Genomic DNA, 105000 nt, shown 5'->3' with positions numbered 1-105000 from the left:
CTTGAGCAAGGGGATGCCTTACACATATACACATCGGCTTAGCATTTGTGGCTTACCATGTGTGTACTCACCAAATGAGGGCAAAGAATCGTTTGTCCATCCATGATAAAAGCTTGGATGCCACCATAGTTAGTTTTATTGGGGCACTTACTTGAGCTTTGTCTTTCTAGTTCCAACTTGCAAGTTGGTGTTGCGACATGGTGCACATAGGTGTCGTGGGGTCGTCTCATAGTCTTTTTGAGTCCAAGGGTTTTTCTCAACAATGCCATGGAATTCTTTGCATGGTTCTCTTTGGGGTTTGGCACCATGGGTGGCTCTTCTTTGATGGAAACAGGGATAGGTAGGGCCCTTGTACATGGGCAACGTGTATCAGAGTCCACAGACTTTCGACTTTACTGAAGGTGGTGAAAAAAAAATTGCTCTCTCTATTCATGCATGGCTTTTGGTCTCCACTCCATGTTTTTAAAATGTTTATTGTTATTTTTTGGACCTTTATGTATTGGAGCAGAAAGGTTATAGATATTATAACCCTACCACTCATGAGATGCGAGTAAGCAGCGTTGTCTTTGATGAGATGAGTAGCTAGCATGCACCAATGAAGCAATAGAAGATGTAGATGTAAGAAGTAATAATAATGTTATACTACATGTAGAGCACCAATTGCAAGTGCTTAGTGGACCTGGAGAGTCCTCTAGCTGTGGATCCAATGTTAGTTCATGGTCAGGTAAGTTGAGGCCAGATGTAGATACACATATTTCACACAAAGGGAAGAAAAAGGTAGATCAACATTTTATGCCTAATCTTTGTCAACAAGTCACTCATATGTCGATGGTGACTCTAGTGGCTTCAAGAAGAGCCTTGATGAGGAGCTTGGCATTCCGTCAATGGTGGTTACTTCTAATGCAAGGAGAACCATGGCTATTTTGAGGACACCTGGTAGTGATCCAGGTGTACAAAGGTCTATGAGGGTTAGGTACAATGTTGAGAGGTTGAGATATGATGGATATACAACCTCCTATCATTATGCTTACATGGTGAAAGCAATACAAGAGCTGGAGCCCACATGTTTTGAGTAAGCACTTGGAAATAAAAAATGGAAAGATGTCATGGTAGCACTTGGAAATAAAGATGGTAGCATTGGATGCAAGTGCTACATAGGATTTAGTATCTTTGCCTAACAAAAAGAAGGCAATTGGACGTAAGTGGGTGTATGAAGTCAAGCATAACTCAATGATAATGAGTAGGTATAAGGTAAGATTGCTTGCCAAGGGTTATGCATAGACCGATGGCATTGACTATGGGAAGATATTCAACCCAGTTATGAGAATGGCAACTGTGAGAGCTGTCATTACTATGGCTGAGAGTTGATCTTTACATTAGATGGATGTAAAGAATGCTTTCTTATATCATGATTTATAAGAAGAAGTATACACAATATAGCCACCAAGTTATGAGAGTGATGCACACCCAAATTTTGTGTGTAGGTTACACAAAGCCTTATATAGCTTGAAAGCAGGGACCCTAAGCATGGTCAAACAAGATTGGGGAGTATCTTGTTACCATTAGATTTCAGATATCTAACGCAGATTTTTCACTTTATGTGAAAAAAATAGCTAGAGAGATCTTGCTATCAGTCTCTTATGTGGATGACTTGATTTCATTGGTGATAATGATGCTGACATACATGATGCCAAAAGGCTTTTGAAGAAGAATTTGAGATGAAAGATTTGGGTGAGCTATAGTATTTCTTGGACATAGAGATGGTGAGATTATCTCATGGTATTTTATTGTTATTATAGAGGCAGTATGGCTTGGACATGTTATCGAAGTATAGTATGGCAAGCTGTAAGCCTATCTCAGTGCCATTGGAGCAGAACAAAAAGCTTCCACATAGATACATGCGAGATTTTGGAGGACCCCACTATGTACAAGCGCACAATGGGTAGCTTGATCTACATGACCATTACCAGGCCAAATTTGAGCTATGCTATTAAACTTGTGAGTCAGTTTATATAGCCCCCTAGAAGCCACACTTGGATATAGCTACACGGATTAAGTCCACAGTTGATTGACTTTTCTATGAGGCTAGCACATAAGTACAACTACATGGGTACACATATGCTAATTGGGCTAGTAGTGTCACACACATGAAATCTACTAGTGGTTTTATGTTTTCTTTTAGGAGTGCTACTATGATGTGAGTTGGAGAAGCAAGAAATAGCCGATAGTTATCTTATCGAGTACAGAGGTAGAGTACAGGGGCACTGCTAAGCTTGTGAGGTAGCTTGCCTTTAAAAGCTACTTGGTGATATAGGTAAGCCTGTGGATAGAGCCATTGTCATTTATTATGGTAACATGAGTAATATACAACTAGCTATTGTAACCCAGTATACCATGCTCGGACTAAGCACATTGAGGTGCATTATCACTTTATGAGGGAGAAGGTTCTAGCAAGTGATGTAGATTTGGTATATATAAGCATAGAGGAATAGGTGCTGACATCTTCATGAAGGCACTTGGTATAGAGAAACTCCACAGGTTTAGGAGCTTCCTTGGAGTGCAGTGTGTGGAGTTGAGCTCAAGGGGGAGTGTTGAGATATCAAGCTCAACTACTAGTGCTACAAACATTGATTACCAATCTGGGTGAAAGCTTCCATACTTATGCCACTAGCATGGTTGGTTAGATTATGGTTAATAATGCCAAAGCCATATTTAGATTTATGGCATAGTTTATTGGTAGCTCATATAGTCGGGTTCACACTATGGACCAACCATTGTAAGTTATATAGTAGAAAAATACTTTTCCTTATAGTATGGACTCTTATCTCTTTACGTTGATGGTTGTAAAGAAGAGAAGAAGATAGAGAAAAATTCAACCATCTCTCTCTCTCTCTCTCTCTCTCTCTCTCTCTCTCGTGTGTGTGTGTTTTCTTGCAAGGAATTGAAGCTCTCCCTCCCCCCCCCACACATTCTCTTTAATATATTGTGAAGAAATATATGCATTACCATTGGATTACCAAGCCTTGCACCATGGGGTACATCACCATGTGGTTGCTTATTCTTTTGGAGTTTGATTTCACCATGACTGTGCGAAACGGGTCAATGCAATTCCTTGTCAACTACCTGTCGAATTTCAAATGGAGAACCCACCCTCTAGTGGAAGATGATCGATCTTCTCGATGCTCCACTATTCAACATTGACCATGTACTAGAATGGAGTAAAGATATTAGCCCACTTCTTAGGCCAATGGATTTTCCATTGATCACCCCATAAAAAAGGATAGATCTAGATGTATCATGAGGAAAGGTGTCCCTCTGTCAATTGATTAGCGAGAATGCTTTATAAGAAGGGTCAAGATGGTATCATGAATAAATGTGTTCATGAAGATGACTTTGTCGTTGTTCTTGAGTAAGCCCATTCTAGCATACATGGAGTACACCTTATTGGGGGCAGAACTACCCAGAAGGTTCTATAAGCCAAGCTTTAAGCTTTAGTGGCCTACACCCTTTGGAGAAGCAATAGAGCTTGTTCAGCACTATGATGAATGTCAAAGGTTTACCATAGTCCACGAGAAGGACTGAACGCCCCTTATCCCTATAATTTTAGAACCACCATTTGAAAAAAGGGTTTAGAATTTGGGGGTCCCATTAGCCTAGCTACTAAGGGAACCCAAGCACGTTTAATCATCATCTCGCAAACAAATTATTTCATAGGGTGGGTTGAGGAGGCCAAAGCTATGCAAAAAGCGGATATGCAAGAGCTATTGCCAAATTCCCCTACGAGAATGTGATTACCTGTTTTGATTTCCCACTATAAATAGTGTGTGATGACGATACACATTGTGGTGGAGTTCTTGCTTAAAGAGTTGCTTATGGTGTTCACAAGAAGTTGACACCTTTCTCCCCACAAGCAAATGGCCAAGGAAAAAGAATAAATAAGACCTTGTGCACTATCCCCACCAACATAGTAGAAGGCATCGAGGAGCGATTGGGAGCACAAATTATACTCTGCTCTTTAGGCCTACCGCATAGTATACAAGGTGGCTATCAACATACGTCACCTTTTTAGGTTGCATTTAGGCTTCACATAGTCATGCCAATGGAACACTTGGTTCCAAGACTCGAAATTGTGGCTAAACATAACCTCAAGGGAAACCCTCTCACAAAGAGGTTAGTTGCCTCTTAGAGCAACTTAGTGATCAAAGAATATGATCCGCTTACGGATTGATGGTTGAAAAACTACAGTGCAAGTAGTGGTTTTGTGACGACCAACTCGAGGAAAAGTGTATAAAGATAGGAGACATGGTGCTGATGTATAGTATCAAGAACACTAAATAGAAACTTAAGTGGAGAGTCCAAGGTCCCTGTCAAGGAGCTGAGTAACCAAGTAATAGAAATTGCTTTTCCATGTGTAGTAAGGATAGAGATACTCTGGATGGGATTAAGATGGAAGGATAGTTCAATGGTAGCAAGTTAAAGCACTACTATGGACCTCTTACCCCAGGAATGCTCTTCCAAATCCATAAGAAATAAGAGGAGAAATAAGAGGCTAACAAACAAAAAATGGAGGGCACACCTTGAGGTGGTCTCTTGATAACAAGAAGACCCAAAGAGACCGCAAATCCCCAAGCGTATAGATGTCTATACATGCAACCAATCTCCATGATATGGCCAAAATACTCCTGGAACCTGCATGCCTTTAGCTAGAGTTTCCCTAAGAAGACCATCTAGCGATGTGGCAAGTCAGTGGTGGACAGCACCGAGGCTAGCGAATAATGTTTTATCTTAGGAGGCATGAACCCCATTAGGAGACCATCTAGCAACGTGGCCAGTCCGTTGGACAACATTGGGGCTAGCCGCAATGTTTTATATTAGGAGATATTGACATCATTAGGCCACCCATCCCTACAAGAATTGTTGTGGAAAATAGTTCCCAATCTACGATTATCAGCAATTATTTTGAAGAAGCAGAGTTTCTTATTTGATCTAAACTTGTGATGTGCAAGTTTTACATGTGACCCGTGCAGGTACACTAAGAGAGAGCCTCATCCTTGGAAGGAGATGGATCATAGCTATGGATTGTATCCTTAGCTGAAAAATAAGGACCACAACGCTCGAGCTCCCCTATAGAATGTTTATTATACCCTTGATGTGGATGAGGTCATCCCAAACATATTAACATCCCAAATCACCACCTCTAACACCATACAACACTCTTGCCTTTATGGAGATCCTAAACCTTGTCAGCAACAAATATGTCGAAAACACTCCCTCATCAACGATATCCCCAAGGATCGTTCAAGAAGATCAGAGTCCATGGCCTCAAGATAGAGAAACTAGTGAAGATCCATCTCCATGGGGAGAAGATACTTCATAGGCTTTCTACATTGTTTTCTCCTTCTTGGCCCCTCGAGTGACTTTGGGCACCATAGATGTTGACCCTTTTATGAAGGAGTCCCCACCACTAGATAAGTTACTAGCCTATGCCTGGCTTGAAATTGTTATTTAACTCCCAAAAGAGATGTTGCACTGAGCATGAACAGGGAGGTGATTTCCATCTCGTGCAGTTGTGTAAATCTTGTTTCAATCTTTTGTGAAAGAGTGTCCATGGTTGCCAAGACATGGACCCAATCCTAAGAGTCGTCTCAAGATCTACGAGAGGTTGGTAGTCTTGGTTCTCGTCTTCACTATTCAGTAACCTGTTGTAATATTTACACATGTTCAGAGAGTTGTGTGAGACTCATTGGCAAGAATGCCTCAACTCATGGCATGAGTCTTCCTTGTTTTTAGGTTTATCTTCAAGGACTGGCCTACCTTTGCGTGTATACATGTAGTTTATTTTTAAAGCATGAACCATCCTTTCTTCTCTCATTGTGTATAACCCTCTTCTCTAAAAATCCATCACCATAAATTTGTGGTAAAAGCTTAATATGAAGGTCTTGATCTTTGCATCTTGCAGGATGCCTAATGGTTTGGCTATGTTCCCCTGGAGACAAGCATCACTATGTTCCCCTCGATAAGCATTACTATGAGGCTTGTGCCTATGAGTGCTAGGCTACCCTAGGCCCCGCAAAAATCTTTGGTAATTATACTCACCAAGCCCACCATCTAAGATCACACGGAGATCGTAAGTCCCTTATACATGATAAATAACACAACATTCATTTTATTGCTCTCAAAATAGTGTCCTAGCTTGTTCATGGGAATTTTTAGCTATCCTTTGGTTTTAGTTCTAGAGGGAGGGTACTCAATGGGGCATGGTTCATCCTCCTCCTCCTTAAGTTCAAGTTCAGTTCTCTGGGCTTTTAAACTCCTATTCATCTAATTCAATAAGTCTCTCCAAAGTTGCAAATTTCCTTGTAAAAAAGAACTTATCGGAACTCGGACCTCCAAGGATAAGAAGGTTGTGAGAGGCCTACTATGTCTCATGAGCGGTACTTGCATTGGGTTCATGCTAGCTCTAAGGTAGGAAAAGACCTACCAATGTCTAAGGGATGTGCATTGATCCTTCCATAGAAGGCAGTGCCTTTGAAGGGGACAAGATAAAGTCATCACCAGGGTCACCTTGGAGATAATGTTATGCTAGCTATGGTGACCCATGGAAGGCCAGCTTTCAACCCCTCCCTTGCTGCATCTAGGAATGCGAGGATTGGTTGGCTCTAGAGAGGCAGAGGATCTGGAATTGGTTGTGTTTGCAACCTCTTAAGAATGGATGAGTTTATATGAGAGGCATTCGGCAAGTCACACCCCCTCGTGTCGTGCCGCCATACCTCACAGCCCCCCCCATGCGGAGCCATGCCGTTCCCCCCTTCCCTCCTAGAGGTTCTCTCACCACTTGGTCTATGATTGGCTATGGAATAGGGTATGGGATGAGGCAGATTTAGTGGTTTGTATTGAACCTTTTGCTTTAGCATTAGCTCTAGTTTAACCTATATCTTTTTCACAAGCTCTTGGTTTTGCTTCATTCTCTCTTTCTCAACCATGGGGTTAATTGTAATAAAGGAAGGGCACATAGCTAAAGAATGCAAGAAAAAGAAGGCTGCGATAGGCATGAATCGATATCTCACTCTTCGGTAATATTTTCATTGCATCTTTTATTGTTGGTGTTAGACCAACTCCTTTCACATTTTAGGAGATTAGCTAATTACTTCAAGATTGACGGATGTGGATGTAGAGTGACTAGCTTAGGCTTTCTCCACTAATTACTTCAAGATGAAGAGATACAAATGTAGAGTCAGCCTAGGCTTTCTCCACTAACCCAAAACAAGGGTAAAGATTCTAACTCTTCAAATAAAGAGATAAAGATTAATACTTTCATTGTAGCAAGAAAGGACACATAAATGCATGAAAGAGACCAAGCAGATGCTAAGAATAGCACTCTAAAGGCAAGGAAGAATCTAGTCATGTTGTGAATAGAGTTGTTAGTCACATTAAATGGACTTGGAAAAGAATATGATGCATTTGGACATCTATCAAAACTTGAGAAAATTTTATTGACTTTTAGGATCTTATATATCCCTTTTGATCAGTAATAAGGAGATCAAGGACGAGATGCATGTCAGGGGTAAGTCATCTTCTAGTAATATGTAGAAGCAAGCCTCCTACTTAGACATAGGTAGAGGTAAAGGTAGAGGCAGATCACCATTTTGAGGCCAAGGTGTAGGTTGATATGGAAACACAAAGTATGGACAATAATAACACAACTCTCAAACACACAAACATGTAGAAGAGGCCACTAGTGTTAAACTAGGGAATATAGAAGAGAACTAAGAATTTGCAACGAGGAAACTATTTGTGATGTAGCATATGCTTAGTCCCATGACTATAGATGTATCAAATTCGAAAGATTTATGATATACTGATTTTGTGGCCCTAACCTTATAACAAGAAATGGTGAGTGGTTCATATAATTGAGAGTTTTAGACAAACCAATTTATGTAAAAATACCTATTGTGCATGCTCACAAAGTTCCTTTGTCTATGGAGGATAGAAAAATGAAGTATTGTCTTGATATGTTTCATGTGCCAAACATAACAAACAACGGTTTCTATTAATGAGATGATTGAGTAAGGTCTACAAATGAGGTTGGAGAGCCAAAGTTCACTTGTTAATAGGTGTGAACATCCCCTAGCATTTTAGCATTTTAGCATTAGCTTGGTTGTGAACACCCCTAGCATTACTAGCATTAGCTTAGGCTCATGAGTTGTGGGATTTGGTCATTAAAAGATGTCATATCAAGAAGTGGTTACAAGAGGACTAGTGGGGAGTTAGGATCTTGTGGATTTGTTTTGCCAAAGTGTACAATGAGACAACAAATGGGATCATTGACAATGGGGATCCTGTACACATGACTAAAAACTATAAGGATTGGTCCTGCCTAGATCCTATGGGAGATGACATCATGGTGGTGGTCGGCAACCATGCAAAGTGCCCAATCAAAGGTTTAGGTATTCTTTCACTCATGTCTACATTTGCCACTAATTTTTTATACCGCAATGAATGTGAAAGCTTGCATGATGGATAAACAACACCGAAAATCCTCTATAGGAGGCTAGTTTTAGGGCCAAGGCTCCTCCTCTCACTTCGTACTCTATGAAGAGATATGTACACTTGCACTTTGTGGTTCTTATGTTGATTGGTAATTGGTGATTGGTGATTGCATTTTCTTAAGAAAAAGTCTCAGCCATTCGAAAAGTTTAAGGAATGACTAGCAGTAGTTGAGAGTGAGAAGTGCCAGATTGAAGCAGCAGCTCAAGGAAAACTCAGACCTGATGAGTTCTTCTATGTCTACAAGGAAGGAGGCATAAAGCGACAATTCGTTGCTACTCACTCCCTAACAAGAAGGTGTTTTTATTCACACTCAATAGCAAATCACACTATTGTCGAGATGGCAAGGAGTATCCTTAATGATAGATCTCTTTCTAAGTCCTAAGATAGTTAACACAGATGTGTACATTCTTAACAAAAGTACGATGAAGACTGTCAAAGGGATGGGCCTACTTGTGTAAGAAACCTTTAGTGCACACTTCAGAAACCTACTTGTGTAAGAAACCTTTAGCTACACACTTGAGAGTTTTTTGTTGTGAATGTTATGTATATGTTCCAAATGCCGAGGAAACAAAATTAGATACTAAAACCAAAATTTTTTTTTGCATCATTTCGGATTACAACATGGAGTCGAAGGGACATTGGCTCTATGATCCTTTCAAGGTTCAGAAGGCCACCACTCATATAGGAATCCAAATTAGAAGACACCATGAGCAAAATATGACTCCATTCTCAAAAACCATGCTTGGGATCTTATCGATCACTCTCACTCGAAGTAATTCACACTATGTCAATTTACAAGCCAAAATAAGTCTAATGGTACTTTAGAAAAGTACAAGGCACAACTCGTTACCAAAGGTTTTGTACAAGTTGAAGGCTTTGACTTTTACTCCAATAGCTAAGTTAACCACAATTTACACCATCCTTGCATTGGCAGCGGCATATTCTCTAAATGGACATAAAAATAGTTTTTCTTAACATGAACCTTAAAAAGGAGATATGTGAAATAGCCCACCAGGGTTCTTGGTTCTCAATTCCAAAAACAAAGTAATTTACAAAAGTCACTTTATGGGTTGAAGCACACCCCACGAGCATGGTACCAAACAACTGATGCTTACTTTGGGAGTATTGGTCTCTTATGCAGCCTATTAGATGCAAATATGTTTATTTTTTATGAACAGAGAATGTATATGTTCATTATTTCTCTATATAGATTATGACTTCATCCAAATAGGGAATCACCAAAAAAGGATCTCAGAGACACAGCGGGTGTAGAGTCTGAGATGGTTGATCTTATCGTGGCATTGGAAGGCCCAAATGGGCCCAAAATAAGCCCACATGGCCATAGGTGGTGAGGGAAATGCTACTGCTACACGGTTTTTAGCATATCTTTATGAGCCAAGTTTACACCACGGACAGTGGCACCGACTTTGATTGTAGACCTATATGTTCATATCATGGCCGCTTTGCATATGTAGGCCTATATAGATATACACCTAGCTCTTCCATAGTCATTACTGTGAGTTTACTCCTTAGCACACAGCCTCCGTCTCAATCTGCTATCAAAGCTCCCTTTCATATGGAAGCACACGGGTGATGAGGCTTTGCTGTCTACTGTATCATGTCAATAATACAATATTCTTCTTTATCTATGTTATTATAAGATATGAGTTTTAAAGTTTGTCCTACAAAAAACCATATTTGTTGTGATCGTTCTCTTACGTATGTGTCATCTTACAAGTTTAAGCTATATATAACATAGCTTTCAGAATGATCATTATCCAAGTTTCAAAGTACAATAACTCACATCTTAAGCTTATCAAGCAACAAATAATGAACACAATTAAGCCATTACAAATTGGCAATAAGATGAACAATGTTAACCATCACAACAAACAATATCATGAGCTTAGAGTCTCCATAGAATATAGCAATCATATTGTTGTCACTTAAATTGGACCCGTCACTCTAAACGTGAGAGTAAAACTTGTACCTACCACCATCCAACAAAACACATAGTTGGTAGATACAAGTTGGTTGGTTGGGAAGGCAAGTGTCACTATCATACTTCTCATGGATGTCGCACATTATGTTCCAATAACATTGACAATGATTATAATGCTTTGAGTCCATTAAATCAAGACAATGCATAAAATAACCTACTCAAGCTATGACAACTGTTCAAGCTTTGAGTGTTACATAAGCTAATCAAGCTTTAATAGACATACTCATTTTTATGAACACCAAACCGAAAGAATATTCAATTTGAAGTACCAAAAATCTTAAATTCTTATCAAGACAGCCTTGCTATGCTTAAGAGTATTGGAGCATTAGAACTATACATAAGCAGATCGTAAAAAGAGAGCTAATTAGTCAACCAAAAGCTCAGTGAAAGCATAGTATACAAATTGAAAATTGGCAACAACAAAAGCATCAACTTCAAAGCATATAATGCACCAAAGTGAAGCGTGCCAAGAGCCACCCTTTGCAATAGTTCGAGTGCTATCCAACCATGGTCAGCAAAAGAATCAAGCCATGAGTGCAAATTAGCGCGAGAATTTTTGAAGGAACGTTTTAAGCATGAATACTAGCATGATGACGAAGAGTAGTCAGGTACAAGCAAAAGCTGGTATTTTTTTGGGGGCAAGAGGCATCATCAAAGTTGGTGCGCTCCATACTACTTACTACCACACACAGCCGGCATATTTAGTAGACATACTTAATAAAGCAAAGTTTAAGCTTTTTAAAAAAAAATAGAAATGCAAGTTAAGTTGTCTAGATATATCTTGGTAGATCAAACTATCGTTTTGGACTAGCACTCGAGGTTTAAATTTAACCTCAATAGCCGTAAGGTTATAAGTGATCTTTTTATATACATTGGTAAAGCCAAAACAAGGGGATTCAGCTAACGACGACAAGGAAGGCGATAGTGTAAATAGTAGAGAGAGAGAAAGGGGGGGGGGGGGGGGGGGGGGGAGGGAGGGGGGGGGGTATTTTATAAAGATTTAAAAAAAAATGTAGAGAGAGAGAGAGAGAGAGAGAGAGAGAGAGAGAAGAAGAAGAAGAAGAAGAAGAAGAAGATAATAGGGGAGAGGGAGAAATCTAAGGAGAAGAGAGAGGGGACAGCATAAACCGAGAGAGAGAGAGAGAGAGATTCTATTAACACGTCTACGAAAGACCCAAAGAGGATCTATGAAACCGAAAAGATGTAACATACGATCCATGAGTAAACTGGATGTCAAGACAAAAAAAAACTTGCTGCAGAAGGGCCAACATACTACGTGGGCCTTGACGTACAACATAGCAGAAGAGCCTCATGTGTACAAACTCATAATGTGACTGTACAAAGGCTAGTAAGAGAGAGGTGTGTGTGCGTGCGTGAGTATCCAAAGGCTGGTAAGAGAGTTGTGTGTCTCTTTTCTTTCTTTTTTTGGGGAAGGTGTGTGTGTGTGTGTGGGGGGGGGGGGGGGGGGGGGGGGGGCGCTGCTGCTTGCTCTTTCGAGGCATGAAGGATCTCCCTGATCAAAACCAATAGCATTAATAAAACACTAATTCGAACTCCCTGATAGGGTAAGAGGTCTAGCCAGCGCTAAAATGTTGACTAAACAACATTGGCACCTCTACCCTCGAATTTGCTTCTACATTAAAAAAAATTTCAACAGAACAGAAAAAAACAAGAGGCCAAGCACAAAGAATTATCTTGGAATCTAGAAATCCAGTCTACGAATCCTCCACCTCCATTCTTATCTTATGGCCTGCCAAAATTCATCTCTAGGAACTTTGTTACGAAAAATACATGTTCTGAGACATCCCTAGAGTTGCTAATAATTCTCATGAATTTAATTAGCCATAATAGCCAACATTTTGAGTGTCGAGTCATGGCTAGAAAACAATAAGCTCATAAAAGAGCATCCATAATGTAACAAGTGCACTATCAATTTAAAAATACAGTTGGAGCAAGAAAGTTCTCACTGGGTATTCACAGGCTAGTCTACAATGTCACATGGCCAGCTCAATCACTTGACTTGTGTGCACACCAAAGGTGTATGGAGACAACAAGGAATGTACATAAACCCTCACCGCCACGAGGATTCAGTGACATAAATGAATCGGGTATGACAACCATGGCTTCTTATTCAACCAGCCTCTGTAGCCCACAATCTGTATAGCCCTTCCCCTCCATGTTAAGGTCAAGGGTCAACATATCCCGCAGCATTATTTCCATTGCAGTCAATGTGGTTTTTGGATGAGTCTGAACATGCAGTCCAAGCAAGCATTGCTGCCCCCAAAGCAGGTTCCACCTGTATAATCATTCATGCATGTAAAGAACACCTGACCTGAACTTAATGAATCATCAACTGGCACTAAACAAATAGGAAGCATGCAGTCCAAAACTATCCACCTCTCTCTCTCTCTCTCTCGGAGATTGTCTCGTCCTATGTCTACCTTGGTGTCACTATCAGTGGCCCACGCTTCACCATGCTTCCTGCAGCACATGCCAAAGTGACACGGGGATATGCAGCGTTAAGCTTACTTTAGCGGCTCTGCTTCTAGGCACATTTCCAGGAGCCCAAGATGAAGGGTTGGCTTTTTGACACACTCCTCACACCAGCCTTGATGTATGGAGCAGCCTTTTGGGGACCAGATTTATCCCATGAGGATTGGCAGCGAGTTGAGAGGCCCCGGGTCATGATGCTCTCCCATATGATCCGCAGCAAACCATCAGTCCCACACCAGGCAGAGTTTGCTGCAGATCCAATGGTAGTGGATGCACTCTTCCAGACAGTCACATACCTCCACTACAACAGTCACATGGATCCCCACATGTATCCGAGGCTTTCCCTGGAGTCCTCCAAAGCACTCGATGGTCACCTTGGAGTATGGTATGCCGGAGTTTCCACTTGGTTCTCAGGATATGGGCTCCGCATGGACCACCTCCCACCCTTTCAGTACAGTTTGGACTACCCGTTTCTCTGGCTCTCTCATGAGGACACCATCCAGATTATCCGGTTAGATCTTCTCAACATTACACCCACTGCACATGGATCATGCCTTCGGAACTCCCACCGAAGATGCACTTCTACAGAGCTCATTTTCTCACGCTCACTGAGGATGGATTCATTTCCTCACGCTCACTGCGGATAACGCTTGGCTAGATACGGGTTTCATCCTACCACCTGAGAGTGGAGACAGGAAGAGCTGAGCGCATCTTCAAAGCCAAGGAGCTCATATAGAAACCAGGGAGGAGAGGATCTGCCGATTATGCCACACAAAGGTTGAGACGGAGGAGCATTACATATGTCGCTGCCCAAATACCATGAGATCCGCGGGAGGTTTCGTTGTCTGTTTTTTGTGGGATTTGGCCCACCCTCCAGGATCATTGACTTCCCAGACCAGCGTTGCCTAGGGCTCATCCTGCTCGAGCTCCGCAAATACAGGGACACTTTCTTAAGAGAGCTTCGGCCCCAGCCACCCCGACCCCTCCCTTGCCAACCAACCATCACCAGCTTCTTCCCGACCCAGGAGGAGGACAGCCATATAGTGGATCCCGTGGACCCACCTCAGGCTGCTCTGGATCCACCTCACCCAAGCGGAGTTACCTCGGACCAGGCCTCCGCATTCCAAAGTGCCCGACACCCACGGCCCACTAGACATCGGCCACAATCCCCATGGAGCATGCCCTTGTGATATATGTTTTTGGGCCTGGTCGAGTACTCGGGCAAAGCCATGGGGAGGCTAAAACCCTCTTGAGAAGGGGGTGGGCCGGCATAAGAGGCTGGGCAGCAGCCAGCGGCAACTAGTGTTCAGGTACATAACAGGGTCGCCTGCCACCATTCCAATATAGCTTGGATGCAGCATTCATCTCAACCATTAGGAAGTGAACCACCTCATCCATTATGACCTCCACCTGCACACCCACCACCACATGGTTAAGACCTCTGAAGCTACCCCCGAAGATGCAATTCTCCTGGAACCATTTTTGCGGATCATAGAGGATGGCTTCATTCAGAAACCTGGACGCCTGAATAGACACAGGTCACATGCCATGCGGATTGCAATTGGGCAGACCCGAGTCTCATCTGACCACCTCAGAGTGGAGACGGAGAGGGCAAATGGGATTGTCAAAGAGGACAGGATATGTAGTCTTTGCACTGTGAAGGTCAAGCCCGGGGTGTATTACATCTGCAGGTGCCAGTGAATTTTGAGATTCAGGGGAGATTTCACTGCTTCTTGAGGTAGGTTTTGGCCCACCACCTAGAATTATTGACTTCCCTGACAAGCGATGCTTTGCGCTTTTTCTGACGGAGCTACACAGACAAAGTGATCTACTTCTCAGAGAGGGCAGATCCCAGACGTGGGATGACTCACAGCCCCCGTTCACGAGCTTTCCACTGAGTGGTACAGGAGAGTAGCACCCCAGGATGGCCTTGCTGCCCACTGGATTCTGAGGACCCCCCACGCAGACTAGACAGTACACGTAGGTGGCCACACCCACTGGGGATCACCCAAAATAGAGCACCTCAGCTGCAACACATCAGACATCCGCATCCCCCCACAGCCCCATGCAACCACATCCATGCGGTGGCTCCAGATCTGTGAGATCCTTCAAAAGACTTTCAGAGATACATGGAGGCCCCCATGTAGAAGGTGGACGTAGAGATCCTATATGAAGTCATATATGTTGCCCTTACATAGTCATCCTACTATAGGTGGTACATTATATTCATGATGTGAGCCAGGTGCCTACTTTCATTTTTGTACTCATATGGCTATCTTGTCTTCACATGATCATTATTGTGTATATGTAGCTTACTAGCTAGTACAAGAAGAAGCATCAATTTTTTGGAAAAATACCTTTGGTTGAATAGGCTGTACTCCCGGAAAAATTTGAGCAATATGACCTACAAGCTGAGCACGGAGATCCCATCCATTATCAATCTCCAATACGCCCCCAACCATCACGAATGGAAAAGGTTTTGTACCATCTACAAAAGGGCAGAGGCATTTTTCTCACTAGAGAGCTTTGCAAAAAATTAAAGAAAGTTGAGCAAACTTGCATGAGTATGCAGGCAAGAAAAAGCATGTAGAAAGAATCCGTAACGCTTGAAGACAGTGTAAGCAAAAAGGTGCATAGTCATAAAGAACGCCTTACCTTCCCCTGCGAGGTTCAATCTTCTGACAACAGCATTTACACTAGTAGCAAGCTCTTCTACCGCAAGCTTTAGCACCTTCTCGGCTTCTGCATCACCCATGGCAGCACATGCCTTCACAGTGGGGACAATCGCAGCAATACGAGCCCAGGATGAATCTTTGTAGGCCCACCTGCCAAAGTTACAGTGCTTAATATTGCACAGCTGCAAAGCAAACCCAGCCCTATACCCAAGAACCCACTATCCACTGCAGACAAGGAATGATGATTAATTTCTTAGAAGCATATTTTTTGTGTGGAGTTTCTTTCCACAATCAGCTGCCCAACCACGTAATCTAGGCAGTACTGTCAACAGAGCAGTCTCCCCTGTTTAAATTGGGGCTTCTGTACAGATCAGTGTACAACTGGGAGAAGAAGAAGCATCGATAAGCATCCAACACAAGCATTTGCTAAACGGTTGAAAGGTTCGCACAATTTCGACTACACAACACATGCCTGCACAGCAACTTGCTCGTCAGATAAGCTAGATCGCACACGTTAAGCTGATCCATACAGCTGCAGATCGAAATGTGTGTCCTATACAGCTGCTCGAGCCCACAGAAGGCAGATTGGTGTGAGGTGCTTCACAAATGATCAACTAGTATACAAGAAGTTTCTGTTGCTGCATGCCTATCGGACCTAGGGCCACCTGGCACCTTAATGGGGATGGACAGACAAGACAGCCTCCACCAAAGCTGGCTGACAGCCGAGTTGTGAAAAGAATGACCAGAACTCGAGCAAAGGGGTTGGCAGTAGGACAGCAGAAGTGGTGATGACCAGCCATTCCAGTTTGGTCACCACCAGTCTGGTCATCTGCTGGCCTGCTAGCAGACTGGCCAGTAGATATGTCAATTAGGGGTGGACCAAACTTAAATAAAGGGCCCATACCCCCACTACCTTGCATCAGGAACAAGCATCCCTCCAATGCAGGGCAGAGAGAAGAAACAGTGCCCAAGCATCATCCAGTAATTGCTGCCCTTGCTACTGAAGTTTGAAAAAACACGTGTGCTTTGTTTGTAAAGAGCTGTTACCTCTTTGTAGCTTTTAGAGAAGGTAGGATCAAGCAAACACTAATATACAGTCAAGCATAATTAGGGGTGGACCGAACTTACATAAAGGGCCCACCCCCCACTACCTTGCATCAGGAACAAGCAGACCTCTAATGCAGGGCAGAGAGAAGACACAGTACCCAAGTAATTGCTGCCCTTGGTACTAAAGTTTCAAACAACATGTGTACTTTGTAAGTGCCATTAACACACCTTCCTCTTTATAGCTTTTATTAGAGAAGGCAGGATCAAGCAAACACTAATATGCCATCACACCATACCCAATAATTTCTTCCGGTGAGGAAAGCTCAAGCCTCTCTAGAATTGCCTGTGTGAGACTTGTGGAGGGACCTCGACCATCGTGCGCACGCATCGCAGCAGCTAGAGCTTGTTGAGCTATGGAGTAACCGCTACAAAATAAAAAGCAGCAATTCAATCACCGCCAAGACCCCTTTCGAAGAAAGCAATTGAGTAAGTCCAATGAATGCAACACATATTAGTAAGAAACAATTTATTAAATCTTGGTGGTAGATGAATCCAATCACCTGCCTTGGTCACCAAGTAATGGCCCAACCCCTGCTGCTCGTGCCTCTCGTCCATCTTCCGACACACCAAAGGCAATTGTTCCTGTACCTGCTACAAGTACACAACCATGTAGCCTTCCAAGGGTTCCACTAGCCAATGCAGCCACAGAATCGTTGTACACGGCCAACTCCACATTACCTGGGAAAATTTCCCTGAAATTTTTTAAAGAATTGTCAGATTGTAACTGGAGAGCACAAATTTCGGAACACAGAAAATGTTGACTTAATTAAATCCACATAATTCAAATCGGCACAACAATATCAAGAACATCACCACAGTTTCCCCCCCTTAGGTACTTTTCTCACCAAACGAATATGAGAGAGAGAGAGAGAGAGAGAGAGAGAGAGAGAGAGAGAGATTTTGGAAGCTATGGATCCTCAATGACAACAACAAACACCTGTGTCAAGAATGAACCTGAGGCAGTGCTGGCCCCATGTTCAGACTGCCTTGAAACTCTGGAACAAGTTAAACATGTTGAAGATTCAATGGGTAAAGGGCTAGAAGAAAGCGAAATAGGCGTGCAGGCCTCCCTCACAGATGAGGTTGAACAACTGAAAGTGGCAATGGAGGAGACCAAATAGGATCTCCATGAAGATATTGCAACAACCTCTAAATGGATAGAAGTTGTAAAGAAGCAAAAATCAGCCCACATACCATCATAAAATGCAGTGATGAATTCCACACTAGAGGAAGAAAAACACTAGAAACAAAAAGCTCTCAATGTGAGGGTGACAACATTTCCAGGGCGAAACTTCCTCTTGCTTTCATCCTCAGTGATTTGCATAAAAGGAGTTACCTCAAGCAACACTTTCCAAAACTTATTGACATACTGTTGCACACTTTCATTATCTCTTTGCTCAAGTCTATCCCACTTTTGGGTGAGAGTTTGCTCCGCATTAGGTGGCAAGAACTGGGCATAAAATCTGTCCTTAAACTCTTTCCAGGTGCAAATGGGGTCTTTGGTGATCTTTTCAGTGATCCACCAATGAGGAGTGGTCCCCTTCAAGAACATGCTAGCATGGCGTACTTTAGACTTCTCAGTGAAGTCCTCATCACTAAAAGCAATGTCAAACTGTGCCACAAATGCTAACACTTTGGAAGCATCATGCTCTCCATGAAAAACATCAAACTTAACGGACTTGTCACCTGCTTTAAATTCCTTGAGCTTTCTGGCATGAGGCTCATGGTCCTCTCTTTTTCTTTTTCCCTTTTCCAATGGGGCAGCTGTCATGTGCACAGTGTGTATCTACCGTGTGCTACACACATGAAAGACTAGTTTCGAGGCTTGGGAAAGCTTGCAACTATGCAGGCTAATTGACGAGCTGAGTTAGGGATATACTAACGGGTGGGCACCCAAGTATGGACGGGCGGGCGGCTAAGTGTGGACGTCCGATGATCGGCCAAGAGTCTATAAAAGGGTGGCCAAGGTTAGTTATTGTATTATAGAAAGTCTCGCGAGTTTGTGAGAGCTCTATGGTCTTGGAGCCTGGATCTAGTGCAGACGTGCACTTGCTTTACGCAGCCGAGGCCGACAGCAGTCTCGAGGCCCGCGAGGGCAGCTTCGTGGCGGTATTGGACGTCACGAGGAGGAGACTGGTCGGTACGTCATCCTAACTAGCTCAGCTCGTGGCTCGGTGGGGACAGCCAAGTCTGTGGGCTTGCCCGCGGCTGTCATGGTTGGGAGGTGAGTCAGGCTTGCACCCCCTTTCTTGTTTGTTTGTTCGTTTGTTTGCAGGATTCGAGTTTCGAACCAAGATCGATCACGAGGGGATCCGTGGGGATTTGACAGTGGTATCAGTTTTATCCAAGGTTTCAAAGGTGTTTTATTTTTATTTTTTAAGAACCTAGAATATATATATATATATATATATATATATATATATATATATATATATATATATATATATTCAAGAAAAAAAAACACAAAAGCAAAGCAAAAGCTAAGCCTAGCTTCTGGAGATTTTAGGCTTTTGGGAAACCTTTATAAACCCCCTCAAGTGGGCTTCTTGCCACACATCTCTCAAGTTTTCAAGCTCTCGAGCTCTCAAGTTCGCTCGCACTTTTGTTGTGCAAAGATCGAATTTTCTCTCCACGTACCCTCTTCACGATGTCGACCCAAGAATCAGAGTTGGAACCCCTTGTGGAACGCGAAGGCTTGCCGGCTACGGAAGGTACCGATGCCGATCTTTTTGACGATTTTGTGTCAAAATCAGATTTCCAAGAGTTCAAAGTAGCTCTCAAAGCTTCTTCGACGGAACCTCAAGCACAAATCGCAGCCCAGATGCAAGCTTTGCAGAACTCCATCGCTCTATTGACCACTACCCTCTCTACTTTCTCGGGTATGGATACCTTGGCTTCAGCTTTAGGCCCCAATATTACTCCGGAACCGTTCGGGGGCGACCAAAAGCAGCGAACCAAGGAGATCGTGGACACGTGGCTACATAAGTGGCAAGTTCACTTTCAGTTTCATCCATATGATGATCGAAAGAAGATACTGTTAGCAGCAGGTTTCCTGTCCGGCAAAGCTTTGCTTTGGTGGAAGGAACTCAACCCTAAGCCAACGACTTGGGCACAATTTGAAGATATCTTCAAGAAAGAATTCCTCAAGAAAGAGGATGACTATGATGTTGTTGCCCGGTTTTCAGCTTTGACCATGACCTCGCAGCACCTCACTTATAAGGTCTACCTCCAGAAGTTTCGTGACTTGCAAATGAAAGCTACAAAGATCGATCCCACTACTCTTTTGGGTTTTTTCGTAGCTGGTTTACCCGACTCGTACCGATTACAGCTTAAAAATAACAAATGTAAAACATTGGACGAGGCCATCCATTCAGCTCGTATCTATGATGATACGATGGTCTCTTCCAAGTCAAAACCCGTTACCGAGCAGGAAAACAAGCATAAAAGAAAGTTCTCTGCACCTATGGCTAACACGACTGAAGGCAAGTCTTCGGACCAACCTTCGAAGAATTCCAGTTCGACACCAGCGAAGAAGAAATGTCTCCTTAGGGCTTTAAAGCTCAAGAAGGAAGAACGTCGTTTTATCTACGAAGAAAAAGGACACATGCGTAATGAGTGCCCGAAGCAAAAGGGTACCAAGACAAACGTAGGACCCAAGCCAAAGGCAGTTAACCAGTTGTCTTTGACATGTATGTCAATTACTGTACTTTCTCGCCCTAGTACTTGTTCTGATTGTCTGTTCAATTCTAAAGTATTTGGCTTGCATGATCTTCTCCGAGTTTATGGAGAAGTGAATGGCCATAAGATTCACATTCTTTAGACCCTGGCAGTTCGCATAACTTTATTAACTACAAACTTGTGCAGAAATTGAGTCTTGATACGACACTTAGCGACCATACCTATGAGGTACGCCTACCTGCGGGAAGGCAGGTTTGGGATCGCAAGGTGGAGATGCTTCCAATCCAGATTCAGGACTACAAAGATACTCTGGAATGCTATGTAATGCATCTGGAAAATGTAGACTTGTTATTAGGGATTGAGTGGTTTAAGACTCTTGAAGTCTAGATAGATTGGTCTAGTCATATTTTTACTTTTCGGCATAAGGACACCAAGTATAGTATTTTAGGTGATTGTATTCATCCCTCTCAGGAACCTCTTGTAAATACAATTGATTTTGGAAATATAATGGGTTCTTCTTTGTATACCGCTTTCCATTGTGTATTGATTCCACTATCTTCTTTTCTCATCTCTTCGATGGATGTAAATGAATTAAGTGTATTTGAAAGCAAAGACTTACAGAAGATACTTGATTTGTTTCAAGATGTATTTCCTAAGGAACTGCCATCGGATTTACCACCTGAACGAGCAGTAGATCATCGTATTGACTTGATCCCTGGTGCTCATCCTGTCAGTATTCTACCTTATAGCATGAGCCAAGCTGAGGAAGGACATAGTCAGTGATAGGGACTCTAAGTTTACGAGTGATTTTTGGAAACTTGTTTTTGAGAAGTTGGAAACAACTTTGAATTTGAGTTCCTCTGATCATCCTCAATCTGATGGCCAGACTGAAAGAGGGAATCAGATTTTGGAGGATATGCTTTGAGCATATGTATCCAAAAGACAGAGTTCATGGGAGGATTATCTTCCTATGTTAGAATTTGCATATAACAGTACTAAGCATACGAGTACAGGTTTTAGTCCTTTCATGCTTATGTATGGTTTTCAACCTAGATCACCTGTTACAGTAGGATTCTCAGGACTTCAGCATGATGCAGCACGTAATTTTTTGCAAAGTATGCAAGAAATGTTACAAGTTGCAAAGGAATCTATTAGAAGTGCTCAAGACCGAGACAGGTTTTATTCTAATAGACATCGTTCACCTAGAGAGTTCTCTGAAGAAACGAGAGTGTATTTGCGAGTTCCGAAAGATTCCGGACTTTACAAACAAGTAGATCTCCGAAATTATCCCCTAGATACTGTGGACTATTTCGTGTTACACGACGGATTGGTTCAGTTGCATATGAATTGGATTTGCCTTCTCATGTGAAAGTTCATCCTGTATTTCATGTCAGTAGACTTAAGGAAGTACTGGGTGGAGCAGATCAGTTAGTTACTCCTCAAGAAATTATAGATGTCGAGGACAAGACATTTGTTCCGCACGAACCTGAAAAGATTCTTGGATTTCGTGAACGAAGATTGCATAATACGCTTATCACGGAATACAAGATCAAGTGGAAGGATCGTGTTGAGGAGGACGCTACATGGGAGACATTGACTACTCTTCAGAGAGAGAACCGTGGCTTTTTAGTGAGCTCAGGAGTGAGCTCTTAGAGGAAGGGGAGTATGTCATGTGCACAGTGTGTATCTACCGTGTGCTACACACATGCAAGACTAGTTTCGAGGCTTGGGGAAGCTTGGAACTAGGCAGGCTGATTGACGAGCTGAGTTAGGGATATACTAACGGGCGGGCATCCAAGTATGGACGGGCGGGCGGCCAAGTGTGGACGCTCGATGACCGGCCAAGAGCCTATAAAAGGGTGGCCAAGGTTAGTTATTGTATTATAGAGAGTCTCACGAGTTTGTGAGAGCTGTATGGTCTTGGAGCCTGGATCTAGTGCAGACGTGCACCTACTTTACGCAGCCGAGGCCGACAGCAGTCTCGAGGTCCGCAAGGGCAGCTTCGTGGCGGTATGGGACGTCGCGAGGAGGAGATTGGTCGGTACGTCATCCTAGTTAGCTCAGCTCGTGGCTCGGTGGGGACAGCCAAGTCTGTGGGCTTGCCCACGGCTGTCATGGTTGGGAGGTGAGTCAGGCCTGCACCCCCTTTCTTGTTTGTTTGTTCGTTTGTTTGCAGGATTCGAGTTTCGAACCAAGATCAATCACGAGGGGATCCGTGGGGATTTGACAACAGCCCTATCTGCATGGGCTCCATGGGCCATCATGGAAGTTTCATGAAGCACGGTGGCATGTGCTCCACGAACCTAAGAATCAGATGCATGTGACCTTTCTGCAAAAGGCAATGTCTCTCCATGAGACAACTCAGTAGGCAAGGCTCTTCTAGTGGCAGCCCTGTCACCCCCTCCATGGGATACATGTCTTGAATGCATGTGACCATCATGCCCTCCATGAACACTAGCATACATATACCTGTCACCCTTTGTGCCTTGTGGAGAAGATGCATGACGAGAGGTGACTGTCACCTCTTCCCTTTGCATAAATGACCTCAACCTTTGAGATGCGGGATCTCCATGCTTCAAGCGAGGTGGATTTCTGAATTTCACCTCTCCATCTTCCCCCTCTTTGATGTCACCTTTGCGGAGGAGGTGGGAAAGTGCCAACTCCCTTGGCTTCTTGCCCACTTCCCGTGCCATGGACTCAAAAGTCACGTCTACCATTGCATCGGCTTTCCTTTGCTTCAATGGCACTTTGCACATGGGGATCTTCATGCAAAAATTTTAGCTCTTGCTCTTGTGCCTGCAAAAGCTTTCTCATGTGCTCCAATTCAGCCCTCATTGCATCAGGCTCTTCTTCTTGCATGACTGTCTTTCCTCGAGACAGTTGTGCCCTTGAATCACTATCATTTACCCTCTCAAGGGGCTTGTGCCTTCCCTGTAAGCATCAGAACCACGCGAGGCACTAGATGGGCCCCTCGAATTAGGCACTTCCAAAGGGTTGCCCTGGCTGTCCATTGTATTAAGTGTGCTAGAAGCGGGGTGTCCAATACACAGGTTCGTTTCCCCACTAAGAAGAGGAAAATAACCGTGCTCTGATACCAATGAAACCGATCCCGTCAAGTGAGAATAGACTCCGTTGGACACCCACAAGCGTAATAGCACAACTTAAATATCACAATTTGAATGGACAACTTAATAACAACTGAAAACTGAAATGAAATGAAATGTTGATCAATGGACACCAGCACTGGGGCCGGAACGGGCCAAACCCCCCCCCTCAATATATGATATATTATTGGGAGTATTTAAAAGATACAATGCTCCATGGGTTCAATGAACCAGATGATGTCCATGTACAACTGAGATGAATACAGTTACCAAACAAGAGACTCGAAGGAGAGCAATCCACTTGAGTAGTCTAGTCTCTACGGTCCTGTGCCTTCACTGGAATCCGCAGAGAGCGCCCCACTGTCCACTCATTAATGAGTGTGAACCTACAACCTTATAAAAACAAAGGTTAAAAAGAATGCTATAAAATAAACAAGTGCAATACACTTACCACCTGTTCACACGCAACAAAACTCGTCAGAAGACACAGCAAACTTCACGACTCACTGGCAGGCGTCCCTGCTCAGTAAGTGGCACGTCAAACAGGCAAACACAAGAATACAAGTCATGCGAAAACAGTTCCAAACATGCAAAACATGAATGCATGTGCAAACAATAACATGGACATATCTCCCGTTCATGGAACAAGTACTAAACATTTCTGTCGGGTACAATGATGGCACGACAGAAAACATAAATCCCGGTCTTCCTATGGAGTGACAGTCCCATAGGTAAGACACAGATCCAGGCACGAGCCTCCCTATGGAGTGACAATCCCATAGGCAAGACACGGCACAAATACTGGCTCTTCCATGGCGTGACAATCCCATGGATAGAACACAGTCCACATCATACACGGGTGGCACCAGTCTGGCTCCCGTCCATACGACACCATCCTGCTAACACATGGGTGGCACCAATCTGGCTCCCGTCCATGTTATGCAAAAATACTGGCCCCTTCACATGAGCCTCAAGTGAACGAGACACAAATCTGGAGATGGACTAAATAGTCGGCCAATTGGTGACAGGTGGTTAGAAAAAGGGAGCCACAGCCCAGCCATGAAATCGAGAGGGAACAGCCCCTCATCTTACATTTTGGAGACCGAGCAGCCAAGACTGAATAGGGGTTTAAAGGAACATACAAAGATAAAGATGTAGCCTTTTATACAGAAACTCACCAAAGCCCTGAAAGAGGGCTACCTGATGTCACAGGACATGTATGGGAATCAGCCTTCAAGAAACCCACACACCCCACTGGAGGGGTGCGCAGTTCAAGGGGGTGGCATGTCTCTTTAAGCACCATATGCAACAGATACTCAAAGTGGTAAGACGGGATGAGGAAGCAAAATTTATGCAGATGCGACTCGCCGGGCCTGGCATGAGAGCTATATATATTGCATTATGCTATTTCCCACCAGAAAACTCGAGGTTTGCACGCAGTGAGACAAAAAGTGGGGAGTCCCCATATGCACCTCTATTTGTTGACATTGCAGAGTTCTCCCAACACGGGGACATACTCCTACTAGGGGACTTTAATGCTCGGACAGCAAGCAAGTAAGTGCAAATGTATGATTTCCATGATGATGCCATCAGATTGTTAGAGATTGATTTGGCTGAAATGGGATTACAGGTAGGCACTTCCTAGACACGAAGGGATGCATAAACTGGTTATATCAACGGGATGACAAGATGACCACAATCAGACAGCCTTACATCCTTCCCACATGCAGGGGGGACTAGCACGATGGACTACCTCATGGGGTCTCCTGCTCTCATACCACAGATCCTGAATTTCACCATACTAGCCCCACCCATTTTGGCCAACCATGCATATCTCTCATTTGCAGTCTTTGCAGTCTCTTGCACCGTCTTGACTTACACCTACACCTCCCGCCAACACCTACACATGCAGCCTCTTTCGCCATCAGCTTGATCATGTATATGAGGACCCGTCAAATCTTCACCCTAGATCTATCACTGCCTCTCTGTAACATGTGGAAGCTCGGTGGATAGAATCAGTAACTCCAATGTTCAGAATTCAGCAATCATTCGCCACGAAGATAACGCACAACATAGAGAGAGATGTGCATATATATATATATATATATATATATAGAGAGAGAGAGAGAGAGAGAGAGTATTGGGTCCCGAAAACCCTCTGTAGGGCCCCCACCACGAATAGTGTATTTGACCTACACTCTTCACCTTGGCTGAGAGTTCCCCTTGGCTGTCTTGGCCCTTGGAATTCAGCAACCCCTTTGTGAATTAACAGAAGGCAGCGCACAGCTCTAGCGGCAACCGTACAATAGATCGATGAGGGAAAAGCCAACCATTCGGCAAAGAAGAAATCCACGCTTAATAATGAAAGCGCCTAACTCTGTTGATGAGGTTGATAGAGCGCTTTTATCTTCAATGATGAGGATGGAGATGATTATGAAGAACACATTCAGCTCCACACACTTCAATAATGATGGCCACACCCTTGATGATGAGCAAGAGAGCCTCATGGTTCTTTTATACCCAAGGGAGGTCCTGTTTTTGCCAAAAGCTTGTCCAAGCTTTTGCTTTTCTTTACCTTGCTTTTCCCCTTTTTGCTTTTAATAATAAGATATTACTCATCTTTTAATAAAGTTCTTGTGCTTTGCTTTTATGGCTTCAGGGCCTTGCTTTTTGGCCCTAGAGCTGCTTTTTGGAAAAGCGGCCTTCAGCTTTTTGGTTGAGCTCAGTCTCCTCTTGCCAGTGGTGCCCTTGGCTCACAGTCAACCCAGTTCGACTTTTTGCTTTTTCTTGCTTTTTGACCAAGACTAGTGCTTTTTCTTGAGCAAACCTTATGGTCCCTATGCCCATGCCTTTTTCTTGCTTTTTGACCAAGACTAGTGCTTTTTCTTGAGCAAACCTTATGGTCCCTATGCCCATGCCTTCTTCCACCTTCTTGAGCAAACCTTATGGTCCCTATGCCCATGCCTTCTTCCACCTTTCTAGTGTCCGGGCAAGGGTTCCATCATGTAAAATAGAGCTAGGAGGGCCAAATAGTTACACAAGGCTACATGGGAGTTTGTGTATAGTTGAAGCGTCCCTTCCTCGGATTTATTGTTGAGGACAGCAATGGTTCTTAAGAGGGGAAGTATGTTGCGTCTCAAGGCTAATCAAGGTTAAAACCTTCAAGTTAGGTTAACCATAGCCTAGGGGTTAGGCATCTTAAGTGGGGGTTAGTAGCTTTTAAAAGACGTGCTATATTTGGCTTTTGGTATATAGGAGGCCTATATAAGTGACTTTATGAGTCAATTTGAGGGAGAGCTCCTCAGACCTGGACTCGCGGCCTTGAGACTACTCCATGCTTACATCCAATGGGTGTGTACCGGTGGTATGGGATGTCACGGACTTTGCACGTAGACTATCCCCCTGTGCTCAGGGGTGAGCCTAAAGAGCTTTGTGGTTGGGTGGTGAGCTAGATGCCAGTGTCGGTCACTCTTTTCATGTGACAACTGGCACATAGGAGCTTAGCAGCAGTTGGCACTTGGTTGGCCATGTCTTTGAAATGATAACTTGACACATGATATAACTTGCAGAAAATCAATGATATAACTTGCAGAAAATCAATGGCAGTTGGCCCATCTTGCAAATTTTTGCAATGTGTACAGAAAAGGTTCAAAACATGAGTATATTTATAAGAGACCATGGTGAGTAATCTTTGTTATTTTTGCAATGCATACTATGTGATAAACAGAAAATGATGAGATTCTAAGCTGCAAATAAAAACTTATGAGGAAAGCACTAACTAACCGAAGCCAGTGGAGTATGTGTTGCTGATCAGATGGATGATCTACCCCAGATACTGCTAGACAGACAGCCTGCACTGCTGAACGATGTCGGTGTGCTTTCATCAAAGCCTCAGCAAGCACCCTCTCCAGGGCCAATTTGGCAGCAACATCTGAACCAGGAGAGAGAAAAGTATGTTTTACAAAAGAATAGCATGCGTGTAGTATATTTGTGCTATGTGCAAGAGTTTATCAGAAGGGAGGGAGTGCAGTGGAACACAAAATGCAAGCACACCTTGAACCTACTGTATAGTTTATGTGCAGAATGTTACAACTGAATGTCTCCAAGTACAAAATGAATCACAAAGTAGATCTCCACAACCTCAGCTTAACGCTGCTGTTAGGAACCAGTACTTAGACCAACACTGACTTGCTGCAGATCAGTCCTGCTGCTCCTGCATGGGGAAAATCGCTCTCCTGCGGAAAACCTCCATGAGATGGAGAATGCAGTTCCCTAATCACCCTTTACACAGGCAATGTGCCCATGCTGCTGCCCAGAGCCTGTTATGCCTCCCAAGCCCTGTCCTGATGACGAGGTATATCACTCTCCCCCCCACTTGCATCGCAACTGTCCTCAGCTGCATGGCCTCCTGGCAAGCTCTCAATACATTTGTGACTTGTCCATGAACGAGTTAATTGTGCCTATAAGCTGAGGGTTAGTACATGGAGAAAGAGAGAGAGAGAGAGAGAGAGAAATGAAATGAAAATGAAATGAAATGTTATATTAACGTCTTCAAAAGGCCATAATGACCTATGAGAGAGAGGAGAGTGCAACAGAACTCAACACAAGCACACATAAGTAGGCTCAGATCCTACTGTATATTCATGTACAAGAAAATGTATTGCAACTGTTTCTCAAGAACAAAAAGAAACACTGATGTGATCCCTGATCTCAGCCCATAGCTGCAGATCGTTTTCCAAACACAGGTAACCTTCAAAGAGTCAACTCTTTGCCGCCTTGCGCCTGCAGAATACTAAATGACAAATGTTTTCAGAAACGCCACCTATATGGGGGGCACTGCTGGTCGGGCTGCCTACATGTGGGAGCTTAGCTGCCCTGCCTGAGTGGTCCTTGACGCTTGCCGCAGCCCACACCCAACCACTCTTAGTCCTGCTCGACCTGCCCCGGCTCTTCTACTTGTGCATTGCCCTAGGGCTCTCTTCAGGGCTTCCTGACCTAAAGCCCTTGCCCATGGCCTGTAGGTGTATCACACTCCCTACCATAATCACAGATGTCTCATATTCAAGATCTAAGAAATCTTCTTCCGGCCACACTTGATGCTAACATTCCTGCCATGCCTCATCAGCACCATAACCTGCAAAGCAACTTCAAGTCAAACCTCGTGGTGAGAACACTCCAAGATGACTCCTTTCCATAAGTCAAGGGAACTTCACCCACCAATGCATCAGCTTAAATGGATCACGAAACCCTTTCGGAGCAAACCCAATGCACTCCTGCGGATGAAAGAATCACATCCATAGATTGTACTCCTCAGAAGTGTTGCTGCAAAATTGTAGGTACCTGTATATCCTTGGACGTGTACGAGTACTCAAACCAACATCCACTAACTCTGTGCTCAACTCCATTGTGTGGCCCTCCTAACCGACACCTTCCTGTAAAACATACTCCAAGACATATACCCTGCGATACACCGAAGCAAAAACTCCAGCCATAGTCTATTCACCATCCAAGCATCTAGGGCATGGACCAGCTGTTACACGTGCCGTGTACCTCTTGGTTGTTCTAGTGTGAACGGGCTCTTACACATGGGCATTTTTTATCTCGTCGCTGGGAAGGGTTTTTTCCATGTGTGACCACCCTCTTAGAACCCTAGCTTGCTTACAGTCGACACCAAACCAACCATCAATTTCTTACAATCACCCTGTTTCCAATTCATCTAGTCGGCAACTATAGTCGATTTGATTACAACAGCAATCGGCAACGTCACACGACGCAGTTCACGTAGTCCACAATCTACAGCAACCAGCACAATAGTCGGAAGCAACAATAAACAACGCAGTCTGTCATAGAGTGTCCATTAATTGACAAGTTCCATAAGTCAAACAGACAGTTCCGTCGGCATTCCTCCGCCTAACATGAGTTCAAAACATGTCAATCATATTTGGATAAGATAAGTGGGTGCAATCGCTACCCGATTCACCAATCGCCCGCACTTACAATCGTTTGGTCTTCCAATCGCCGAGTCTAGGAATCACCCTGATTCTACAATCGTTTGGATCAACAATCACCCGCAACTGCAAAAAGTCCAATCGGCGACCGCATTAGTCCGATCACCCGCCAACACTAGTCGGATCGCCCAATTGCACAAGTCCGATCATCGGTTGCAGTAGTCCAATCATTCTAATTGCTCAAGTTTGATCGTTCGATTCCCCATTTGCAATCATCCGATTCTTGTCCTCTGATCATTCAATCCATCATCTCCGCTCGCTCAACTACTCGTGTTCAATCGTCCGATCCATTATCTCTGATTGTTCGACTACTCATGTTCAATCGTCCAACTGCACTCTTCTGATCTTCCAATTGTTGCTCTTCGATCATCGGTTACGCGTTTCCGATCGCCTAGTTACACTTCTCCGATCACCCAATTCCTAATCATTGATCGTCCGAATTTCTGCACGCAGTCAATGATCTTCGTCGTCCATCGAGCATACTCTCCAGTTGGTACTCGTCTTTTCCCTCACTCTTGTTCATACTTTGCTACGTCTATTTGTAGTGGTGTGTGCATTTTTTGGGATAGCATAATGGATAGGAAGCAATGATTTGTTTGGCATGCTTGCGACCGAGGATAAGTTGTTTGGCATGCTTGCAGCCGAGGATATGTTGGATAGCACCAACTATCCTATGTGGTCATACATAATGCAAAATATATTTGTGACGAAGAAGCTTTGGGCGTATCGGATTTAGAAGTGCATCCTCTTTCTAGAGCACCATCTGAGACTACCGATGCTTTAAGTGCATTGTCCGCTTCAGTTCCTCTTGCACCTCCCTTACATGAGCAACCCAAGTGGGATGGAAAGCATGCACAAGCACATGCATTGATTGCCCTATCGTGCAAGAAGCACATCGAGTCATGTCCTTCTGCCAAACATGCATGGGATGTACTTGCTTCATTGTATCAGGTGCGCAATGAGGCGCGTGTGGCTTATCTTAGAAAACAGTTGGAGACGAAGCACATGACAGAGGATCAAAGAACTCAACGAGCAACAAGCTAACATAGATGAGATCATTCCCGACAATTCAATTGTATCCACAGCTCTTGGTGGATTGCTGGATTCCTTACAAAACTTTGCTACTACCCTCCATTTGTTGGTTGCCATGGGCAATGCCACCTTGTACTCTTTTGATGAGTTGGTGTCCTTATTGCTTCAGGAGAACAGTCCCGAGTAAACCAGTCAAGCATGATTTTTGGGATCAGGCTTTTGCTGCCTCACATAAAGGTAAGGGCAAGTCAAGTAAGGGCAAGTCAGGTAAGCCATCAGCCGCCAGGCCTAAGGGCAATGCCGCTGAGTCCATTGACTCAGCCTCAACCAAGGATGAGGACAAGAAGAAGAAGAAGAAGCATGTAACTATTGTCAAAAGCCCAGACACCTCACCGGAAATGCATTGAAAGCGAAAAGAAAAAGAAGCAAAACAACATGTCAGTCTCAAATAGCACGTCAGGTGCTGCAAAGGATGAGTCAACGAACATAGCTCAATCTGATTGGGCATTTGTGGTCACATGTGCTTATGCTCCATCAAAGCACACAGATTGCATGTCAATGGCAAAATCCAAACATGCTTAGTACTTTGACTGACAGTGGTGCTTCTAAGCACATCACCTCATGCAGAGGGTTGTCAGTCAACATTGTCATGTGTGCCAACAATGCTTCATATGCCATCAAAGGCATTGGTCAAATTCCGCTTGTTGCAGTGAATGGAGATGTCATTACTCTCAAGGATGTTTTGAATGTACCTCACATTAAGAAAAACTTCATTTCGGTTTCGACGATTGCACAAGCAAGCTTTGTTGTTCAATTTGTGATAGTGCATGATCATCGCAAAGGGGATATCATTGTCATTACTTGTACATTATGCTATGTCTTATATAAATTGGATGTCTATGAGAGGGGTGCATCAAAAGATGCTTTGGCACTTGACACTGCAGTTATGACCGGCACAAAGTTGTGGCATGCTCGGTTTGGTCATCTGAACTTCAACAGTTTACTTCGCCTCAAAAGGCATGACATGGCGCGTGACTTGCCACCACTTAAAGTGCCTCTCAAACATGTGTGTGAAGGATGAGTACTTGGCGAAATGCAACGCGCCCATTTTCCAAGGATGGATCAGTGGGAGCTACCCACAAATTGCACCTTGCCCACAATGATGTATGCGGTCCTATGCGGATCCCATCAATCGGGGGCTATCTATAATTTGTTACCATCATTGATGATGTTACACGCCACAATTGGGTGTATCCATTGAAGAAGAGGTTTTTGCATGCTTTAAAGTTTTCTTGGCCATGGCTAAAAATTTCAGCAGTCATAAGCTTATGATGCTTCACACAGATCGTAGGGGGGAGTACATGTCACATGAGTCAAATGCATTCTTGAAAGAGAGGAGTATTATACACCAATGTATTGTACCATACATACAACAATGTAGCCGAACACAAGAACAGGCCTCTTATGGAGATGGCACGTTGTATGGTTAAAGGCAAGAGCCTACCTCATAAATTTTGGATGGAGGCAATCACGTGTGCAGCTTATGTTTTAAACAAATGCCCCACCAAAGCTTTGAACACCGTGACGTATGAGGCTTGGAATGGAAGAAAGCCAATGGTGAATTATATGTCTGTGTTTGTTGTTTAGCATATGCTCTTGTGCCATCGCAACACCGGCACAAGCTTTCAGGATAAGGCCATGAAATGCATATTTGTGGAATATAGTTCCCAAAGGAAAGGGTACCGTTTGTATCAGCCTATGACGGGCAAGATAACAGTCAGTCAGGATGTGGTATTCGTTGAAACTCAGTGCAGCCCTTGTTGAAACACAAATCACAACCCATTCTTTGTTGCCTTTGTTCCAAAGTGGTGCATCGGATTCTGACCATGTGAATCAGCCTATTGAGGCTCGAACATTCCAAAATCCTCAGCCTGAGTTTCAGCCCATTGCAAAGGCAGATGTTGATGATGCAGTGGACGAAGAACAAGCCGCTATAAGGGAGGGCAAACCAGCCCCAAAATGACTGTTAGACACTGTGCGGGACAGCAAATTGTCCGCTCCTCTACCTAGTAGAACAAGATCAGGTACTCGCCATGCACATGGCTATCTTGTTGTTCAGGCACTCATAGCTGCAACATGCAATGAGGAGCCTATTTCTTTTGAGGATGCTTCAGAAATTGAGCATTGGATGGATGCCATGAAATTGAAAATCAATTCCATTCATAGAATGGCACGTGGGAGTCATGAGCACACTTTGATTAGCAAGTGCATCAATTGTGCGTCGTTGCATTAGCAACACACTTTGATTAGCAAGTGCATCAATTGGATGTCAAAACACCTTTTTTGAATGGGGATTTACAAGAAGAGTCTATGTCACCCAACCATGGTCACCGTGAAACGTTTCACTACTAAAACGAAACATTGCTGAAACGATTAATTTTGGAACGAAGCGTTTCAACAACGAGTAGGTGGACAATGAAACAATGGACCGAAACGATTATATACATAAAATCCGAAGGTTGGGGGCCAAAATCTGAAATTTCAAATTTGGGCTTTCAATTGAAGAGGCGAAGTGCAATTTACCCCTCCAATTTGGGGGCCCAAATCTAAAATATCAAATTCGGACCTTCAGTTTGGGGGTCCAATTTGGGATTGCTCGAATTGGGCAACCAATTTGGAGGTTTTGCCCCAAATTGGACAAAACCCCCAAATTTGGAAATCAAATTGAATGCCAATTTCTGAAATTTTCCTTTTTTTAAGGAATTGAGAAAAAAAAAATTGGCTACAGGTAGAAGCCTTTTTTTTAAAAAAAATTCAATTTCTGCCAAAGAGAGAGAGAGAGAGAGAGAGAGAGAGAGAGAGTTCACTACATTCATGAATCGAGAGAGAGAGAGAGAGAAAGAAAGCAAGTTATATTAACGTCCATGGGAGGCCAAATCCGACCTATGGGACAGATCAGGTACATCCATTCACATTCCACTATGGGTATCGATGCCAAAGAGGCATAAAACTGAAAAAAAAATAACTCAAAATGAACTCTTAAGACTCTTAAGAGTTTAAGTTACAATGGGTTCTATTGCATCTAGTTCGAAATTGAGGTTCAAAATAAAAATAGCTATATTTCATCCATGGATGGATTTGCTCTTGAGGGGGGTGGGGTACGGAATTCTTTAATGATTGCTTGTCCTCCTCTGTATATTGCCCATTTGCCATTCTTTCTTGCTTCTTTAACTTTATTCAGCTCTGCCGATTTGTTCTTGAGTTGTAGCGGGGTGAGTTCATCAGCTATCCATACCTTTGTCCCTTGGAGAGACCTTGTTTGCTTCATCACTGCTATTTTCTCATTGTTGTCCATATAGGAGACTTTTGCCTGTGTACCCTTTACTATAATAGAGAGAGAGAGAGAGAAAGAAAGATATATTAAGTGTCTACTAAAGACCCAATGGGCCTATGTCTATTATTCATTGTGTGAAATTAGGGAACCATGACACTTCATGTGTAGGTATCCAAAATTCCAAACCGTGGCACAAGTGTCGGCACCTAGAGCACCACTGGCCTTGCCAACACCCCCAGTGCAAATCACTGCGGCTTCAGGTCAGACGAACCCATCCTATTTACCAAGAGGGATGTTCCGGGTACAAGACGCATCGCCTCTGACACCACCTGTTCTACCGCCACAACCACCACACACTAAAATCAACCAAGTGTTGCTTGAGGAGCCATTAGATGAGGGTGAAATGGTGCGTGAGGCAAAAATCAATAGAGAGTACTATAAGGAAGCTACGGAGATTGCACCAGAATTTTATGTCTTACAAAATAACACGCCAGTACCAGTGTTCCAAACCACAGTACAGTGGAAAGATAATGACATAAACTCAAATATGAGAAGGGGGCCACTACAATGTTTTGGTTGCGGTGGACCTCATCGAATAGCAACTGTCCTACCAAGAATATGGTTCATGCGCATCAAACTTAGCCAATGGCAGCACCTGGGGCTGACGAGTATGGCCGAGAGGCCTCCCTTAGCTATGTCACGTGGAAAGGTAGCTTGATGGCGGTGGAGCATGTCCTGGATCTGGAGCTGATGAGGTGATCGTGGCCAACGAGGGGGGTCGAGGGCATCGGGCACACTGGAGTGCAGAGGCTCGGTCCGAGGTAACTCCTCTCGGGCGAGGTAGGTCGAGAGCAACTCGTGGAGGGTTCACAATATCCACTATGTCGGTGTTGTCCACCTCCTGGGTCCGGAAGAAACTAGTGATGGTTGGCTGCCAAGGGAGGGGGCGGGGTGGCTGGGGCTTGTGTCTCAAGAAGGTATATTAAGCGTCTACTAAAGACCCAATGGGCCTATGAGACCAAAGTGATACAATAATGTCAATGGCATATCTCATATGAAATGGAAAATAAAACAGAAAGAAAGCATAAATATAGCTATCTCACTTGGGTGATACAAAACTGTCCATGGAAACTCATCATGGAAATACTAAGAACATAGAAACATGAGAGCAACATCAGCTCCGAGTAGATGGTATACCACTCTCCAAAATATCAAGCATGGGGCTAATGAGTATGGCCGAGAGGTCTCCCTCAGCTATGTCGCGTGGAAAGGTAGCTCGATGGCGGTGGAGCATGTCCTGGATCTGAAGCTAATGAAATGAAATGTTATATTAACGTCTTCAAAAGGCCATAATGACCTATGAGACCAAAAAGTTACATCATGGTGGATCTGATACAATGTCTGGATAAAAAAAAAACCAGAAAATGAAAAAAAAAAGATGATACTACTGGCACCTAGAAAATGAAACTGGAACTGGAAGGTAAACAGAAACCCTTATAGGGTGTGAATATAGTGAGGGGGGGGGTACGCTATGGAGGTGAGTGGAGAGAGAGAGAGAGAGAGAACATACGAGAGAAAGAAAGAAAGTTATACTAACGTCTTCAAAAGGCCAAAATGACCTATGAGACCAAAAGGTTATATCATATCCATGAGGTACATCATCCTGGGTACAAAATAGTAATAAAGAAAGATAACAAAAATCTAGAACTATAAAATCTGATCTAGGCACATGAGCAAAAAGCTCTCATATCACCCTAATACATCCCTCATGGGCTGCTATGACATGGTACTCAAGGTGGTAAAACTGAGCCGACGCAAGAAGGTCCTACGATGATGGGAGAAGATGGCACGGGCCATGGGGTCTGGGGTTTCGAGCTCTGCATAACTCAGTGACTCTGTCGAGTGTCACACCTCTCAACCAAGCTCCTGCACTAGCCTGCGGTCCGGGTATGGTGGGTGGATCGGCCCTTGAAGTGCTGGTGTGGAAGAAGTCGGTGAGAGCTCTCTGTGCTAATCCTCGAGCAACTGATCAAGATCTCACCAAGGACTCCCTATGTCTGCGGAGATCTAGAAGAAAAAGTCCCAGGCATCTCTGATCGGGGACGTCCATGATCCTGGAAAGTGATCCGAACCCAGCTCGGAAGAGGCAGTGGAACCTCCCCCGAATCTCATTGTATACAGGGCATCGGCATATGTAATGATCCTCTATCTCGGGCTCTGTGTGACAGAGTTGGCATATCCTGTCCTCTAGTGCGGCCACCCTTGGCCCATATCTGGTAGTCTCCACTCTCAGCTGGTGGGACGAGGTGCGGAACTGGCCGATCGCACATCTCACCCCAACAGATAGGTATGTGTCCATTTAGCGTGGGCAGCTGACAAAACCATCCTGTGTCAGGCATAGGAGGTGATATCCGTCGAAGGCCATCATTGTTCCTAGTGGACGACTAGGTGAACTCCCATGTCCTTTGAGTACCCAGTCTGACAATGTCCTTCCAAATAACCCTGTTTCGCTCTATGCGGCTAAGAGCAAATGACGTGGCCTCTATGTTGTATTGCAATGGGCGGAGTGCCTCCATCTGCATGCCAAACCAAGTGCCTACTTGTGCCTACCAGCACTCTGTATCTCCCTCGAGTGTCAGCTGCTCAAGGACTCCAGGGCTAGCTGGGGGTATCTATCTAGTGGAAGCTCCCATAGCCTATGCCATAGAGCCTCTGTCACTATCGGTGCAGCCCCCATCTCTGCCCGCACAATCTCATGTGGCGCTGATAGCTAACTCCTAATCATGCGCGAGATCATCGCCACTACGGGCTTCTCCATCTATCTCGGCCGGCTCTCTCCTCTGTCTCCTCCTATGGTATAAGCTGGGATCCCAGAGGGGGGCACCATACAGTAGTGCAAGTGTCTCCTATCACCATTTGGTCCATCTCCATTTCTGGAGCCACTTCTATGGGACTGTCACTACACAGAGCGGCCAAATTTGTACCATGTTCACATGTGGCCAAGCCAATGCCATATGTGAAAGGGTCAGTCATCTAGAGTCGCATGGACAGGAACCAGTTTTGTGCCACCCGTGTGTGACTAGTATTGTGCCATATGGACGGGAGCCTGTTTGCTGCCACCTGTGTATGACCATGATTGCATCTTATCCATGGGACTAACACTCCATGGTAGGACTGATATTTGTGCCGAGCTTGTCTATGGGATTGTCACTCCATAGGAAGGTCCATGCCAGGATTTGTGTTTTGCCTATGGGACTGTCACTCCATAGGAAAACCAAGACTTCACATTTCTGTCGCGCCAGTTTTGTGCCCAACAAGAAATCCTTGTACAAAGTTTCATGAAAGGGAGATTTCGTCCATTACATGTGCACATGCATTCATGTTTGCATGCATAAACTTGTTTTCGCGTGGTTTGTTTTCGTGTGTTTGCTTGCGCTATGAAGTGCCAGTACACTGGACGGGGACGCCCCCAGTGAACCATGGGTGTGCTATCTACTGACGAGTTGGTGTGGCGTGTGAACAAGTGGTAAGTATTGCCCTTTTTGGCCTTTTCAAATCTAAAATTGTCAAATTCCCAAGGATCTTCTCGTAGAACGCTCCTGGTACGAGACTCGAATCCTGCCTGCAAAAAAACAAACAAACAAACAAAGGGGATGCAAGCCTGACTCACCTCCCAACCATGACAACCGTGGGCAAGCCCACAGTCTTGGCTGTCCCCACCGAGCCACGAGCTGAGCTAACTAGGTTGACGTACCGACCAATCTCCTCCTCGCGACTTCCCATACCGCCACGAAGCTACCCTCGCGGGTCTTGAGATTGCTGCCGGCCTCGATTGCGTAAAGCAGGTGCACGTCTACACTAGATCCAGGCTCCAAGACCATAGAGCTCTCACAAACTCGCAATACTCTCTATATGACTAATGACTAACCTTGGTCACCCTTTTATAGGCTCTTGGCCGGTCATCGGGCGTCCACACTTGGGCGCCCGCCCGTCCATGCTTGGGTGCCCGCCCGTTAGTCTATCCCTAACTCAGCTCGCCAATCAGCCTGCCTAGCTCCAAGCTTCCCCAAACCTCGAAGCTAGTCTTGCGTGTGTATAGCACACGGTAGATACACACTGTGCACATGACATACTCCCCTTCCTCTAAGAGCTCACTCCTCAGCTCACTAAAAAGCCAGGGTAATCTCTCTGAAGAGTAGTTAATGTCTCCCATGTAGCGTTCTCCTCAACACGATCCTTCCACGTGATCTTGTATTCCGTGATAAGCGTATTACGCAAACTTCTTTCACGAAATCCAAGAATCTTTTCAGGTTCGTGCGGAACAAATATCATGTCCTCGACATCTATAATTTCTTGAGGAGCAACTAACTGATCTGTTTCACCCAGTACTTCCTTAAGTCTACTGACATGAAATACAGGATGAACTTTCACATGAGAAGGTAAATCCAATTCATATGCAACTGAACCAATCCGTCGAGTAATACGAAATGGTCCACAGTATCTAGGAGATAATTTCGGACATCGACCTGTCCGTAAAGTCTCGGAATCTTTCGGAACTCGCAAATACACCATCGTTCCTTCAGAGAACTCTCTAGGTGAACGATGTCTATTAGAATAAAATCTGTCTCGGTCTTGAGCACTTCTAAAAGATTCCTTGCATATCTTGCAAAAAATTACGTGCTGCATCATGCTGAAGTCCTGAGAATCCTACTGTAACACGTGATCTAAGTTGAAAACCATACATAAGCATGAAAGGACTAAAACCTGTACTCGTATGCTTAGTACTGTTATATGCAAATTCTAATATAGGAAGATAATCCTCCCATGAACTCTGTCTTTTGGATACATATGCTTGAAGCATATCCTTCAAAATCTGATTCACTCTTTCAGTCTGGCCATCGGATTGAGGATGATCAGAGGAACTCAAATTCAAAGTTGTTTCCAACTTCTCAAAAACAAGTTTCCAGAAATCACTCGTAAACTTAAGAGTCCCTATCACTGACTATGTCCTACGGTAACCCGTACAGTCTAAACAATTGCTCGATAAACTGCCGTGCTAATTGCATAGCTCTAATAGTCTTCCGGGTCGGTAAGAATCTAGCCATTTTTGTCAAGCGATCTACCACAACCCAAATAGAATCGTGGCCTTGATGTGTTCTTGGCAATCCGGTAATAAAATCCATGGAAATACTTTCCCATTTATTACCTGGGATTTGCAAAGGATGCAACAACCCAGCCTGTCTAAAGCGTTCAGCTTTATTTGCCTGACAAATTTGACACTTGAGAACATAATCTTCTACATATCCTTTCATCTTTGGCCAATAAAAAGTGTGTTTCACTAATGATAGCGTCCTGTGTACCCCAAGGTGTCCAGCAGAAGGGGCGTCGTGACACTCCTTAAGAATCTTGGACCTAATGTCCGGGATCTGTGGTACACAAATTTTGTCATTACGGAATAGCAAACCATTCCGAATCATCCACTGGCCTCCTGCAGCCTGAATGGTAGGCTGTTCAGTCATCGAGTCTTAGTCAATCAATGAGCTCCCGTCCTGGATCTTCTGCCAAAATGGACCAAAATAACTATCAGTCCTGCAAAGCCCTCTCAATGACTAAAATAAGTCAGTAGAAATCTCAGTGAACGACAAAGTATTCACCTCTCGAATTCGACTAAGCGCATCTGCAACACTATTCATGGACCCTTTCCGATAACGAATCTCAAAATCAAAATCTTGCATTAACTCAGCCCAACGAGCTTTCCTTCCTCTCAAATCATCCGCATCACACACATACCTGATTGACTGATGATCAGTCAATACCACAAACTTGGAACCATATAAATAATGTCTCCAAACCTTGAGAGCATGAATCACAGCATAAAGCTCCTTCTCAAGGGTTGGCCAACGAGATTGAGTGTCGTCTAGCTTTTTACTTTCAAAAGCAACCGGTCTACCATCTTGAAATAGAGCAGCCCCGATGGCATAGTCACTGGCATTAGTTTCAAGAACATAAGGCTGACTAGGATCAGATAATGCTAAGATAGGTGCTTCCTTGACTTTATCTTTCAAAAGTCTGAAGGCCATATCTAGATCGGTATTCCAAGTGATAGACTGATTTGACTTATGTCCACAACCTTTCAATAAGTCGGTCATCGGTAGTGTGAGCCGAGAGTACTCCCGCACAGATTTCCGAAGAAAAACTACAAAACCGAGAAAAGAACGAAGTTGTTTCACTGTTCGCGGTATAGGCCAGTCCAGAACCTTCTGAACTCAATCATAGTCAATGCTCAATCCATCTCGAGTGATCTTATGTCCCAAGTAAATGATGTCGTTCATAAAGAACTCACATTTACTTAATTTAGCATATAGTCGATTCTGTCTTAAAATAGATAAGACAATCGTGAGGTGTCTAACATGATCCTCAAGAGTACGACTATATATCAAAATATCATCCAGGAACACCACCACAAAATTCCCCAAATGTTCACGAAAAAGATTGTTCATCATTTGCTGGAAAGTGGCTGGAGCATTAGTTAATCCAAAAGGTAATACGAAAAACTCGTAATGACCATACCTAGTCCGAAAGGCAGTTCTTTCGACATGTCTTTCATGAATACGTATCTGGTGATAGCCAGTACGTAAATCTATCTTCGTGAAATATTTCGCTCCTGCTAACTGGTCAATCAGGTCATCTAATCTAGGGAGAGGATAACGGTTCTTAATGGTCAGCTTGTTCAATCTCTTGTAATCTATACACATTCTCCAGTGTTGTCCTTCTTTCTCCTAAGCAACACAGGTGCACCCCAAGGTGATTTACTTGGACGGATCTGGCCCATCCTCAGATAATCTTCGAGTTGTTTAGCCAACTCATCTTCCTCAGCTTGGCTCATCCTGTAAGGTGGAATACTAACTGTGAGGATTACTGTTATTACTTAGTATTTCATCCACTATCTGTGTATTTAAGACTGAAACTGAAAGTAAACTCGAGAGACGTGAACACAGATGTTTGATTGATTGATTGAAACTGTGATACAACAGGCTCCTTATATAGGAGTCCAAGAGACACAAATGAAAAGACACATCCCATGACCAATAGTCATGACTCTAGGTGAAGAGACACATCCTTTGGACGAATAGCTGCAACCATTAGATGAAGAGTTGCAACCTTAGAGCGAAGGGGTGTGACCAGTCGTCGAAGGAGTGTGGCTCTTGATGAAGAGGCATGTCTCTAGAGCGAATAGTCGTGACCATCCGAGTGTAGGGATCCTCTGTAATCATGTCACTTCAGTATCTGTAACCACGAGGAGACTGTGTATAATGAACTAAGTCACAATTGTGACATTCCCTCCCATTTAAAATAAAACCCATGTGATTAAATGAGAGTCGGTCGTCTGCCAAAGAATTCTTGGAGGAGTTGAGGATATTGTTGCATTTCTTCATCTGTCTGCCAAGTAGAATCTGACTCATCCAAGTCCATCCACTTAACAAGAAATTCTGTAGTAATCTTCCGTCTTGTTTCTTTCTGACGAACGTCAAGAATCTTCTCAGGAACAAGAATAATGTGATCATCTTCAATCTCAGAAACATAAGAAGATAACTCCGGAATAGATGAATCTCCTTGTATGTATTCCTTGAGCCAAGAGATGTGAAATGTCGGATGAATTTTTCCCCAAGATGGTGGAAGATCCAACTTATAACTGACAACTGAAATCTTCTTTATAACTTTAAATGGACCATAGAAACGCGGTCGCAACTTCGGAAAGACTGACTTTGCTGTCTTATATCGATGCGGTGCAATATAAAGCAAAACCAAGTCACCTTCTTGAAACTCAGTATGCCTTCTGTGCTTATTCGCATACTTTTGATACTTCTGCTGAACATGAACCAGTCTGTCTCGAACTTGCACAAGAATATCTTGCATTTCTTGAATCAACTGATCTGCTAATGCCACCTTGTGTTGAAGAACAAAGTTTGTGGGCACAAGCGGAGTGTGACCATATGCTGCTTGAAAAGGAGTTATTCCATAGACTGAATGCGGAGAATTATTGTAAGCAAACTCCACAAGAGGCAAATATCCTTCCCAAGAAGCTAATCTTGTCTGAATATAATGTCTAAGCATTTCTTCCAAAATTTGATTTACTCTGTCTGTCTGTCCGTCTGTCTGAGGATAATAAGCAGAACTGAACAAGAGATTTGTACCAAGAGATTTGAATAAGGAAGTCCAAAAATGTCCAGTAAACTACGGATCTCTGTCAGAAACAATAGATCTTGGCAATCCATGAATTCTGAAAATATGCTGTACGAACAACGCTGCAAGATCTGGAGCAGAAACTGTCTTCTTGCAAGGAATAAAATGTGCCATTTTGGAAAACCGATCAACCACTACTAAAATTTGAGCATTGCCTTTCTGCGAACGCGGCAAAGTAGTGATGAAATCCATGCTCATGCTTTCCCATCTTTCCGGAGGAACTGGCAAAGGTTGAAGCAATCCTTGAGGAAGTTGTCGTGAAGCTTTCATAATTTGACAAGAGTGACAAGCTTTAACAAACTTAATAACATCCTGTTGCATCTGCGGCCAAAAGTATGTTGCTGATAACAAACGATATGTCTTGTTAATTCCAGGATGAGCTGCAAAGGGTACTTCATGATGCTCTTGAATAAGGAGTTTCCGCAAAGATGCATTGTGAGGAACACAAATGCGATCTGAGTAATAAAGTAAATCATCTGCAATTGTATATGCGGCAAACATATTCATTTCTGCAACAGTAGAATGAAGAGATTTGAGAGCTCGAAAGACATCTCCAAAGTCTCTATCTGTCAAATACTCATGCTTAAAACATGCAGGAATCTCCATCTGCACATTTGAGATAGCAAAGTTCGTAGCTCGAGGCATGCGGCTCAAAGCATCTGCTACCACATTCTGTAATCCAGGAACATAGAGTATGGCCATGTGAAAATTTGCCAAAAATTCAACCCATCGTCCTTGACGAGGATTCATCACTGGCTAAGTAAAGATGTAAGTCAAAGACTGATGATCTGTCTTGACCACTGAATCTGCACCAAGAAGATAATGCTTTCACGTTCTATAAGCATGAACAATTGCCAAAAATTCCTTGTCATAAACGGGATATCGCATTTGAATAGCCGAAAATTTATGACTATCAAAAGCAATAACATGATCATTCTGCATAAGAACGCCCCGAGATGCTCTATCCGAAGCATCGGTCATGACGTCAAACGGCTGAGTTGGATCCGCTATAGCCAAAACAGGCGTAGTTGTCAACGCATGCTTAAGATCATTAAAGGACTTTTCAGCTTCAAGTGACCAGTGCAATTTATCCAACTTTGTAAGGGCCGTCAAAGGAACAGCAATATCTGAGAACTTGTGAACCTTGGTGTGGTAAAAATTTGCTAATCCCAAGAAAGATCGCACATCAGAAATTGTAAGTGGCAAAGGCCAATCAACAATGACCTTTATCTTCTTAGGATCAACTGCAATACCATGTCCAGAGATGATGTGTCCAAGATATTCCACATGATCTTTGAAAATTTGACTCTTCTTCTTGTTGATGTACAAGACATTCGTACGGAGTACGTCGAAGACAATCTGCAAATGCTGCTTGTGATCGGCTAAAGTCTTACTGAAGACTAAAATGTCATCCAGATAAACGATGACAAACTTATCCAAGTAAGGACCAAAGATGTCATTCATCAAAGTCATGAAAGTAGCTGGGGCATTGGTTAACCCAAAAGGAATGACCAAAAATTCATAATGTCCATACTTTGTTCTGAAAGCTGTCTTATACTCATCTCCAATTCGAATCCTGATTTGATGATAGCCGGACTTCAGATCAATCTTCGAAAATACCTTCGCACCAAGCAACTGATCAAAGAGCTCATCGATGCGAGGCAAGGGAAACTTATTCTTGATTGTCTGCTTATTAAGGGCATGATAATCAATGCAAAGTCGCATAGATCCATCCTTCTTCTTGACCAATAAAACTGGAGCACCAAAAGGACTTTTGCTTGGACGTATATGACCTTTATCCAACAACTCTGCCAATTGTCTCTGAATTTCGTGAGATTCTGAATAAGAAACTCGATAAGGAGCTCGAACTGGCGATGGTTGTCCAGGAATTAGATCAATCGTATGATCTACAGAACGTCGAGGAGGCAATGTCGTTGGCAGCTCGTCAGGAAATAAATCCATATAAGGTTGAAAGAAGGGCTGCTGTAAATAAGAAATATCTGATGGCGAGGATTCCGATTGGTCAACTGTATTGTCTTCTGCTTCTCGCAACATAACTAAGGCAGAAGTGCTGTCGCGTTTACGCACTAAGCGTTTGACTTGCATAGCAGAAACCACAGTAATCGGCTTAGAATTAAACAGACCTCATAATTCCATTTCTCGATGATTATGATAAAGTCGAATGGAATGATCTCGAAAGCTGATCAAAGGATCATACTCATATAACCAAGACTGTCCAAGAATCATGTCATAGTGTGACAAAGGCATAATAGAGAAATTCAGCTGATCCTGGTAGTCCTGAATCTGAAAATGCAACTGCTGAATCCGTTTACTGCAATGCAAGAAAGAACCATCTGCAAGTTCCACTTGGAAAACTTCTGCACTCTGCTGAGTAGGTAATCGCAACTTGCTGACGAGAGTAGTTCCCACGAAATTAGTTGAGCATCCACTATCAACAAGAACATTGATAGGATGCTGGCCAATAAATCCCAATAAGCTCAAAACTTGATTGGAAAGGTTAACAGGCACTGAAGTATGGTTGTGGACATTTAACATTAAAGCACTGACAACTTTAGAAACTCGCACTGCATGAACCACCTGCTTGCCTTTTTCTGGCGCAGAAGGATGATGAGGATGTCCATGTTCACCTTCTGGGCAACATTCCATGTTGGAATTCTGGCGAGAATTACGCTTTGGGCACTCATACCACCTGTCTGGTCCATTGCAAATTGTGCAAAGACCTGGAGGGTTGGCTTGAGAGGTAGAAGGTGCCGATGTAGAGGCTTGCTGACCTGCTGAGGTATCGCGGCGAAAATTGTGGCGATTGTTGCGTTGGCGACCTTGCCAATTGCGTCCTCGATTCCGATTGTTGTTGTTGGAAGAGGATCCTATTTGGGAGGCTGCTGCCTGACCTGAAAATCTAGGCCGAAAGGGCTGTTGCCGAGTAGATTGCTGACCAGAGGATTGGGAATATTGAGACTCAGGTTGAGATAAATTGCCTCTGCGATTGTGCTAGGAGAAACGAGCACTGTTTGAGGACCGATTGCCAAAGAAGGATGTCCTGGGTTGTCGTCGTAGATCTCCAAGGCGCTCTACGTAGGCAATGGCAGCATCTATGGTGAGAGGGTTAAACTTCTTCACATCTTCCTGTAAGTTGGGTTCAAGCCCATCAATGAAGCTCTGTAGCTTGTCAGCGGGGCTGAGGCTCTCAATTTCCAGAGTTAAACGTTGGAACTCTGTGATATACGCGGCTGAGAATCCTGTTTGCCTCAGGCAGCGGGGAGCAAACCGGGCATGGTAGTCCGCACAGGCAAGTTCAAAGGCCTTACGGAGGGCGCGCCGGAATTTATCCCAAGTAGGAGTGTGCTTACCATCTGCAACACGTCGTTGCCACCATAGAAGTGCTGTATTATTGAGTAGTGAACTGGCTAAAGCCACTTTCTTGCTTTCGACCAAATCGGTATTGGTCAAGCACGCGCTTGTCGCGGCGACCATTATAAGGGGCAGGCAGTTTGACATCGAGTTTCTTTTTTTGTGCAGCATTAAATATTTTATAAAGAAGTTGGAGTTCTGCATTGTTTACCTCGGCAGTTGGATCTGGTTTATCTTCATTTTCTGCTACCGAAGTCTCTGAAGAAGATGGTTGTAGATCACTGGCTGGGTGCGCGCTGGATGGGGCCGCTGCAACTGGTCGAGTCGTCTGCTGATGGTAGAGAGACTTGTCGAAAAAGTCTGCTGAAGTGTCTCCATCTGCTCGCGTAATGATGTCATGGCCTACATTTGCTCGTCTTGTTGCTGGCCCTCCTTCTCTGAGATAGATGGCATGTTGGAGCTGCTAGAGTGAGTAGCGCGGAGAAGCTGGTGAAATATGTGGTACTGCTGGAGGAGAGAGTGACAGTGAATCGTCTCCCAATTCTGCTAAGAAATTGGAGCCTAACTCCGAAGGCTCGAAGTCTTCCACCTTGTCGAGAGGAGGTGTCTCTGCAGGGGTTAAGGGAGTGTAATCTGGCACAATGAGCTCGCTGTATACTCGAACCAAGGGCTGAAGCGAGACGATCTGGTTTACTGCATCCACACGGCACTCGTCCAGGAAATATGCAAGATGTGGGTACCATCCCAAAATAAACTCGTAATGAGCAAGATGGTGTGCTGGACACGTCAAGTAAATATGCCAGATCACCCACGCCTGTAACTGACTGACGTATAATAAATAGTCCAGGGGACCTAGTACATGAACTGGAGCCGGAACAGGTTCGGGTTCGGGTAATGGGGCGGGCTCCGGTGTGGGTGTATCGGGTATTATAATTATTTCCGGGGCTGGGCGAGGATTTTCGGGCAAGATGGCTTCCGGGACCTCGTCTATGTACGAGATGTAAAGCTCTAGCTGATTGCTGTTGGGTTCCATTGGACGCCTGGTTGAGAAGGGGAATGTGTGCCAGAGTGGAGAGAATTCCCTGGCGTGGCAGCGCGGGAGAGGAGCGAACCTTCCCTAGAACAGCGTGCGAGAGGAGCGAATGGGCTGGCCGGCGGACTAACTCGTTGCGCTGGCCCCATATTCGCTTTGTTTTTTTTTGGACTTATCGAAAGGGCACGTGGGTTAATAAAAAGGGCCGCCCAAGTTAATTAATGGGCTGGCCGGCTGGGAAGGTCGCCGTTTATTAAACCCACGAAGGGCTGCGCGTAAAAGGACCTGCGCTGGCTGATTTGTATGACGAGCGCTTATGCACAGGCGACCAAGAGGTGCGCAGCCATGGGGAATAGCGAAGAGGTGCCGCCAAGGTGAAGGGGTACCTGCCGGGCTGATTTGATGACCGTTCGTGTGAAGGGATGCGAACCCATGCACGAAAGGGCACAACCCGATGAAGAGGCACACGAAGGGCTACCAGTAGGAAATCTCCTCACCGGGTACGCCACACACACATCTGTGCATCTGTCTTCTATATGTGAATTGAGAAAGAAGGTTTCGGTTACCTCATACTCGTAGATGTAGGTTCCATCTTTCTTCTGCTTCCATACAACGCCGGGTAGGGGAGTAGAGCGGAGAGGGTGAGAGGCTCACAACCGTAGGCTCGGGAAAAAATTTTGCTCTAATACCACTGTGAGGATTACTGTTATTACTTAGTATTTCATCCACTATCTGTGTATTTAAGACTGAAACTGAAAGTAAACTCGAGAGACTTGAACACAGATGTTTGATTGATTGATTGAAACTGTGATACAACAGGCTCCTTATATAGGAGTCCAAGAGACACAAATGAAAAGACACATCCCATGACCAATAGTCATGACTCTAGGTGAAGAGACACATCCTTTGGACGAATAGCTGCAACCATTAGATGAAGAGTTGCAACCTTAGAGCGAAGGGGTGTGACCAGTCGTCTAAGGAGTGTGGCTCTTGATGAAGAGGCATGTCTCTAGAGCGAATAGTCGTGACTATCCGAGTATAGGGGTCCTCTGTGTAATCATGTCACTTCAGTATCTATAACCACGAGGAGACTGTGTATAATGAACTAAGTCACAATCGTGACACTAACAGGATGAGCACCACGGATCAAGTCAATACGATGATCTACTGCCCGTTCAGGTGGTAAACCCGATGGCAGTTCCTTAGGAAATACGTCTTGAAACGAATCAAGTATCTTCTGTAATTCTTTGCTTTCAAATACACTTAATTCATTTACATCCATGGAAGGGATGAGAAAGGAAGAAAGTGGAATCAATACACAATGGAAAGCGATAAAAGAAGAATCCATTATATTGCCAAAATCAATTGTATTTACAAGAGGTTCCTGAGAGAGATGAATATAATCACCTAAAATACTATACTGGATGTCCCTATGCTGAGAAGAAAAAATATGACTAGACCAATCTATCTGGACTTGAAGAGTCTTAAACCACTCAATCCCTAATAACAAGTCTACATTTTCTAGGTGCATTACATAGCATTCCAGAGTATCTTTGTAGTCTTGAATCTAGATTGGAAGCATCTCCACCTTTCGATCCCATACTTGCCTTCCTGCAGGTAGGCGTACCTCATAGGTATGATTGCTGGGTGTCGTATCAAGACTCAATTTCTGCACAAGTTTGTAGTTAACAAAGTTGTGTGAGCTGCCAGGGTCTAGAAGAATGTGAATCTTATGGCCATTCACTTCTCCATAAACGCGGAGAAGATCATGCAAGCCAAATACTTTAGAGTTGAACAGACAATCAGAACAAGTACTAGGGCGAGAAAGTACAGTAACTGACGTACCTGTCAAAGACAACTGGTTAGCTGCCTTTAGCTTGGGTCCTACGTTGGTCTTGGTACCCTTTTGCTTTGGGCACTCGTTACGCATGTGTCCTTTTTCTTCGCAGATAAAACGACGTCCTTCCTTCTTAAGCTTTAAAGCCCTGAGGAGTCGTTTCTTCTTCGCTAAAGTCGAACTTGAATTCTTCGAAGGTTGGTCCGAAGACTTTCCTTCGGTCGTGTTAGCCATAGGTGCAGAGAACTTTCGTTTATGCTTGTTCCCCTGCTCGGTAACGGGTTTCGACTTGGAAGAGACCATTGTATCATCATAGATACGAGCTGAATGAATGGCTTCGTCCAATGTTTTGCATTTGTTATTTTTAACTTGTAAACGATATGAGTCTGGTAAACCAGCTACGAAGAACCCCAAAAGAGTAGTGGGATCCATCTTTGTAGCTTTCATCTGCAAGTCCCTAAACTTCTGGAGATAGACCTCATAAGTGAGGTGCTGCGAGGTCATGGTCAAAGCTGAAAACCGGGCAACAACATCATAATCATCCTCTTTCTTGAGGAATTCCTTCTTGAAGACGTCTTTGAATTGTGCCCAAGTTGTTGGCTTAGGGTTGAGTTCCTTCCACCAAAGCAAAGCTTTGCCCGAGAGAAAACCTGCTGCTAACTGGATCTTTTTCCCATCATCATATGGATGAAACTGAAAGTGAACTTGCCACTTATGTAGCCAAGTGTCCATGATCTCCTTGGTACGCTACTTTTGCTCGCCCCTGAACGGTTCCGGAGTAATATTGGGGCCTAAAGCAGAGGCCAAGGTATCCATACCCGATAGAGTAGAGAGGGTAGTGAACAAGAGAGCGATGGAGTTCTTCAAAGCTTGCATCTGGGCTGCGATTTTAGCCTCTAGGACTGACCATGTTAGTTTGAGGGGTTGGTCACCCCCCCTCACATATATTTTCCCATTTTATGGAGTCGTGGATATTTTCCCAGTCGTGTAGGTATTTTAGCTCCAATCGGCTACATTCATGTAGAGGTATATATAGCCGGCATGCCTCCCTCATATTTCACTGCTTAGCATTGCTTGTCTAGCTTGTCTTGCTGCAGTCCCTCACTTACGAGATTCTCCCCTCTTGCTCGGGACATGTATTCCTTTTGGCCTTGATATTGAGAGCAAGTTCTCACCTATGTTTCCTCTCCATCTCTCTCTCTCTCTCTCTCTCTCTCTCTCTCTCTCTCTCTCTCTCTCTCTCTCCTGTGTTTCCACTTTCCCTTCTTCCGCTGCACATTCTATCACCTTGTACCCGACTACCGTACCTGTTGGCTGCCACATCCGTACCTATTGGCTGCCATACTCGTTCCTGCTGTTTGCACCAACCAGTATTACATTAAAGGAGAGAAAAGTCTCCTCACTTTACAACCCCATTTGAATCGTTATCAAGTACTTGTTTCTGTATTTTCAAATTCAGATAGTATTAAAATTAAATGTTGTTTTTACAAGTCTTGTGTAGGCAAGCATCACCCCCACTTGCCTTCACCATGGAAGACCACCGGGATGGTGATCTTTCCCGTGATTACCCTGACCACGCCCTCACATTTAGAGGAGCCAGTGAAGGTCATTAGGGTATGAGAAAAACTGGGAGCAAAGCTTACTTGGGAGCACCAGGTATCACTCCCTCCGCGGTGCTTCACCCTGCCAGGCGTTAGTACAAGCGTGCCTGTTGGTGCACGGTCCCAGAAGACCGGCGAGGGGCCGGTGTTCACCCAGTGAAGATGGGAGACTACCTGTGATTTGGTCTACTCCAACAACCGATCCTTCATCGACAAAATCTTATTGTTTTTCAGTTGTATTCACTCCATGTTATGGAGAAATCTAGCCTTAGGACCCGTGAACACTTGTACATATAAATACTCCAAGAAATACAAACTGTATTGAGGGGGAACCGGCCCTTTCCGGCCCCAGTGATGGTGTCAAGTGTTCTTGGTCATTTTCAGTTTTAATGTTGCAAGTAATGTCCATTGTTTGAATTAGTTAAGTGATCTAAAAATGTGTATTTTATCTTCCGATTTGCAGGCCTCCCGTAGGGAACGGTTATAGCTCCTGGAATTGTATCTGTGAGCATTGCCTCTCTAGCAAGCCAAGGACTGGATATACCCTAATCAATCTAGCTTCGACCGCCTTCCACATCGAGAACTGAGGTCCAGTAAAAGTGATCCCAAGGTATACATATGAGGTAACATACTCCACAGGCTCTCCACTGTATGTAAACTCTGGAGATCTACCTATCCGCTGTAGGGAGGTTTAAATCATGACCTTGGTCTTTCCAAGGTTCATAGTGAGGTCCCGGTCCTCGCAAAAGGCCTGTAATGCATCCAAATCCCTCTGCAACCTCTCTGGTAAATCAAAAATAAGAACAATATCATCTGCATACAAGAGGATCGGTATCAGGACCCATACTAAATGTGCTCCTGGTCCTCCCTATCTGTCTATGTAAAATCCGAGATCTCGTCAATGTATAGACCAAATAGAGTAGGAGACCAGGGGCAGCCCTACTTCACCCCGATAGTGTTGTGTATGATCTCTGAATCACCTCCTGGAGCCCGTACTCTGCATGTGACTAACTCATAGAGTGTAATGATCCCCCAAAGCATCTCTACTGGCACTCCCATATCCTATAGTCTCCTCATCAGTCTCGCCCATGGGACGGTATCAAAAGCTTTGCGAAAATCCACAAAGTAGCAATATATCCGATGCCCGTGAGCTCTCCCCTCCTCAATGATCCCCCATAGTGTTAAGATATGATCTAGTGTGGAGTGCCCTCTCCCAAAGCCTGTATGCCCTGGTGCTCTGAGTCTCTGCTCCTTGGACCATCTACTAAGCTCATGCTCCAAAATCGAGCCATAAATCTTGGCCAAGCTGTGACCAATCATGATAGTCCTGTAGTTGTTGGAGTCCATGGGGTCACCTACTTTCAAGATAGATACAAAAGTATTCGATGCCCAGCTGGCGGGGAAGCCCTCACATAGAGCCCTGTTAAAGATGTGAACCAGTAAAGGGGCTAGCGTGTCCCTGGCATGAAAGAAATGCTCGGTGAGGAGTCCATCATTATCTTGTGCTCTCCCAGTCTCCATCCTATCAATAGCATCCCTCACCATGCTCAAGTGAAAGAAGGAAGAGTGTGGGGAGACGAGGTTCGGGTGGATGGGGAAGAGGTGGCTGCTCGAGAACATGGTAGAGAGAGGCCGCATAGGTGTGCCAGGTGCCGAGTGAAGTAATCGGAGTTGACAAAGTGATGATCCTGGAAGATCCTCCAGGCCTCCTTCCAGTCCCTCCCAAGAAATAGCTGGTATAGCTCCTACTCAAGCCTGGCTAGGTAGGCTCTCTTCGTCCTCCGTGTGAGACGTCGGAAGATCACTTGCGCCTGCTGGTGAGTGGTGGATCCTAGCGCCACCTCCCGATGTAGACGGGCTCGGGTATCACGACATTCCTCGTCGTACTAGCTATTATGTGGGAGTCCCTCCTGGTGTCGGGGTGGCTCTGGAGTGTGGGAAGGTGGCTACAGCAAACGTATGGAGGGTGGCTGCGAGTTGTGTGATAAGCTCATCAAGTGGGATGTGGGGATTGAGGTCGAAGAGGATGCGGTAGATGTGATCAGAATAGATGGAAGAGGTCTCTCTGGTGAAAAGCTATCTCGCGCGGTGATGGGGTAAAGCAGGTGGTTGGGTGGTGTATCGGCATGTGAGGGAGAAGGCCAGGTATGCAGGGTTGGCTGCAACACCAATGGAGCGAGGCGAGATGGTAAAGATAGTCCATTGTACTAGCTCCATGTCCGAAGGGATAGGAGGTGAAGGAGTTGGATCCAAGCCATCTAGCTAGGCCATTATAAATGGCTAGCCTATGAGCCCCACCGAGGGCCAAGAGATACTCTCCATAGTCTGTGCAAGCTGCTATATCCTATGATGTCAGCTCTAGATTCGTACCCACCGTGTCAATCTCCTGGTACATGGGATCATCTGTCTCAAAGAACCCGTGCACATGCGGTGCGGGCATTGAAGTCTCCAGCCAGGAGGATGTCCCCTAGACTAGAAAACTTCATAATGTCATCATAAAGGGGTAGGTACGGGGACTCTCCATGGGTGGCATATTTACAAGTGGAGGGTGGAAAGTAGCACACTGCAAGATAGATGTCCCGGGCCCTCTCTGTCTGGATCATCACCCACAAAAACCATGCCACCTCATCCCACCCAACCAATTGTATCACATGCTGAAGCTCCTTCCTGTATAGCAAAGCCACCCCTCATACCCCCTACTGTACGTGGCTGTGGGCGGTGAACAAACTCCCATCTGTATCCTCTCACCTTTGGAAGCCAACTCCCTTGGCACGGATGTGTCTGTGTGTATAAGACCAAGTCTCTCCCTCTAAATGTCTCCTCGAACAGACATGCATCTGTCCTCAAGGCGCCATTAAAGTTCAAAACCACAATCTCTAGCTTGGTCTCATAGGTCTCGCACCATCATTGGGCACATCGGTCGGTGATGATCACCCTCCCATCTCTGTACACTGCCCATTTCCCTACCTTCCGTGCATCTAAGATGCGTGGCATGCACTCCCTCTTGTGTGCCACCTGTGCTAGTGTGAGATCGTCTTCGAGGTAAGTCTTTTCTCCTTTTAGTGCCCGCCTTTGGGTAAGGAATGCTTGCCTCGCCTCCAACCCCACAAACTTGAGGATGAGAGTGTGTTCCTTGGTGGCGTCTTTGCCCACCCTTCATGCCTTGACAAAGGGGTATCAAACATTTCCATCTTTCTACATAGTGCTATGGCGTCCTCTTTCGGCGAGGCTCCTTCCTTCCATCGCACCACTCTCACATTCAATGCCCTTATCTTCCTTCTTTTCTCCTCTTCAAGTGTGTCATTGATGATGTTTGGTGATGATGGTGGGTTCCGTTGCTACTTGGCAACCTCAATCCAGCTGCCCACTTCTTCCACTTGTTTCTGTGTCTTCTTAATCATCTCGGCCCATGTGGTTGCCTTGTTTGCCTTCTTCTCCTCTTGTTCCTGTAGGGTCTTCATTTGCTCTCTAAGTGTATTCAGCTCATCATTGAGGGATGGCTGAATTTCTCCTTCTTCCAAATTGAGTACGTGCCCTCAAGGTCTCATTTTCCACTTTAAGGGTGGCGACTTGGGCCTCCAGCTCCATGATTAGTGAGGCATGGTGGCTGGTTTTTGCGTCCAACATTTGGGCCATTTCCTCCTCCATCTTGCTGAGCTGAGTTGCCATGTGTACATGCATGTCTTCCTTCCACCTATCCATCTCTTGCATGGAGGCACGCAGCCCACGTATAAGGTCATCACTATCCTTGTTCTCCCCGAGCTTCTTTTGTAGGTGTTAAATGTCCGTGTCCTGCATTTTTGCATACTTCTCTCATGGTGGTCAGGCATGTTTTGATATGGGGGTCGCTGATCTTGTGTGTGCTCACCTGTGCCTCTTTCTCACTCTTCGCTGCCCCACCTGCGCCTCTTTTTGACTCTTCGCTGCCCCCTCTTCCCTTCTCTCTCTTCACTGCCCCACCTTCGCCTCTTTCTCTCTCTTCGAACCTGCACCGCCTCCTCTCTTCGCTGCCCTCTCTTTGCTGTCCAACCTGCGCCTCCTCTTGTTGCCTGTACCTGCCTCCCCACTTGCAGCTGGCCACCTATGGGGGCCAACAGCTGAGGACCAGAATCAGTACTAGAAAGGGGACCCCTTCAGTCCAACATGGACAGCTCGCTGGAAACAAGGACTAGAGGTGAGTAGGAGAGGAAACACAGCTCGATTTGGCAGGGCTCAGGTGGGGCAGCCAACGAAGGCAGCAAACCACAGTTTAAATGGGGCAGTGAACAAAGCCATAGAACCACAGGTGAGAACGAAGGTGGGGATGCGAACCACAGGTGAGTGAGAGAGAGAGAGAGAGAGAGAGAGAGTCACTTGTTTGTCCGAAGGGAGAGAGAGAGAGAGAGAGAGAGAAATGAAATGAAATGAAATGTTATATTAACGTCTTCAAAAGGCCAAAGTGACCTATGAGACCAAAGTTACAACCATGTGACATCTGATACACTGTCTAGAAAAGGGGAGAGAGAGAGAGAGAGAGAGAGAGAGAGAGAGAGAGAGAGAGAGAGAGAAAATGAAATGAAATGAAATGATATATTAACGTCTTCAAAAGGCCAAAATGACCTATGAGACCAAAAAGGTTACAACAATTGGTGGACCTGATACAATGTCTGTGTAAGAGAGAGAGAGAGGGAGAGAGAAAGAAAGAAAAGATATATTAACGTCTACGGAAGGCCAGATTGGCCCATGAGACAAAGCTGTATTCAACAAGTCCATGTCTTGAGTATCATGGAAAGAAAAACTGAAATGAAAAGCTAACCCTAGTCATATGCAGCTCACTATGCAGTCACTGTCTAGCATGCTATAGATGTACAATCATGATAGCTGGTATACTACTAATTCCACCCGATGGAGATGGTGGGGTGTAGTACATCGTACATGGGGCATGGGGCAAGGAGGACTCTCACATCTGTTGTGCCCTGGTGCAGCCTCTCGACTCTGTCCTTCATAGCTCTTTGATATCGTGCCTAGATCTGGGCAGACTGGGCCTGATGGAGTAGTGGTGGTCTGCATCCAGGGGGGTAGTCGCGGTCTCCTAGCAGCTCTGATCTCCAAGGCTCTCTGTAGTGTGAGCCCTCGTCAAGGGGTAGATGATACAGAGGGAGGGGGATGTGGCTCGCTGATAGGCCTGAAGAAGCGGGTGATTTTTGACTGGGCTCTCTGACACTGCACCTGTAGAAGCCTCTCTCTACATCAGTGTAGCTCAAGGAGGAAAAGGCCTAAGCATCTCTGATCAGGATACTCCATCACCTGGCTAAGTGGGCCAAAACTCTCTCTAAACAAGCAGTGGTATCTCCCTCTGATCTCATAATATACAGGGCATCTGCATATGTAATGCTCCTCTGTCTCTACCTCTTTGTGGCATAATCTGCATACTCTGTCCTCTCTAGGGGTCCGTGCTACTCTCCCTGCCTCAATCTCCAGAGTGTGAGAGAGAGAGAGAGAAAGAAAGAAAGCAAGATATATTAAGCATCTACTAAAGACCCAATGGGCCAAAGTGATACAATAATGTCCATGGCATATCTCATCATGGAATGGAAAATAAAACAGAAAGAAAACATAAGCATAGCTATCTCACTTGGAAACTCATCATGGAATACAACGAACATAGAAACATGAGAGCAGCATCAGCTCGAAGTAGATGGTGTGCCACTCTCCAAAATATCAAGCATGGGGCTAATGAGTATGGCCGAGAGGTCTCCCTCAGCTATGTCACATGGAAAGGTAGCTCAATGGCGGTGGAGCATGTCCTAGATCTGGAGCTGATGAGGTGATCGTGGCTGATGGCCGAGGGGCCGAGGGCGTCGAGCACGCTGGAGTGCGGAGGCTCGGTCCGAGGTAACTCCTCTCGCGCGAGGTAGGTTCGGAGCAGCTCGTGGAGGGTCCACAAGATCCACTATATCGGTGTCCTTCACCTCCTGGGTCCGGAAGAAACTGGTGATGGTTGGCTGGCAAGGGAGGGACGAGTGGCTAGGTGTCCCTGTGTCTACGGAGCTCAAGCAGGAAGAGGCCTAGGCAACGCTGGTCCTGGAAGTTAGTGATCCTGGAGAGTGGACCAAATCCCTCACGAAATAGACAGTGAAACCCCCCACAGATCTCATAGTATACTGGGCAGCGGCATATGTAATGCTCCTCAGTCTCAACCTCTGTGTGGCATAATCGGCAAATCCTCTCCTCTATGGGTCTCCGTATGAGCTTCTCGGCTCTAAAGATGCGCTCAGCTCTACTTGTCTTCACTCTGAGGCGGTGGGATGAAACCCGTATCTAGCCAATCGCAATCCGCATGGCATGGGACATGTGAACACTCAAGTAGCCCGGCTGTTGGATGAATCCATCCTCAATGAGTGTGAGGAAGTGATCTCTGTAGAAGTGCATCTTCGTGGGGAGCTCCGAAGGTGTGATCCATGTGCAATGGGTGTAGAGATTGAGAAGATCTAACCGGATAACCCGGTTGGTATCCTCGTGAGAGAGCCGGAGAAAAACTATACTAAAGGGCCATGCCAAGCCCATATACTGAGAACCAAGTGGAAACTAGTGCGTACCATACTCCAGAGTGGCCCTCAAGTGCTAGTTGTCTTGAGGACTCCACGGCAAGCCTCGGGTACCTGTGGGGATCCATGTGACTGATGCGATGGAGGTATGTGACTGTCTGGAAGAGAGAGAGAGAGAGAGAGAGAGAGTCCATTGTCCGTCCGTAGAGAGAGAGAGAGAGAGAGAGAGAGAGAGAGAGAGAGTCAAGAAGAACGAGAGAGAGAGAGAGAGAGAGAGAGAGAGAGAAAGAAAGAAAGAAAGATATATTAACGTCTACGAGAGGCCAAAGTCGGCCTATGAGACAAAAAATAATACAACTGTGTTCTTCCGGTCATCGGAAGAAAAGGAAAAGAAAGAAAAGAAAAAGTGTGCATGTGTCTGGATACAACTGTGAATCATCATGGATCGGTGGAGCCCATATACAAACAATATAAAGGGGGGTGGGGATGTGGATGGAGTGCTAAGGCAAGATGCATCTCTATATGCTGAAGGGGTAGTACAAGCATGCTATGCAGATCTATGTCTAACTCCATCCAGTGCCATAAGAGGGATATAAGATATCATACATCACCGATGCTGAGGCTGTGAGTGGCGCTGAATGAAAGCGAGCTAGCCTCTCCTGTGTCTCCATTTGGTGTCTCATCCAGATAGCTGCTATCTCTCGGTGACGGAGTCGGGGTGCTCTGTGTCCAGTCTGTCTAGGTCTCCTCCTGGCTCTCAATTCCTCTGCTCTCTGTGCGGTCACCCCACGTGGTACATCAGCTCGGAAGAAATCTGTGAGCTGAGACTGTCTCCCACCCCTAGTGGGAGCGGGTGTCCGGAGGAGTCTCTCTCGAGAACTATGGAGCTCCAGTAGTAGTCTACCAAGCTGTCGCTGGTCCGAGGCCTCCATCAACTGATGTAGTGAAGAGTGCTCCTCAAACAATCCTGCTGTCGGTGAGCTGACTCCCACTAATAACCCTCAACCCGTGGTGAGCCCCTCTCCAGGCTCTCATGTGTCTCTGTCATCAAGATGATATCCCGACCCTCCTTCACCTCCTCAAGTCTCCCTGGATGTGTCCATAGGACTCCATTACAGTTCCAGACTGCTATGTGTATCTCTTTGTCTTCATGTTGTTTCCTCCGTGTCTCATAGGCCAGATGGCGCTATTCGACCCTCTTCCCATCAATGTAGATGTGACCATCCCTATAATGTACCTTCTTCCCTTCTTTGCGTGCCGCCTTGATCTTCGGCATGCATAATCTTCTGTGCTCCAGCTACATCCATGTGAGGTCATCATTGAAGTAGATGGGGTCCCCTGGCAAGCTCCTCAAGATAGCCCGTCTTCTCATAAAGCTCATCCTACTCTCCTCGTCCGAAGAGAGAGAGAGAGAGAGAGAGAGAGAGAGAGAGAGAGAGAGAGAGAGACGGTTACCTTGTTGCAGACGAGAGAAAAGCAGGTTGAGCCGCGGCGCCCTGGAAAGCTTGTATCGTAGCTTTTTTTTTCTTCATATTATTTTAAGCTACCATGAAATGCCCAACGTTTCAATCCATGACTGAAGTCTGACACGTTCCATGGACGTTTCGCGTTTCATGACCCTGCACCCAACCTTCAAATTTTGTTCAACAAACAGGGCCTTTCTCGTAGATGCATGCACCGTGTTGTATGCAAATTCTACAAGCGGTAAGTACTTCTCCCAAGAAGACTTTTGATCCGCCACATAACATTTCAAGAGATCCAACACGGCTGAATTTGTAGCCTCACTTTGCCCATACGTTTGAGAGTGATAAGCTGATGAGAAGTCCAATTTGGTGCCCATATTATCAAATAAGGCCCGCCAAAAGAGACTTGTAGTCCTGGGATCTCTATCCCCCATGAGTATCTTGTTATGCCTTTTGGTCTTACAAATATCCCGGCTACATTCAATAGAATGATGGATCGCATATTCCGTGGGTACAGGAAATTTACAGGTGTCTTCTTTGATGACATCCTAGTCTTCTCGAAGACCGAAGAAGAGCATGGAGCTCATTTGGCCATTGTTTTTGAAGAACTCCGTAAGCATAAACTCTTCATAAATGCAAAAAAGAGTGAGTTCTTCTTGTCACAGTATCTTGGGTTGATTTGATGGCTGGTCATGCACATGCCTCATATGTGATCAAAGAGGGTTATCTCATGAAAGATATTTGCCTATGTGTGGTGTCTGACATGAGGCAAAAGGTTTTGGATGAGTGCCATGCTCCTCCATATGCTGGTCATAGAGGCATAATGTCTACTACGCACATGATTGAGCGGTATTTCTTTTAGCCAGGTATGCGGAAGGACATAGAGGCACGTGTACGTGCATGTATCACTTGTCAAAAGGTGAAATTTGATATGCAAAAGGCACTAGGTTTGCTTCAACCATTGCCTATTCCCATGCAGCCATGGGAAAGTATTACAATGGATTTCATTATGGACTTGCCACGCACCCAACAGGGTAATGATGCGATTTGGACAATTGTGGACAGGTTTAGCAAGCAAGCTCATTTCTTGCCGGTCAAAAAGACCATCAAAGCTGAGTATATGGTTAAAATATATCTTGCACAAGTGTTCAAGCATCATGGAATGCCGAAGTCCATTGTAAAGCCCAAATGCTGTCCTGAAAGCACTTTTGTATACATCTTCAAGCACTACACGCACTTGATGATATCCACTCTCTTGAGATCAATTCGACTAAAGCATGCCGATCCATCCAACTTGTCAAGGATGTCGTCTATGCGTAGAATCGAAAACCGATTCTTGATGGTAAGCTTATTCAAAGCTCTATAATCCACACACATACGAAAGAATCCATCCTTCTTTTGAACCAAGAGGACGGGTGAACAATATGGAGAAGAGCTTGGCTGAACCAAACCCTTCTCAAGAAGCTCATTCACCTGCTTCATGATCTCCTCTTTTTGGGATGCACTTACACGATAGGCTGGCCTATTAGGTGGTGAGCTACCCGAAAACAAGATCAATGCGATGATCTTCCGGTCGTACGGGTGGCAACTCATTTGGTAACTCATTAGCAAAACAATCATTGTGCTCTTGCAAAAATTTCAGCCTACCATTATTAAGAGTGTTTACATGTACATTATTTTCCTCAACATGATCTCGTACAAAAATCAAGTACGCAAAAACACTCTTTTTCATTACTTTCTTAATTTGTACATGAGATACAAAGGGAATGGTATCACCCTCTTCACCAACATCAATTACATGCTCGCGGCCTTTATGCATAAAGGTGATCCTGTTGGTCTTCTAAGCCTTGCACGGATCAATACATGTATGCCAAGGCTTTCCAAGCAATACATCACAACCATTCAAAGGCGCCACAAGAAAATCCTCATGATCCACATAGCCTTGAATGTGTATGTGCAACTTACCAAAAATAGGCATGACCTGCACTTCTCTACCAACAAAGGCAGCCCCTACTTCAATTTGAGGACCCATGTCCTCCACTTCAATACCCAAAGTAGCTGCCATATGTGTGGATATGAAATTTTCAGATGCACAATCATCAAACATGAAAAAGCGGGCTGATCCTTGAGCTGTCCCCAAGCTTTACATACAACCCTGTCTTTGCTATCATGTGAAGTGTTGCCCTGCACATCCGGAACCATATGCACATTAGGCTTTGATGCATTTGCATTATCACGCTTCTTCTTGTTTGGACATGCCTTTGTAATATGCTCGGTGCTACCACAAGTAAAGCATTTCCCCTCACTCATATATTGCTTTTTCTGCTCCGGAGTGAGACCATAGTCTCTCAGTTTGAAGGGACGCTTCTTGGTAGTGTTATTTTCAGCCTTTGGACCATTTTTATCTTGGTTTTGGTCCTTTTTAGGTGGCTGTCCACTATTTTGCAGGTTTTGGACAGCCCTCTCTTTGTCTTGAAATGAGGGTTGGACACGTAAGGGCTTCAGCCAGAAACGAGCGCAAGGCGAGAGACTCTCTACAACCTGTCGGGCAGCCAAAAGGACTACAGGCGGCCACAGAGGCGCAAGGGCTGATCAGCACGTTCGACTCTATATCTCTCTTGGAAGGAGGTGAGCTGAAGGAGGCGCCGAGAGGCTAACAGCCAAGGGGTCTCTCTCTCTCTCTCTCTCTCTCTCTCTCTCTCTCTCTCTTCACAAGCAGATTTTGTTTTTGAGATTGGGATACAGAGGATCAAGTTAAGATGCATAGGATGATGTTCTTGGAAGAGATGTGTGTGCCTCTTCATCTTTGACTTATGTGTATTCAGGGATTGCTTGACACGTCCTCTATCTCTCTCTCTAGGTTTTGGCAACTATGCTTGGATGGTATATCTGTCATGGAAATAGGACATTGGTTTTCGAGAGGAAACAAGACTTTGGAATCGAGGAAACAGGCCTATGGGTTATGGATACAGGTCTATGGTTTATCAAATGCAGGTCTTTGGTTTCATGTGGAAAACATGTCTTTGGAATTCATGTGGACACGACATAGTTTTCTCGAGGTTACATGCAAGCTGTGACTATAGGAAGGACATGTGGTTTGGTACAGTCCTACTACTGTTTGGGAAAGGGTTGTGGGATCCATGATAGCGATGGAGAAGACCTTTTCAAGCAGGGAGGTGTCGTACAGGTGTGCCTTCTCTATGGAATGCTTTGTTGTGATAACGAGAGTCCTTATTTGGAAGTCCTGGGAGAAGCTATAAAGGATCCTATTTATAAAGGATTCTACAAGTTGTACTTTGTACTCAAATTTTGATCAAGTAAAGAAATACCGCAAGGGGTGTCACTGCGTTTTGGGGCCAATCGGTGTCCTTGTACTATTTGCAAGAGCACTCTAGCTCCCCCTGTTTGTTTCCTTTTCCAGGTCCCCATGGGTGATGAAGTGTTTTATGTGCGAGTGTTTGTTTCACCACCCGTCAGATTTCTGAAGGCCGGTTTCATTCTCCGTGAGCCACCAATGGGCAGCAGTGTCTTTCATGAACATGCTTACATGCCGGATAATGGATTTCTGAGTGAAATCGTCATCACTACAAGCAATATCAAACTGGGCAATAAAAGCAAGTGCCTTTGATGCATCATATTCCCCATGATATGTGTCAAACTTCACAGATTTGTCTCCGCTTTGAAGTCACAAGACTTTGATGCATGTGCGTGCATCTCAACATGTTTTCCCCCATGCTTGTCCATTGGGACAACCCTTGTGATTAGCATCATTTTAGGACCCAAAGGTGATGCATAAGGCATAGATACATGTGCCCTGTAAGCATGAGGCCTGGCTGGCCCCTCAATATGCATTGATACATTTTCAGCCATAGCTTCTCCCTCACAAGCACACTCGAAGGCATGAGTGGCATGAGAGAGATGCAGAATACCTGCACCAACAAAAATTTGCAACCCATGTTGCATGTGTTGTGCATGCACATTTTCAGCCGGCAATGGCATTTGACATACATTTTGACCACTACCATAAACATTGTATCCTTCACGGGCTACATAAGGTATTCCTGCATGGTGTGAAGTCAATGATTGTTCCTCTCCCATAGCATGGAGATTCATCCTCTTAGACATAAGTTCTTGTTCGGGTACCTCTGGGGATTCCAAGACATGTGGGATGGTTGCCTTTTCTGCATAGGCATCCTCGATACGAGCCAAGTACGCACGTGCTGCATCCCTCGGTTGCATGTGCAACTCTTGAGCAATCATTTCCATTGCATGATCCATATAAGATTCAGCTTTCTTGGCCTTCAAACGGTCATGTATCAATGGATCCTCGCGGCGGCGGTAGAGATTCAATTCTTCTTGTTGTGCGTGGAGAAGAGCCTGCAAACAAGTAAGTTCAGCCCTTAAGACTATGGACTCTTCTTCCTGCATCTTCTCTTTGCCCACGGGACGGCTGTCCCACATATTCATGTTCCCTATTGTGCACCACATGAGTTTGTTCATCCTGTAAAGCATTGGAGGCATGCATTTCATTGTCCCTGCCTCTTGTGTTAGCATCTCCAACATTCATTGTATGGCTGTCCATAATGTTCTAAGTGTAGAGATAGCTAGTGTTCACAGTGATCATCTCTCACGATGGAAGTGAAAGAGAACCGTATGCTCTGATACCAACGTAACTTAGTTGAACACAATGCTAATCAATACACTTAAATACACTAAGATTTGATGGACACTTGCTCAAATACAAGAAGTAAATTGCTGAATTGACAAGAGACACACAATGAGCCGGAACGGCCAACCCCTCCCTCAAATAAAGTATATTGATCTTGGGAGAATCAAGTACATAGTGTCATGGGCATTTCTGACCAGATTTCCATACCAATGCATATGAATACAGTATTGGAAACAAGTGGTTGTCGATGAAGACTTGCAATCCACATTACCCTCTCAAGTGCCCATGTTCCCTACCATCTGCTCTCTATTGTTCCACCAACACATGGTAGCAACAATATGCAAGAGAGCACGTAGGACACGAGAACACTACACAGGGTATGTGATTTTGCAATCCAGTTCCTCCCTCCTGTGCTTCCATATTTAAGCATAAAAGCTTACCAATAGCAAGTAGAGTCGATAACAGCGGAAGTCTTCGCGATATGGAAGTCCTTGGAGTATTGAGATCTTCGATTTGTCGCCTTTCTTCGCGAGACAAAAGTCTTCAAGAGGATGAAGGGAACCTTGGGAAAGCTTCCCCTATGGTTCAACTTGAGAAAGGAGGGCTGAAATTAGGGTTTTCAACAAAAAGACCAGAAATTACAGCAAAAAAGAGAGCTGTTTTGCTGAATTTCAATCATTGGGAGTGTGTAGGAGAGTGATTAGCATCCGGAAACACTCTTGGAAGCTTGAGAAACACCTTAGCAAGCTTGGAAATGGAGTTGGGAAGGAGAAAAAGCAGAAAATGCAGCCCAACAGCCCTCATAAAGGAGGCGCCAATCTCTAGAGAGAGGAGGAGGAGTGAGGTGATGAGTTGTCCAGTGTAGGTGGCAGGCAAGTGCTTTGTGGAGCAAGCTAGAGTGGACACATGGCTGGTTACTCCCTTTGTATAAAGGGGATAAGGTCTGGGCGGTGGACATTGGGTTATGTCCACCTCCGGACATTAGTGTGTCTGAACACCGGGCTGGTCATAATTTATAAGTGAGTTTTGGTCGCCCAAAACTTAATGAAGTGTGTACACACTCACTTATAAATTATTGCTAACTCTTAAGGCTAGGTTTATGACCAATACTTACCACCTATCACATGCCACATAACCATGTCAGCAGACAGTTTCACACGCACGGTTCGCAGGCGGGCGTCCCCTTGCTCGGAACTACACATTGGTCAAGCAAGCATGAAAACAGCATGCAATTTCAATTACAAGCAAGCACATAAAGATGCTATGCAATGCAGCATTGGTATGGACAATCCCCGTTCATGAGACTATACCAAAATAGACATGCTCCAAGCAAGTACACGAGGTACCAGACCCAATGGAACACCAATCCACCAAGCATTTCCGGGCATGTACACAGAGGCACAAGTCCCAACGGAAAGCCAAGTCCACAGTAGCACATAAGTGGCATCAATCCCCAGCATATACAACTGCCATGGACACCAATCCAATATACATACATGATGAGAAACCACGAGTGGACCAATTGGGTGGCCAAATGGTGACAGTACCAACCCTTGTACTTGTTGTACCTGTTGTACCAACCACTGTACCACTATACCAACCACTGTACCTGCTGTACCAACCATTGTTCTAGCTGTACCAACCCTTGTACCGACTGTACCAGCCACTGTACCTACTGTACCAACCACTGTACCTATTGTACCGGCTGAATGGAGAGCTGAACCTGTTGTACCACCTCTATTGCATGAAGACCCGTGGTTTTTGGGGAAGAATCAGTACCCACACGGGAGGTATATGCATTATATTGTTGGCTCGGCATTTCTATAGCCTGTGTTCCGCCTTGGTAGCCTCGTGTTGGGCTGTGTTATGGCATTTGTATATGGATAATCCGGCATCTCTCGTGGGGAGAGTAAGGCCCTCAAAGCTTGTACATGATATTATTCTCCTTGGGTAATAAAATACTCCAAGGGGGGGATCGGCCCATTCCGGCCTCTATGCGGTGTCACATGTGCAACTCCATTTTCAGCATTTGTGCATGTTTTGTCCAGCTTTATGTTTTATGCAAAGTGATGATGGATATGTGTTAAGGCTGTGGCCATGTTTAAATGTTTTAATATGCATTGATGGTATCAACAAGTGTGTCAAAGGCCCTAGCCCCCCCGGGCGCCGCGAGTTACATTGGTATCAGAGCATAGGTTTCCTTGGAAGCGGAGGCTTCCTTCTATCAATAAAGAAGAGAAAAGATCTAAAGTGGGGACCACACTTACCATCATTGCTATTAAGCATGGCAAGGCCACTTTAGAGCCTATGAAGCAAGAGCATGAGCAATAGACAGCTTGGTCTAAGGATTTATGAATTCACAAAATTTATCTTGGAAGTATGGAGTTGGCTTTATGTGCACACGTTTAGCACTCTTTCCATATGGATATTGTGGATTATATTATCAAGCTTCCAAGCAAGCTATGTGGAGATATATCTCAGGATATCTTAATGATATGGTGACAAGATATTTCTTTTGGCTTCATGACCAACCTGGCAAAGAAAAGCTAAGTATACTTTAAGTTTGCAAAGTTGGTGCTTTGGCTATTTACTATGAAGTGCTTTTGATGTTCACTAATCCTTGTATAGCCATGCAAGGTGTTATTTGTTGCCTTGAGATGGTTTCAAGGAAACATTGTTTATGGCTCCCTTTATTGGGATGGATTATATCTATGGAGATTTCTTTCTTGGACGAGATTTATATACGTATTGGGCTTCACAAGCAATTTCTATGGACAAATCTGCCCGAGTTTATAGAGAAGAAATCTTTGGATATCTCATGGATATGATGCTTTTATGGATAAAGTCCACCTCTACTCCAAGGTGTGGTTAGCACGGAGTATGTGGTAAGAGTTATGGTATACAAGGATTATGGTATACAGGTCTATGGATTCCTGGACTTCTTTTCTAGGGATTTGGATCTATCCTCAGGTTTATGGATTATTCTTTTTGGCTCCCTTTATTTGGGATGCATTGGACTTATGAAACTCATGGTTCACATACCCTGTGTAGTGTTCTCTTGTCCTATGTGCTCTCTTGAAGATTGTTTCTACCATGTGTGGGTGGAACAATAGAGAGTAGATGGAAGGGAACATGGGCACTTCGGAGGGTAGTGTCGAGCTCACAACATACCGTGTGTAGTGTTCTCTTGTCCTACGTGCTCTCTTGAAGATTGTTTCTACCATATCTTGGTGGAACAATAGAGAGAAGATGGAAAGGAACATGGACACTTGAGAGGGTAGTGTGAGTTGGTGGCCGAAATGCCTACAAACTATTGGTGGCCAAAATGCCTACAAACTATGTGTAGCAGAAATGCTAGGCTATCTATGCCTACCAGTGATTGTTTTATCTTGTCACTTGAGCCCACCTCTCATCCAAGGTGTGTGGTCATAGTACCAACACGGAGTGCAAGTGGTGAAGTGGGCATGACGCCTGGCTGGCACGGGACTTATGTCTATGCCAAGGGTCATGTGGACCGATGCCTTGTTGGCAGGAGACTTATTTTGTCTCGCCCATTTACTTGGGATATGGATTATGATATCTGGACTTATGGAACTGATTTATCTCGCCCATTTACTTGGGACATGATTATGATATCTGGACTTATGGGACTGTTTTGTCTCGCCCATTTATTTGGGACATGGATTTATTTTTTTTTAAAGCCATATTAGAATCACTATCTCCCCATACAGTGGCCAAGAGGTTCATTGTTCATCTCACCATGCATGTGGATTCATCTTGGGATTGTGAGAGGGCAATTCAATGAACACTCCACCATACACGTGGATTCGTGTTGCGATTGTGGAGTGAGTGTTTCATTGTTTCCACACCATGCTTGTTGATCAGAGTTGGGATTGTATGGGAGAACATGGAAACTGTTGGGATTGGGAGAAAGGATTGCCAGAACTATGGAGAACCAGCTTTTATGTCACCATGGTTTGTGCTCTTGAATGGCACCAGTTTGTGTGCATAGAACATGTTTCTATACGAGGCACTAGTTTCTTGTGCATGGCACTTATTTAAGTGTCTTAGCACCTGGTTGGTGATTTTCATTGGCATATGATTATCTCATTGATATTGGTGATTGAGACACAATTGGCTCTTGTGCCTATGTCTAGCATATCTTTCATGGGATCCTCGCCCATTTATTTTGGGATATGATTTTGATATTGGTATTACGAAGACTTATTTAGTCTCACCCATTTCTTTGGGACATGGATTCTTCAGTTATATTAGATTTTTGAGATTGTCTCGTCTCGCCCACTTGATGGGACATGATTATATCTTGAATATATGGCTTGAAGCTTAAAGTTGAGAACAACTTTTAAGAAGCTAGGGAGGATGTCACCAGCCTGGACATTTCCCAGTATGAAAGGGGTCTGGTGGACTCCAGGATGTCTAAATATTTGGAAAGTACAAGCTTTGGGAATGGGGGATTATCCTAGAATCTAAAGGATCACACTCCTGAAATTTAGGAGAGTTGCTATTTTTGGCCCGACTCCAATGGAAATTCTGTTCGCGTCATTACATCTGGAATTGAGCAGATACCAAGAGTTGGCAAAGTGCCTATGACAGAATGTCTACCACTTGGGATACTTTTAGAGATAAAGTTTACGAAAGGACCCATCTCTTAGATTGGGACATGTGGCAAGAAAGTGGATCAAAGTGAGACAAGTGGCCTCACACCCTCCAGCTATTGTGTGGCTCTCCACTTGTCATCATAGCCTTCTCTTTCCATTTTCACTCATGGGAGCCCCAAATCTATAAATTGGAGCCCTCTCTTCATTAATGGAGGCTCTCTTGCTGCACACTAGCCTCTACCACTGTTACAGGCTGCCCTAATGATGGCTACTCTCTTTCTCTCTCTCTTGAAGGCTGCCCATGAAGAATACCAGCTGTTGGGGACTGCTTTGGAGGCTTCCATCGCAAAGAAATACTAAAGGCAAGGGTATTTAATCATTTATTATGATTTCTAGCCATTGCACTTGTTGTACCAGCCCTTGTATTTGCTGTACCAGCCAGTGTACTGGCTGTACAAGCCCTTGTACCTACTGTACGAGCCACTATACTGGCTTTACCAACCCTTGTACTTGCTGTAACAACCACGGTACCTATTGTACCAACCACTATTTTGGTTGTACCAGCCCTTGTACCGACTGTACCAGCCATTGCACCAACCACTGTACCTATTGTACCGCCTGAATGGAGAGCTGAACCAGTTGTACCAGCTCTATTGCATGAAGACCCGTGGTTTTTGGGAAAGAATCACTACCCACACGGAGGTAAATGGATTATATTGTTGGCTCGGCATTTCTACAGCCTGTGTTCCGGCTTGGTAGCCACGTGTTGGGCTGTGTTATGGCATTTGTATAGGGATAATCCGGCATCTCCCGTGGGGAGAGTAAGGCCCTCAAAGCTTGTACATGATATTATTCTCCTTGGGTAATAAAATACTCCAAGGGGGGGGGGGGGGGGGGGGAGGGGGGGGGGGAGGGGCGGCCCATTCCGGCCCTCTATGCAGTGTCACATGTGCAAGCTCCATTTTCAGCATTTGTGAATGTTTTATCCAGCTTTATGTTTTATGGAAAGTGATGATGGATGTGTGTTAAGGTTGTGGCCATGTTTAAATGTTTTAATATGCATTGATGGTATCAACAAGTGTGTCAAAGGTCCTAGTCCCCCCGGGCGCCGCAAGTTACAAAATCCCTAGTAAGCATAACCAGTTGCAGATGCTCTTAGTCGAAAGGACAACATCTAGGCAGTGCAAGAGTCTACCATTCTTGAAATCATGGGAAAAGACTTAGATAGCATGAAAGACCATTATGTCAACTCCCTTGAGTTTGGTACTCAGTATAATTTGGCCCTCACTTCTGAGCCTGGCCATTATTCAGTGCAGAACGGTTGGTTGTTCTTCAAGAACCGTCTCTGTGTCATTCGGGAAAAGCGATCAGCTCTTCTCCATGATGTCCATGACTCCTTAGTTGGAGGACATAGAGGTATCAACAGCACCTTCGAGAAATTAGAACGGTTCTTTTATTGGTCAAAATGAGGCGTGATGTATATTCACATATTCAAGCCTCTTAAGATATGTCAAAAAGTTAAGGTTCCACATGTCAGAATATGCAGCGGAAATGATAACCAAACTTGGGTAGACAAGAGCAAGTAGACTGCAGAAAATAAACAGCACAAGAAACACAGAGAGATAGGTGTGTAAACTCTTCTCTATACACAAGATCCCGGAAAAACTGAATGAGAAAGTGGTAGGGGCTGAGGGGCTATATATACATCTCATAGAGGGCAGTCGGCCAGCAGCAAGAGTGCCCACGACTGAAGAAAAAAGTCCCACGACTGCATAAATGCAGTCGGCCAGCATACAGATGCCCACGACTGATGAAAACCAGTCGGCCAGCAGCCCTGAAGCCCACGACTGATGAAGATCCAGTCGGCCAGCACTGGGGTGCTCCTGGCATCATCTGGCAGCCCTCCCACCACTAGGAAAAATGGGAAAAAATACGGGGAGTGTGGAAAAATGATAAGACACCTCATAAGGGCAGGCACACCCACAACAAAGGCCTTGGTGTATACAAATAGACAGGAGATGACTTCTAACACCCCCTCTCAGCTCCTGGCTGTGAAACCAACCCAAGGGAGCTGGAGTGCCGCCTGAGCGTAGCCTGAGGTAGAGACTTCGTGAAGAGGTCCGCCGCATTGTCCTCCATCGAACAATAAAGTAGCAAGATGTCACCAGCCAAGATCTTCTCACGTACAAAGTGATACTGTATCTCTATATGCTTGGTCCGGGCATGGAAAACCGGGTTTCGAGCAATAGCTATACAACTCTGGTTATCGCACTGGATGACTGTGGGCTCCCTCTGTGGAAACCCAATCTCTCCTAGCAGCCTCCGCAGCCATACAACCTCACAAGCAGCCCGATACTCTGCCTCTGTCGAAGAAAGGGCAATAGTTGGCTGCCTCTTGCTGCTCCAAGAAACTGCTCCTGAGCCGAGGGTAAAAGTGTATCCTGAAGTAGATCTCCTCGTGTCTGAGTCACTCCAACCTTGGAGCTTGACTCCATTCCCTCCTGTGTAAAAGAGTCCCAGATCCTTCGTACTCTGCAGATACCGCAAGATCCGCAATCCTGCGTCCCAATGAGACTTCAATGGCGTCTGCATAAAAGAGCTCAACAGCCCCACAGAGAAGCTCAAGTCCAATCTGGTGTTCAGCAACCAGATCAATGAACCAACCAACTTCCGGTACTGCGAGGCATCAACTGGCTCACAAGGATCTGTAACGGTTAACTTTGTGTTCGGGTCCATCGGCGAAGTAATAGGCTTGCAGTTCTCCATCCCAAAGGCCTCAAGCAACTCATGAACATACCGCTGCTGAGAGACGAAAAACCCCCTCTGGGTCTGCCAGATCTCCAATCCCAAGAAGAAGTGGAGTAAGCCTAAGTCGGTCATCTCAAACTCCTTTGCCAAGGCAGAGATCATCCACATAAAGGATGATAAGTGTGACCATGCCGCGTTCCCGAAAGAGATACAGGTTCGGATCTGCAACCGATCTCTGAAATCCAGTCCGAATAAAGAAGGAATCAATCTTCTGATTCCAAGCCCTGGGAGCCTGCTTAAGACCATACAAGGCCTTACGTAACCTGTAAACCATCCCTTCCGATCCTGGAACAATAAAGCCTGGAGGCTGCTCAACGTACACCTCCTCCTGCAGGTCACCATTAAGGAACGCAGATTTTACATCCATCTGGTACACGGGCCACCTCAGAGAAGAAGCAAGGACAAGAACGGTCCGAATCGTGGTCATCCACGCTGTCGGTGCAAAGGTATCCTCGTAGTCGATGCCTGGCCGCTGAGCATAACCTTTAGCCACAAGCCTGGCTTCGTGTTTGTCCACCGACCCATCAGACGCGTACTTGGTCTTAAAGACCCATTTGACACCAATGACTGACCGCTTCGACGGCCTCGGTACCAACTCCCAAGTGTTGTTCTTCTCGATGGCATCAAGTTCCACCTGCATGGCTTTCCTCCATGTATCCTGTGAAAGGGCTTCCTTTATGGAAGTGGGCTCTTTGTCCCGCATGATACGAGACATCAAAGCATAGTTCACCTGAAGAAGCTCCGCCGTGTTGCTTTTATCTCGGACTCGATGTGATCTTCGAGGGCCGTCCTCTGTGGTCCACTCGGAGGGTAGCTCCGTGACACCTGACTCCCGAAGGATGTCTAGGTACTCGAACAGATCGTGGAGCCTCCTGTGGTCGCGGGGGCTCAACTCCCGCTGCGGGCTCAACCTCCTGTGATGACTGAGGTGGATCAACTGGAGTAGTAGACTGGGAATCATCATCAGACTCCTCTGGATCTCCAAGAAGTGGCGGCTCCTCGACAGTGGATGCTGGAACATGCTCGTCAAAGACCACATCCCGGCTGACAACAATCTCGTTCCTCTCTGGATCAAATAACCTGTATCCCTTGGAAAGAGAGTTATACCCCACAAATACCAGCTTGCGGGACTTGGAGTCAAGCTTCCCCCTCTGCTTCTTCGGAATATGTACATACGCGTCACTCCCAAAGACACGGAAGTGCGAGACATGGGGTTTCTTGCCAAAATATGCCTCAAATGGAGTCATATGGGGTACAGAAGTCGTCGGAGAGCGGTTAATGGTATGGACAGCCGTTGCCACAGCCTCACCCCAAAGTGGACGAGGAAGATCACGATGCTCCAGCATGGTCCTCACAGTCCTGTTCTTACGTTCAACAACTCCATTCTCCGAAGGCGATCCGGTATTGGCCAATTCCCTTTTGATGCCATGATCTGCACAAAACCTGAAAAATACAGTCGAGGAGAATTCACCTCCTTTGTCAGCCCTGAGAGTCTTGACCTGAAATCCAGACTCTTTCTCCACCATCGCGTGCCAATCCTTGAACCGAGCAAAAGCCTGGTCCTTCTGGGAAAGAAAGTAGACCCACGTGAATCTGGTACAATCATCAACAAGCACCATGAAGTCCCAAGGATGGTATCTGCTATGGTCCACACAAGTCAGTGTGAATCAACTCCAATGGTTTGGAAGCCCGCCTGGAAGCCTGCTTCGGAAAGGATTCCCTGTGCTGCTTACCACGTATGCAAGAACTGCAGCGTCCTTGCCTATTACCAACATCTGGCAAGCCAACCACCGTCTGGTCCCGGAAGGCGTGCCGCAAAGCATCCACATTTAAGTGGCCAAAATGAAAGTGCCACAAATCTCCGACCTGAGAGCCTGTCAATAAGGAGAGTGCAGAGAGCTTGTAGATGCCATTCTCCACACCGCCTTCCCAAACAACTTTGCCTGTCTTATGGTCCCTTAGAGCAACTGAATGCTCCTCAAATTCCACCCGAAAGCCAGTCTTGCATACCTCATGCACTGACAGAAGATGAAAACCCAGAGTAGGGACATAAAGAACACGGGAAGCATACTTGCCCCCCTTGCCGTCGGGAATAATCTCCATCCGGCCCTCACTATGTATCAGAATAGTGGAGTTATCGCCAATAAAGATATGACCTGACTGCCGTTTAAGATCCAGAAAGAAGTCACGGGATGGAGTCATGTGCCTGGAAGCACCACTGTCGAGAATCCATTCCCGGGTATCCTTTGCGGTGAAGCCAACTGCCTCCTCGCTCGAAGATGATGAAGCATCGGAGTCCACCATCTCTAAGTACACAAATGCCGGAGTCTTCGCAGCTGAGGCTGAGGAATCAGCTCTCTTCCCTGTCCGCTTAGGGCACTTCCTCCAGTAGTGGCCTTTCTCGCCACAATCATTACAAGATCTTTCGGCCTTCAGCTTCTCTCGTTCTGGATCAGGCTTCTTCTCAGAAGACTTCTCCGGTGAAGCCTTCCCTTTGCCCTTGTTGGTATTACGGCCTTTCGACCGTTGGCCAGTTAAGGCCTCCGAACCTCTGCTGTGAGGAGGGTTCGTGAAACGCTCCTCCTGGTCCAAGACCATTGGCACAAGCTCCTCCCAAGTAATGGTGCTGAGCCTGCCACTCGTAATCAACGAGGAATAGAAAGCAGAATACTGACCAGGCAAGTGGGAAAGTAACGTGATGGCCATATCTTCGGATGATATCTCTTTCCCAGCTTAAAGGACTTCCTGCTGAAGGGCCTACAGCTTGTTAATGTGTTCCCGCATCGTCGAAGACTTTGCAGGGTTCATAACCCGCATCTGCACTTCCAAGGATATCCGTTTCATGGGTGACACCCTGTTATACAAAGAAGCCAAGTGCTCCCATATGCCTCTCGCCAGCGTCATGTGCTTCACATGGTTGATCACTTGTGGTGTGCAATTGAGGAAAATAAACGACCGGACCCTAGCGTTGACACGATCCCACATCTGTGCCTATGCCTCTCGGTCCTTCCTCGTCAATAATAACTCCCCTTCCTCAGCTTCCGGCCGTGGCACCCCTATGATAATAAAATCAGCAAGGTCATATGACTCCAGAACCGACTCCATCATGACCTTCCAGATGCCGTAATTAGACCCATCCAACTGACGATCCACTGGGAACGTGGGGAGAGTCGGAATCTTCACCTGCTTCTCAGCCATCTCTAATAAATCTACCATAGCGGAGAGTAACTTGAAAGGGTGGGTAGGTGGGGAAAAAAAAACTGAAAATCTGCAAGTGGCTGTCCAGCACCTTTGCCCGCCTTCCTCTTGCACCTTCTCTTTCCGTTCAGCCCGAAACAGTCCACCAATCAGCAACCTGTTGCTCCCCCTCTTGCTCAAAAAAACGCCCAAGATCTACTAGAGCCTAGGGCTCTGATACCATGTCAGAATATGCAGCGGAAATGATAACCAAACTTGGGTAGACAAGAGCAAGTAGACTGCAGAAAATAAACAGCACAAGAAACACAGAGAGAGAGGTGTGTAAACTCTTCTCTATACACAAGATCCCGGAAAAACTGAATGAGAAAGTGGTAGGGGCTGAGGGGCTATATATACATCTCATAGAGGGCAGTCGGCCAGCAGCAAGAGTGCCCACGACTGAAGAAAAAAGTCCCAGGACTGCATAAATGCAGTCGGCCAGCATACAGATGCCCACGACTGATGAAAACCAGTCGGCCAGCAGCCCTGAAGCCCACGACTGATGAAGATCCAGTCGGCCAGCACTAGGGTGCTCCTGGCATCATCTGGCAGCCCTCCCACCACTAGGAAAAATAGGGAAAAAATACGGGGAGTGTGGAAAAATGATAAGACACCTCATAAGGGCGGGCACACCCACAACAAAGGCCCTGGTGTATACAAATAGACAGGAGATGACTTCTAACACCACATACAAAGAAGGCTAGGTTACTTCAACCTTTGCCTATCCCCGATGGACCTTTCATCGACATATCTATGGACTTTGTAGGGCCTCTACCAGCATCCACCAGATCCCGTAACACTCAGTGTTTTACCATTGTGGATCGCTTCAGCAAATTCCGCATGCTCATCCCATGCAAGCATACAACCACAGCTGAGGACGTAGCCGTCTTTTCTCAAACATTGGTACCCTATTTGTGGTTTACGTAGCACCATTACATCAAACAAAGATTCCAAGTTTACCTCGCATTTCTGGAGGATGGAACTAAGTTACAGTTGTCTAGTGCATTCCATCCCCAGACAGACGGCCAGACAGAAATCTATAACCGGTTGGCCTTTGATGTTCTCAAGTCATATTGTCATGACCAGCAGTCCAAATGGGAACATTATCTTCCATTGGTCCAAGCCATCTTAAACGATACTCATTCATCCAGTGTCGGACGGACTCCGTATGAAGCAACCTTTGGTCGCCATTTCTCTTCTGTTTCGACGAGATTGGTGTCTCCATCTCGAGGCTAATAAAACGACGGAAGCATTTTCCAAAATCATTGAGTTAGTTAAAGACCGTTTGACCAAAGCACAGGAAGCTTATAGCAGACAGGCAAATAAGTCTAGACGAGATGTCCACTTCAAGGAAGGGGATTGGGTCTATCTGCGCATCATGAAACAAAGATTGAAACAAGTGGACAAACGTTGTCCCAAGCTTTCATTCTGTAGTTTTGGACCTTTCGCGATAGTTAAAAAGATAAGTGATGTCTCCATGAAGTTAAAGTTGCCTTACAGTTGAACGATGCATGATGTTTTCCATGTTTCTTGGCTAAAACCATATGTTGGACCAGAAGTTTTTGATGTTTCAGATGAACAGCAGCCAAATGTGGTAGACAAAGCAGAAGTCGTCGAGCCTAAGCAGATTCTTCTTCATCGTTGGAAGCATCGTTCCGATCGACGGATACGTCAGTTCTATACAAAGTTCTAAGATCAAGGTACCCACGAAGCCATTTGCCTAGACGAGGAGTTCTTTCAAGAGTACCCCCAGTTATTGGCGCACTACTTGGAAGCCATGAACCTACCGCCAAGCCAAGCAGGAGGGAATGTCACATGCACTATGCACTGTAGTGCATGGTGACAAGATGGTTCATCATCATCATCAGTGCAACATTGTACATTATTAGTACCTTTTAGGATGATAATTGTCATACGCCCCGACCCCATTGTAATCCTCAGTCCAGGCACGAGCTACGTAGATCATTCTCAGCCTTAGACAATCAGTCAGTTAGTCAGTCAGTCCAAGTCCCTTAACCCACTTGAAGAGATGCATTCATGCATATAGAGTCAGTAGAAGGCTTAGGGTTTGCATTAGAAAGCACTCTGCATAATGCATGCAGCATAGCATTCATTCACTGCATTTAGACCATGGCAAAAGCCCTCAAATACCGTCTAGCATTCATTGGAATTCACCCAGTATTATTCCCATAATTTACAGCATTTTTTGGGCATTTTTACATCGTCGGCCAGCTCTGTAGCCAGCCGACCAACATCACAAGTCCATATAAATAGCTGAGCATATGGTCCTTTCATTCATTCATATTATAATCAGCACTGAAGCACTCAACGCTTGGAGCCTTCAGCACAAGGAGCATAAGCGATTGCAGAATTCAGCACATCATTCTTCAGCGTTTTCCTCATCAGCATCTATGAGCATCAACGCTTGAGCAATTCAGCCTCCATACAGTAAAGCACAGCATCTACAGCATTCAGCCTTCAGTACCCCTTGCGTTTTAAGCATTCATACAGTTTTCAGCATCCTCATATGCATCGTTTTGCTACAGCCACTTGGTGAAGGTAAAACTCAGTATTCATAATCATTTTCAGCATTCATACATAGTCTAGAACAGTCCCAATCAGCCCCTTCTCTCAGTCTCAAATTTGCAACCTTCTTGCTTCTACAGCCGTGTACAGTTCAGCCCAACTCTTGGTCTTCCAAGATCTTGTGTTTGGCTTATCGTCAGTCTCTTCAAAGAAATAAAGCAAATACTATTCCGGTAACAGGATAGGGGGCCCTTCAGTGGGTAATTCGGGACCCCATACGGTGTATGGTTTCTATGTCTCTCTCTTTCAAATCTCTTAAAGTTTGAAGTCTTAAAGTGGATTGGTAAACTCGCGAAACTCAGGATACAGAAGACGGTGTGAGCATTTGTGTGATAGGATCCTCAAATTACGAATACTTCCGCTGCATGTTACATCCACGGATCTCTGGTATGCATCATGAAGCTGTGAATCAACAAGATCATTGTAAATATAGCATGTTTTGGCAATATACAGTAGATTAGGTCTACCTCCTCTTCTGTGTCTTTGCTAAACATAGGATTAGCGTTAATCTTCTTTGCTTAGCGTTCAAATGTCTAGGTCCGTGGCTGCCATCATATGTGTTTTGATCCCCTCCTTCCTCTTGCGTTCTGGTACTACTCCTGCATTTTTTCTGAGTGGCTCTGTTTTCTTCAGGAGGACTTGCTACGTTTTCTTCTTCTACTATCAGTGTGTTTTCTCTTGCTAGGTGCAAAGGTGCTGTGTTGGAGGTGCTACATTTTGATTTCCTAAGCATTTGCATGTCAAGTGCACACCCAGTTGGTGTGCAGGTGACATGGCATTCTAGGCATTCATAAGTATAAAGCAGATAGTACATGTGACATGGCATTCTAGGCATGCAAATGCTGTGTTGAAGGTGCTACGTTTTGATTTCCTATGCATTTGCATGTCCAGTGCACACCCAGTTAGTGTACAGGTGTCATGTGCATGCACATGTACATGCTAATCTGAGGACTAATCCTAGAGTGCAACCAGATAAAGAAAGATTAAGAACCAGATAGAAGTAGGATTTTGGAGCATGGATGTGCAAGTTATGGTAAGTGATGGACTGGAGTGGACATGATGACCTGTCGGCTGCATGGAATGCAAGAAGAGGCTGTGTTGGCTGCATTAAAACAGGTCGGGTACTTCATTAGTGATATTGGTGTCCAAGTGCGGCTGGCCGACCAGCAGTCGGCCAAACCTCTAGCTTTTTCCAAGGCCTATAAAGGCACTTTTGCTCATCGTTTTATTCATTCACTCCCTCTTGGGTGTGGTGTTCCACAAGACCCAAGGGGAATGGCAATCCTGTAAGTCGGATGCCACTTCAGGCATACCAAGAAAGGCTTTCAGGCAACAGTTCCAAGGGAGGATGATCCTCCAAGGGGTGGATTGAGAGTGCCAAACTCATTTCTCTGGAATGAAGACCAAGACAGTGTTCACAGACAGGGCAGAAACAGAATGGGGACTGGATGGAACAGATGCATAGATCTTCTTCAGAGTTAGAGTGGATTTGGAGATCGGGTCGGGTATTCAGTGAAAAGGTTGCCAGAGTAGGAAGGATGACAAGAGGACTCCGGGAATAGAATGGGATGGTGACAATCATCCAAGAAAAACAGATTGGAATCCCGTCATCAAGTTTAGTAGAGGGGGATGTCATGTGCATGCACATGTACATGCGAATCTAAGGACTAATCCTAGAGTGCAACCAGATAAAGAAAGATTAAGAACCAGATAGAACTAGGATTTTGGAGCATGGATGTGCAAGTTATGGTAAGTGATGGACTGGAGTGGACATGATGACCTGTCGGCTGCATGGAATGCAAGAAGAGGCTATGTTGGCTGCATTAAAACAGGTCAGGTACTTCATTAGTGATATTGGTGTCCAGGTGCGGCTGGCCGACCAGCAATCGGCCAAATCTCTAGCTTTTTCCAAGGCCTATAAAAGGCACTTTTGCTTATCATTTTATTCATTCACTCCCTCTTGGGTGTGGGTCTAGACATAGGACTAGTGTTAGGGTATTCTACCTTTTCCAGAAGGCAGCCCATGGCTGCAAGGATTCATGTACCTTTTTGTACTATATGATATACTGAATTTCCAGCTATCTCTCTCTCTCTCTACTCTCTTATGTTTGCGTTTCTGCATCAACATGTTCTTGGTGGTGTTTAGGGCTAAAAGAAGACTCCCAAAGCTTCCGCGTGTAACAACACGTGACATGGAATTCTAGGCATTCATAAGCATTAAGCAGTTAGCATTCATGAGCATTAAGCATAGGCATTCAAGCATTTACAGCATGTGCAGCATCTTATGGGACTGTTAACAGCACCTACAACAATACATGAAGCATTTAGGGCATTTAGTGCATGCATCACATCAGGTCGGGGCTTGTGGAACCAGCCGACAAGAGTATTACAACAGCCAACTCGGCTGTATAGCTAGTCGTGGTAATTATCAGCAGCCGACAGCAAAATATTAGGCATTTATGACGTCGTGAGGTCCCAGACAAGCTGGCCGACTACAGTACGTTGGCTGACCAGCAGCGTAACTCAGTATATATAGAAGCGCATCAATCCTTTAGTCATATCTTCCTACTTCTCAGCGTTTCCAGCCTATGGAGCAAGAGGAGTCATCAGCATATTCAGCATTCAGTTAGAAGACAGCATACAGTTCATCTCCTGCCTACTACATAGAGGAAAAACCAGCATCCGAAGGGTGGACCTCAGCATTGGAGAAGGGAACAGTCAGTCATCATCTTCATTCAGCATATCTCTCTCATCCCAAGAAGGATATTCATTTAGGGCAAGCATAGATCCATTCATAGATCTCATTTGTACACATTTCATCATCAGGATTAATATAGCTGCATTGCATCGCATTGACACCATTGTCTACCTCTTAAGTGTTATTAAGTGCAGTTTAGTTAAGCCTATGGTTGTTTTACTACAATCAATCCCTCGCATGTCACATTGCAGCAGCTTTGCGAGGAGTGTGGGCTGTTTTACAGCAGGTCAGCATCTAGAGGTGGTCTATTCGCGTGTGGTGCAGCCCGACAAGCGGCCTCGACAGCCCTCACCCAGCTTCCCCTCCCTCTAGTTGGGTCTTCCCGGTGCGTTTCGGTGGACTGATGCTGCTGTCCAGCCCCTTCTTTCCTCAGTTTTCTAAGGGGGCTGATTGGTCCTTGTGCTCGTTGGAAGTGCTTGAAAGAAGTCCTGGAGTGTTGAGATTCGACATTTTCAAGCGGTTTCCTTGCAGAGCAGTGGTGTTTCTTTTGCTGTGGATATAGCTCCCCCGTGTACGACAAAGGAGAACAAGCTTGATGGGACAACTATGGTCGCCAAAACTTTGCAATGCCACGTCACTTTCAATCTTTTAGATTTTGATGACCTAAGCTCCCTCCTATTGGAAGAGGATCAGTCCTCATGACACAGGGTAAGTTAAAGGTTTTGTCTCTTGATCCGGATCATGCCTTAGTATCAGTGCAGAAGAAGATTCGGAGTCATTGCTACTCGTGTTGGAAGAAAGGACATTTGTCCAAGGATTGCTTGTCCAAGAAGAAGGACAAGGACAACGGCAACTCTTCATCCCAAAAGAAGGGCAAAGGCAAGAGACCTGACAGTGATTCAGATGCTTCTAGTGACTCATCTAGGGCTCCCAGGGCGTTTCCGGCCCGGGAGGACCGGGCTGGTGTTCTACTGGCTTTACTACCCCTTGTAAATCTCTTTGCTATGATAATAGAACTTGATCATTGCCTCCTCTCTCTCTCTCTCTAACTCTCTCTCCTTTATCTCTTGTGATCGCTTCTGCCTATGCATACTTCCACATGTTTTGGGGCTAATTTGAGGCACCTTTAGGGTTGCATTTTCTCCTCGGGGGTTCACCCAAAAATATGTAAGTGTGACTATGAGTCCATCAAGAGGGGTATATTAATTCAAAAAAGTAATAAAATTACATTTATAGGAAGGGTTTTTTAAACCAATTTTGAAAAAAAAACGTAAGTTTATAGAGAAAAAGAAGTCATTTTATTCATAAAAGTATGTAAGTGTAAGGAGTTTTTTAAATACCCCTTGAACGCACATGATACATAAAATTTCTTAGACGTGAATCTCCGGAGATTTTTTCTCTACCATAGTTATAGGAAATGGTCCTTTAAATGTCGTTTCTTGAAAGTCGTCGTTTCCATTTCCGTTTCTCCGATCAAAATATCACCCATTGATTTGTCTCATCTAGTGCTTGCTTAGTGATTTTCTACAAATTTTCTCACTATTTATTTCAAATTATGAGTGTACTCCTCAAACTTTTTACTATATTATGTATCATACATCCACCGTTTCCTAGCCGTTTTTATATTATTATCATACATCCACCGTTTCCTAATCGTTTCCGTTTCCTAGTTTTGAGCCGTTGCCCTTTCCAAAGGCCGGCCATTGCCATTGTCGTTGTCGTTTCTGTTTCATGCAACTATGCTCTCTACATATACCATGTTGCCTGCAACTCTCTGGCCAGCCTGTATGTTGTTGTAGGCTACTTATATGCTGTGCATTTTGCTCCAAAAATGGCCTTCCTGATGAGCTGAGGTTCAGGGCTACAAGCTCGCTAGACAACCTTCTATGCTCTTGAGCTCAAAGGTTGCAAGATGATTTATGCCCTTGGCTGGCTGCTCTTATATAGCTAGGGCTGGCCTAATATTGCTCTCGAGAGATGTGCCCTTAAAGTCACTTTACATAGGCGCCCTCCATCAGCCCAGTAATTGGTCCACCTTCGCCCCTTTTTGGTCCACACCAAGGGCGCCCATGGCTGGCCCATGGCCCCCCAAACACTAAGGCTTCTGACCATATAAATGACTGCCTTTTGACACTTTGACACAACACATTTGCCCCGGACTTGGACAAGGCCTTGACACACCCTTGGGCTTCCCCAAGCACCCAACCAATTAGTCTAATAAAGTGCCCGGTTGGCCAGTACAACATTATACAACTTGCAAACATGGTTACATAGATTTGTGCCACAGGCACGACGGACACACACCCTAAACCCAGATGGTGCTTGGCGACTTGTCCTTTGGACTAGGACTCACAACATGCTCTTGGCCCATCAAAAAGGTGACTGACTGTCTAGAAGCTCCAGAATGTCCACATGGCACCCAAGGACGATACACTGGTCCGGATGCCATGAAGAAACATCTGATGGGCTAATCACCTACTGAGACCTAGACACATGCATGCAATTGTTGCTATCTGCAAGATCTATGGAGAGAAGCCTAGTGCACATGCACAAAACTAGTTGCAGATGCAATAATGCTAACCTTAATTTGATTGCCTGTGTAAAAATTCAAACCCTAATTTGTTGCATGTTCTAACTTTGCCTCTAAGGCAGCTACAGCAAGTAAGGTCCATGTCCACAAAGCACCCAATTAACGGTGTGCACATGACAAGCGTCTAACCTGCGGCCTGCCAACTAGAGGAACGTTCCGGGTGAACCCCCGGATCAAAAGCGATGCTCATCCGGTCACTCAACAACGAGTGGTATAGGGGAAGCTGATGGTGCTACCCACAAGTGAGCTAACTGCTCCACCTAGCCTGGCCGCCCTGCCCGGTTGGTCCTTGGGCCTGGCCGCCCACATGCAACTGCTCCTGAGGCTGCCTCTGACTGGCCGTCCTGGCCCTCACACTACTGTCCACCTTGTGCTTTCCCATGTGCGCTCCCAGAAGACTCTCCTCAGGGCTGCCCAAATTAAGCACCCTTGCCCATGCCTCTAGGAGTATCACAGATTCTCATCGAACCAAACAACCAGCTAGATCAGATTGCCATTGAACTTGAGGAGGTACAGTATCTGCTTCCAACAAGAATCCCTCTTGTACTGGCAGAATAGCTTGCTCCTACACCAACACCTCTACAGTCCTGTGTCATCTTCATCATCATCCGGCAGAACACTCAGCTCTAGCTCATGGTACTCCACAAGATTGGGGAGGAAGTAAAAGCAAAAGCATCAATTGCTAGATCATATAAACCGATTTAAGTAAACATCAAGGATCATGCATGTAGCTTTGATTGATAAAAGTTATTTTCAAGTGCATTTTTTCCCTCCTTTGGGCATTGACACAAGTGCCCTTTTCCTTTAAGTGGACAATAAGGAATGTTGATTACAATTTCAGATTCAAACACAGCTCTACTTAATGTGCCAATGATCTTTGTTTGGAACATCAAAGTGTAATCTTTCAAGCATTAAATGGACACCTTTAATAATGATCCATCTATTTAGTGAGCATGATCATCATCAGCAGAACTCGAGAAGGTTAAGGAAACACGGAAGGCAGGGAAGTGAGAAGTACTCTGAGAGGGGCAAGCCCTTGTTACAGAATTTCAGAAGCCAACTCCAGTGTACCCCCAACCTCAAGGTTATGCACGTGTACCAGTCTCCAGACCCCTACGACATTGTAAGCTCATAGAATTTTCTTTTGTTGATTTACCAGAGTGAGACCTTTCAAGGTCTATGCATTCTGACTGGTTCCGTCATACCTGGCCTCCATAAACGTTCATATTTCTCTCTCTGAGAGAGAGAGAGAGAGAGAGAGAGAGAGAGAGACAGAGACTCTCTCATCACAGCTGGTCTTGTGATGTTTTTAGGATTTTCTTTCAGATTTATTTATTTTTTTGTATGTACGGTTTAGCTTTTGATTCAATAGCCAATAATTAGTTCAATTTTCAATATCATGCAAAATCAATTCTTCAGATCTGCAGAAAATATTCCTGACCTCCAACGCTGTTGTGGTTGGAGCCGCTGGTTTCTGCCCGGGCGAGGACGGGCGGAGGCTCGTGGAAGTGGAAGGCACCGCGGTCCGGCACAGCCATGCAGACACAGACAGTGGAGGTGGCCCCACCATCGACGCCCAGGACGACTCCAGTGCCCTCTTCAACGCTCGGCATCTCGCCCTCGAATTGCCACAACTCAAAGTTCCGGCTCCTTTTCATTGTCCGAGCAGAACTGAAACCCTAGATTCAAAAATAAGCAGACGGCCCAATTCTATCGCGAAAACCCTAGCCAAGATCTATGTAAGGTTTCTCATCGCCCAGCAGAAAGAAACTGCTGACGTTGAAACCAGATCTGTGTAAGTGATCGTTTTTCTGTTTTTATTTTGTTTCTGCACAGGCGTGTGAAGAATTAGGGCATCAAAGAACTGTGTATATAATTTTGAGGCGATCACACGGGCTTTTTCTGGTTGGTATGTGGGTAGGCTTTGCTGTTGTCGCCATAGCCAGACAGAGTAAATTAACAGTCTTGGTGGTGCGGCCGCTGGCTAAAAAATGTTGCAAATAAAATTCCATTTTGATTTTCTCGGATTTTTGAAAACCCTTTCAACACGTTTTCTATCTAGGAAAAATGTAAAACATTATCGTTGCAGATCATCTAGGAAAAACCACTGGGAACAACTCTCATTCATTCAATATGAACTAAGTAAAGTAAGTTGGAATTTCCATGGAAAAAAAAAACAAACAAAGAAGGAAATTGTTGTCGTGGAGCTTCTTACCATTTATATAAATGGGTTCTCTCTCTCTCTTTGCATTCACCGACGTTAATACCCCCCTTTTCTCTCTCTCTCTCTCTCTCGCTTTATTTTACTCTTTACGCTTTTGTGCTCATCAGGTGGATCTAGCCACCCATAGCAATTCTAAGGACCGCCTTGTATTAGAGGTTCATTAATTCCACCTTGTAGTATAGGTTATTATAATACCACATGAACAATTTGGCAAATGGCCTTCATCTACGACTCACACAACACATGTTACCACTGAGGAGACTTTAAGTCTCCTCAGTTACCACTTTGGCGAATGGCCTTCATCTACGACTCACACAACACATGTTACCACTTTTAAGTCTCCTCTTAGCTAATGGATCCCACGTTTGTAATGTTCTCATATGTAGAGTTCGGGACTCGACAAAAGGACTTTTAGTGGCTCGGATTTGTTTATTAGGGGAGGACCCTATAAGCCAAGAAGTTCTTGGCAAGTGAATGCAAGGACATCATTCCTTTTAGCCCATATGAAACTAAGAGGGTGCATACCAAGTATATGGATCTCACTGTCCTAACTATTATTGAAAGTGTGAGTTGATTTATGTAGTTGTCACTTTTACTGTTTTCACAAGGTTGCCACGTGAATGCTCATAGTCATGGAGAAAAATATAACCTTGAAACTACAACCAATTCTTAATTCAACTCACTATGCTAGCCACTTGATTTCTCTTAGTCACGGAGAAAATGTAACCTTGAAAACCACAACCAATTCTCAATTCAACTACTCTACGAGCCATGTTGTTTATATTGATGTTAGAACTACATCAAGCTTGACAAATGATTTTAAAAATGTGTGTGTGTGTGTGTGTGTGTGTGTGTGTGTGTGTGTGTGTACACTTGTGTGTGCACACTTCTATTCATGTAATACATCTTTGCTTCATGATCAAAATCGAGGATGATACGCTCTCAAAACAAGGCTTCATCTGTTCCTTTCAAATCAAGATGTTTTAACCAACCATGATTCTATTTTCAAAAGTACTCATTTTTTTCCAAGGAAGGGCACATTCCTTAGTCTGGTAAATTCTTTGGAGAGAAAGTGTGTCGGCTCTCTAGCCACATATGTGTGTGTGTGTGTGTGCGTGAGCACACATATGTATATGTATATGTGTATGTGTGTGTGTGTGTGTGTGTGTGTGTGTACAAGTAAGTACCTATATATGTATGTATATACATACATATATACATATGATGTATGTTTGTATATTATTAAGCAAGTTTATAAAATGGATTACAACCTCTATTAAAAAAGAATCCATTGTTTAAATACAAGATCTGACATGGATCCACTTCTAGGAAAATAGAGAAAATAGAGACTTGCAAGAAAATATATTATTCAACCCAATCAACTCATTAAATACCACAAGTTTAACATATTCAAGAATTGAATAAATAACATGCAAAATACTTAGCTCATGAAAAGGACTCAACATTGGGTGCAATTTTTGCCCCTCATGTGTGTGGCCTCTCCTTACACGAGTATTTACGTAGTTTCTTTCCAAGAATAGGCCATAGCCTCAAAAAATACAAAAAGGTGATTTTACTTGCACAACACTCTCTTATGCTAAAAAATTGTTACAGGTATATATTTTATCATATTTGATGTATAATAATCATAGAAAAATATGCTTTATTTAATGTGTCCAAAAAATTAGCTTAATGGAATGTACGAATGTGCATAAGAATATTATATGCGCGTATGTACACAAGCTTATTTTATGAGTTTTTTTTTTTGCCACGTGCCAAATGTTTATGCAAATTATTTATACACGCTTGTGCATGGTGTTGCTATATTCCTAGCACATATACTAGAAGAGTTTTAATTATTTACACTTAGTGTGTGAACAAGCTCTAGTGTTTGAGCTATTTTTGTAAAAAGAAAGCTTGTAGAGCAAGCTTGGGCTAAAATAGCCATGTAACCTATTTTGAAATAAAATTTATAAAAATACTCAAGCAGGGATGCTTTTGGACACATGCTTAGGGGGGCAGTTGGAACCCAATCTAGTTTTCTCTCGCGTCTATTTTTTTCGTTGGCATGCTTCTTGAGGTCCCATGTACTTCCCCGTTTCACTGGTATCAGAGCTTTGGTAACACTTCGTCCATCCATCAGAAAGGTGTGTGTATTTGGGATACTCAGACGGCCCAGGGACTAACAAGTCTTGTGTGAAGGTGCATAGAGCAGTGCATGCATGAAGACCGAGGTAGAGTCGTGGACACACCTCCTAATGAGAGACAAAGTCAAGCAACGACAGTCGTCGACGAACAGGCAGCATAACAGCTGGAACTCGCATCGTCACCGGTACAACAAGATGGCACAACATGGCACGACTAGCTTATCGGCAACAACGACTTGACACGACACAGGCCAACGTAACACGACCTCCAGGACGCAAAGAAGGCACCATTAGCAGCAGCCACACAATGCGATATCTCCTAAGAGACAATGGCAAAAGGGGATCCAATCTTCCCCTTGTACCCTCTTCGCCAACCACAATAGGAACACTATGTGGGATATATCAGAACCGCATTGCAGCATGAGATGAGCTGCGGGAGAAGGAAGAAAGAGAAGAAGAAAAAGAAGGACATAGGAGAAGAAGAGGAGGAGGAGAGAGAAGAAAGAGAAGAAGAAGGGGGAGGAGAGAGGAGAAGAAAAAGAAGAAGAAGAGGAGGAGGAGGAGAGAGAAGAAAGAGAAGAAGGAGAAGAAGGAGAGAGGAGAAGAAGAAGAGGAGAGAGAAGGAGAAGAAAAAGAAAGAGAAAGAAGAATTTTAAAAAAAGGAAAAGAAAGAAAAAAAACGAGTATTGTTATACAGTCATAACCTAATCGGTTGGACTTTAGACTTAATGGTTTTAGATATTTTCTCAGCTTTGGAGAGACTCTCGATTGGGGTGAATTTTTGGTTATGCACCTAGCTCAAGGCCAACGTTATTCTAGGCTTTTGATTATTTTTTCAAAGTAGTAATCATGAAGATAATAGTCTTGAATTTGTGCATGAGGGTAGGCATATTGTGCAGGTTATACCAATGATTGTGCAGGTTATACCAATGATCTCTACCATGGAGCCATGTTGAGTTTCCAACAATTATCATCTCGACTTACACAAGATACTTAAGTCCTCATCTTTACTGAATCATTACGTTTTTAGTTAATCACAAATTGTTTTAAATTCTTTATTTCTCTTAACCTTTTCATTTTGTAGCCAACAATATATCAAGGTAAAACTCTCTTATTTTATTTAACGTCATCAAGTTTTATATTTATTATTCAATCTTATTTCATCTTCAAATACAAATGATTATTTTTATCATCATCATCTCGTTCAACATTAAGGTAAGTACATAGATTTAGACTTGTTTACTTAAACCGTTTTAAAAACAAAACATTGCTTTTCTCAAATTTAAGAGACACTTAATATAAATATCTTATAAAGGTATTTATACAAGCTTCATGAAATTATGCCTTAAATTTTGTACAAGTTTATTTTGTTCGACCTAATTTGAATTAGAGACTCTAGAACTTGTCTAGAAATCCTTATCTTGTCATCCTTGTGACCATGTGAATCCCACGGAGCTTCATTAACCTAAACCTATGATTACAATCCTTCCTTAAAAGATGGTACACTCCCTAAATCCTCCTTACTCTAGAGACCTTCTTTATGACCTTAAGAAATCACATATGACCTATCCTTCCCTAATAATACCTTTTCACATTAACTTGTCTATGTCTTGAACTTTGAAGATAAAGGAAATTTGTATCAGAATTTAAGTTTTAGAGGGAATTGGCCACTCCATCTCAAACTTCTATTCTGAAGGAGTGATATGTGGAATTAATATAATGGTATGGGACATCAGATTCGTTTCATGTACTTACTCCAGACACATTTATGTCTTCTATCTTTTACCATCTTATGTGTGTATGTGGAATGTTCCTTTGTGGTATTATAAGACACATAGACTCGTTTCACATATGTTCATTTAATTATCATGAAGCCATCCTCTCATGGATTTATGCAACTGAGGACAATTGCAATCCCAGCAAGAGGAAATGAAATGAGAATTACTCTTGTTTATTGAAAATTATATTTCTTATTTTATATCAGGGACGCCCGTGTGTGCCGTGCCTGTTTTTGGTACGTTTAATTTGATTTTATGGTTGCCTATATCTCATGGCGACATTGGGATTAATTGATGTGTTCAATTAATTGTTTAACTAACGTGGGTTGCGTCTATAAGTATAGGTACCCAGATGTGCGAGGGTACCGAATGAGGTGTTGCACCATACGAGGGTACTGATTGAGGTGTCATATGGCATGAGATGTGTGAGGGTATCGATTGAGGTGTCGTGTGGATGGTGGATTGAGCGATGTCATGTGGATGGTGGATTGAGCGGTGGCGTGAAAATGGAGATCATTTTGCTACTCATGTATTAGAATTTTATGTCATCTATAGCCTTTCATGTTGCTAGGTTACTTTGTGTATTTTATTTGTGATTTGATGATGAGTGAGAGGGTTACCAATTTAGGTGTCGCACGAGTTTTATTGTTGTAGTTCATGTTCACCCAAGCCTCTGAGCCATGCTCGATCAATGAACCTTTGAGTTTGTTTGTGGTATTCCATGTTCATACGAACCTATGAGCCATGCATGATCGGCCTCTAAGTCATGTTTGGACCTCTGAGTTTACCTTGCAGGTTAAACAATGAGCCTGATATTGTTATAGCATTTTCTTCTACACAATTGAGGACAGTTGTTTCCTTAAACGGGAGGACTATTACAGGTATATATTTTATCATATTTTTTATACATAATAATTCTAGAAAAATATGCCTTATTTAATGTGTGTAGAAATCAACTTAATGGAATGTGAGAATGTGCATAAGGGTATTATATGTGAGAATGTACACAAGGTTATTTTATGAGTTGTTTTTGTTCGCCACATGCCAAATGTTTATACAAATTATTTATGCACACTTGTGCATGGTGGTACTATATTCCTAGCACATATGATATAAGAGTTTTGATTATTTACACTTAGTGTGCGAAAAAGCTCTAGTGTTTGAGCTATTTTGTAAAAAGAAAGCTTGTAGAGCAAGCTTGGACTAAAATAGCCATGTAACCTATTTTTAATGGGAAAAAATACTAAAACGAGGATGCTTTTGGACTTGGGGGGCAATTGGGACCCAATTTGGTCTTCTCTCATGTTTATATTTTTTTGTTGACATGCTTCTCAAGGTCTGTGTACTTTCCCATTTCAAAAATAGAGTGTCCATAAATTGAGGTTAGGGTTAAATCATATATCGATTTATAAAAGTATTAAAGTTCAAGACTAAGCTTAATAACTCTAAGCTTTCAAAATAAATCTAAATGTGCATAAGCTAGCACGTATATATACAAAGCTGGTTTCCAAAAATGTGTCACAAAATAATATTGTGCACATCCTTCTCAATCTTCTGAAATTCTCTTCACTTATAAAATAACCAACAATAAATTGGTAAATAAATATTCCATAAGTATACAAACCATCACCACACAAATATTTGCCAGGCGTAAGTAACCTAAGAATCACCCTTCTATACAAACCAACTGTAACAACAAACATTGCAGGCCCCAAACATACGTCAATGTATACCAACGTATTAATATATATAATGGCATCACCCACCACGATATTAATGTTAAAATTACAGCAATGTGATGAGCTACGGTGGATCAAATGCTAGAATCAACATCATTAACAAAGTGATTAGATGATAATTAAGACGTGATTAGTGAGTAATTAACTAATAGCTTAATGCAAGCATGGATAATCAAAAACCAGCAAATTCTCATTAGGTCAATGCCTCAAGTTATAGAGTTTACATCCAAGCATCTAATCCCATTGATTTCTCCTTGATTCACTCCACCTCTTTTGCTTGATTCTCTCCACGTCTCCCAGAATATCTCCACACTTCCTAAATCTTCTCATGCTACCCTTTATTCTCTCCCAATAGATTCTTCTCACCTTTTCACAGGTTCTCTCACATTTACACATTCTCTTTTACAGCCTCTAACCAAGGGCTTGTTCCCGCACACACCCTATTCACTTGTATATTTCAACACCTCCCCTCAAGTGAATACTCCTAGCACACTTGGACCCTATAGCAAGTTTCCCTCTTACTTGATAGTCCGCGAGACCAATGTCTAGCACACCTCCCCTCAAGTTAACTTAGCACACCTGGACCCTATACCAAGTTTCTCTCTTACTTGATAGTCCGCGACCAGTGCCTCAAGTCCCTAAACTCATAGTCCGCGACCAGTGCCTCAAGTCCCTAAACTTATAGTCCCTGACACTCTCTCTCTCTATGTGTCCAAGGCTACTACAAGTGCCCGCGACCTTGACTAAAGTGCTTACACGTACATCTACCACGTGGCCTACATCATTGGTGGCTCAGAGGTGGTTTTACTTTGTTGGGGCAGGTTACATTAGGTTGTGGGGTCTCTCACTCTCTCTCTCGCTCTCAGAGATTTTCACATGGCTCCTCACTCTTTGGAGCCTCACATCTTCTCTTGTCTTCAGTCTTCTTGTCGTGGCAGCTTCTCTCCATGCATCCATGTCTTCCTCTTCTTTCAGTCTTCTTGTGGCAGCTTCTCTTCACGCGTCCATGTCTTCCTTCAGCTTTTCTTCTTTTTGCACTGATTAATCACTGATTAGCAAATTAATCCTCTGTTTTGTGTACAAAAATAGAGTATGCGGGGAGCCCAGATCTGAGGCCTTAGAGTTCAAATGAGCTCAAATCCTTTCAAGGCCATCAATAGCAATTAGTCTAGTAGAGGATTAAGCTAAGAAACACAAGATTTGACCAAACATTGAATGCTTAATCTTTGTTTTACCAAAGTCACTTGCTGTGCATATTTGATGAAGAGCTTGGATCTCACTGTAGACTTGATCAAATCAAATTCTAACTTCACCAGCTTGTAGAGCATGCTTGAAAACCCCTGGGGCTAAGAGGAATTAGACCCATTTGATCTGTGGAAGAGAAGATCTCAGTTTTTCTCCCAGAAACAAGCGCTTGATAAATCGCGAATTTCAGCAGCAGCAGCAACAGCCGATGGCGGTTTGACGATTTGAGCACATGGGCTGGTGCGTGGGGATCATAGCTATATGTGGCTAGAAGCAATGGGACTAATTTGATGTGTGTAAGGAGATAGAGCTCCTTCACCAGCTGGGGATACAGAAGACTTCTTGAAAATAACTAAAAAATTGATTATTTTCTAATTATCTACTAATCTTGATTAACTAGATAATAGGCTCATAAACTTGATGGATTCTAGGCTTGGCTTTGATACCATGTTAAAATTACAGCAATGTGATGAGCTACGGTTGATAAAATGCTATAATCAACATCATTAACAAAGTGATTAGATGATAATTAAGATGTGATTAGTGAGTAATTAACTAATAACTTAATGCAGGCATGGATAATAAAAAACCAGCAAATTCTCATTAGGCCAATGCCTCAATTTATAGAGTTTACATCCAAGCATCTAATCCCACTGATTTCTCCTTGATTCACTCCACCTCTTTTGCTTGATTCTCTCCACCTCTCCCAGAATATCTCCACACTTCCTAAATCTTCTCATGCTACCCTTTATTCTCTCCCAGTAGATTCTTCTCACCTTTTCACAGGTTCTCTCACGTTTACACATTCTCTTTTACAGCCTCTAACCAAGGGCTTGTTCCCGCACACACCCTATTCACTTGTATATTTCAACAATTAACATGATTTGACATGACGCAAAGATAATCCAAGCATCCCCGAATTATCAAAGAGGGTAGAATAATATTTTAAAGAGAGCTTAAAATATATTCTCATAACATTCCCCCTTGCGTGAGTTTGCAATTGCCCTTAATTTGTGCATTTGTTAAAAAGAATGGAGGATCTCAGGGAAGGCATGAAATATTTCTCAAGTATCCATCCTGCATCTTTATGAGGATTATTTTGAAAAGTCACTAAGTATTTGAAATATTAATTTTCAGTATGAGTCGATGTAATCTGTTGGGTTAATGATAGTATTTGGAATCAAAACTCCTTCCTCATCCCCCTCAATAAGAGGTGGATCCTTATACAACAAAGAATGGTCGTTGAAAATCTAGTAATGTAAAAGTTGGTGCATGAGTCAAAACTTTCTTAAGCTCAGAGAAGGAGTGGTCATGTCTATTAGTGTCTATCTTTCTTAAGGAGTGTGGTTAAAGGATGTGAAATATATGCAAAATTTCTAAAAAACTTCCTATAGTATCTAAGTTCGTGAATATCACGGGATTTGGGCCAGTTAGTAATGCCTTCGATCTTCTTAGAGTCTACTCGAATACCATTGTTAGACTAGCCCATGGCTTTGCTCAAGGTAGGATCAAAACGTACGTACAGATCCAATCCATACCGTATGGGGATCCATTCGTACGGATCGATCCGTAGGTTTTTTTTTAATAAACGTTTTGCCTGCGATAAACATTTTTTTTGGGTTTCGCTTGCGATAAACGTCTTGTATCTGCGTCTGGACTCTGGAGGCCGTACACCTTCCGGTAAGGGCTAGCTGCCGTGCTCTCTCTCCTCTACAGTCGCACTCTCTCTCTCTCTTCGCTACTGTCACCGACGCCTTCCCTTCGCTTCGCCTCCTTCCCGGCGCCTTCCCCTATTCGCCATCTTCTCTGTTCGCTTGCTTTCGCCCTATTCGCCATCTTCTCTGTTCGCCTGCTTTCGCCCTGTTCGTTATCTTCTCTGTTCGCCTGCTTTCGCCCTATTCGCCATCTTCTCTGTTCGTCGCCCTTCGCTCCTGTTCGTTATCTCCTCACTGTTCTGCCCCCCTTTCCCCAAGGCAGCAACATAACTCTCTCTCTCTCTCTCAGAGCCTTAGCCCACCATCTATGGACCGTGCACTGATGAGCTCTTAGCCTCTCTCTCCTTCAATTCTCTCTCTCTCTCTCTCTCTCTCTCTCTCTCTCTCTCTCTCTCTCTTAGCTGAGCTGCCCACACTAAATATTATGCATTGCATGATTGCTGAATCCTGATTGAAATTGTATGGCATTGTGCATTGAATTTGTCAGAGCAATCATGCCGAAGTGAGAGAACCCATACTAGAAGGAGCACACAAACGTCATTCGCATTGTGACTACTCCAGGGCAGGTAGGTAGTGGCACTCGACAATGGCAATGCAAGTACTACAATTTCACCCTCTCACGAGTACAATTACTTGTGTCATCAAGCACCTCACAGGTATTGGCACCACCAGCAATTGTGCACGGTGCAAGAGAGTGCCACAAGCATTGAGAGATCAGTTGAGACACAGGATGCACTTCATGATGCTCTTCTTGGGGACTTGGCTGGTCCATCCACGCAGGTTGATGAGGATTCACAATCTCAGCCTGCCTCTTCTGAGCAGGCATCGTCTGCCAGAAAGAGGCCTTCTGTCATGCAAGATGAGGATGAGGGTGATACATATACGCAAAGGCAAACCACCTTGCCTTCTCGTGTGCATGCACAGTCTTGGGTCAAAGAAAGGCAAAGTGGAGATTGCTCGCACTCTCATAGAGTGCAATATCTCCTTCAATGTTTTGAGGACTAACCAATGGAAGAGGATGGTCAGAGCTATAGCCCAGGTTGGACACACGGAGTCATGGTCAAGGCTTGAGTACAAAAAGATACGCACCACGATGCTGCTTGATGAGCAAAAGGCCTTGATAGACAAGGCATTGGTGCCAGTGAAAGCAGGTTGGCAACAATTTGGTTGCACTATCATTTCGGATGGCTAGAGTGACACACGGCGATGACACATCATCAATATTCTTGTCTCTTCATGTCTTGGTACGTATTTCTTACGCACTGTGGATGCTGGGAAGGCAGGCAAACGCATCACTGCTGAGAGTATCTATGAGCATATTCGCCAGGCAATTGTTGAGGTTGGTCCAGAGAATGTGGTGCAGGTTGTAACAGACAATGCTGCTAATTGCAAGGTAATGGGAGACATGGTGGAGGCGGAGTTTCCTCGCATTGTGTGGACTCCGTGTGCAGCCCATTGCCTTGATTTGCTTATGGAGGACATAGGCAAGCTGAGTTGGGTGCAACCCAGAGTTTCTGATGCCACGAAGATCACTACATTCTTCAGAAAGAAGCAGCAGGCATTGGCTATCTTTAGGAGCCACAGCAACCTAGATATGGTGCGGCCATCCAAGACAAGATTTGCCTATGTGTATTTGGTGCTACACAGGCTTTTCAAATTGAGAGATCCACTATTACAGACAGTTGTGAATCCAAAGTGGAGAGATATGTATCATTCTTCACAGACAGAGCCCACCAAATACATACAGAGACGGATATTGGATGAGACCCTCTAGACGGATGTGCAAACTCTCTTAGTGGCTTTGCAGCCAGTATTTGTACTTCTGCGAGTCACAGACATGGAGGGCTCCACTTTGGGCTTAGTGTACCACCTCTTCATGTAGATGAAGAGTCATATTGCAGCTTGTACGTCCCTGACACAGAATTGGTAAGTAAAATCTTGATTCTTGATGGCCGATTACAGAATCTTGATTCTTGAGTCTTGACTTACTAATTGCTCCACTTCTCTGTTTATTTTACTCTTGCAGCCGAGATGATATATTGGCTATTGTGGATTATCGATGGGAGTATATGAGTCACCCCATTCATGGGATGGCTGCATTCCTCCATCCTTTCTACAAGACGCTACTTCTCTTTCATGATAGGGAGCTTCTCACCTTATGAGATAGGTACATTAATAGTATGTATGATGTGGAGCAGCAATTGGAGATTGATGCGGAGCTCTGCAGCTGGGTCAACAACTTGGGACCCTCATTTGCTAGAGCTATTGCTCTTAGACCAGAGGCCACCAAGCTTCCTCTTACTTGGTGGCAAAACTATGGAAGACAGGGTCTTCCACAGCTTACAGATATAGCTCTGCGAGAGTGCTATCTCTGAGGTATGTATATCATGTATGTACTATGCCATATGAACTAGTCTTGTGAAGCTTGTTGGGAATTGCCGAGCTCACATGAATGAAGCACTTTTTTGTAATTGGAGTGCAGGATTGTTCAGCAGGTGCTTGTGAGCGCAACTGGAGCGCTTACTCGCTCATACATACAAAGATAGCTCTCAGCGAGAGTAAGTTTTATTAAAAGCTCTCAGCTAAGGTCCTAAGCCTAGGGTTGTATTCTAACACACTTCCTTAAAACTTGCTTTATTTAAGTCCAAGATGTTTGGAGCATTCTTTATGTTTGGCATATACTTAGTTTTTTCAGAGTGCTTGGGATTGTTTGCTTAGAAAAATTATTGATTGATTATGTCAGAGTATAGTGTGAAGGGTATCGACTTGACGAGGCTTTATTCTTGAAGGAGTTGCTAGATCCAAATACCTTCACGAGATGCAAGTGAAGTTGACACATACTTAGATTTTGTGGAGGACAAAGGAGCTTTTTTTTAAAACTTTGCCAAGAAATAGCGTCATTAGATAAAGTGAAAACATATCTAGTTGTGGATTTTTTAGTGGTGAGATCACCCCCCAAACTAGCCAATGAGAGTGGAGTGGATGTTGTTAGACCAGTAAAAGTAAAAAGCAAAGTGCTTTGTGGCCTATAAATAATCAAAAAAGGCATTTAAGTGCTTGCTAGTGAGATACACCTAGATTCTACATGAAGTGTCAGAGAAAACCAGTAGCATATAGTAGACATCAGGATGAGTGCAAGTGATAAGATAGTGTTGAGATATCGAGCTCAACGAGTGTTGCAACATTGATAATCCACTTGGAAGATAGCTTCTGCACTTATGCAACTTGTTGGGTTGGTGAGATTATAGGCGATATGTCATGCACCAAGAGTGATTTATAGGCTATGTGATACCCACTTTGGTGTACTAGAGTTTTGCTTGTGTTCGGGGGTGCTCGATAACGACGACCGGTTGATCTGGTAGATCTGGCATGTGTAAGGCTTTTGATGGAGTTTAGTAAGGATTGGCCTCTTTTAAGTGGCATGCCTTCAGGCACTTGATTGACTCTATCACTTCTTTGCTAGCATGGCATAAGAGATCCATAAAGGTGATGTATTGGCTATCTTTAAGTGTTGATGGACTCTATGATTATGTATATACAGGATGTACAAACACCTAAGGAGGCTTAGGACATCTTGGTGAAGATGTACAATACAAATACTCAAAAGCTCGAAAGATGTAACTAAAGTAGGAACTACATAATGTGACCAGACGGAAGCTGAGTATAAATGATTACTCAATGAAGGTTAAAGGGCTTGGAGATGTCCTTGCTTCTATTTGATCGCTAGTAGATAATTGTTACATGTGTTATATATACCTCATGGTTGTGCTGGTATGAACGGACTCTTACACATGGACATTATTTACCTTCTTGCTGGGAAGGGTTTTTTCCCTTGTAACCACCCTCTTAGGTGATGGTACTTGAGAACCCTAGAGCATATTATATTATCACTTTTCACATTCTCTTATCCAAAGGAACTATTCCACCTCTCTTGCTCTATTGTGTCTTAAGTTAGCAGGTGCCTCTCAACATATCCATAGCTTGTCTAAACTTGTAAAGCTTTTCATTGAGCTTGGAGCAAGCTTAGTAGCTTATGTGTTTAGTACAAAAAATAGGTGATTGCTCTCTCCATCTAGTTTACAAACAAACTGTGTTATTTACAGGCAGCAGCATAGTTGCAGTCTCATCACACTCGAGGAACACTTGCTCTCTCCATCTAGTTTACGAACAAACTGCGTTATTTACAGGTAGCAGCAGCATAGTTGCAGTCATCACACTCGAGGAACACTTGACTTGTTCACAGGCTCATACACAATCAATTGGCAGTAGCTTCTACAGTCAGCTTCACACAATCATTTTAGCTGGCAACACTAGGGTTAACAGTCAAAAGTGTCAACATAATAGTAAGCGATTGATGGTATCAACCACCGTCATCCGTGTAAAGTTTCATCGCTCTCTCTAGCAATCACTCCATCACCTCAATAGCACTCAACACATGGCAGGATAAGATCTCTGACTCAATGATCACTCACCTCTACAATCGCTACTGACTGTGCAACCACTCGCATGGCACATATATCCATGGACTTCATCACAGGTTTGCCTACTACATCTAGCCATAACGATATGATTTGGACAATAATTGACCGTTTGAGTAAGCAAGCATACTTCTTACCTTACAAGAAAACTTTGACTTCTTAACAAGCCGCAAATATGTTTATCACCAAACAAATCTTTGTACATCATGGCTTACCCAAAGTCATTGTTTCTGACAGAGATTCAAGATTTTGTGGTAATTTTTGGATCACATTATTGTCCAACTTAGGCACTTAAGTAGATTTCTCAACAGCTTCCCATCCAGAAACAAATGGACAAACTGAGGTTACTAACAATACTATCTTAGATCTACTCAAAGCCTATGTTGCCCAACAACCTAACTCATGGGATAAGTACATTCATCTTCTCCAATTTGCTTACAATAATACTCCTCATTCAGCTACTGGTCGAGCACCTTTCGAAATTGTATATGGAAAACCCTTGCCTATTTCGAACAAGTAGACTTTCTCACAAAATCGAAGCTGCTGATCAATTCACCATTGATTTTACGACCATTCTAAATGACGTAAAACATTTCATTGCTCATGCTCAAGAAAAGTATGTTAAGCAAGCAAATCATAAATGTAAAGCTATATCCTTTGAACTTGGAGACTATGTACTAAAAATTAAAAAATGCCGAATTAAAAAGTGTTAAAAGATTCCCAGCTGCTGTTAAGCTTGCACCAAGATTATAAAACCTTACAAAGGACAACTTCCCACTCATCGAGTACATGAAGAACCACCTCTTATTGAAGGAGACCAAGAAATCTTTCTCCCAAATACCATCATTGACCATCAAATTACATCAACTCGTACTAGAAACCAATATAGCAAATATTTAATAACTTTCAAAAATCATCCTCGTGAAGATGCAAGATGGGTGCCTAAGAAATATTTTCATGCTTTCCCTGAGATCCTCCATTCTTTTCAACAAATTGGCAATTGAGGCAATTGCAAACTCAAGCAAGAGGGAATGTTATGGGAATATATTTTAAGCCCTCTTAAAAATATTATTCTACCCTCTTAGATAATTTGGGGATGCTTGGATTATCTTTGCATCATGCTGAATTATGTTAATATCATGGGTGATACCATTATAAATGTTAATATGTTTGGTGGATATTGACGTATTCTTGGGGTCTCCAATGTTTGTTTCAGTTGGTTTGTATGTTTGGGTGATTCCCAAACATACGCTTGCGTAAGTAACTTGGGTGATTCCCAAGTTACTTACGCTTGGCAAACATGTGTGTGATGATGGTTTGTATGCTTATGGAATATTTATTCTTTTTGATGGGATGGCTAATGGAAAATTTGTTGGCTAAGAAATGGGCAATGTCTTCACTCCATTCTAGTATATGGTCGCTGTGTAATAGTTAAGCATCATGAAGATCACCTTCCACTCCTAGAAGGGGTTCTCCATTTGGAATTATGGAGAAAAGTGGTCAACATTGACATGAACATACCCCTTTTACATTGTCATGGTTAAATTGAACTCCAAAAAATAATAAGCAACCATCTGGTGATGGTGCAAGGCTTGTTCACCAAATACATAAATGCTTGATGGTCAATAAAGAACACAAATATGGTATAGCTAGTAGGTAATGTATGTACTTCTTCATGACATATGCCATGGGTAGCCCCTCTCTTTCAGTGGTCAACATCATTAAGTTTACAACTAGTAAAGGTCATAAGGAAGTCCATGTTGTGCTCCCCCAACTAAGTTAGTATGCATCAAATAGCAAAGCCTAAAGTGTCTAATACAAACATGTATCCATTAAGCAAGTTAGAATATAATAGCATTGAAGCTAGCAAGAAGATGGAAGAAGGATAGCTCATAAGAAAACTACCATAAGGGATTGATTGTGTATTGTTTATTGTCAAAAATGACTTATATACAAGTGACTATTTTTCACAAAACTTAAAAATGGTTTAGCCTCTATTACTAGTCTTAAACAACTATATACACTAAGTCTGTAAACTTTCCCTATTTGACATTAAGCACATAGTAAGACCACTTTATATATTCCAACACCATCTTACAACTATTGTCTATTCTTATATGGGTAAGACGGCAAAGCATCTTACGATAGGTCAGGTGGGCAAAACCATGTTAATCAACGGAGTGGTAAACCTATCACGCACAGCTTGTAAACCATTGTCAAGGCATATCGCTTATAATCTCACCAACCTAGAGCCAACCCATCCAGGAGTGTAAGTGTGGAAGCTATCACCCATGCGGGTTATCAACGTGTGCGATGCTACTTAAGCACAATATCTCAACACTTTCCCTTGAGCTTAACTCCATACACTACACTCCAAGTAAGCTTCTAAGCTTGCAGAGCTTCTCTATATCTAATGCCTTCATGAAAATGTTAGCAACTTGATTCTTTGTGCATCAATATACCAAATCTACATCACCTACTAGAACCGTCTCCCTCACAAAATGATAGTGCACATCAATGTGCTTTGTCCTAGCATGATAGACTAGATTATTGTCTGTATGCTACTCACATTATCATAGTAAATGGCAACATCCCTGTCCATAAAATCACCCATATCACGAAGTAGCTTTTAAACTCACCCATATCACGAAGTAGCTTTTAAAACTAAGGTACCTCACAAGCTGCCACCATAGGAGCACCCTTGTACTTGACAAGGCAACTCTTGGTTTTTTGATACTCCAACTCATAGTTGCACTCCCAAAAGAAACATAAAGCCATTAACAAATCTCCTATCTAAGATAATACGAGCATAATCAGCATCTATATATCTATGTAATTATATCTCCTATCTAAGATAATACGAGCACAATCAGCATCTATATATCTATGTAATTATATCTCTCTGTCAACCTCATAGAAAAGTCCATAATCAAGAGTGAACTTTATGTATTTGAGAATCCATCTAGCTACATCCAAGTGTGGCTCCCTGTGGGCTTGCATAAAAAACTCACTTATAAGTCTAACATCAGAGCCTCAACAAATCTGGCCTGTAGAGATCAAGTTACCTGCTATGTGCTTGTACATAGTGGGGTCCTCCACAAGCTCACATGTATCCACATAAAGCTTAATGTGTTGCTCCAATGGCACTAAAATAGGCTTATAGCTAGCCATACCATACTTAGGTAATAGCCATACTACTTCTATAACAACAAAATACCCTCAAGTGATCTCACCATCTCTATACTAAAAGATAGTGTGGCTCGCCCAAATCTTTTATCTCAAACTTTTGGTTCAAAAGCATCATGTGTCGTCTTGTGTAGATTCATACACACCAAATTGATTCCACCTAGCATGGAGTCTTTCCTTGATGTAATGATAATGCCCCTCAATGTGCTTTTATACAAGCGTGAAATTTGGATTCCTTGCAACTAGCATTACGCTCTATCAATGTAGATAGGAGTGGAGGAGGACTATTGTCCCACACGTAGATCAGCTAATAGGCATATGAGCCATATACATTCAACTATAGCTGTAAATGTTATCCTATACTCAATCTCATAGCTAAAAATGGCCATAGTAGGCTGTTTCTTGCTAAGCCATAATATGCACGATCCACCAAGGATACCACTAGTGGACACGCTTGTGTCGTTAACAACCAGCCCAATTGTTGTCTATAAAAGCATGCAAGGAAGATGACTAGCCTCTATCATAGAAGAGACCCAATGCCGGAGTACCTTTAAGATAACGATAGACATGTTTCATGGCTTGCTAATGCTTTGTGTCAGAGTTGTGCATGAGTTTTCTCGATTGGGAAACCCTAAACTAAATATTTAGCTGAGTATTGCATAAGTAAAGTAAGCATCCCATAGCTTGGCGAGATAAAGAGAGGCATCAATGGTTCTCCACACCATCCTCTAGTGAAAACCTGAATCTGGTTTTTTCTACATGTGTAGAAATAGGCTTGCAATCTTTAAAACCTTTGAACAAGTTGTCCAATGTACTTAGACTAATGCATGATAAGATCTAACTGATACAAACTGTATGTTGAGATAAGAGTGCAAAAGGCCTGGATCAATCACATCAAATGAGCACTGTAAGTCAGCTCAAGGGCTCTAGTTTACTCCTCATTGTTGGGACCAATCAAACACATGTCATCCACATAAAAGCATGAGAATAGTTAAATCCTCACCAAATTTGTGAACATAAAGTGTGCTTTCTATTGGACTATTGTTGAAGCCAAGAGCGCATAACTTTATGTTGGTGACAACATAACCATAATAGCTATAGTGTCAACTACCACAACTCTGTGTTGGTCATAACATAACTATAATAACTATAGTATCAATTGCCGAAGCATCTTATGATGTACTCCTCTCATAAACATCTAGCTTATATAAGCCATGGTATAATGTACTAATAATGACAATACCATGCCCTTTGCGAGGACGATGATAATGAATTGTGCATCTATCATCCACAAACTAAATAACAAGGCTTGCATGTGCAATCTCGTTGAGACCAAAACAAGGTTTTTCTTAATGCCAAGTACATAGAAAAACATCCTTGAGAGTAACAACGTATTCATTCACTATAATAAGCAAACTTTTAATAGTATATGAAGAATTGTTGGCACACATTATAATAAGCAAACTTTTAATAGTATATGAAGAATTGTTGGCACACATTATAGTGCCCCTATTAGGTGCACCCTGTAAAGAGACAAACAACCCTTTGTATGAGGTAATGTGCTTAGAAACACCACTGTTAAAGTACTATAGCAAGCATGTAAGGATTTTGCCACTAACAAGCATTTCATGTGCTTTGAAGGATCATAAGCACATGTGACCACAAATGCCCAATAAAATTGAGCTATGCTCAATGATTCTTCCTTTGCGGCACCTAACATGCTATATGTGAGACTGACATGCTGTTTTCCTTCTTTTTCTTTTCACTTTCAATGTGTTTCTCACATTCTTTGATGAGGTGTCCAGGATTTCCACAATAGTTACACCACTTCTTCTTCTTATCATTAAACCTTTATGTGAGGTAGCAAAAGACTAATCTCCAGAAATCATGCGGCAACCAGTTTACCCGAGACTATTCCTCCTGTGGCACAATAAGGACACACCAACTCATCACGGAGTGTTCCTCTTATAACACAATAAGGACACACCAACTCATGAAATTGGCACTGCCCCTTGGCACAACCAAATGGAGAGAAGTAACAAAGTTCTATAAGGAATCCGGTAATCTACAATGAACTATGGATACAAGTAAATTGTTAGGAATGATCTTATTTATGTTTTCCAGTTTATCCTTGAGGTCTTTAATCCTTGTGATGTAAGCATTTCCCTCTGTCATGTGCTTTGTCTCTAATTGTTTTATGAGATAAGACACACACCCCTCATTGTGCACCTCATACAATGAAGCGAGTACATCCCATGCCTATTTGGCCAAAGAACATGACGTTATGTGCGGGATGATGATCAATGCATATGCATGTGCATCCTTTCCATCCCACTTGGCTCACTACAGTGAGGAAGGGGCAAGAGGAGCTGAAGCAGACAATGCACTTAAAGCTTCAATAGTCTCAAACGGTGTTCTTAAAAGACAATATACTTTACAACTTGATACATAGGCCCAAAGCTATTTTTCCATTGATACATGTCATCATGTATGAACACATAGGATAGCTGGTGCCATCTTACTTATCCTTCATTGCAAAGCATGCCAAACAAGTCACTACTTCTTTTCGTTATATGATATCCTAAACAGCTAAAACAATTGCACACTACTATGAGTGTATACTGTTTAATATGATCAAGAGCAAGGGAAAAAGAGCGAGTAATACCAGCTAGAAAATTTGCCCGGATTTTGATTGACTATGGTGGTGGTCACAAATGAACAGAATGATCAAACTGCAAGCAAGAATCAAACAATCAGAGTCTAGGAAATGGATAATCAAAGATTAAGAATCGAATTATCAGAGTCGATGGATTACATGATCAGACTTGAGGAATCACCAATCGGAGATAAGTTAAATCGCCAATTGGAGAGTTCAAATGTCAATTGGAGAGTGGGATCATTGAAGTTGGTGTTGGAGGTGGTAATTTGCATAGCTACTCTTGGGTTGTTTTGTATGACTGGAAGTGATGGATTATCCCATATGTAAGAGCAAGTCCAAGAGCCATATATAGGGGGAGCAATAGCTGGGAGATGGGAGCCTAGCCACCTCTATGGTTCGAGGTTCTTGAATTAAGGGAGGGTGTTGGGGGTGGCACTTCGCGTAGCTACTCTCAGATTGTCACATGACTGGAAGTGGTGGATTATCCTAAATGCAAGAGCATGGGAAGTTGAAGAGCCATATATAGGGTGTGGTGGCACCTTGTCATTCATAGATATCTCCTTCCTGATTGGGTTTTTGGGGCTACTGCTGGGAGATGGGAGCCTAGCCACCAATGTTGCTCACTACCCTAGGGTGGTGTGTTGTTGTTGCTACTACTGCATGTTTTTGACATGTTATTAGAGCTCAGGCCTGTGTGGCCTGGGTAGCCCTCACCTCTGTGGTTCGAGTTTCTCGAATTAAGGGAGGGTGTTGGAGGTGGCAATTCGTATAGCTACTCTCGAGTTGTCGTATAAATGGAAGTGGTGGATTATCCCATATGCAAGAGCATGGGAAGTTGAAGAGCCATATATAGGGTGTGGTGGCACTTTGTCATAGATATCTCCTCCGACCCCCCTCTCACTACTTCTAACTCCCTCAGTCAACCTCGGTTTTTTGGGGGAGCAATGGTTGAGAGATAAGAACCCAGCCACTAACCTCGGTTTTTTGGGGGAGCAATGGTTGGGAGATAAGAACCTAGCCACTACCAATGGTTGGGAGATAAGAGCCCAGCCACCACCGACATCATTCAGTGCCCTAGGGTGGTGAGTTACTACTTGTTGCATGTCCTTGATAGTTGGATCCACCACCCTGCATGTCCTTGAAGTTAGAGCACCAGTGTTGGATTGATGAGGCTAGATCACCGAAGTTAGATTGTCAAAGTTGGTAGATCATTGATTGAAGAGTTAGATCGCACGATTGGAGAGTTGAATGGCTGATTGAACTTTCTACAATTGTCTTTGGGAATCAGACTTTTGGAATCCCGATCAGACTTCTGGAATCGCTGAGACAATTGGACTTTTACAATCCAATTGGAGACCAAAGCAGCGATTGTAAAACCAGCAATCATCGATCTGAACAAGCATCGAGCGATCAAAAGTGCGAGCAATTGCAAAGGCAAGCGACGACCGATTAAAATTGAGCCATTAGAGGAGCAAGTGATTGGAGATTCAGTAGCAATTGTAGAGGTGAGTGATCATTGAGTCAGAGATCTTATCATTAGGAATTGGTAGAGGGGTAAGGAGTCCTTGGGTTTTACCTTTGTAGCTTTTGATTTTCTGACAAACAGAACATTCAGCCATAAATTTTGCTATATCTTGCTTGAGATGAGGCCAAAAGAATTCCCTAGATACTAGTTTGTAAGGTAGCTGAAACTCCTCGATGACCCATGTAAGGTGGTTGATGCATTTCCTCCAGTACGAATTGTCTAAAAGGTTGTGTAATACACCATCTCTTTTGGAAGAAAAGATAACTATCATGTTATAAGTAATCACCAATAGGGTTCCAATTATTGTCTCTAAGCTTAGTTCAAATTTTCAGAAAAATTTGGGTCTGTATCATAGGATTCTCTCATAGGAATAAATGGTTGACTTTGAATAACAGAAATGTTGTGAATATTGGGACCTCTACTTAAAGCATCTGCCATAACATTTTCTTTGTCTGGTTAATATTGAATCATGGGTTGGAAACTTTGTATAACTGAAGCCCATTTGATATGTCGATCAAAAATCAATGGTTAAGTCAACAAATGATGAATGTTTTGTTGGTCTGTCTTAATTAAGAATTCAAATCCCATTAAATAATATTTCCAAAGTCTTAAAGCATGCACAACTGCAGCTAATTCTTTGTTATATGTACTGTAATTTCTTTCTGCTGGTTTAAGCTTACGACTTTCATAAGTAATTGGATGTCCATCTTGCATAAGAATAGCACCAAAGCCTTGTCCACTAACATTAGTAACTACAATAAAGAATGGTCATTGAAAATCTGGTAATGTAAGAACTGGTGCATTGGTCAATGCTTTCTTAAGTTCAGCGAAAGAATGATCTTGTCGACTAGTCCAATTAAAATTTCTAGCTTTCTTAAGAAGTTCAATCAAAGGATATGCAATATATGCAAAATTTCTAACGAACTTCCTATAGTAACTACATAATCTAAGAAAAGATCGAAGTTCATGAATATCACATGATCTAGGCCAATTAGTAATGCTTTCAATCTTTTTGGGATCTGCTCAAATACCGTTAG

At 43.8% G+C, this 105000-nt stretch overlaps 1 protein-coding gene across 2 annotated transcripts; it reads right to left on the bottom strand.

Moving 5' to 3' along the window:
• Positions 1 to 12268: 12268 nt before the first annotated feature.
• LOC147625558 (uncharacterized) lies at positions 12269 to 83338 on the bottom strand. Of its 2 annotated transcripts, none has more exons than XM_086817064.1 (7): positions 82709 to 83338; positions 27393 to 27540; positions 17328 to 17519; positions 17064 to 17192; positions 15701 to 15870; positions 15403 to 15533; positions 12269 to 12848 (listed from the first exon to the last, which is right to left on the bottom strand). In XM_086817064.1, the coding sequence occupies exons 1-7, from the start codon at positions 82923 to 82925 to the stop codon at positions 12738 to 12740; spliced, it is 1098 nt and encodes a 365-aa protein (XP_086673190.1). In that variant the 5' UTR covers positions 82926 to 83338; the 3' UTR covers positions 12269 to 12737. The 2 variants fall into 2 exon arrangements, with proteins under 2 accessions (XP_086673190.1, XP_086673191.1); XM_086817065.1 differs by having other exon boundaries at positions 12269 to 12302; positions 82709 to 83253.
• Positions 83339 to 105000: the final 21662 nt, after the last annotated feature.

Source organism: Cibotium barometz, chromosome 23, assembly GCF_041138505.1.
Source record: "Cibotium barometz isolate CiBa-2024 chromosome 23, ASM4113850v1, whole genome shotgun sequence".
NCBI lineage: Eukaryota > Viridiplantae > Streptophyta > Polypodiopsida > Cyatheales > Cibotiaceae > Cibotium > Cibotium barometz.
The sequence above is the reverse complement of the archived record's forward strand: the minus strand, read 5'-3'. Positions and strand labels throughout refer to the sequence as shown.

What these genes read in the sequence shown, in the direction of transcription:
- LOC147625558 (XM_086817064.1), bottom strand. Translation starts at nt 82,925, where the DNA reads ATGAAAAGGAGCCGGAACTTTGAGTTGTGGCAATTCGAGGGCGAGATG. An exon ending in TTACTTGGTGACCAAGGCAG is followed by an intron (nt 17,193 to 17,327) that starts GTGATTGGATTC and finishes TTTATTTTGTAG; the next exon opens with CGGTTACTCCATAGCTCAAC. An exon ending in TCACCGGAAGAAATTATTGG is followed by an intron (nt 15,871 to 17,063) that starts GTATGGTGTGAT and finishes TAACTTTGGCAG; the next exon opens with GTGGGCCTACAAAGATTCAT.